Consider the following 144179-nt stretch of genomic DNA (forward strand, 5'->3'; position numbering starts at 1 on the left):
AAAAACAATGTTAAGTGTCTCTCTACTTGTCCCATAAGTGTGGTGTATTAAGGTCTGTTTTGGAATTGCTAGCTATCGCTTTAAGAGTATATGTGTGGAGGTTTCTGATCCTGCTTGCAGGTTAGGGGACTTTTTGGGGAAGGAAGTGATCAGTCAGTCTAGAAAGAGACAGCTTAAAGCAGGGTGGGTGAGTTATGCCCATCTGCTTTAGGAAGCAACCAATATTCTCTGTCTCTGTGTTGGGGTTCTTGTGTGTAATTGTTCTGAATTCTAAGCAATGAAGTAGTGTTACACTGCAGCCTTCCAACGAGGTGTTTCTACATAGCCTCTCCTTGCATATACTGTGAGCAAAACAGTAAGGAGTAAAGCAATGAGCAGCACTTTAGTCATTCTGCAGCAGCTGAGCTGTTTCTTGTAGAACTGGAAGGGGCCTGAAGAGGTCATCTAGACCAGTCCCCTGCACTCATGGCAGGACTAAGTATTATCTAGACCGGTGGTGGGCAACCTGCGGCCCGTTAGGGTAATCCACTGATGGGATGCAAGACAGTTTGTTTACATTGATAGTCTGCAGGCATGGCCACCCGCAGCTCCCAGTGGCTGTGGTTTGCCATTCCCAGCCAATGGGAGCTGCAAGGGGAAATTCCACAACCTCCCTAGGCAATTTATTCCAGTGTTTAACCACCCTGAAGTTTTTAGGAAGTTTTTCCTAATGTCCAAACTAAACCGCCATTGCTGCAATTTAAGCTCATTGCTTCTTGCCCTATTCTCAGAGTCTAAGAAGAATAATTTTTCTCCTTCCTCAGAAGGGGAGGAGGCAGAGGAACAGTGGAGAGCAGCAAAGCCACGATGAACCTTGACTACGTTTAAGCTGGCAAAGTTTTCCAAATGCATATAGGGTCCCCCTGCACACATACTCCTACCCTCACAAAAAAGGGATGGAGAGTGTAGTCAAGTGATTAAAGCAAAGACTCTTGTGAGTTAGGATTCCAAGCTTTTATTCACACCCTCAGGGTAAGAAGGGAAATATCAACAAGACTCGTGGGTTTAACCCCCACATCATAGGAACTTGTCTCTCTGCAATATAAGGGTTAAACCCCATTGTCCTCTTCTGATCTGTAGCCAGAGTTCTCCTTGCCTCCAAACTAGGAACAGAATCTATGAATCCTAGTGGGGACTAGCTTCTCTCAGTGGTTGCTGCAGTTTTGTTGACTCAATAAGTGGTTGTTAAACAATTTTCAGTCATTAGAATCTCAGCAATTAAATGTAACATCCCATGTATGACTAGTTTTGTTTAACATAACATATAGATTATGAGCTCTTTAGGGAAGGATCTGTCTTTTTACAATATGAACGTACAGTGCCTAGCACAGGGGTAGGCAACCTATGGCACATGTGCCACAGGCGGCACGCGTGCTTATTTTCAGTGGCACTCACACTGCCTGGGTCCTGGCCACCAGTCTGGGGGCTCTACATTTTAATTTAATTTATATGAAGCTTCTTAAACATTTTTAAAATCTTACTTTACATACAAAAATAGTTTAGTTATATATTATAGACTTATAGAAAGAGCCCTTCTAAAAACGTTAAAATGTATTACTGGCACGTGAAACCTTAAATTAGAGTGAATAAATGAAGACTTGGCACACCACTTCTGAAAGGTTGCCGACCCCTGGCCTAGCACATTTGGGTTCTTACTCCCCACTAGGAAGCACTGATACAGTACTCCTGTTACTAGAGGAAGGAGAGAAGTCTCTGGTGTGTTGGAAGACTGTTTATGAGAATTCATACAGAATTGTAAGGGAGTCTGATATATCATGATGATAGGATATAAAAAGATAGATAGATACAATGCCAAAGCAAGGTAAAAACAATAAAAGATCCATCATGCAAGTTTCCTCCATTCCTAATTAATACCTGTGTTGAGATATATAATGTGATTAGCATTCATTTTCACAACCTTATGAGCACATCTAGGAGGACAGGAGGGAGGGAATTTTTAATACCATAACTACATTAATTTAATTGTTGAGACACTTCAGAAGTCATAGTGCTGGGAAAGTCAAATCCAAGTCGGTTGCCTGGCTCCACAGAATCAGAGACTTTAAAGGTCAGAAGGGACCATTATGATAATCTATCTATTCTTCTCAGAAAAGTGAAACTGCATTATCTTCTGCACTCTTGACATCAGTGGTAGACATTTTGCTTGCTGCTTTCTCTGGTAGGTGGTGTGGGCAGTTCATTATGATCTCGTCAAATCATAAACCTGTCCTGGAGTCGCTGAGCCGCTGAAGCTCAGAATCTTTAATTGGCTGTTGTCTATGCCATTTGGTCTGGTAAATGTACCTGGTTTGAAACTGGGATTTCCCTTGGTTTTTGAGACAGAGGTGAGGGCTGGAATTTGTAAGTCAGTCATATGGGAACATCTCAGCATGATTAGTTCTTCAAGGTGAAAAGAAGGAGCTCTTTTATCTGCTTTATGGCTGTATTTGGAAAATATCTTTCATATAAAGGATAAGGATGAGCTCTGTTTACTAATACAAAGCTTTTCACTCGTATAATATCTTTAATCTGAGGATCTAAGGTAATTATATGTTTCCCATTATTGTAGTATCGGAGCACCTTCCAGGTTTTTAAAACAGCAAAAACAATCTCTCTCTCTCTTTCTTCTTTCTCTGCAGGAGAAACAGCATGATTATGTCATAAACAGATGGTTAAGGGTTAATGTCTCTTTTACCTTTAAAGGGTTAAGAAGCTCAGTAAACCTGGCTGACACCTGACCAGAGCACCAATAGGGGGACAAGATACTTTCAAATTTTGGTAAAGGGAAGTTTTTGTTTGTGCTTTTTGTTTTGTTCATTGTTCGCTCTTGGGATTAAGAGGGATCAGATATATATCCAGGCTCTCCAAATCTTTCTAAATCAGTCTTTCATGTGTCAAAATTGTAAGTAATAGCCAGGCAAGGTGGATTAGTCTTATGTTTGTTTTCTCAACTTGTAAATGTTTCTTTTTGCTGGAAGGATTTTTACCTCTGTTTGCTGTACCTTTGAATCTAAGGCTAGAGGGGGTTTCCTCTGGGCTATATGAATCTGAGTACCCTATAAAGTATTTTCCATCCTGGTTTTACAGAGATAATTTTTACCTTTTCTTTCTTTAATTAAAAGCTTTCTTTTTAAGAATCTGATTGATTTTCCTTGTTTTAAGATCCAAAGGGATTGGGTCTGAACTCACCAGGGATTGGTGGGGGGAAAGGCGGGGGGATGGTTAATTCCTCCTTGTTTTAATATCCAAGGAGTTTAAATCTGTGTTCACCAGGAAATTGGTGAAGCCTCCCAAGGCAACCAAGGGAGGGGAAAGTCTGCGGCGGGGACAGGGAGTGCGCCAGACACTGAATTTCTGGCTGGTGGCAGCGTTACCAGATCTAAACTAGTAATTAATCTTAGAAGTGTTCATGCAGGTCCCCACTTTTGTACTCTAAAGTTCAAAGTGGGGAAAGAAACCTTGACAACTAGTTTATAGGTTTTTGTTCTTTGCTTTGTGTATACGTGTTTGTTTAAAGAAATGGCGGAGGGAAAGCCAATTTTTTTTTTATTTAAAATCAGAGTCTTGCTCCTTTAGTTCTAAATGGGGTGACGTTTGGTATCATTCTGATTTCTTGTAGAAGGAAGTTCCATAATCTACTTCCTAGATTAGTTTAGTTCTAATTCCTGCATTAACAAGCCTCCCAGTGTAGGTCAACTGTTTTATTGTTACAGTGTATTGTAGATGCTGGAGGAGGACATGATTAAAGAGAGAGAAGTGATCTTTCTGGTCACGACTATGGGCCAGGTCTTTGAATATCAGGACAGAGACCTTGACTCAGCTCTGAATTCAGTGGGGAGCTACTATGCAGAATGGAGCTCCAGGGAGGCCAAAACATTCATGGCAACTTACTTGCATCGCTAACCAGATGGACTGCTGTGTTTTATACCAGCTGAAGCTTTATCAAGGTGTGCGCCTTCATCCCTACACAAGATAGGGCAAATTCTCTACTGGAGCAGAGAACTGACTTGGAATAATATCAAGGGTACATGGTGACCAGATACACAACACAATTAGCATTAACACCACAGGGAAGGTAACGCCAACCAAAATAGGGAAAGAACAGGTTAAATAAAGACTATTGAGATGCATTAGATTGGGGTAGGCAATCTATGGCACGGGTGCCAAAGGCGGCACATGAGCTGATTTTCAGTGGCACTCACACTGCCCAGGTCCTGGCCACCGGTCCGGGGGGCTCTGCATTTTAATTTAATTTTAAATGAAGCTTCTTAAACATTTTTAAAATCTTATTTACTTTACAAACAACAATAGTTTAGTTATATATTATAGACTTATAGAAAGAGACCTTCTATAAATGTTAAAATGTATTACTGGCACGCAAAACCTTAAATTAGAGTGAATAAATGAAGACTCAGCACAGCACTTCTGAAAGGTTGTGTTAGATGTATTCCAGTCTAGAGGGACTCCCAAAAAGCAAATCCTCAGACAATTATCCCTGGAGTAAAGTATCAGTAGACAACATTTTTGTGTGGTCTACATGAAACTAAGTGTCTGCTATGATAAATCTGGGTCCCCTGTCCCAGACTTTTTACAGTTGCCAACTTAGTAGCCCCCAAAGGGTCAAAGGACTCTGGTGCCATCTATAAACAACAGAGTAAATGGTGCAAGTTTCTCAGCACCAGAATGACAAGAGAGACCCTCTTTATGCCTTTCACCTGAAACTGTGGTGCAGCATCCCCAGTGCTGGACTGCCACGGTTAGAGCTGATGGTGCTAGAAAATCTAAGGTGCCATAACTTTGACACCTGACTCAGCCACTTGCAGCTCAGTAGCGTTGATGATGCTGAAAAGCTGACACCAAAGTAGGCTGATCAGGTACTTTAGTGTCATGTCTACAGTTCCACAACCTCAGCACCAAAGAAGGTCAATCTAGAAGGATGCAGCAAGCTCAGTGCTTTATCAACAGAGAGGAAGCCCTGGCATCAGATTAGGCTAGCCAGTTCAGATCCAGGAAATTTGGTGCCATGACCAGCGTGCCAAAACTTTGACATTGGGTTCAGCCAGTGGGATAAGACTGGGGATCTGGTCATCACATAAGCCAGGAAATGAGCCACTGAATCTATTGGATCTCTAAAGTTGATGCTGGATTTACAGATTGCCAAACTTAGTTAATAGGGTAAGACTGCCCTTTCCATACATGCAGGTCCAGGCGTTACTTATGCTGCACAGGTACCACTTTGTTCTTTTAAATAAAGGAAACCTCTAGTAACTGATGATCTAGCTAATTAAAAGGAAAATAGCTCTGAAAGGGCTGAAGAATAAAACAATGAGAGAAGCATTGATGACACTGCATGGGATTTGAGCTTGCTGAACTTTCAGTGGTTAAGAAGGAATTCAAGGGTGGTTGGACCCTATTTCCTCTTTTAAAGTCTTGGAATCCTCTGTAAAGGGAGGGACAATTGGCCCCAATAGACCCTGGTCTCTAGAAGATTCTGCAGTTTTAACTTGTAGACAATCACAGAGGTGGCTGAAGCTGCTGGCTCTGCCTAACCAGTTGCCTGGGGCTCCCTCTGTTCCCTATTTCTCCCTTATGGTGTTTCCAATTTTCACCAACACTATTAGGGTTCTAGCCACAGATACCTAGAATGTTCCCTGAAATTTGGGAAATGATCAGATGCAGCCAGCAGATGTCACTGCAGGACCATATTAAGTGACAAGCTTACCAGCTAGTCACCTGGGAAAGAATTCTTTGTAGTAACTCAGAGCTCTCCCCATCTAGCATCCCATCACCGGCCATTGGAGATATTTGCGGCTAGCAGTCGCAGATCACTTACATGCCATTGTACGCAGTCTCATCATCCCATCCCCTCCATAAACTTATCAAGCTCAGTCTTGAAGCCAGTTAGGTTTTTTGCCCCCACTGCTCCACTTGGGAGGCTGTTCCACAACTTCACTCCTCTGATGGTTAGAAGCCTTCACCTAATTTCAAACCTAAATTTGTTGATAGCCAATTATATCCATTTGTTCTTGAGTCCACATTGGCTCAACTTAACAAACTCCTCTCCCTCCCTGGTATTTATCCCTCTGATGTATTTACAGAGAGACAGAAATATCTCCCCTCAGCCTTCATTTGGTTAGGCTAAACAAGCCGAGCTCTATGAGGGGGAATACAGGCGCAGTTGCCCTGAATTGAGACACACTGAATCTTACCTGGTCATTCATTTCAAATACATGGTACCAAAATTCATCTGTTCTCATAGTGCTGTCATATTCAGAAAATGCATCACAGATTTGATAACCCCTAACTTTCAAAATCAGAGGATCCATTTGTTGCGCCCTGATCACATCAGGAGGTTCATCAATCACCACCTCTGTATCACGACAAGGTGCTGATACACAACTGCTTGGATTAACAAAAGCAGGCTCTCAAGTACAAGATCTTGTAAAGGCATTGCCTTTTCTCACATAAGCCAGTGCTTTGCAAAAAAATTCAATGACAATTGTCTTGTATTGATCATGCTTTCCATTCTTGCGTAGTCACATGTCTCAAAATGCACCAACACTTCAGATGCCGGTGATGGCACAGGAGAATCCTTGTAATTGATTTTCATAACATTCTCACTTGCAGCTATCACAAAAGGTTTCATAAATCTCAGAAGAATATCTTTGTATAGAGTCATCATTACTAGGTACAAAAGGTGACTCACCGGTGCTTCCGTTTGGAGGAGTCAGTTGACCATGTAAAGCATGGACTGCATTGCATGAAAAAGGATTCATTAAAGGATTCTTGGAGCTCATTGGTATTGTTATTTCCCATGTTCCAGCAGCACCTCTTTTCTCTTTTTCATCAAAGGTACAGACAAAGAAGGAGTATAGCCCAGGTACCATCAATTGATCTCTCAGCAAGCGCATTTTCACATACAACACACTTTTCTTCACACTCGTATTGCAAAATGCAATCTATCCATTCATGAGGCCACTCTTTTGATACTTCTTTGAAAGTGGTAGTAAATGTTGATCAAATCCTCAACATTCATCTGTCATGAGTTCAATACGTGCTCTGCCATACAGTGCAGGTGGTAGGAGAGGCAACCCATTACCTACAATCTCTGGTTCATTGTTTGCTTGGCTTTAATTTGAGACAATATACTGTTGTGTTTACTGTGAATGTTTGCAGCATTTTCCATGGAATATGTAGCACATTTATTCCAGTCAAAATCGTGTTTTGACAGCACAACGTTAGTTGCATCAAACAATTCCTGAGATGTAGTTGATGCACAAGAAACCATATCTAAAACCTCAGTAACTAAGGCCAGTTTCTGGGAGCTCATACACAACCAAGATTGGAAAATACTTCTCAGACTTGTTCAAACTAGCATCCAGTGCCAAAATATTGTTTATGGTCTTCAATCACACTTCGAACATTTTCATGGGCTTTGGGTGAGATAGTCCCTGGTAAAATAGGGGCCATTTTTCTGGAAACACATGCATAGTGCTGAGCAATTTTGGAGACTGGAAACATTTTCTTGAAGAAAGATCTCACATGATCACTGCTAGCAGGAGGAATGGTATGCTCCAAAAGTAATCCTATAAATAACACTTCAGCTTTGGTTACACAGTCACTCATTTTTGACCCAGCAGATGGAGAAAAAACTACCAAAGATTTTGACTGCATTGCAGCCTTGGCACGGCTCGCTTGTTTCTCCTTAGCAATGTGTCTTGAAATATCATTGTATCCGCCATGACTAACAGAAAAATCAGCTCTGCCATACTCAAAAAGCAAATGTTAGCCCTTTGCCTTGTTGGTTTTTTTTTTTTTTTTGTAGAAAATGATGCTTGTGCTGAGCCCCCTACCCCTCAACAGTCTTAAACTGACAAAGCCTTTTAACTTTTTTTCTTTGGTAAAGCCTCAATGTCTTCATAAGCCCCTGCTGCTGCTGAGTCTTGACCCAAGCCAGATTAAGGCAGAGTCAATGTAGGTACATGCCTAGGGCCCAATTTGTGGGGGGCCACCAAACATTAGCTCATGATCCCTGACTGGTCTAGTTCAGGTACTGGTGCAGCAGGCAGTCCCTGGCAGCAGCAAGGAGTAGCAGCACCAGCTGCCTCACTACCCACTGAGTGGTAGCTCTGGTGCCCCGCATCACGACGGTGCCAGGGCCAACACTGAGTGAGTGGCATTGAGACCTGGTGCATGGCGGTCAGAGCAGTAAAACATATAACTGTCACAAATACGTGTAATGGGTTCCTTTTCACTTTCGTTAGAGGGTCTCTTAAAAACAGATTCCTCCACTGAGGAATTAATTTGGACTCATGCCTCTTGGCCTAGATGTTTCCTGAAGAAAGCTTCAGAACTCTGTTGTGAGAAGCATCAGAAATTTGGGAGAATCTCTCAAATGTCCTACCCCACTGGTAGAAGAGGGTGCACAAATTTCTTCAGCGGAAGTAGATCTTGAAATCATGAAAGACTTGAAGAACTAAAGTAGGGGCATTGGTATTTGGGAACCTTTCTTTGCTGTGAAAAAGCACTGTATGCAGATAGATCTGGCCACAGCAATTTTACAGCCATGTGATATTTTGGGCACTTATCCCCCTTTAATAATGGATCTTGTTCTACATCATGGCAGCCATTTTGCTTCTCCATTAGCACCAGCTGGGAGGAGGGAGGGTTGTATGATCATTATTACTTGTATTACTTTAGCACCTAGAAACCCTAGTCATGGACTAGAATCCCATTGCACTAGGCCCTGGACAAACATAGAACAAAAGATGGTCCCTGCCCCAAAGATCTAATAATCTAAGTATAAAACAAGAGATGACTATTGACAGACGGGGGCATACAAGGAAACAATATTGGTCAGCATGAGAGGTAGTGGATTCAGCACATCAGAAACCTAACCATTATTTTGTAGGCACATGGTAAATAAGAGTTTTAAGGAAGGCTTTGAAGGAGGATAGTGAGGCAGCTCTGTTGATAGTTTCAGGGAGCTTCTCCTAAGCATGAAAGACAGCATGGGAGAAAGCATGAAGGCACTTATTTGAAAATTTAACAAGTGGACAATAGAGGCTGGCATTGCTGGCTCATCGGTCGAGTGGACGAGAGATGATGTAGGTTGGGTGGGAATAGGCTATGAAGGGCCATGAAAGTGAAGACAAGTAGCTTATAGTTAATGGGATTGTTATTAGAGGCATACCTCAAAAACTGGTGTTAAAGGCTAGATCACTCTGCCGTATTGCTGAGGAAAACAGGTGAAAGGTGGAATACACTGACGGTGGGTTGGGCTGTGCATACGCACAGTGGAAAGAAGAACACAAATTCAGCACATCCTGCCCTAAAAGGAAGATGGACAAGTCTGATGACTAAAAATCCAATTCATGTGAAGTTCCCAGTAGAAATTTGCGAGAAGAAATTCTCACATTCTGAACTTTCTGTTCTGGAAAACCTGGACCTTAAGTCGAATATTTGCTAATTTTTCAGAGGAATTGGCAAAATAGGAACATCTTTGTGCCCTGCTTTCTTCTGCAATATGTATTGCACAACTGTCTGACTAAAGATTTTTCTGAAGTGCAGGAGCCCTGCCGGGGAGTCTCCTGAGGAATACGAAAATCAGAGAGACTTCAGGTCCAGCTGTGTACAGTTTTCACAGTAAAGCCCATATTTTACAGCACCATCTATTCCAGCATAAAGGCGAATATCTATATACAAAAACTTTACATTAGCTAAGTGCTGAGATATAGGTGTAACAATATACCATGGGTAGATCTTATAGAGGCACATGACAAACAACACACTGAGTAGCTGTGCTCTTACATGTATATAAAATCTGACTACACACCTGTGTACTTTACTCATATTTACTGACAAATGAGACTATGAAACAAAGTGTATGAAAACAATCATGGAATTGATTCTTCTCTAGAGAAGTGTCTACCACTATTGCCAACTCAAATATTGGGCTTTTGGAATGTCCAAGGGTTAATTCTGCAGTCCCACCAAGAAGTCCATCCAGAACTGAGTCATAATGAAACCAGATACAGAATAAATAGAGTTTTAGGCCCATTTTGAATGTTCATGTTGCCGGAGTTTGACTGTCAGATTCTAATTTCTTCTGTGTGTGGGTGGAGCCATCATCATGATTCATGGGAGGAGGGTGGAGAGAATTATTAAGATTGCAATCTTAATCTGATTATGTATTTTGTGCTATCTCTCAGAGGGTGCCCTGTATTGCTTAGTCTCCTGTAAGGACACTTCAGAAACAAGTCCTGGGAGAATCAAATCAGAATCATTTCTCTGAGTACATCATCCTCATTCAAGAGAAATGGGGTTGGTTTGTGCTCCTTTGACATTAATAGGAGTGATCTGGATTTCTCCCTTTTTGCTACTGGTGTTGTTCATTTGGGCAATTTGTTATGATCTCTTCAAATCAGAGCTGCCTCCTGGAATTGACCAGCCGCTAAAGCTTCGGTTTTATCACTCGCTTTTAGTTATAGCTGCTGTTCTGGTAAGTTGACTTGGCTTCAAAGAGGGGATTCAACTTTTATCTTTGACTAATGGGATGGGAGTTAGAAGATCTGTAAAAAAATTTTTCTTAGTCTAGAAAAATCTGGAATATGAATTATACCAGATTAAATTATCATAATTCTTAAAGGTAAAGACTAGAGGCTGATTTTAGAATTTCTTTTGATTTTTTTTCAGTGCCTCTCTCAAACTCTAGACACTTCATAATTTTTAAAACACTACTTCACACAAAATGTTTAAAAAAAACTATGTTATACATATTGAAGGTGTCCATAGATAGATACCCACATAATAGCAAACCCGACAGAATTCCAATGCATCCTCTTCCATATCCCATTTCCTTGTCAAATATGTCAGAGAAAAAATGAAGTCATTTCAAAGTGGGAAACCAAAGTTTTTGGTTCTGATAATTTTTAAACATTTTCTTCAACTATTTTCGATTTGAGAAATGCCTCAGAACTGACCCTTTCCCACAAACACTTTTTGGTTTTGGTCAATTGACTTTTTGACAGGAAAATCTCACTGAAAAAATCCCATCCAGCTCTAGTTAAATGCACACACCTACATTTATACGTTCACTGAGACAGATTCACAGACATTGACAATTCAGAAACATTTTACTACAGTGAAACCTATCTGAAGCAACAACCCCAGAAAGTAATAGATGTACTCTTTAGCTACAGATCAGACTAATACAGCTTGCACTATGTATACACTATACCCATGTTTTTTATATTGTATGTATTATGTATGCACACACACAGATGGAATACAAAAAGATGTGCTACAAGTTATATTACTCTGAGTTTGGGACGGTTGCTTAATCACAAATGGCAAAGAGAAGAGTGGAGTTATGCAGATAATGACAGATGAGTATAAATAAAACTTTTATACCATACCAAACCTGCGACACCTACATGTGTTCTTTATATATTACACAGTGTCCATAAAAAAAATCCTAGGATAATTTTAGGGAATTTAAGACATTGTATTGGGATTATTGATTGTAACCTCCCACTTGTAAAGCTATGTGCCTTAGTTACTATGATTATGCATGGATCTGAGGAAGAGAAAAATTAAAATTAAAACTAAACCATAAAACATCTTCAAAAATAACCAAAAATAATTTTTCTAGACCAAAAAAAAGTCAGTCTTGAAATGTGAGCCTTCCAGGGAGAGGAGTAACCAATGCGTCCCCTTGCTTCTAACAAATGACATAAAGCTCTTTTGACATTGAACTTTATAGCTCATAGACATTATATCTTAAAAGTTATTCCTTTTTTATGTAAAGAAAAAGCTGTCCTGGACCCAGGGTTAAATGTTTGCCACTCTGGGCATTGAGCAACATAAAGCTTTTTTTGTTTGGTTGGTTTGGGGGCTTTGTTTTTAAAGGAAAATTTCACTCTTGGGAGGAAAAGGAGGAAATATTTGACAGGTTGCTTTAAAAGCACGGCAGGTATTTGAACATACTGAAGATTTTGGAATGTGATATTAAGTCCTGGTCAGATGGATTAGTGGATAGGTGATATGGTCATATCCATGTGATAAATCTGACAGGTACACGGTAAATTTATCTATCACATGCTTGTGCAATTTATGACATGGAGATCACCTCCACATGTCCAGTCGGCATATCACATATTTTGAAGGACAAGTTAAAGCTGCCCTGAGATTTATACTTAAAGCAGGACTAAACTCCTCACGTTTCACACTTTAATGACTGCACATAGTCTCCAAATCTGGCGTAATGACACCTCATTTTCTTTGCAATTTTTAAACACAGTATTTTCTTCCTTTTGTAGAGGAAGCATTTGATTTTACATTTTTATCCTCTTTTCCTTGGGTTCCTGAATCTAAACAGCCAGCTGCCAAACTTCCCACAGACCACAGAGATATATTCTCAGACATCAGCTAGGTTTGAAATGTATTAGGATAATTTTATTGAGCTCTCTCATGAAAAGCCAACAGAACTGCTCAAATACATCCCCCTACTTCCTCTTTCCAGTGTTACAGGGGTTAGCTGTCTCTGTGGTGCCATTTACAATTTTCTGGTCTTTGATAACTTGGGATGCAACTATTCCTCTCGTCCTAGCCTTTCAGATCCTATTGTAGCTTCTGTTTGCAGCAAAAGGTGATGGAAGGAGCTGGGAAGGTTGATGGCCATGTTGTCAGAAAGGTCAAAGACTTGCAGCTCTGCTGCAGAACCAGTTGCTTGTTCTGAGGATGCTGGTCAGAGAGCAATCTTGGGCTGATAGAACTGAGGGAATCTGTTCGTCTAGGACACAGCAGCTGGGACTGGCTGCTGAGGATCATAGCTGTACTTCAGGGCTGAGGAGAAGAACTCCTGTCTGTTTTCCTGACTACCTCACAGAGCCCACTGGTTCCCAAATATTCTTTAGAGCCCCGTTTCTTGCCTCCAAACAGTAGCCTGGCTTCCTAATTCTATGCCATCTTCTCCTCCCTTATATCCACATGTCTACACAGTGAAGGCCATGAGGGGGCAGGGGTCCCCAGGCTAGCTTGAATCTAGCTAAGGTGAGTAGCAGCAGTGAAGGCAGCACAGTACAGACTTCAGAGTGAACTAGTGAGCTGAGTATGTACCTACGGTCTGTGCCAGGTTTGTACTATCTAAGCTGAAGTTTATACTGCGCTGTCTTCATTGCTATAGTGACTCATGCTAGCTGGATTCAAGCTAGCTTGAATAAGTTAGCCCATGCATAGCTTTTGCTGTGGAAACATATCCTTAGATGCCTCCTTGCCTAGCCCGTTTCCAAATCAGAAATTATTTTTCCTTGTCTCCCTATAATTTAAGATCAGCTGTTTTTTTTATTATTTGGCTCCCTAAAAATGAATGATCACAACCACGAACAACAACAAAAGATGACCCTTTTCTGTTTGGAATGGGGCTGTGTAGGGAACTCCACACTGCACCATGTCCCCGTTGCTTCTTGTCTGTGGACAGAGATGATTTAGGTCTCCAGTAGTGCCAACTTGGCCACTTTCAGCACCGCTCAATTTACTTAAAAACAGTTTGACCATTTCTTGGTTTGTGACCATACTCTGCACTAAATTCAACCCATTGCCGCAAGCTACAGTCTACGCATTTTGTGTAATTTGAAAGATTTGGGCTTCTTTGCAGTAATCAATTTTGGATCTTTTTCATTTTAATAGGGAAGGATTTTGGAGAAGCTGGGTATCTGCAGTGACATAAGCTTACTCCGGTTTCTGCTGGATGGAATACCACCACAATGGAGAGATTCAAAACTCCTCATCAGAGACCTGAAGTTTGCTGAGGTGCCAGTGAGGGTTTACCAGGCAAAAGCACCATCTGTTGGCCAAAGGAGGGGTGTCCTTTACTTTCATGGAGGTGCTGGCACCCTGGGAAGCATTAGTAAGAAATATCAAGTTTCAATTGATGATTGATAGTTAAAAAAAACAACACACCACACATTTTTGGAATCTCAGAAGAGGTTTGTGTCTGGCTTGAAGCCAGATCTAAAATAAGTTTTTAAATTTTTTTGGTCCATCCAACAAACAAACAAAAGCAAAAACAACGAGGAGTTCTTGTGGCACCTTAGAGACTAACAAATTTATCTGGGCATAAGCTTTTGTGGGCTAAAACCCACTTCATCAGATGCATGGAAAAATACAGTAGGCAGGTAGAAATACACAGCACATGAAAAGATGGGAGTTGCCTTACCAAATTGGGGGTCAGTGCTAACAAACCAATTAAATTAAGGCAGAAGTAGCCTATTCACTTCTTGTCAACTGTTATGAATAAAGAACAGGAGTACTTGTGGCATCTTAAAGACTAACAAATGTATTTGAGTATAAGCTTTTGTGGGCTACAGCCCACTTCATCAGATGCATACAATGAAACATATAGTAAGAAGATTTTATATGTATATAAATATATATATATTACACACACTCACACACACACACACACACACACACAACATGAAAAGGTGGAAGTAGCCATACCAACTGTCAGAGGCTAATTAATTAAGATGAGCCACCTTAAAGCATGAATTAACATTTTGGTCCATTACAATACTACTGTTGTTATAGACCAAGAGAAATACATTTCCATAGTTCTGTACTTATTTCCTTTTATATTTACACATCTTCTAGGCACCTATTGACTGTAGAATATACCTCTAGAATCTGTAAATGGGAGCAAGAGTCACCAGACCACTAAAGATACTTTGGTGATTAATTTGGCCCTGTGGGAATACATGCAAGAGTAAGGTGATAGGGATTTGGCCGTTCTTGAGGTATATTGAATATTGTATATTGAATTCAGTCCTGATTCATTGACTGATGGAAAGGTTTTATTGTGCTGAGAAATGTACTCACAGGACTCAGGATTGCAGTGGTTTCAACAGCATGTGTGCGCCACACCTTATTAAAGGGTGTACATAATAAATGTCTAATGTATTCCAAGGGCGATGAACTATTATATCAAAACTTCCCAACTGTGAGAAGAGTAAGACAATGGAACAGACTGCCACCAGAGGTTGTGACAGCTTTTTCACTGGAGGTTTTCAAAAGGAGGCTAGATAGCCACCTTTCTTGAATGGTTTAGACACAACAAATCCTGCATCTTGACAGGGGTTTAGACAAGATGATCGTTGTGGTTCCTTCTAACCCTATGATTCTGTGATCAACAAAGTTACACTGGGCAAGAATTTGGCACAAAAGAGTACGCAGCAGGATTTGGTACTTAGATTTTACGTAATTCTTCACGAGTTTCAGTCTTATTTCTAAAGAATATGGAATATATGAGAACTAAAATAGCTTCTTCTTCCTTGCCACTTCCTTATTTGGGGTTGGCGACTTTTATAGCCTTCTTTCAGAACTCATGATTGTACATGAGGCTGTCGCACAGATTGGTCTCTGAGGTCTGCTGATATTTGGTTCATGTACCGAGTTTTCAGTTTTCCCTTTGGTTGCCTTCCATTCACACGTATTAGAACTCAAATATGTCACTCTTGAAAATTTTTGTTTTCAGATGCCTTTGAAAGAGTGTGTCGTTACATTGCCAGAGAAACCGATTCAGTGGTTGTGTCTGTTGGGTAAGTGAGCTCAACCCAGTGTTTTTTTATAGATTTTTTTCCAATGTGACAGTTTACAATTGGAATGCTTCTGCGATACATGCGGAGATCTGAAAATGTGACAGTCCTTACTATTTTAGTTTGTGCCCTATATTTCTGGTTTGAGGGTTTTGTTCATTTTAGGCATGTATTTTTAGGCAAATTGTGCTAGAGTAATTCAAATTAAATTATTTAAAATTTTGGACATTTTTATTGAACTAATTAAAATGCATAGGTTTTATAATTGTGCAAATTTAGAATGGTGTTTTTAAGAGAAGATGCCACACCAATTAAACATAAAATATGGAAACAAAATTTTTGTAATGGCTTCTTTAAAAATCATCATTTCTTTGATATTTAGTTATCGGTTGGCTCCTGAATATCTGTATCCAAGCCAGTACTGGGACTGTCTCAATGCCACCATACACTTTATGAGGAATGTGGAAGATTATCAGGTGGATCCTGCCCGCATCATCCTTTGTGGGGACAGTTGTGGAGCTAATTTCGCTACTGCTATTTGCCAAATACTGGTGAGCAGGACAGACCTCCCAAAAATACGTGCTCAGGTTTTGATCTATCCAGGCCTCCAGGGGCTGGACTTTTATTTGCCTTCATATCAGCAGAACCGCGCAGTCCCCATCTTGTTCCGGGATCGCGTTGTCTACCTTTGTTTACGTTATCTCAGTAAGGACACATCAGTAGTGGAAGATGTCCTGAAGGGTTCCCACGTTCCTGAGGATATGAAACTGAAGTATAAGAAATGGATAAGTGCAGACAATATACCTGAGGAATTTAAGATCAGAGGCTATAAACCACAGAAACCGCCTTCATATACATATAAGCATGATGTTCATGAAGTGGTTAAACAAATGTTAGAGGTAATGTTTTCCCCACTTTTAGCTGAAGATGCTATTGTTAGTCAGCTTCCTGAGTCTTATATTTTGACCTGTGAATTTGATGTGCTTAGGGATGATGGACTGTTGTACAAGAAACGATTAGAGGACAATGGTGTTCGAGTCACCTGGTACCATAATGAAGATGGTTTCCATGGAGTATTAACCTTATTTGGTTACGGAATTTTTTCATTTCCATCTGCAAAAAAGATACTGGATAATACTGTAAACTTTATTAAAAAATTGTGAAAAATATTCTTATTTAAATGCTGCAGGTCCTGTACTTCCAATAGCAAGCGCAAAATACTTTATGCAAATAAATTAAGCACTTTTTGTTTAGGTTTGCATTTTTTTAATTATGGAGTATTTTACACTTTCCAGTCTCCACCTGCATAATTGTGACCCTCAGATAGAAATTATAACAGCACACAGTAAAGCCAGTATCACCCCTGAAAACCACAATAAAAACATGCCTAAGACAAGGGAGGAAAACAGAAATATTCATTCCACCCGAGCTTACCTCCAACAATTCATAGATCTTTGTACAACAGGTCAGGGTCCTGAGAGAAGCAACGGGGACAACTCTCCAGCCCCTCCAGAAAGTGAAGGGACCTGCAAGGAAAGGGGAAAAGGGAGGCATTGTTGTCTCTTGCTCCTCATCAACATGAAGGATTTTTGGGGAAACACAAGGATGGAAGAGTCTCTTGATGTATAATGCAACACCACTTCCCTTTTTACCCTGCCTGTCTTTCCGTAACAAGCTATACCCCTCTAAACCAATATTCTAGTCATGAGACTTATCCCATCAAGTCTCTGTGATGCCAATAAAGTCATAATTTAGCTTATGTACTAATACTTCCAGTTCTTCCTGTTTATTCGACATACTTTTGCAATTGTGTATAGACATCTAAGATGTAGAGCAGAATCCCCCACAGATGTCCCTCTTGTTGCTCCTGTGACCCTAGTGTAATTCCTGTTCCCTCCCTCCCCCCACATAAGCTTCTGTTAAGATTGTCTGTTTTATATTGCTGGCTTTTGTCACCTGCCTCCTTTGAACCTGGTTTAAAACCCTCCTTGCTAGGTTGGCAAGTTAGTATGTGAAGATGCTCTTCCCCCTTCTTGGTCAAGTGGACTCCATCTCTTCCCAGAACACCTTCTTCCTGGAATAGCATCCTATGGTTGAGGAAGTCAAAGTCTGCTCATCCACACTGTCAGTGCAGCTTTATGTTCATCTCCAGGATGCATGTGTCCCTGCCTGGGCCCTTTCCCTCAACCAGGAGGATGGACAAGAACAAAACCCACATCCGTCACTCTTTCACCCTAGTTCCCAGAGCCCTGTAGTCACTGCTGATCTGACCCATGTATGTGGAGTGACAGATGTGACTCACATTGCTTAACACACAGCTGGACAGTGCACAGATCCTATGTAATGAGGGCAGTATAAGAATCTGTACAGAACAGATTAGATCTTAGTTTTTGGGAAGAGCTTCAAAGAGTATCACTGCCTTTTATTTCCCACTCTCTCAATTCTGTCCCAGAACTAAAAAAATATCTGAGAGAATAGCTTTTTCCATGTGGTTTTGTTTCTAAAGCAACACAACAGATGGGCCATATGGTGATGCAAAGCCTCCTCAGAGCATCATTGTAATGAGAGGGGATAACTAGGAGTTCAATGCCCCTCCCAGATGGATTTCACAGGATCCTTTTCTACATTCTGTTCCTGTCTAGTTTCATCTTTTGCCCTTCCCTTTCTCACACTTTGCCATCCTTACCTTCCCCCGTTATTCTGTCTCATTCATCCTCAAGATGGAGGGTGACTACACTGGGCCAGTCAAAGTCGAGTCTTCGTTACTCTTGAATTCAGTGGAGATGCTCTACATTGATGGATATTAGATAATAAATAGCCACTTGACTTCAATTTCTTCCTGGCTTTCACCTTTGCCCAATTCAACATCGCTCTCCACTGCCCTATTCCAGCTACTGACCAAAACTGCCCTTTTACCAACCTCAGGTCAAATGGACCCATTTCAAATTGACCCTCCCATCGATCCCAATTGAAAATGTTCCTCCCAACAGCCTTGTGTCAAGCCTTGTGACACCCAGCTGCCTCATTCAGGCAACCTTCCAGAACCTTTTGATGGCAACATTCCACACTTGCTGTTAAAAGGACACCATCACACAGATCAGTGTCTCTTTCTTTGCACTATCTGAGCAGATACAAAGAGATAAAGAACATCCCTTTATAGGCAGCCCGCTGAGTATTTTTGCAACCTTCTTGGCTACTAATGAACTAAGCAATTGTTTACCATAATACTTAACCTCAGAATATTGGGATATACAGGAAACTAGGGTTTGGTTTTTTTTTAAGTTACAGGTGTCTTTCTACCCCCCATTGATCATAATGCTTCGGTGTGCCAATGATGCTTGAATGGTATAACATTCCCTGCAGGGCATTGCCTGCCCATGCAAGTCACAGCAGTCCAGAGGCTATTCTAACTTGTGTCAATGGTTGAACCGGCTCCTGGCCAGCAATAAGGGGCATAAATATGGTGAAAAGCTATTTTCGGTCTTCCCAGGTCCTACACTGAATAGAGCTTAGTTGAGAGGTCAAGAATCAGGCTCATTGTTCTCAGACCTAGCTCCATTGTCATCTCTCCCCTCCCCCATCTCTGCTCTCATTCCCCGTATCCCTGTTCCCATTGTTCTTTTGCAAACCTGACACCTTCCTGCTTCTCCCATAACAGACTTTTCTCCTTCCATCATGCTGTCCCATCCTCTTGCTGCTGGAATAATGCCCTTTTCCTCACCTATGAATCACCCTCTTTTCTCCTTCTTTCAAACCCATGTCTTTCAGAAATCCCTCTACTAAACATTAATATTCCCCACTGTCTCCCTCAAAGGAGATGTTGGCCATTGTCTTTTGTTGTCTGTTTTGATCTGATCAGATTCTAAAATATTCAGGTCAATGGCATGTCTATAATTATATCTATAGTTTTAATCTCAAAGCACTTCAGCCAAGGTGGGTAATCATAATTATTATTTTTGCAGATGAAGGCAGAAATGAACTCCATGGTATTTTATAGACTGTGTGTCCCAAAATACTTCAGAGTTTCCATAAACGGTGCAGTTACAGAGCTAAATAATATCAGAGCCCGGGGGAAACAAAGAAATGTTGCTAAGAAGGAAACTATATTGTTTCAGCTGAGTTTCCAAATGAGATGGAGAGTTATTGAGGCAAAGAAATGCAGGAAGGCCGGTCAAGATGTCAGGAGCTGCAGAAATGATGGTTCTTGTGCCTACAGTGGTACAGGTAGAGGTACAGGAAGGAGAACATTAGAAAAAAATAGGGAGTGTGAAAGAGGCAGAGAGCATGACCAAAGCCACAAGACAGACCATAGCAAGACCATAGAGGGCTTTGAGAATTAAAAGAAAAAAATTAAATTGGGTCCTTACAGGAAGGAGCCATGGAAGTTGCTTGAAAGTGGGACTGATGTGGGTGAACTTTTCTGTGCATGTCAGGAGGCAGTAGGTAGCATTCTGTATATGCTGCGATTCAAAGAGCTGAGAACTAAGGGATGCCAAGTGGGAGGTGTTACAAAGGCTGATGAGGATTTTGGTAAAAGGTGGAACCAACGTACTGCTAGAAGGAGAAGTGCACACAGTCACTTACAAATGCTGGCAGAACCTCGAATTGGAACGAAGTTGGGAAGGGTGACAAGACATGAACTAAGAATTGTTCCCTGCTGTCAGAATTGCTTCCAAACACCAAGGGCTAAACCAATTTGGTACAAATTGATGTAGCTCCATTTGAATTCAATGAAGAGATACCAATTTACACTAGCTGGCAATCTGGCCCATTTAACATAGTCTGGAGTTCATCCCACAGTCTAAATGCAGAACCACTATTGAAGAACTAAACAGTTTGCTTCCTTTGTTGCTAAAATAGATATCTTAAATTCCTGCGGTATTGTAGGCTGGCCCTTCTGGTGCCTGTTGTGAGGTGAAGGAATGAGGCTGTGGATTAGCCCAGATGAATACCACCAAATATACAGAGAAAATCATCTGAACTTCTGGATACTTGTCTAAATCAAATTTCTAAAAGATTCAAGACATTGTCACTTCCTCCCCCTCCTTTACCCTCTGAGAACAGTGGGATGCCTAAGAAGGTCTAAAATTACCAGCCACATCAAAAATTAAACTCATAAGTCCCATGTGCCTTGGGAGGAACACACTGTAGATACAGAACTGTCCTGCTGACTACCTGTAGCATTGTTAACTTTGTATATGTATAGTTTAGGTTGAGCTACCATACTTTGGCTGGCTCTTCCTCTCCATGACCAAATCTGCACATCATTTGTGTGGCTGCCAGGATGGGCACACTTGCCAGAAGAGCTGCTAGCAGAATTTTATATTGCTGTGCATGAGAAAGCCTTGTTAAACACATGAATCCAGTCAGCTTCAGGGCAGGCACATACAATCCCATCTTTGCACAAAGTTCAGTGTGATCCTCTAACTAGTATTTATCTGCAACGCTTGCGTAAATTGTTATGAAATCCTTCACAGTGCCAACAGTGCTGTGATGAAATGTTGAGTGCTACAAAAACATTCTCCATTGTTGTTTCAGCTTGGGACTACAAACCACATTCCTTTGTGGATGTAATAACTTAATTATATAACCAAGACACTTCAGAAACTGGAAGGAACATCAAGTCAAAGTCAGTTCTCTGACTACATCACCCCCAGTCAAAAGACATGGAGCTTGCTTACTCCTTGTTCACAATTGCAGCAGAAATATTGATTGTTTCTTTTATTCTGGTGGCAGCATGGGCAATTTATTATGAGCTCTCCTACTCCGAAATCCCTCCTGGAGTTGAGCAACCTGGAAAGCTTCGCATCCTTCACTGCCTGCTGATTTTTTCATGTGTGCTGGTGAGTTGACGTTTGGAACTGCATTTTCATTTGAGTTTTTGATTGACATGGGAGGGTTGGAGGGGAAGCAGGGGGAAAGTTTTAAAAGTAAATGTTGAGATGTGGTGCGCTTTGCTGAGACAGAAACTAGGAGAGACGGGACAAGTATTTAAGATGAGATGAAAGGCTGACTTTGAGTTATGGAGCAAATTCCATTTTTCTCCTGCGGGTGCAGATATGCTCCTGCCAGCAGAATTTGATGACTACGTTAGTGTGGCAGAGAATTCAGCCCTGAATTCCACTGTCCAGGGACCAGCTGAGACCAAGTCTGTGACTGAGAGAGCTGGAAATCTGCTGCTATGTACATCATCTGCTACCCCTGCCCTTTAGGGAAGGGGTATCTTAGGGCAACAGCAGCTACTGTCCTCAAGGCTGCAAAAAACACCTGTAGACCAGAAGCTGGCCTGACACAGAGGTTTCCTTTCCTTGCTGCTCCATCCTTGTAGAAATACTTAGGGTAAATCATTCACAAATTCTCTGGGATCTGCAAGGAGATTCATGCAATGCATACTGTTAAGAAGCAACACCTGGCTTTCCACCAAATATATAAATCTCACTGTGTGAAATATTTCCATGAAACATAACTCAAATAAAAATTGTTCTCAAAACTGAAATGGTTTAACTTTTTTTTTTTAAACTCGTTTGTGTGGGCTAGCATGCCTTCATGTTCAAAAAGATGTTGCCTTTTCCATAGCTTAGTTGGATTGTTGTGAGCCCACAATTCACAAGATGTGCCCTTGCATGTTCGTGCAGATTTGCATATGTTCAGAACTATGTATGGGAATGAAACTCACAAGCTAATAGCAGCCTCAAATGTTTGCAGTAAGTTGGTGTGTTTTGATTGTTCTGTTAGTGGAAAGGTGTAAACTTCCCCCCTCCTCGGCTCACCTACAGCTATTAATTTTCTTATTGTTTAAAACAGTGTTTCCCAAACTTAGGACGTCACTTGTGTAGGAAAAGCCCCTGGCGGGCCGAGCTGGTTTGTTTACCTGCTGCATCCGCAGGTTCAGCCGATCGCGGCTCCCACTGGCCGCAGTTTGCTGCTCCGGGCCAATGGGAGCTGCTGGAAGCCGTGGCCAGTACCGTTTCCAGCAGCTCCCATTGGCCCGGAGCAGTGAACCGTGGCCAGTGGGAGCCGCGATTGGCCGAACCTGGGGACAGGGCAGGTAAACACACCGGCCTGGCCTGCCAGGGGCTTTCCCTACAGAAGCAGCATCCCAAGTTTGAGAAACAGTGGTCTAAAAGTCCAATGACCTAGCAAATGGCTGTGAATGGACAAAGTCTAATTTTGACAACTTTTGAGATCCAATTTGAACACTTCACACAATTCTAGTGCTTGTGTAATGAGGAGATGATTATTTTATTTCTTGGTTACAGAAATGATAATCAGTTTCCTGTATCTGATGCACAACTGCATTACCAAATTTCTCTTTCTGACGGCTAGTTTTATAGCACAACTTTTTAACAATGGGGATTAGATGACTCATGGGGATTGGTGATGGAATACAAAGCCTTTTACCTCCAAATCAACTGTTCAAATTAACTGTTGTGGCAACCACAATTCACAATAATCTGAAGGCTATTTGGTCATCTATGTTGAAGGAGTTGATGATCTTAGTTCACTTCCTAGTGGACCAATGGCCACTATTGGCATGGACTGGAACTTCTGTTAGCATTCTTGGCAAAGGACTTAATAGGCCAGGAGGGCTAAAGCACCCTCTATTTTGAGGCATAAAAACTGGGAGATGTAGGGGTAACTTGCACAGCAACTACCAATGAGGCATTTATTCTGAGGAAAAACAGAGGACTTCCATCTCCAGGCCTATCAACATGGTAACTTTTACTATCAGAGCTGGGGGAAAATTTTCACACAAACAGTATATTCACCAAAAAAAATGGCAGTTTTGGATAAACCAAAAGTATTACCGAATTTGACACAAATTCACATTTTGGCCAATTTCCCCCAGATTTAGCTGCCATTCACACAACCAGCAGCAGGTGATGGTGTCCTCCTTGTAGCCCAGTTCCTCCTGCTGTCTGATGTGGAGAAGAGATTTGAACTTGGGTTTCCCACATTATGAATGCCTGTGGAGTACCGCTGTGAATGACAGTGAATAGCCGTTGGGCGAGGGAAAGAGAGGCTGTCTCTATAGAGGTGGTTAGACATGCATTCATCCGTGGTATGGGAGACCCAAATTCAAGTCTCTGTTCCAATGGCTGTTTAATAATTTATACATAGTTCAGCAGCTTCATCAATGGAGACAGAGAGACCCACACCAGACTGCCCCATAGCCCAGTAGCTAGGGTACTTTTGTGCCCTGCAGGGAATGCAGATTCAAATCCCTTCTCCACATTAAATGGTGGGAGGAACTGAATACAGGTAGGTGCCCTGACCACTGGACTAAAAGTTACAAGAAAAGCACCAGCACTGCCTCCTCCTCCAGCCATTTTATGAATTGAATCCTTTAAAAATGCCACCAATAAAATGTTTCAGTCAAACAACAAGTTTCTTTTGACCTGTAATGGATTTTTTTCAGTGTGCCAAAATCTTTATTTTTAGTTTTTCAAAATTGGTTCAACCTGCACCAGTCCCCCATCCCCTGGTTTTTCAGAATGGCCAAAAAATCAGTTATTTGCCTAGTTCTGATGACCATCACTACATTTACTTGAAACCCTGTTTTATGAGCTCAAAACACTACAGTAAATAGCCACATATTTATTTGCCCATAGCAAAAAAAAAACAAAAAAACCCATTAAGCCCTGTGCACTGCCTGCACAGTGGCCAGATCAGGGCCATCTTCAACTAATTTCTGGCCTTCCTTGTTCCAAACAGGGTAAGATTTTGGAGTGCCTGGGTTTCTGCTCTGAGATTGACTTCATCCGCTACACACAAGATGGAAAAAAACTGCAGGAGGATCCCAAACTCTTCATCAAGGATCTGCAGTTTGAGGACGTACCTGTGAGGGTTTACCAGCCTAGAGCGCCTTCTGCTGGCCTAAGGAGAGGGGTCATCTACTTGCATGGAGGAGGCTGGATGTTTGGAAGCATTAGTAAGTCATTAAAGGGGGAAACAAACACTAACAGTATTTAAAATAAATAACTCATCTGAACTGTTTAGAACCTCCGAAAAGATTCCAGGTCTGTTTCCCATTTCAGGAGAAGTTTTGGACCAGTTCTTATTGTATCCAAATGGAGTTGTGGCTTCCATATTACTATCGAAATTAATATACACTGGTTGCTGTTGGTAAAAACAGCTTTCAAATCCAACCTTCTGAAGCCTGATGGCCTAATGCCCTGTTTTTATATAAATTTGTGCAACTCCATTGAACTCCAAGAGGAGAATTGAGGTCTGTAATGTTTATTGGTGCCTGTATTTTGGGTGTCCAAGTGATGTTAAAATGTCACATGGAGGGTTTTGTTTTTTGGGGGTGGATGGAGAGTTCACACTAGGTAGAAAAGATTGCCTGTCATAGGCCACCCAAAGCTTTTCTACAATGATTGGAAGAAACAAAGAAAGAAAATTGGGCTGTATAAATAGGGGTATTGCCAGCAGATCAAGGGACGTGATCATTCCCCTCTGTTCGGCATTGGTGAGGCCTCATCTGGAGTACTGTGTCCAGTTTTAGGCCCCACACTCCAAGAAAGATGTGGAAAAATTGGAAAGTGTCCAGCAGAGGGCAGCAAGAATGACTAGGAGGCTGGAGTGCATGACTTATGAGGAGAGGCTGAGGGAAATGGGATTGTTTAGTCTGCAGAAGAGAAGACTGAGAGGGGATTTGATAGCTACTTTCAACTACCTGAAAGGTGGTTCCAAAGAGGATGGATCTAGATTGTTCTCAGTGGTATCAGATGACAGAACAAGGAGTAATGGTCTCAAGTTGCAGTGGGGGAGGTTTAGGTTGGATATTAGGAAAAACTTTTTCACTAGGAGGATGGTGAAGCACCTAGGGAGGTGGTGGAATCTCCCTTCTTAGAGGTTTTTAAAGTCAGGCTTGGCAAAGCCCTGGCTGAGATGATTCAGTTGGGGATTGGTCCTGCTTTGAGCAGAGGGTTGGACTAGCTACCTCCTGAGGTCCCGTCCAACCCTGATATTCTATGATTCTCTAGGAAGTGGATTGTCACAAATTGCTTGGAGGGCTAACACAGGTATCTTTCTTGTTTTCTAGAAAACTGAAAATACTCAGGGTAGAGCTGGACGAATAATTGATTTTTTTTGGTTCCGCACATTAATTAATTAATTAAAGCCATCAGTTTGGATCAAACTGAGCAGGGAAAAAATGGTGGTGGTGCGTTCTGATCTGTTGCCATCCACTTTATAATTTTCAGCCCAATGGTTAGGACACTCACTTGAGATGTGGCGGTCTCAGGCTCAGATCCTTACCCTAGAACAGGGATTTGAAGTTACATCTTTCTTCTTTTAAATAAGGGCCTCGACCCCCAGGCTATAGGGGTCTATTTCCATCTCTCCTGGCATAGCTGTTCCACTTTGTATAAAATACTTGCTCTCTGGCCCAGTGACTGTTTAAGAGCAAGAATGACGCTATAGCCTGGAGTTAAGGGGGATGTAGCAGGGGAACACCCAAGTTAAAGTCCTTGTGCCAATGAATAATTATATATATATAAACTGGAACAGCTGCAACAGAAGAGATAGAGTGCCCCACCCTAGAACAGCCCATAGTCTAGTGGTTAGGTCAGTCAGCTGAGAAGATAGAGACCTAGTTTCAGATTGTTGCTCCAGAGGAGTGATTCGAACCTTCATCTCCCACATCCAGATGAGTGCCCTAACCACTGAGCTAAAGGTTATAAGATGGGCAGCAGCACGGCTGTCCGTCAAGTTGTAAACCTAGCCCTCCCCCTCAACATTTTTTGGCCAAAACTATTTGGTGAATTTCTGTCATATTAGTAAATAGTTTCAGGTCAAACAAAACTGCATTTTTGGCAAATAAATTATGTCTGAAAATTTTGCCCATCTCAAACAGATTTTTGACGGGTCTTCAAGCCAGTCTCCAGTTTGGCTCACACTTTCAATTGCAGGTTTAATATCAGGAGTGCAAGTTTAGGGTCCTTTTCAAGAAAATTTAGCCATCACTATCCATTTATTGCTGTAGAAAGGATCAAGAGACCAAATTCTGCCCTCAGTTTCTCCCTTTCAACCCCACTGCCTTCACGGAACACTAGAAAGGTTAGATAAATACAAGGCAGATTTAGCACAAGCCCATTAGCTGTGTTACAGAATATACATCAGTACTGATTGGACCGCCTCAGAGCAGAGTAACATAATATGGTGTTAAATGTTGATGGCCCTTCTGGATTAAGGCTTCCACTGCTGGTGGAGCTGAACAGTAGAAAACGTGTAGAAATCTTCCCTAGCGTATAGAGAATCAACCTGCGCCTACTGTTAAATCAGGAATGGGTGGTATGTGTTATTTGGTTGCAGCAGTAGTCTGAAAATACCGTACCTGAGCTTCTTAGAAATATGCATGTGAAGAGAAAGGTGAAAAGCGTTGCACTTTAACAGTGCCGCAAACAAGTGAAAATGCAGTTCATGAGCTAACAAATACAACTATTTAACTGGCAAAAACAAACAAACCCAAGACAATTAGAAATAGGCTCAAACCAAAACTACGGATTCACCCCACACTATTTGGGATGGAAAATTTTGGATCCGGGTCTGGATCAAGAAACAAATGTTCAGCTGGGACTCATCTGAATTTAAGACACTAATTCAGTGCCATTGGAAACATTTGTTTTCAGATTCCTATGACAGAGTGTGTCGCTATATTGCCAGAGAAAGTGAATCAGTGGTGGTGTCTGTTGGGTGAGTTAATTCAGTACAAATGGAGATTATGTACAAGGAGTGGGTACGACAAATATTGCAACCTTGTGCAGTATCTTTGGGGACCGTTGTATTCAATGTTTTTGTATTATTGTGTTCTACTTCCTGTGGGAGGGTTACCACAGCTCTTCCAGGAACTAAGAACATTGCGGGTTTTCATACATCAGGTCAGCTGCACCCGGATTTCCGCTCAATGGTCCAGCGAGATCACCCATTCTCAGGCTTCCACCTCCCCAGCCATTACCTTTTGTGAATGGAGATCTGCCTCTTGCTCCCTTCTGACCGGGTTATTTCTAGGCTACCCAGCTCCTTGCCTTCACTGTGGCATTCCCAGTACAGACTGGCTGCCCAAGCACACCTGCTTGCCTTCTCTTCCGAGATGACTCACAGAGCGACTGCCCATCATTACAGATATATCACAGCTCTTTTTATGCAAGTCTATTTTATTGGCAAATGCACTACAGAGAAAACCTACTAAAAACAATAAACACCTACACACATACTAACAAGCGTACTAGACATCAACCCAGTTCTAACATAGACTCCAGCAGGAGCAGTCCTTTAAAACCCCACAAAGGGGGTCTCTTGTCTGGTCACAACTTTCTACTGGATGCATCCGATGAAGTGAGTTTTAGCCCACGAAAGCTTGTGCTCAGATAAATTTGTTAGTCTCTAAGGTGCCACAAGTACTCCTGGTCTCTTAACTTCATAACAGCATCAGCTCAGAACTAGCTCACTTACCATATTTTACTCCACCCTTTATGCAGGTCAGGGTCTTTGATCTGGAGTTTCAAGGAGCAGATAATTAGTAAACAATGGGTTTTCCTCCGCAGGGCGCACTTCCAAAGGGTGGTTTTGAAGTGGATCATTTGAATTCCCCCTGCTACTTTCTAGAAAACCCACTTCACATGCATTGTTCGAAAAAGCCCTTTAAAGTTCTTAATATCTTCCAGGGATTGCATTGGTCAGTCTCCTAGAGAAGTTATATACATACATTTCCACAATATCACACGCTCAATTGCATTTTTAATTTGATGGATCCCAAAGACAATAAACCTAATTCAACAAGGTCTAACGTAATTCAATAAAGTATATTCAGGATATTGCAGGAAATTATCAGTCTGTCACAGGGGTGCTTGTGGTAAGTCGCTGAGATGGTAAACAACTCCAAAGAGGTACCACCCTCTGGGTTGGTTTGAAAGTTCTGGTTGAAACTGGATTTTCCAGAGACCAAGAGACAAAAAAAGAGCTTTTGGTATAAAAAGCTAAGCTTGAATGGATACAGGGTCTTTCTCTTGATTCAGCAAATGGACAGGATCTTTGGTCTTAATAGGGCCCCAGGCCATATTGGCCTACCACAGCCCTGTAAAACCAATGGATGATTTTGGGTACATTTTGTGTCTAAATCTGTTTATGGTTTATTATAGGTTTTCTTTGTGATGCTTTTACCTTACGAATAAATGTTCTCTGCTGAGAAAGAGCTGTGTGGTAACTCATAATTGCTGGTATACACTGGTCATAGACGTTGGAGAAAAAGCCACACGGGGCTGGCCATCAGGTAGACTGGCTTGCTGAGGAGATCACGGTGTATGTCAGGGGGCTGTGGAGCCTTGTCAGACTCCTGGTCAGAAGGGAGTGGGACACAGGTCCTTGCCTAGGGACAGATGACAACTAGAGACCTGAATGGGCAGTCCTGGAGAGGACCATGGAAGTGGGATACAAATGCAGTTACTCTGAAATTGTGCCAGAGAGTTTAGAATTGGCACGTTGAACTTTCAGGAATATGTCTTTATTGGACAACTGCTTGTTCAGCATGAAAACAGCTCATCAAAAGGCCCAGATTTACATTCTGCACTGTACCTCATTTTCCTCCATGCTGCGATGATGCTGGGCCTGCCCTGTGTCACAAACTAGTCATCCCGCTACCCCACAACCGAGACATGGTTCCTGCCATGAAAACAGATTTTTTTCCTTTGCATTTAATCCAATATTTACTATGGTTTTTGCAGACCCAAGAAATAGTTTACACATGGCATGCAAATATTATTGAGAAGGTCACACAAGGTTATGCTGTAGAATGAACAAGAGGGTGTCTGAACACACATCTAATGTCCTCTACTCTTTTTTGCGAGGCCATGTGCTTCAAGCCTGTGGAAAGCAGACATTGCAATAGGAGACTCTTCCTCAGGGTTACTTTGTTTGGGATATGTTCTTATATTAAGTATACCATTAAATTAAGACAGAGCATGCATCATTTTCCTATTTACAATATACAAAAGGTGCATGCCCCTCTGAAATGCCTCTTTCTCTTGTATCATAACTGTTAACGTAATTGTTTCTTGTTTAGGAACGACTCACCCCATTTTATTATGAGTGAACTATTTATTCTTCATTTGCCTTTTCTGTCAAAAATCTCTCCTTGTCCAATCTATTGCAGCAGAGTTAAGAGAAGTGTCTACCTCTTTCTCCTCATATGTCCCTCTCTGAAGTTTCTCATGTTGGGAGGTAGATACTTGGCATTTTCAGTACCCCAGACTAATGTTAGGGAACATATCTACTTGTCGCCTCCTGTATGCCTCTTTCTGGCTATGCTCCACCTTTTATAAATACTTCCTGTCTCCTCCATTCCCTGTCTCCTTCACTCCCACATTGGTGACCTTCTTTCATGCCACTCATAACTTAATCACAGGCTCCAAATTAATGTTTATCAAGAGGCAGATTAAGACCTCTTTAACATCTTGGCCCCATGTATTTTAAAATATTTACTACATTCACAGTTAATGAAGCAGTCTGTGTCTCATAAAGAGAGCTGATCATGTTTTAGTTCTGATTGTTTTCTGCTATTAAGTGGAGCTCATTCCTGAGGGAAGACTCCCTGTTGAAATTTGAACAGTTGCAATAAGATTGCAACTTATATAAAGGAAATGCTTCCTGCCCACAGAGGACTTATTTATCTTTTGGCATAATAGCAGTAATTGTTATTACTAAATAGCACACTTAATAATAACTGTGTACAGCTCAGTGAAGAAAAATGCAAAAGCATGACAAAGCCAGAGTACTTTTTAGACGCCAATAGCCATTCTGAAGAGCACCTTCATACCGCTTAGAGTGAAGAACAAAGCTGCACTCTACATTAAACTCGCTATGAAGTTTCCCCAACTCCTTCCAGGTCGGGATATTAAAACTTTTCCAGAGTGTGCACCCTGGGAGAGGAATAGTAGAGGCAGGGTTGGCTCCAGGCGCCAGTGAAGTCAATAGGTGCTTGGGGCGGCCAATGGAAAGGGGCAGCACATCTGGATCTTCGGTGGCAGGTCCCTCAGTCCCTCTCTTCCTCTTACAGCTGCCGCCGAAGAGGAAGAGAAGGAACGGCACGATTGAGCTCCCACCGAAGTGCCTCTGATCAGCTTTATCTTTGATTTTTTTTCCCCCACTTTTTTCCCAAAAAAGCTGGAGCCGGCCCTGGGTAGAGGGATGGAAGAGCAGAAAAAAAAATTGACTATAAATAGAAAATAATTGGTGTTGAATCTCTTCTCCCAATTATGGTCTTTCCTTGCTCACAGGTCGCAAGTATCAAATTAAAAAACAAACAGAATATTAGGGGCATCTAAAAAGGATGCTTTTTCTATAAGAAAATCCCACCATGAAGAATGTTGAAAGAAAATTTTTAAATTATTATGATGTATGTAGATTACAGTTGTGCCCAGAGAACCTACCTGAGATCTGCACTGCATTGTGGTAGAAATAGTAGAACCCACAGTGAGAAGCAGTCCCAGCTTTTCAGATCCTCCAATCTAAATAGATAGCTATATGACTAACTGATTTTTCAGTCCAGTAGCTGAACTAAATGATTTAAAAAATTGTTTTGGTTTCACCCAAAACAAAAATTTTCTGGTGAATTCTCAAAGAAAAAAAAAAACTCCTCAAAAATGTCATTTCAATTTGAACAAAATGTTTCATTTGACCCGAAACCAAAAGTTTAGGTTTTTTTTATTTTAAAACTCCCCACCTCTTTTAAAATAAAATTCACTTAAAATTAAAACAAAAATAATTTTGAATTGAAAAATCAAAACTTTTTAAAAAAAAAAACATTGAAACAAAAACATTTTGATTATTTTTGCCACCTGAAACAATTTGCAAATTCAGTACATATTTGCAGAATGTTTTGGACAAACAATCTGCATTTTAGGTGAAAAAAAGTTTTGTCTGAAAAATTTCAACCAGCACTCTGAACAGACAGGGCAGTCAAAGGGCGTGAGGGAAACAGAGACACAGGCCATGGCTACACTTACAGTTCTGCAGCGCAGGTAGTTACAGCTGTGTTCGTACAGCTGTGTAGGGCCAGCGCTGCAGTGTGGCCACACTGACAGCTACCAGCGCTGCAGTGTGGCCACATTTGCAGCATTTGCAGCGCTGTTGGGAGTGGTGCATTGTGGGCAGCTATCCCAGCATTCAAGTGGCTGCAACGTGCTTTTCAAAAGAGGGGGGTGGGGTGGAATGTGACAGGGAGCGTGGAGGAGACAGAGAGAATGGATTTTTGGAGTTGATACTGTTCTCAGCTCCCTGCCTTGCAAGTTCTAAGGACTGGAAGACACACAGTGCCTACCTTCAATCATTTTAAAAGTTCTGACCCCCTTCCCCCATCCCTCTCTCATTCACTAAATGCAAATTATGTACTCCTAAATAGCCGTCAGACCAGATAAGCATCTGCTCAACATGGACTTCCCCCTCCCCCTCTACCGTACGAGCGTGCTGTTTCTCTCTTCAAGCAAACAGCTGTGAACATTCCAAAGTAATTCCCCTGCCTGCCTCCGCTCGCTCAGCAAACAGGAGCTGTGTTTGTTTTTTAAATAAGCAGTTTGGCTGAACTCCGAGCTCTCCCTTTCTTCCGGTTTGTTGTGGACAGGAATTCTGGGATACCTTCTTATACCCCGGAGGTCAATAAAAGCGCTGGTGGGGTCCACACTTGCTGACCAGCGCTGGATCACCAGCGCTGGAATCGCTACACCCGAGGCTCGACCGGGTGTACAGCCAGCGCTGCAACCAGGGAGTTGCAGCGCTGGCCGTGCTTTGCAAGTGTGGCCACATCCTAAGTTGCAGCGCTGTAACCCCCTCACCAGCGCTGCAACTCTCTAGTGTAGCCATGGCCACAGTTAGATGAAGAAGCTTGTTGCAAGGTGAGTGACAGGCCTAGGAATAGAACTGTCCTCCCAACCCCCAGTCTCTGCTGCCTCTCCAATAATCAAATGTCTCCAATGTTGTAGGTATCGTTTGGCTCCTGAGCACAAGTATCCATCTCAATTTAGGGACTGTCTCACTGCTAGCATACACTTTATGAAGACTGCAGAAGACTATGGGGTGGATTCTGCCTGTGTTGTCATTAGTGGGGACAGCGTTGGAGGCAATCTTGCTGCTGCTGTTTGCCAAGCATTAGTGAGCAGATCAAATTTTCCAAAGCCACTTGCTCAGATTTTGATCTATCCAGGCCTTCAGGCAATAGATTTTTATTTGCCTTCATATCAGCAAAACTGTGCAGTGCCCCTCCTGTACCGAGAGCACGTTATCAGCTGTTGTCTGAAGTATCTGGAGAAGGACGTCTCAGCATTGGAAAATGTCATGGAGGGGTCCCATGTTCCTTTGGACATGAAACTGAAGTATGGGAGATGGGTAAATCCAGACAATATCCCTGAGGAGTTTAAGATCAGAAGCTACAAACCACATTTGCCCACTTCATACTCAGATGAAGTCTATGAGGTGGCTAAACCAGCTTTAGAGACAACTTTTTCACCTCTTCTGGCTGAAGATTCCATTGTCAGCCAACTCCCCCTGTCTTATATTTTAACCTGTGAATACGATGTGCTTCGGGATGATGGACTGCTCTACAAGAAACGGTTAGAAGACAGTGGCATCCCTGTGACTTGGTACCACGTTAAAGATGGCTTCCATGGAGTGATAAGCCTATTTGATTTTGGGATTCTATCATTTCACTCTGGTAAAAAAGCAATGGATAACATTGTAAACTTTTTAAAAAGCTTATGAAAAACTGTTTTTAAATGTTTGTATATATTTTAAAGTCTATATTTATACCAAGTTTCCGGAAGTCTGGATCAAAGAATTACTATGACAGGATTAGGGGTTTGTGGTTTTGATTCTGCTCTCTTCTGTGTTTTAGTTTGGGGGAAAGGGGCAAAATAAACAGGCCTACTTTTAAGGCGTATTGGGTTCACATTCTATAAGAATACAGGGTATTGTACATTTGTCTTTTGTTCAGTTTTGACTCCCAGACTGGAGTAATAATTTCTTTTGTCCTTTTAAATGATTGGTAATTTTAATAACTAATTAAACAATGCTTTCAGGAGTACAATAGAAAAAGAAACACACAATGCAAAGCAGTACCAGGGGGTGGAGCTGAGGAATTTGGAATGTGGGAGGGGGCTGTGGGTTGAGGCAGGGGTTAGGAGAGGGTATGGGCTCTGGGCTGGGAGTGCGGGCTCTGGGCTGGAGCCAGGTATGAGGGATTTAGGGTGCAGGAGGGGGCTCCAGCTGGGGGGTGGAGCTGAGGGATTCAGCTTGCAGGAGGGGCTGTAGGTTGAGGCAGGGGTTGGGGTGCAGGAGGTGGACCCCCTGCCTAGGAGCCGGACCCCCTGCCTAGGAGCCAGACCTGCTGGCCACTTCCGGGGTGCAGTGTGGTGCCAGGACAGGTAGGCACTAGCCTGTCTTAGTTCTGCAACACCACCGACTGGATTTTTACTGGCCTTGTCAGCAGTGCTGCCCGGGGCTGCCAGGGTCCCTTTTCAGCTGGGCATTCTGGTCGAAAACTGGACACTTGGCAATCCTAGCCACAGGCCCCAGGAAACATAAGCATTCCCTTCTAGGTCTATGCAGGCCCTGTTCTCTCTACAGGTCAGCAATAGTCACACTCCAACCCCCTAGTCCTCCAAGCATCTGCCTGGAGCGCCCAGCCCCAGTCTGCTGGACATTCACAGTATTCACAGATTCACTGCTTCCAAAGAAGCAGGACACCCCAGCGAACCAGTTTCACCTCAGATCATTGTTCTGCTTCACACGCAGCTCTTAGGTATATTTATAATGCAGACAAGTACAAGCTGATTTAACAAAGTGGAGAGATACAAGTCAGAGCAGGTAGAAGTATTGGAAACAGATGGTGGCATAGAAAATCAGATCAAATCAAATCAAATGCAAAGAGGCATACATTATGAGGCACACAATACACAATGACCAGATTGGAAATAAGCATCTGTTACCCCCTGCCTGAAAGGAAACTGTCTGAGAATGTCACCTCCTGGTTACCTGCCTTCACAACAATATTTTCAGGATAGACACATAACTTCTTAAATATTGTCTGAGCATACATTTTGCAGCGATTATGTTGACCAGTGAGCTACTGTTTCTTGGTAGATACATCATGTGCCACCCTTTAGTGAATTATTATGCATATATCTGACCCATGTGATCCTTGGAAACTCCTATGCACCTCCTGTATACTCTGCAAGTTGACATCAAGTCCCTGGGTCACTTCTCTCTCTTTACTCCCCCCGCCCCTGGGGAACGGGAAGAGAGCCACAAAGGGCCTCCTTCTCCCTCTCCTAGAAATGGGAGAGTCACATAATTAATTCCTCAAGAAAAACAAATATCAGCTACATTTGGTATCAGAATATGACCAGGAGCGGCGCCAGGGTTTTTGGCGCCCTAGGCGAGGGTCCTTCCGCGTTCCCGGGTGGCGGCGGCAATTCTGCTGCAGGGGGGTCCTTCCGCGCTCCTGGTCTTCGGGGTACTTCAGCAGCGGGTCCCGGAGCGTGTGAAGGACCCGCCGCAGAATTACCGCTGAAGACCCAGAGCACGGAAGGACCCCCCGCCGCCGAATTGCTGCCGAGAGCAGCAAAATGCCGCCCCTCCAAATCCTGGTGCCCTAGGTGACTGCCTAGGTCACCTAAATGGAAGCGCCGACCCTGAATATGACTGAGTATTTTCAGCTGATGCTTGGTTAGCAGGCATTTAGGTTTCCCATTCTCACATCTGCTGCTGTTCAGAACAACTGACCAGCACAGCCAGCACGTAACCTTTGAACCAATCACCCAGAAAAAACATTTATACCATGACTCTTACAGTGTAAGTGCAGCAGAGTTCTACCACAGTAAGGTCAGTGCAGCAGTTTTTAGCCTGAAAACTATCATATTAAAAGTAGACAACATAATAAAACTACCTTTTTCTTCAGCTGACATGATGGACACTGCAAATGGTACATTTATCTGAAAGCTACATTATTCCAGATAAGTACTAGAGTAAAGCTATGCACTGGTTCTCTTGCACAGAGGTTTTACTAGTATATCAACACCTGTAATTATTAAATCAGACTATAGGGCCACATTCTGTTTTCACGTGCAATCTCTCAGCCGCATTGCTAGCACCAACTCATATGCACACTGATCAGAGCCTGGAGCAGGTCCTGGGTGCATATTTATGTATCTGTTTACAAGAATTAATTGTATCTTTAGGGAAAAAGAAGCCAAACAGGAAAACCAGATTAAAACATAATAGAAATGAACAACAACACTTACCAGCTGGAATAAAGGGAAATGAAGCAAGCAGCAGCCATTTGCAAAACAGTCACTTTAGGGCTACAGCAGCTTGTCTCTGCCAAATTTAAAGAGACAGCTGCCAGAAAAGGATGCTGAGAAAGAGTTTTTGTTATGAGCTGGGTTAAACCTTGTTATGACTTGAGTTAAAATCTCATTAAAAACTCATGTAGGAACATGCCCTCTACTTAAGAGAGTTGTGAGACAGGTAAGGGACCATACCTAAAGCAAGGTAGAGTCTGAAAACTAGGGACCCAAGGGCAAAGGGGGCGGAGATGTGTATTGTAACCAGGTGGGGCTGGGTGTATCTGTGAGAGAAGACAGACACACAGGCCCAGATTCTCAATGGTATTTAGGCTTGTAGCTCCCAGTGATTTCAGTAGGAGATAGACACCTAAGGTACCTTTGAGGAGCTGGCTGACAGAGACAACTGGAAAAAATCTGAGTAGAAGCCTGTAAGCACAGCATGGCCCACGACCCTAGAGCGAGGGCCTAGGTCAGGGTGCTGGCTGAAAAGAAGCACTCCTTTTGCTTTCCATTCCCTCTGCATTTACAGAAGCAAGCCTTTGCACATTCCTTGTAAATAAGCAAGATGGCATTAAATAAAATACCAGACTCCATCATCAGTTCCTGCTCCCAGCTGGAACAACCTGAGGGCTACTTTGACTAGCCTCTTGCATAAAAAAAAGGGCAATAACTTTATGGTGACCAGATAGAAAGTGTGAAAAATCGGGACGGGGGTAGGGGGTAATAGGAGCCTAGGTAAGAAAAAGACCCCAAAATCGGGACTGTCCCTATAAAATTGGGACATCTGGTCACCCTAAGTAACTCCTGTAAGACAGTAAGCCTCCAGTGCTGTGTCTCAGCAGGAGTGAATCAGTCACTAAGAGAGGTTCTTTTAGGGAAGAGGGCTGCTTTTCTTTCTCACTCTCATAACCATTGCAGTTATATGTGCTATGACACAGTATTGCCGAATAAAGGATTTGCTCTCTGGAAGTTCGGAACGTTTCACTTATTCATACCCTTTTCTCTTCCATACCTTGGTTCTGGTTGGAGGTCTAATTAAACTCTTAAATCGGACCATTTTTTCGCATCCACTTCTACCTTAAGATGTCAGGGAGCTTTTCTATTATGGCTCAGTAAATTAATACTAGACTTAATATACTGAAGTCAAAATTACAGCATTGTCTGTGACAATGTTTTACTAAAGCAAGTAAATTACCTTGTAATCACATGCGTTTGCACTGTGAGCATTTTAAATAAAGCTGAATATTTTGCTGTTTAAAAAAAAAGACTGATTTGGTCAAAAATATTTTTCTCTGTCTAGAATGCTGGCTATGGTTATATTTCCATAAGAACTAGTGAGATATCGCCATGTAGAAGATCATTATTTGTAGTAACCTCACAATGATATGAAAGCATATGAACAAAGGAAAAGAATAATGTCCTTGAGCTGAAAACTTAAGGTCTAGATGGCACAAGTTGTTAGATGCATAAGACCCTCTTGACTTCAATGGGAACTTGCAAAATTGGGCTCTAAATCTGCAGAGTTATCATTATTATGTCATGAAATAAATATGAAATAACACAAAGGGGTTATGTACGCTAACAGAGTAACCACATGACATTAGAAAATATAAACCATGATTTCTGGCTTTTCAGAACCAATTTCCAAACACTGGTGATGTAAAACAATGCAATAGCCTTTGGAATTAATGTGGAGTTCTTTCAACAGCTCTGTGTCTTGGGCTTTGAGTGGGGAATCAAACAGACCGCTCTCTCATCTTTGCATCTGGTCGCATCCCGTTTCCAACAAACATCTTATTATTGGTGGCAAGATTATCCTTGCCAGTGAATATTTGGGGAAAGCGCAGGGATATGCAGAGTGGCCAATTCCAACCCGAAAATGATGAATCAGGCCTCCAAAAATAATTACAAATTGTGAAATGTTACAAAAATAATTGTCAGGTACATTTTCTTTGCTTTCTGGCTTCCGAGCCCTTGGGGGACACTTGGGTCACATTTTCAATCTTCTCTACGCAACCACAAGGGTTAGACATTTACTTTTTTTTAAAATAGAAGCTGATATACTGATGTAATTCCATCAATCCCAGAGCTGGGCCTTTAAGAATGCCCCCACCCCCAATCATGAGATGCTTGTCATAAAACCATGAGAGTTGGGAACACTGGACTGCATTGCTGAGAGATACCGCAAATGCAGGCATGACGTAAGCACCTCCAAAATGTTCAGAGTTCCTATTATCTGCTACACGTCTAAAATTTGGGATGCTTATCTGAACTCAGACTTTAAAATGGGATTGCTTTCTCTCTTTTTTTGGGTAAAATGGCTTGTTGTTTAGCTAATGCCTTTCTAAAGGTCCCATTCTGATTTTTTTTTAAATAATGGCATAATCCCAGTGCACTCTGAAATGAATAAATTATGGATGCAGATCACATGCAATGTACAGTACAGCCTTTTCTCTCTCTTCTGGTAAATGTATCTGCATACCACAAACTTTGAACTTCGGGTTCTTTATATAGTCCTAGATAAATATCACCTACGAACAGTCTCATATACCATCCTGGAGACATGAGACTGAACTATAGACATAGATTACCGTGGCCCACGCCCTTTATCCTTCCCACAGTCAATGCAAGATTAAATGCAGTCTCGGTATATGAATAGCTGGCAGCTTGTACAGTGTTTTGGAGTGTCTAACACCTCATTGGCAGAGCTGCTGGCATATGTACAGCTATGAGACTCATTGACGAATTACAGTTCCAGACCTTGAGGACTCTGCTGCATTTGCTAACTAACCGAGAGGCCTTTGCACGACCTGTAACTGAGAAGGGGAAAAAATTCATCCTAGTGCAGCCTGATTACAGGCAGAGGTGCTCCAGAAACAGGAAGTAACAAATCACAGAGAACGGAGAAGTCAAGCGAAAGTCAGATTCCTGGCTACGTCTGGCCTCGTTACACGAAATGGAATTTGTTTATGCACTGCTGGTGTTAGTACTGGCAGTTTTCATTGCTGCTTTCATATTGTTAGTCGTGGGGACAATTTATTTTGATCTCTCCAACTCAGAAATCCCTCTTGGAGTGGACCAGCCTGTAAAGCTCCGAATCCTTCATAGTATTTTGATTGGCACAGCGGTTCTGGTGAGTTTGCCTTGTCTGACACAAAGGATTCCGACAGGTGGGGTGCTTAGGTGAGCATGTAAATGTCACTCTAAGCATAATGCAAATGCCGGAAATAGGAACCCTGCCAGATGCATTTACTTGCGGTGAAAGCTACCAGAACAGGAACCCTACCAGGAGCACATTGCCCTGCAGGCAGGTTTGGTGTTAGGGGGTAGCAAGCAGGGCAATTGCCCAAGGCCCCATTCCACAGGGGGCCCCAGATTGTGTGGCTCAGACCCCGGTTAGTGTGGCTTGGCCTTTGGCAGAAATCCAATGTGTGAGCAGGTAAAGGAGGCTGGGTGGGGTCCCACTCTTTAGTTTCTGCCCTGGGCCCCAACAAGTCTATGGTGGGCCCCGCCTGCAGGCAGCATGATGCTCACACAATGTGCTCTCCCTGCTAGTTTCTGAAGGGAGAGTTCTGGAGCACTTTCCCCCCACTCATCAGCTGGTGGCAGGAAGGGCAGGAAAGGTCCGGGGGTGGGGAGGCAAAGCTCAGCAGAGGGCAGGACCCAGGCACAAGAGGCACCTATCTGTGCCCATTGCTCTCCAGCAATAACCTCTCCAACCTGTGGCTTATGGGGAACTCTGCAATGACAGCAGACCTTGGTGATCTGAGACATTTCTGGTCCAGTCAATCGATATTAGGGCGAACTGAAGGAAGCACAAGAAATCCTTTAAATAGAAAATGGCTCTATGACTCAATGTATATTTCAATCCAGGTATTTAACCTCTGCAGATTATTTTAAAATAAAAGCAAAACAAAACAAAGACATACTTGTTTCTCAGCCGGGAATATCCAGAGTTGCTATAGCCCAAATGGCGTGGAATTCTGTAACACAATGCGAATTTACAGTTCATGACAAGAATGTAATGAGTCATTTTGAATTTTTAACAACCGGGTTCTGGATTTTCCAGCTTCCCAAACCAGAAAATCCAGTTGTCTCTCTCTCTCTCTCTTATTAACCACACATTGGCTGCTGTATGATAAGTCAGCTTTACATGCAGCAATATAAGTGACTGGGTTTAGAACATTTTTAAACTGGGAATAATTAAAAAAAACCAAGGCATATACTGAGGCAACAATATTGTTTGCAGTTGTTTTATTTCAATTGTTTTGGTAGCTAGAAAATACGACCGTACAAATCAAGTCACCCAGTGTTTATATATAATCAAAAGCACAAGGATTAGCTTCTTTAAAGTTACCAGAGCCTTATAGAATTTAAATCACTACTTTACAGAGTCTGCTTAGTTTGGTTATCTTCAGTGTCAAGTGTAGGGAACATATTTATTTACAAGCAAATTCACTACCAGTATAACAAAATGCCTTTCTAGGTAATTACTTTACTGAGAGTAGTCATGCAGTTTGCAGTGTTGTAGCTGTGATATCCCCAGGATAACAGAAAGACAAAATGGGTGAGGTTATATCTTTTATTGGACCAACTGCTGTTGATCCAATAATGTTGATGCTTCTGAGATTACACACAGGTCTTTGCCCAGACCTGAAGAAGAGTTCTGTGTAAGCTCACAAACTTGTCTCTTTCACCAACAGAAGATGGTCCAGAAAAAGAGATGACCTCACCCAGCTAATTCTATCATAATGCAGTGACAGTTGAGGCAAATGTGACAGATATTTTTTGTTGAGAATAGATTTGGACATTAGTGGATGGATTCAAAGCCCAGTGATATCTGTAGAAGGACTCTCACTGACTTCCATGAGCTATAGCTCAGGCCCTATAACCTGTTTGAAGAGAGGGAACAATAGCCTTAGGGCACCCTGACTCTTTTTCGTGAAGTGTCTAGTTAGCTCTAATTTGTTCTTGCCCACCCGCCCATCCTTGCCTGAGACATGCAGCAGGAATGTAGTCTGAAGCAAGGCTTTTTGAATCGTGCAGCACCTTCCATGGGAACCTAAGAACTGCCATACTGGGCCAGATCAATGGTGCATCTAGTCCAGTATCCTGTCTTCCAACAGTGGCCAACACCAGATGCTTCAGAGGCAGTGAGCAGAACAGGGCAATTTCAAGTGATCCATCCCATATTGTTCGGTCTCAACTTCAGGCAGTTAGAGATTTAGGGACACCTGGAGCATGAGGTTATGTCCCTGACCATCTTGGCTAACAGCCATTGATGGACCTCTCCTCCATGAATTTATCTAATACTTTTTAAAATCCAGTTATACTTTTGGCCTTCACAACATCCTGTGACAATGAATGAGTTCCACAGGTTGCCGGGACATTGTATGGAGACATACTTCTTTGTGTTTGTTTTAAACCTGCTGCCTCTTAAATTAATTCCGATTTCAATTAACACACTGCAGTGTTAATAGTGGGGATGAGCCCAAATTCCAAGCTAATAACCTTCTGACTCAAGAGGCAAGTGACAAATACCCAGATGTTATCAAGTGAGGCAGTTTGCATCAGAAGAAAAGGAAAAAAGAGGACAGGACAGAAGATGATTGCTCTGAAGTCTCTGAGATGTATGATAGGGTCTGAGAGTGGCATAGAGGGAGTAAACCATGACACGTTCAATTTTTTGGAAGAAACAAATTTAATGGGTTATGGTTTCAATAAAATTCCAAGTAATGTGTTACAGTTTTGAGTCAACAATACCATATAGCACATTTGGATTCATAACCACGAGCCTCATATTGAGAGCTTAACGTTACTGAATATTAAACTGTTCTGGCGTCATTAGCCTGCGAATGTCACTCGCTCCCAGAAATCACCTTGCCAGGCTTAAGGACAATTGCACTGATATAACTGCCCACTGCTAACATTATCTGTGGTACAAAGTCCCAGTGAATCTAGATTAGATAATCACCCAGTGAACTGGGCTCACATTCACATTCATTCAGGGTATTTTTCCTTACAACTTATACCCCTTGTTGATTCTTGTAGACAGTGCATTAGGGCTCTGCTAATTGCTGCAAGGTTTCTTTCTTCCCTTGCTTTCAATACGTCTCCTGGCTGGAATCCTTTCATTTCTTTGCTCATACCATCACTTTACCCATAACTAGAGCTAGGCAAAACATTTTCAGACATAGGTGTTATTTGTCGAATAATGCAGTTTTGAATCGCGTTCGCGAATCTGTGACAAATTTGTGGAATAGTTTTGGCCAAACAAATTAAACTGAAAAAGTCAAAATACTCCATTTCAACATTTTCAAAACAAACCATCTCGATATTTTTGACTTCTGCATCCAAATTTGCCTAAATTTGTTTTTTTTTTAAACAGGATTTTAAAAAACTCAACACTGCAACAAAATATTTTGTTGGACCCAAAACAGACAATTTTTTAAAAAACAAAACTTTTTTTGTTCTGGGGCAAACCCACAATGATTTGTATTTGATTTCTTGGTTTGGCCAGAGAACCAAATAATCTCCCTTGCTGCAGATTAAGCCCATTACTTCTTGTCCTACCTTCAGTAGATTTGGAGAATAATTGATACCATCCTTTGGAATTTACAAAAGCATTAGAATCTATTCCTTATTTTTACCTACCATCTGGATGGCAAATTACTCTGTGGTACAGCTTGATTTTCAGCCTGCTTTTTTCTTTTAAGGGCAGACCAGGTGATGGGTACATGGTAGAATCCTTTGCTTCTAATTGCTGGTATAATGAAAAATCATTGTAGCCTGAATTCTGGTTGGTGACCTATTCTCTCAGTCCTTGTGGATGCATGCCCATGTCAAGAAAACCACCACTACAGTTGTTACTTATCTGGTCCCTTGGTGGCACTCTTAGAATAACTAAGGACTGAATAACCTAAGGAGACAGAACTCTCCAGTAAAGGGCAGAGGACCAATGATAACGCAGAGTGAGAAGATGGCTGCATAGACATTGCCTGCATTTCATTTCTCTGTGGTGCTGCTGCTGTTGTTATTTTTATGCCTGTTGAGGAGAATGGAGTTTCTTTATGCTAATCCCTGGTCTCTTTCACTCTAAACAGGGAAAGATTTTGGAGAAGCTGGGTCTGTGCAGTCAACTTGGCTTCACCCGCTATATGCGACGGGGAAAGAAATTAGGAGAGGACCCAAAGCTCTTCATCAAGGACCTGCAGTTTGGGAAGGTGCCAGTGAGGATTTACCAGCCTAGAGCACCTTCTGCTGGCCGAAGGAGAGGGGTCATCTACTTTCATGGAGGAGGCTGGATGTTTGGAAGCATTAGTAAGATATTTAACAGAAAAAATATGCTGGATAATTAAAGATAAAAAGTAACCCCATTTTTACAAACATCAAAGGGAAGTTGGTTTGGGCCTGAGATTTGGGAGAAGGTTTGTGGTTTGACTCTTCACCAGCAAATACACACATACTCTGGCAAATGTTGGCTGCAAGAAGAGAAGACTTGGTGAACATTACATGGCTGTTCCAGACAGTGGGGCAGCCTGGAAAGAGGTGTGATATCATGATGAACAAAGGGGACAGTGAGAAATGAAGCCGGGATAGTGCGTAAAGGGTGGGGAAGAGCGGGACTTAGATGGGGGAAAGGAGAGAATTGTCATTTCCCTTAAATGCATCAGAGCGCTAACAGGGTATAGAATTGCTACTACTTAGAGTGCTAGCAAGACACCAATGAAAACATTTGTTTTCCAGATTCCTATGAACCCATATGCCGCTACATTACCAGAGAAAGCGAATCAGTGGTCGTGTCTGTTGAGTAAGTAAGCCTGGTTCATTTCTATTCTAGGAACTAGTTACTCTTCATTGTGATAGCCACTAGCTGCACTGTTCTAGGGTGCCCCCCATCTCAGAGGACTATATTTTCAAGAATCCAGGAGGCTCAGCAAGATGCTCAAGTTGACTTTACGATTTTGCAGCTTTTCACCGCTTTTGTGCTGAACTAGACAGAACAGACTCAGAATAAGATTGCTATATATGAGCACATTTTGTCATCTGCTGGGGAAAAAAAACTGGAAAGAAGTTATCAGATCATTTTAATAAAAGTAAATCTGTCTTGCGCCCAGCAATTAGCATAAAGATGTCAGATATTGAGCCAAATCTTCATCTTAGTCCACAAACTGCCGTTGAGGCCTTGAGGTAAATGAAAATTTTGCCTGAATAAGAAATAAACAAGAAATATATGTATTTTCATAGCACCAATAGTAAAAAAGATTGTTGTTGTATAACAGTAGCACTTATAAGAGCTAGGTATTATGATTATAGGCATCAACCAAAACTGGGGTCACATGATGCTATAAACACAGTAAGAGACAGTCCCCATCCCAAAGACCTCACAATCTAAATAGATAACACGGACAAAACAAGTATAATTAATCCCCATTGTACGGATGGGAAACGGAGGGTTAAAAAAAGAGATTAAATGACTAAGCCAAGGTCCCTCAGGGAGTCTGTGGCACAGCTGGGAATCAAACGCGGCTCTCTTGAGTTTCAGTCTAATGCCTTAACCAGAAGACAATCCTCAGCTTTTGGCCCTGCTGGTCATAGTTTATCTGTGATCTGCAAATATAAGAATGATCGTTTGGAGGGCGGGTACACGTTTATGAGATAATATCGATGTCCATGGCTGCAAAACAACAGGAGGGCTGAAAGTGGAGGATTTTGTAGCAAATAAACTTCCAACAAATCATAATGATTTTTTTCCATTTTTATAATCCCTGACTCTTTGATATATTAGGTATTGTCTGGCGCCAGAGCACACGTACCCAGCACAGTACGAGGACTGTCTCACTGCTACCACACACTTTATGAAGACTGCAGAAGACTATGGAGTGGATCCTGCCTGTATTATCATTAGTGGGGACAGTGCTGGGGGCAATCTTGCTGCTGCTGTTTGCCAAACACTAGTGGGTAGACCAGACCTTCCAAAGGTGCATGCTCAGGTCTTGATCTATCCATGCCTCCAGGCAATAGACTTCAATTTGCCATCATATCAGCAAAACTGTGCAGTCCCCATCTTGTTCAGAGAACGTACGGCTTTTTATGTTCTGCAGTACCTCAAGGGGGATGCGTCATTTTTGGAAGATGTCCTGGAGGGTTCCCATATGCCTGTAGATGTAATACTGAAGTTTAGAAAATGGCTAAGTGCAGACAATATCCCTAAGGAATTTAAGGTCAGAGGGTACAAACCGAAGGTGCCCATCCAATCCTCAAATGAAGTTTATGAGGCTGTTAAAAAAATCTGTGAGCCAGCCTTTTCCCCACTTCTCACTGAAGATGCTGTTGTTCGCCAGCTCCCTAAGTCCTTCATCTTGACCTGTGAGTATGATGTGCTTAGGGATGATGCCCTATTATACAAGAAGCGATTAGAGGATGGTGGTGTGCCAGTGACCTGGTACCACATTGAGAATGGGTTCCATGGAATCATAAGCCTGTTTGATAAGGGCAGGTTGTCATTTCCAGCTGGAAAAAAGGGACTGGACAACATTGTAAACTTTCTCAGGAGCTTATAAAAACAATCTTCTCAAATATTGGGTCTTATATTTCCTCTGGTCTTCATATATGCCGCCAAAGTCTGGGAAGAGATCTGTAGGAACAGTATCTTATATCACATGATGAGCTGCCATGACATGGTTTCCGTTGGTGATGAAGTCCACAGGCTTGCGTGAAGTCCCTTCCGTTACTGGGTGGAATGTTGATTACACACCTACATATTTTAAATGATTTCTTTGCATCATGCTGCAAGCTTTTGTCTTTATAAATATCAGTAAATATTAAAGAAGATTTGTAATTGATTTTCTGGTTTGACCCATTTGATTCAATCATGGCCTGACTGTTAATCCTTCCATGGAGAGATATGGTGCATGTGTGCCTATGTATGTAAGTAAAAGTACACACCACCTACATCACAGCATTATAATGCAAAGTCGGTGCACTGCAGTACTTTCTGAGAGCGGTACCAGCATCCAACTTACATGCAGCTGCAGTGGTGAAACCCTTGGTCTTCTGTCTTCTGCAAATTTAAGGGTTCATTATGGATCATGGAATATTTTTCATCTCAGTGCAGAATATGACTTATATTACATTAAACAAAGATTAGCCAAACATTTTATGAGTACCTCTTTTTGTTTTGCCCAGTGTGCCACACCTGTAAATAGAATGAAACATGAAAAAAGATCATTGTTGTCCATCTAATGTGCCCACCAAAGTCATGGTGTCATGAAGTAAGCATCTTTGCTACATCCAGGGCCGGCTCCAGGGGTTTTGCCACCCCAGCAGCCAAAAAAAAAAAAAAAAAAAAGCCGCGATCGCGATCTGCGGCAATTCAGCGGGAGGTCCTTCCCTCCAAGCGGGAGTGAGGGACCCTCCGCCGAATTGCCACTGAATACCTGAAAGTGCTGCCCTGCTCCAGAGTTGCCGCCCCAAGCACCTGCTTGATAAACTGGTGCCATGAGCTGGCCCTGGCTACATCCCTCTACAGAAACATCAGAAATATTTCTGTGCTTCCATTTAACAATGCTCCACCGCTTTTTAGTAAGATCCAGTGTTGTATCAGTTTAATCTTATGTTCTATTAGGGAACTAAAATCTTCCCTTACAGTGAGACATACTTGATGATTTGCCTGCACTGTTTTCTCTTTCACCTCTATGAGTAAAAGATGTTCCCCTTATTGAAAAGTTCAATAGACTCTCTAAGGAAATCACAACCTTTTTGGGAACCATCCTATAAAATGTAGTTAATTATATCCCTGCTATTGAATTCTATAAAAGGGTTTAAAAAACTCTGTAGAAAGGATAACATGTTTGATTTTTTTTTTTAGGTTTAGGTTTAGAGTAATTTCTACAAAAACCTGCATACTTTCTGTAGTAATCCTATTGGCTGTACCCCTACTAAATTCTAGAAGCATTCCTTAAAGCTAGTCCCATTGCCCTGTCCAAATTTCAGCTCCAGTAATTATGTCCTTCCTACTCTGTCTTTGTAATGTACAGAACTGTTGGACTACTTTGTTTTCAATCCTGCTCCCATTGAAATCAGAAACAAAACTCCATTTATCTTCAATGTATCAGGAGCCTCTCTTTATTAGCAGTAGGATCTGCTGTTGCTTAGAAAGTGTTTGCATCCATTGACAATCACCATGGAGACAGCAAACAATGGAGATTCCAAGGCAGGGGAGTTCCACACATTAACTAGCTCGCCCTGCACACAAGTAGAGGGAAGCATAGATCTCGTTCTGCCTGACCTCTGCTGCATGAACGCAGAACCACCATTCACATCCCAGAAGGGGAAGGGCAGAGGAAGCATTGATTCTACAGGAGTGGACAGGAAAGGGTGCTGCTGAGACTAAGAATGCTTACATCTCAGAGGGATGTGCAGGAATGGTACCTTCCCAGCTGGAAAATAAAACCAGAGTATTCCGCGAAACTGGTTGGAAGAGAGGAAAAGGGTAAGAAGGGTTAAAGGAAAAGGGAGAATGGGAACAGAGAGGGTCAGACCTGATGCTCTGGAGATGATCAGACACCAACCTTTAGGAGAGTTTGGATCCAGGCCCGTCTCAAAAGAGGAACAAAGGCAGAACCTTGGGTGCCTTGACCACAAAGTTCACTGGCCTGCTTCCATTTCTAGTCAGGAGGGAGTACTCCTCCCACTGAGCCATTACTAAAGCAATGCCCAAGCATGATGGATGCCCAGGAATGTGGTGTAGATGGAGAGGTTCTTACAGACAACACATAAAGTGGTGGTCCTGACAACTTTGGGCCATTAAAGATCCCATGGCACTTCTCCCAAGACCAGGTATGTTCACTCCAGTTTTCTGGTTCACTTCCAGTTATGTAATTAAGTTCTGTGTACCTCCAATTCCCCATCCCTTCATGCTTTCAGGTGGATAGGAGATTCTTTGTCCTGCACTGTTATTGGATTCTGCATAAAGGATCCCAGTCAGGTGCAGCTGTATTTCAGTGGTGGATGCAGACAGCCCTGTACGAGCACATACACTTTGTAACCAGCTACTAAAATCTGTCAAGTGCCATGCTGTCATTGGGTAAAAGATGCTTTATAATGTCCATTTCATTATTTTTATTATTCATTTTTATTGTATTCTGCTTTAGCATAGCCCTGTTTCACACAGCATGGCAGCCAACCCCTGCAATCTCTTTTCTCTGATAAGGAAAACACCTCATTTCATAATGACACGTCCGACATGTTCTTCCTGGGGGTGAAGCAATACCCTATTTTAAATGCGTAAAGAAAATAAACACATTCAAGTTTTACTGGGTGCCTAAGATCCTTTTAAAAAAAACTTTAGCTCCTTTTACTGTAGGATACTAGAATTATTTATGTTCTTCACAGTCAGCCTCTCTCGTTCCAAACAGATGGTCTGTAGAAATTATCTTATATTTAAGTGGCACCTTTTATATCACTTTATGTCAAATTAATTTACAAATGGAACAAATTGTATATAGAGATCTAGCCTACATTGTAAGCCTGGGACTGTCTTAACTCTATGCTTGTAGAGGACATAGCAAAATGGGATCCTAATCTTGGCTGGGGTCCCCATGCACCACTGTAATACATAAAAAGAATATATACCCACCACTAAACTGCAGCCACCTCAGAGTGGGAACACGCAACTGTTTAATAGTACACAACAACACTGTTCAAGACCTGATTACCCTTCTCCCTCAACAAACTGCTCCAAGTAGCACCCCAATCTCCTTATAAAAAGTGCCATGGGGACTGGAATGACCACAGTTGTTCTGGATGTTGGTTTTACAAGGTAGGCAAAGAACAGCAAATCCAGTGGCACAGCAACCCAATACACCACATTGGTTCAGAGAACTGCCTCCTTTTAAAATCACTCAAACTCCTTCTGGCAGCCCCCCACTATTTCCTGGAATTGCAGCCAAACTCTCACTCAGCCTGACACCATTTATCTTATGAGATCTGATGGGATCGCAATGGGAAGAGATATTTGAAAGGTGTAGACATTATACAGGGAGAGGAATTATTTAGGGTGTTGCCTGGCAGTATAAAATAAGAGGATATGAAAAAGGGAAAACATAGGTTGCAGATCAGGAAACACTTCCTGACAGTGAGATGTATTAGACCATGAAATAATATCCCAGGGGAAGTGGAAGAGGTCCCACCACTTGAGATTTTTAAAATTAGACTGGACAAAATCCCAGAAGATATAGTGTAGGGAACAATCCAGCATTGGGTGGTAGATGGATGAAGGATCAAAATGAAAGTTGATCCTTTCCTTCCAGTAGCTAAGCCTACACTAGGTGAATAAGTGTGGCAACGAGCCATTGGTGAACTTGTAATGTCTACACATAAGAACCATCCCAGGCTTTTTAAATGGCTGGTTTTACTGGTTGATTGTAACATCTGAGCCAAGGTCTTCAGAGTAGGCCTTTTCAAGCAAAAAGTGTCTCCCAAGTGCGGGGTAGGAAGTCATTAGCATCGGGGCTTTGGGATCATTTGTAATGAGAGTCCCTGGGCAAATCTGCCAGATCTGTTCATTTTAATTCAGTTGTTCCGTTGATCTTTAGAAGGCCGAAGGGGGACATCATCAAGAGCACTCGTGAGTCACCCAGTTCAGCTGGAGTTTGACACTCTAGTAAAGTTGCCAGCAAGGGATTAACTGGATTACCAGAGTACTACGGGTTGGAGCCATGTTCTAGCCCTCTCTTCCTGTTTTGTAAGCGTGTGTTTTCCCCTACTCTGTTTGTAGATAGTTGAATGAAGCAGAATGGTTTTTGCCTGTAGTACTGTAAGCAAGAGTGTGTTTGCTTGCAGTGAGTGGTCCCTGTACAAAAGACACCTAATTGCACGTTGGGCCTTTGAAAATCTCTCCCAACGAGCAGTGGTTTCAGTGTGAATAATCGCTACGTAGCGAGTGTCTCCTTTTGGATCTCTTTTAGTTTACAAAAGACATTGGGAAACCCAGCAACAGCAGCTATGGGACTGACTTTATTCGCTTCCCTGGCCACAGAACAGATCAAACAGTCAGGAGAACCATTATGAAGAAACTTGATGTAAGTAAAAAAAGGGGGTCTCAGGGCTTGGCTATACAGAGATTTAGTACCCGGCAAGATAGAGTGTCAATCTACAGCGCACCAGCCTACTGGGAGCTGAATGGTCACATAGCCTTTGCTACCATGTGCTAAAAGTTCCATAGTGTGCTTTGATCTACTGCTGTTTGAAACCGCAGGCTAGAGGGCTGTAGATTTACACCCTGGCTTGCCATGCACTAAGTGGCCATATAGACAAGACCTCAGATTTAAGACTGTAGATGTCAGCATTCAAAACAGGCACGTGTTAAATTTAAGATTAAAATCCTGCCCAAATATGTGCATGTGTGTGTATCCGGGGAAGGTACAGAGTGATACAGAGCCATCCCACATGCTGCTTTGGGGCAGGCCGGCTTGCGGAAGAGGGAGAATACAAATCCCTCAAGACTTCTTGTAGCTCCCCCCACAGTTCCTGTTGTTAACCCCAACATGTGTGCAGGAGGAATAGGACATGTTTCCTAAGGGAAGACATCCCCCAGCAGAGTGCCTGGAGTGGATCCTGCACTGCTGCAACACAGATGTGCACATGGAAGAGGCTCCTTGTGCCCTCTTCTCACCAATGCACTCCCATGTAACAGGAAAGGATTTTGCACTAAATGGGACCCAGATCCTCCAGAATGTTAGAGTTGTCCCCAAATACCACCCCTACAATGTCTCTTCCTGCAAAATGCCCTCATCCCCAGACGCCTTGATTATTTCCTCCAGATACCTGTACTGTATGTGTGTTTTAATGCCTCAGAATACTTTAGTAACACGTGAGGATCAGTTTTTCAATTGCATACCTCACTGCACCTGCACGTGCCTGAATGGGTGTGTGTGCAAAGCTGCTACATATGTAGCTGTTTTGCAAGTGCAAAGGCAGGGGTTTGTTGGGGATTTGGCTCTGACCCATATTTGCCAGATCACCTGGGGCGCAATCTGACCTAATAGGCTCCAGCACCTTTTAAATGCTCTGCCCGTACAAGCAATATGGTTTCGTGCACCTCTCTTTACAGGGCCTGCCAAAGGAGCATCTGTTTACGCATCATGAAGAACCGAGCAACCGAAATTTAGTAACTCAGTATGATGATCATTACAACAGACATGGCTATAATCCTGTGCTGCCTCCGCTCCGCAGATGGAATGGACAAAAGCTAGCCTGGCTCCCGGAGAAATCAGATTTCCCCATTTTCGGTACTTTTGAGGGTTATCCTGGCAGTCGCTCACAGACAGAGAGACAGTCTGGTCTAGAGCTCAGCATTCAAGCCTTAGGAGCCAGAGACCTCACTAAATTCTAACATTTTGTCTCCAAATGGCTTGCTGTATCCCTTAGGCCAATTGCTTACCCACTCTGCACTTTAGCTTTTCCATCTGTAAAATATAAATAATAATGATTAATGCTTCTCCACCACAGAGGATAGTAACGAAGTTTAGTTAATGGACCAAACTTTCCTCCCATGTGCAACAGCCAACGATAATAATGCTGATATAACTGTTAGAAGAATTTGGCCTATTGGTTGCAAAATTCTTTGAAGATTAGAAGTGCCTCAGACTGAGTGCTAAGTGTTATGAACAGACAGGGTAGACTCTCTGTTAATTTCCTATTGCATAAGCACAAAGTCATTAATGTCCCATCTAGTGGTTCGAACTGGGAACTTCTGAATTTGGGGGCTGAAGTACCCCAAGCTTCATTCTGACTTTAAGTGCTTATAGTTGAAGGGGCACCTACTTAATACACTTGTGGTTTCAGGGCAAAATTTACGAACGTTCCTAAGTGGCTTAGGAACTTAAATCCCATTTTGCTGTAGGAATGGGAATTAAGTGGCTAAATACCTTTGAGGATCTGGGCCTTGGAAGTGTAAGTCTAGTTAAGTGTCTAAGTCACTTTGGCTCTTAAGTCATTTAGGTATTTTAGAAAACTGTACCCATATTCTAGTAAGTTGGTTCAGTTACCCAGGGAAAATTGTGAACTAAAATGTTAAATGTAATTACACTAACTTTTCTGTGCACCAGAGGGTGTGCCTATATACCACTGCTTTCGACTGCATGGACTTGAAACTATTCGCCTGTGTGTCATAGCTCCTCTACTGTCAACAGCTCACTGTGCTTCTCTTTCCAGTTGAGGAGTAAAGGTCTCTGGTTTTGGAGGAAGAGGGTCTAAATTATGTCCTCACTATTGTCACAAAGTTCTGAATTAACCCTATGTGCCCTGTGTTATGGAAACCTAGTTGCCATGAATTGTTTCTATTACTATGACATTTCATCATTGTTTGTTCCAGAGCCACCCACCAACTATGGCCTTTTTGAGCAACTAATGAAAAAACGGACCCACCAAGAGGCTGGAGTGATGAACAGTGTCTACACTGTTTCTTATGAGATGCCGCCTGTTTCTGCTTTTGCCGTTCGCCGACGTCCGGTCACAAATTGCCACCGGTCCCCCCATGATGGGCAGTGTCTTCCCCACAACCTCAGTGCACCAAAATGCCTTCAAGTTTCCGAGCAGCCGGTCAGAGACCTGGCAGCCATTGGCACCACGCTGTAGAGTGCTTATTGCGATACTCTAACTGCTATTCAAATACAGCATGTTGACCAAACACTAAGTCTATTCTGATCCATGTGCTATTGGCAGAAATAGGAATTAGGCTATATAGATGGAGTGGTGTCTACTGATTGGAGCAGAGCACTGGAATGTAGGGTGACTGGGTTACATTCCCAGCTCTGCCTTTGACCAGTGGCAACTCCTTAGGGTGGACTTTGTTTCCCTTACTTGAATCAGAAATCTGCATGATCTTTCTGTGTCGCTGTGAATGGCTCTGAGTTCACCTTCGTGCATCAGCTTTGCCTACTCACTGACAAAAGTCACCATCACCCAGTGCCTCTACTGAGCGAGTGACCTTATTCAGTTTTGGGGTGGGCCTTCTGTGCCGCTCCCTTGTGGAAAGAAGCAGTAGGATATATATTCCATATACAGGGAGCGTACCCTATATACTATACACATTACACAAGAGGACTGTCATATATGACAGGGGACACTTATATTAGAGTGAATACAGGATCTCTCATGAGTGCAATGGGTAAAACATATGATACACCTCTACCCCCATATAGCACAACCCGATATAACACGAATTCTGATATAACACGGTAAAGCAGGGTTCTGGGGGGATGGGGCTGTGCACTCCGGCAGATCAAAGCAAGTTCGATATAACACAGTAAGATTTTTTGGCTCCCGAGGACAGCCTTATATATCTGCCCGTTTTGCATACCTTTTGCCTGTTTTGCATATTTTTGTTTGACCTGAGCATTTATAAAATGGAGTGAGGATATTTTCCTACTTCATGGCTGTCCGTGTGGGGGTGGGTGAATAATGATTATGAAGTGCTTTGAGATCATCAGCATGGAAGGTACTATTACATAAGTGCCAAAAGATCAAAACAAAGAAATCAACACGGCCCTGTTCAGGCTAGGAAGAAATTGATGTATTTGATTGTGATTGAATTAGTTTGCAAATTTGTAAAGAGTTTGACTCATGCTTACCAGAAATTCTAAGTGCATAGCAGTGGAGTTAAATGATTTGGGTGAATAACACTTAGTGTTTCAGGATAAATAGGATTTTACTAACTCTTAGTCAGACCTGTGTTGATTACATTTTGTACTGTCCTTTACACTGTGAATTCAACCTGATCCCTTAAAGCCAGATTGTCCCATCCGAACTCCCAGCTATGGAACTACCTGTGTAAGTGCTTGCCAATGTGAGTAAGGCTGGAACAATCAAACCTGAATATGAAGTCATGCCAATCAGCCCATTGCCGAGTAAGGTGTTATTTTGAATAAAGGGTGCAGCATCTGTCTCTCAATTTTCACTTGCATTTTGCACTCAAGTACAATAATAACTTCTAAAGGGAGAAGCTTGTTGCAGAAAAACTGTATCTGTTTAGACAAGCCTTCAAACTGGGCAGAATACACAAACTAACTTTGTTTCTCTAAACTGATTTACCAAGTTCATATAATTGTGTGCATGTGGGGTTTTTTGTTTGTTTGTTTTATTTCAAAACAAATTCAGTAACTTTTTAAAAGCAGAAATAAATCAATGCTCCAGTTCAGTTTTCATGGGCAACCCTACAAAAACAAACTCAACAATAAGGAGAAAACTAGAGATGGAGGGGGAGGCCTCTTTAAAAGGCGTTGATTTTAAAAGGTTTTTGTCATTGGATATATGGCAATTTCAATATCAACAACTTTATTGTCATGACAAGTTATACAGGAGTTGTTATAAAGTCATGCATCTCTATTTAGGACAGGTTTCACAATGGTAATAGTTTTATATAGTGTGTCCATTTCTCACTATTGCTCATTTCAGATTATGGGACAGGCTGTTACAGATTGTGATATAAATATTAAATTAATAAACAAACAAATAATACATTTTCATTTTACTGACCTAATTTTTTTAAGCGGGTCTCTCTGTGTGCGTGCATGTTTTTCTGCATTTAATTTTTACCTTTCCTTAGAGATAGGACCATACAGAAAAAGCCTACTCCAGATTTTGAAACCTCAAAGTTCAGCGATATCAGATAAGCCCCTTATAGAAAAGGAAGGTCAGCTGCAACATTAGGATCAGGGTCCAGGTTTGGAATCCAACTCCTTCTCCCTTTGTTTGGGGGTGATCAAATTTGGGGTTTGGGAGTTTACATTTCTGGAGTGGGGAGGGTGACATGGTTAAATAATAGTTATTGGTTTTGAAAGGGCACAAAGAGATGAGTGAAAAGGCCCCAGGCGCTCCTATTACCATTTCTTCCCTGAACACGAGTGGTGCACAGAAAGGGAGGGTTCCAGCAGGATACTGCAAGAGATGGGCCCAAGCCACCACATCTGAAGTCCCCTGAAGTTCAGAGGTGTTCAGATCCTGGATCTGGCACAGACCCATTACCTAAGCTCCCACCGAAAGAGCACATTTAGTGTATAAACACTGTGCCACAGTCTCCAGACCAGTTATTGGTGTGGCTGGAATAGAAACGCACTGTATAGTATGAGTGTGACCCTGGAAGGATGTGTCTCTCTCCCCTGGCTTGCCTTTTCTTTTTCTCAAAATTCTATTGCTTTCACTTCAAGAAACTGGCCAGAAACCTGTTTTTTCTCAACCCCCCCAACCTGCAAATATGTATAAACATGTGAGATGGCTGGATACAAGGTGAACCAAGGTTGCTCTCAATCCAATATTCAAGCAAACCTTCAAGTGCCCTTGGCTTTAGCTTACTAAATGTCTCATGACATTTGCAGAGTAAGTCATGCTGCCTGTCCTTAAGTTACCAAACACTGTAAACCTAGAAGGCATAACAGGAAGCGGCCTTTATCCTGCTGCACATGGCACCTTGCTACTGTTTTCAGTTGCTGGCAAGTCTGCAAATGAGCTGCAGACAGACTAACGATACAATCCAAACTCTGTCATTCCACAGATGTGCATTTAAATCACACTTGCTCCTGAGGACTGAACTTAGCCCATACTGAGGTTCAGTTCAGGCACAAGTGACTATCTAGCCGGGACCTACCAATGCATTAGCAGAGTAAAATGCTAGAATAAACTTTGAAATAATGCCAAATACCTGTCCTGAACCTGCACGTTAGGGTTGCCAATCAATTATTTACCCCTCCTTCCATGCTAGAGTATCCTTTCTCTGGAGGATCTCATTTATCGCAGTGGGTTTTTTGCCATTACTATCACACATTGTAAAAGTCAGATCGCGCACTGGGGAGGTTTATGATGCACTAACATACTTTAAATACACTAGTAGTAGTAACTAAAAATGACTGAACGGATTTCAACCATTTTCTCTATTAAACCTGGCCTGGTAGTGTATAGTGTACTACTTTCCCTGGGTCTTCACATAGACCTCAGTGGTGACTGGATCGTGCCTCTTGTGGTTAGCACTGATAAAACCTCACTCCGTGTGATGTGCATGGAGCTATCAGGCTTAGCGGGTTGTGTAAGACAAACACAGGGCAGATACAGCTGTGTGACAACGTTAAGGAGAACAGCACCTGTCCACACCACTACCTACTTTGTTTTATTTAAAATATATGTGTGTGTGCCTCATAACTTCCCTTTGAATTTCAGCATGAGGTTTGAACTGATAGCCCGACATGAGATAATTGTCTCTATCTTGCTTGACCTAGCATGAGCTGATGAAGAGACTGGGATTCTCATTATGGGTACCAATACCGATAATTAATAGGATTTTGCACCTTTTCAGGCAAGGGTCTCGCAGTACTTTACACACATTCGTAATTTTGCACGAAACCATGTCACACAGGTTAGAATTATATTTAATTTGCAGTAGGAACACCCTAAGCCACAAGTAACTTGCCCAAATACACACAATCAGTCAGGGTGGGAACCCAGGAGTCCTGGCTACTCCTCTTGTATTTAAATGAGCCTGTGGGTTTGATAAAAGAGATATGTTGCTACAAGTCTATTTACTTTAAAACTTATTTTAATCTTCTGTATCACAATAAGGCCCAAACTTGCAGACATATATGTGCTTAACTTTAATCACATGAGTAGAATCCTAGAACCATAGGGTTAAAAGAGACCAGAGGTGTCATCTAGTCTAACCCCCTTCCAAGATGCAGGAGTAGTCCCATGAAACACAGTATAACCAATTCTTGCAATTTTATGGTGAGTCTTGTGATATTTTGAATTTTTCCTTAAAGCCCCAGCTCTTGGAGTCATGTGGCCACATGAGAGGCTGAGCTTTTATTTTAAAAAATATTAAGTTTCTAGTCCTCATGTTTCTGGCAAAAAGCTTGAAAATGTGACGCCCAAGGGCTCAAAAAAGTATTCATGTGCTTAAAGTTAAGCATGTGCCCAAGTCTTTGCAGGATCAAGGCCTTTGGACAACAGGAGTGGTGCTGAGATCTGGTCTGGGCTTCTGCAAAGGGCTGAATTTTACCCATTATAACGTAGAGTTTTGTTTTTTCAGGTTGCATGTGATTTCAAACTCAGATCACTTTCTGAGCCAACTGAAGGACTGATACCTTGATGTTTTAGTCCCATCGGTGTAGAGCAACAGTGCCATCTATTGGTAAAGTGCATATTGGCTAATTGATGTCAGCATGTGATGGTTTGCAGGGCCATACACAAGCCAAGCGGGCTCAGCACAAGTCATGCATCCAGGGATCAGACAGCAGCATCGTTAATGAAATCCCTCTGAGCTAGAAGAGTCTTGATAAATACACGAAGCATTAAGCGTCCTGCTTTGCTTTTGAGTCCCAAGACTATCAAACCAGGACAATTTTAAAGAATGAGAATTAATAAATATGAGTGAGATTGCAGGGGTCACTGAAGCACATCCAGCAACAAGCTGCATCATAAAAGCACTAGAAAAGCAATCTTAAAAGGAATCCAGAATAAGATAGTCCCCTTCAAAGGACTGAAACACATCACATCTGTGATTCCTATACTCACAACCACATTTTGACCTGTAACTCAATAATGCCTGCTATAGGTCACACGTGTAACTCCTGTTAATGATGGTACGATGGGTGTGCATCTCAACAGCAAACCTGAACCCATATATTCCAAATGCAGGTTAGACATGCTTGCAAATGTATTCTTCATTAACACTGTCCTATCTATTTGCTTGGAAACCTGGACATCAATCATTTATAAATATTAAACATTTATGATGAATGAAACGTTGATGATTATTATCTGCAGTACGTATAAAACCAGAGCTTACACATGGGGAGAAATGCCCAGCTTGGGAACCATCAAAACACACAGGTAGAGCCCTATGAAACTTGCATGAAGAAATTCATTTCAAACCTGTGAGCAAAGAGGGCTCGGCTCCCTGCTGCACAGGTCTGAGCTAATGCAATGACTGAGTAAAATTAGAGTGTATAACCAGAAAACTCCAAAGAATCATATCATGCTGGTGGACTGGACAGGACATCTCTTCAAAATAATCTGCTTACAAATGAAATATGCAAAAAAAACTTCCAGGAGGTGCTAGTTGTGGTTGGGACTAACCAGTAGCAAAGTATTTGCTTTTACAACATAAATTCACTGCAAATTTTCATCCATTTTCTTTTCACATTAACAATGCAAACAGCATCCATGTGTCACTGCTGTTTAACGGTGGCTTGGTATAGACCCTCAAGATTCCAGGCCTGTGTTGAACTCATTCCGTGAAAGCAGCAGAGCCAGGATTTTTCTATCCTCAGTCATGATGATTGCAGTGGGCAAGATCCCCATTGGCTTCACTGGGCTTTGAATCAGGCCTTCTGATGCTACCCAATGTCAGCAAGAGTGGCAGAATCAGGCCATGATCAAGCAACCCGCAGCCAACCTTGAATGAACTCTTATTTCAGTCACATTCCTCAGAGCTCAAATAATCTGTGATGCAATATTCCAGAGAACACGGTACTGATACTCCAGTGACTTGTATTTGGCTGTGATACAGAATGAGTGACCAATATCGAGACAATTCCCGGCAGTTCCAAAGTACATGAAGGAGATTCCCAGCTGAACGCAGGGGTGCTGCCAGCATCTGTCAGCACAATACCTTTCCCTCTTTCTCCTTTGCCCCGGGGTTCAGTCCAGTTCTGTTGCAATTTTAGGCACAGATCCTGCTAACTCTGATGCATGTGAGTCGTTCTGGGCACACGAGCGAAATTAAGTATGTGCATAAGAGTTTGCAAGACCAGGGTCTTATATGACAGCCGTAATCAATGTGCTGAGGTAGGATAGGCACATATAAAAGATATCATGGACTCCTGCCCCACTAATGATCATACCATCATCTTTCATCCTATGGGGCAAACAGGGATAGTGTGTGTACTTGCTTTTGGTTACATTTGGAAAACAAAACATTTAAGTCATCACGAAACACATGTCCTCACCTTACTGTGTCTAACACAACCACCTCACTCCCACCCCTCCAGAAATTATAAAGCCTATGTTCATTCAACAGAAAAAAGTTACTGATGATGTAATTTCATCATTGATCTTTCAGCAGGTAACGCAGCTATTATTTTGACAAATGACATGGGAAAAAAAGGGAGAAATAAGAAATCTCATCATAAACTTTTGAAAAAGGAATTGCAAGGCATTCTATATGTAAACGGAATGGACAGTCTGGAGATAATATTAGAGATAATGGAACTGATTCTGGTTTGAATGGCATTTACTTAGGATAGTTAAGGATAGTTAAGTCCCAAGCAGACTTCGAAGAGCTACAAAAGGATCTCACAAAAGTAGTTGACTGGGCAACAAAATGGCAGATGAAATTCAGTGTTGATAAATGCAAAGTAATACACATTGGAAGACATAATCCCAACTATACATATAAAATGATGGGATCTAAATTAGCCATTACCGCTCAAGAGATCTTGGAGTCATTGTGGATAGTTCTCTGAGTCATCCACTCAATGTGCAGTGGCAGTGAAAAAGTGAACAGAATGTTGGGCATCATTAAGAAAGGGATAGATAATAAGACAGAAAATATCATATTACCTCTGTATAAATCCATGGTACACCCACATCTTGACTACTGCGTGCAGATGTGGTGGCCCCATCTCAAAAAAAGGATATACATGTATTGGAATTGGAAAAGGTTCAGAAAAGGGCAACAAAAATGATTAGAGGTATGAAACGGCTTCTGTATGAGGAGAGATTAATAACACTGGAACTTTTCAGCTTGGAAAAGGGACAACTAGGGGGATATGATAGAGGTCTATAAAATCTTGACTGGTGTGGAGAAAGTAAATACGGAAGTATTATTTGTCCCTTCTCATAACACAAGAACTAGGGGTCACCAAATGAAATTAATAGGCAGCAGGTTTAAAACTAACAAAAGGAAGTATTTTTTCATATAACACACAGTCAACCTGTGGAACTCCTTGCCAGAGGATGTTGTGAAGGCCAAGACTATAACAGGGTTAAAAAAAGAACCACATAAGTTCATGGAGGATAGGTCCATCAATGGCTATTAGCCAGGATGGGCAGGGATGGTGTCCCTAGCCTCTGTTTGCCAGAAGCTGGGAATGGGCGACAAGGGGGTGGATCACTTCATGATTACCTGTTCTTTTTGTTTCCTCTGGGGCACCTGGTATTGGCCATTGTCGGAAGACAGGCTACTGGGCTAGAAGGACCTTTGGTCTTACCCAGTATGGCCAGTCCTATGTTCTCACATTTTTATCTGTCTTACTAGAGCAACGAATTCAGTGGGAGATGAGGGTGACAGGATATGCAGACTAACCTTTGTAGCTTACCTTTACAGACAGATATATGAGCATAGAAACATTCACTTATTTGCAGGGTTAATTAAAGAAAAATACACAGCACAAACTCTCACACTTCTCACAATGAAGATTTGAACTTTGCAGGAAGAAAAAACTTTTACAACTAAAAAGTCCCCAAATTTTTTGGAAAGAAAAAAGACAAGAATAGAAAGTCTACAAATAGAGATGGGCTCGAAACAGATTCCTGGAGCCAAATACCCTGAATTCTGAGGACTCTGAAAAGCAGATCCAAGTTTTGCAGCCTGAACCCATCACTATTAACTGAGGTCATAGTATTTATCCTGTCTCACAGGGTGCTGCGTGAAATTATTAATATGTGAAAATCACCTTGAGGTATTTGAACAGAAATCTCTATATAATGCAAACTATTATTAATAAATAGAATAATCAATAATAATTTTATTTGAGCTGATCAGAATTTTGTGGATCTCCAGAGGTCATGGGTCTATTACAGGAGAAGGTAGGTGAGAGTCTGTGTCCTGCAGAGTGCAGGAAGTCAGAATAAATGATCATGATGGCCCCTTCTGACTTTAAAGTCTCTGAATCTATTGTCAGTGAAATTCCATATAGTCAAAATAAACGGTTTCAAAGCCGGACTGTATCACTGAGATGTGTCAGGTTCAACAAAGCTTTTGTCAAGAGGTCTATTAGGTTCAGGGCCCTCTGGTCACTTCTGTCCAGAGAGAGAGAGAGAGAAATCAGAACCAGAACTCTGATCTTCCCAAGCTGAAAATGAACATTTTACACAATTCCCTTCTGTGAAAACATTCAAAAGGTTTTGGTTTTGTTCCACCGTGGAATGAAAATATGCACATTGGTACAGCCTGTACTTTCTCAGGCCCTGACCTCCTCAGGCTAAGCTTTGTGTACTCTCTTTTGAGTCAGATACGGCACAATCCTTACAGCTGCTGTAACTTGGCTCCAAACTCACCTTGGGTATCAGTTTTGCCTGCTTGATTCAAATGTGAGCCTGATTGCAGATTGCAACCAGCCTCCACTAGCCTGCAGAGAAAGCATCTAAAATAAAGTACAAATATCTTCTGTTTATGTCATTATCAACAAAGATCCCCCATAGGAGTGTAAATAGGCGGTCAGAGCTGGTAAATATCCATGGCAGCTTTGCCAAGCTGTATCTGAGGACAAGGGGGAGAGGGAGGAATTTATCAAACGAAAACGTGGGCAATGATTTCTATTTTATTTCTATTTTTGAGGACAGTCCCATTGCACTGAGTGGTCTCTCACGGGGACTATCGAAGAAAAACCTGGGAGAGTGAACTTATTAAGACATGGAAGCTCTCAGCTAGAGGGGAAGTGCAAAAGGTCAGGGCTGAACCAAGTAGGATTCTTCTGATTGTTGTGGGGCTTGAAAAATGCCCCCTGCTATTTGGTTCACAAAGGCTGAAAGGGAACTAATTATTTCAGGATGGTTTGAATGTTAGATTTACAGTCTGTTAGGAAAAATGCCTCCTCCTCCCCCTTCTTGGGCTACAGAGGCCTCATTGCTACCCTACTTACCTGCCACCTCACCCCCGCAACAAACCACAGCTGCATCCCCACTTCCCAGAGATATGGTGGAAAGGAGCTAGTTTCAGGCAGATGTTGGAAAAACAGACAATGGCTTTATTCAGAAAAGATCAAGGCACTGCAGATATGCTATCATGGGACTGTATATTTAATTGGGAGCATAATAATAAAAATGCATAGGGCCAGATCGAGCTAGTAAGGCACAGTCCTGAGTGGGAAGGAGAAGGCAAGAGGCTTCCCTGAGTTCCTGGGGAGCACAGCCTCTGGGCCATCTTAGCTGAGAGCAGCATGTAGTGCTAATGCAGGGCGGGGACATTCCTCCTGCTCCTTTAGGAGGGGCTGAGGCTGTCAACAGACATAACGGATGCAACTGGTATACAGGAGGGGAGGGCTCTTTGCATTCTGTGCACAAGAACTGGCTGCAATTTGGGTTATAGCGGTCCCCCCCCCATTTATTTTATAACAGCATCAGTAGGCCTGTTTCCCTGGTAAGTCCGTCTCCCTTTGGAATGCCATTCCTCCTTACAGAAGGACAATGGAGCTTTGCACAGTGAAATCTGGCCCACACTTGAATCTCGGTGACACCAGAGAGACATGCAGCTAGTTAGGATTGATACACGCCTCTCAAAGCCAGCCCATTTCTTGCCTCAAAGGAGACCGGTGTCAGCCCAGATGAGCTGTGCAAACAAGAAGCTGGATTCTTTGGAGGGTGGGGGCTGACCGAGGAACCCTGATGCAGGCTGGCTGGCTCAGCTCTAACAGGGATTGTGCATGCCAGCTGGGAGGTTAAGGTGGTTAAGGAGGAAAAGGAGAGGATTTCAGGGAGAAGCCCAGAGAGAAACAGGCAATTGACGTGAGGTTGTTAGTATGGCCAGGAAGTCTCCTTTTGGAAGCTATAAATATTCCTTGTAAGTCTCTGAAAACAGCATCCAAAGTCATATTTGCTATTAAACAGTGTCTCTAGTCTGAGCATTACCAACACCTTATTAGGGGACACAGCCAGATTCTGCCCTCAAAAAGTGCACATGGAACTCCCACTGACTTGTGTCTGAGCAATACCACCCAGCACACGCACCCAGTGAGCCCGATGGGGCTCCCACCAGGCCAATTGCAAAGCTTTCTTTGATTTCAGTATGCCTGAAAAATAAGGCCACTTATTTAGATGGATTTAGATACCTAAATATAAGCACCCTGTGTTTGACAATGTTGCCCTAAATATTTAAATAAATATAATGTTCTGCTTCTTACTGAAAAACTTAAATCATTAACATGGAGAAAGTATTTCTAAAACTATTTTTTTCTGTTCTCATTGATGCTTTTGTATTTCAAGAAGGGTGGACAGTCCAACCAGCCTGATCAGTTTCGCTGGGTTTCTAGTCACGTTGACTGGTGGTACAGTACAATCCATGCATGGGAAGGTGGCAGGTCTGAGGCAGTGCTGTTGTGAGCTGGGATTCTACCACTGCAGTGACTCATTTTGTCATTCCTCCTCTCACTTTTTGTTTGTTTGTTTGTTTAAATAAGAGTTAGGTTTTGGACCTTATGTACTGGATATTACCCTTAACCATATCTCTTCACATCAACAGTGACTAAGCTCCCTTAAAGTCTTTAGTAAACATAACACGCACCCTAAACTCATTGTTCGACCTTTACTGAAATAGGTGACCACTCACACAAACAGCCTCCTTTAAATCAATGGGACTGCTTGAGTGAATAACTGCTTACCAATTTAAGAGTTGTACAGTCTAACCCAGAATGTAGGGTATGCAGCGGTGCAAACACTCAATTTTTTTAACCTGTACTGTAAATTTGCTTTGTAAAGAAGTTTGCCAGTTTGCACAGGTAGCTGCCATTTTGTGAGACAGAGTTGATGCTGGATATTACAAAGGAGACACACACTGTGCTCTCTCTCTCTCTCTCTCTCATTGAGGCTTTACTTTCGTTCTTTCTTGTTTTCCCTCATTCTACTACAAGAGCCACACAGGCCGAAAAGGATAAGTGCTTAGAAAACATATAACAAAAGGAACAACTCGGGTGGTATTGAGGATTTTCTATAGAATAGTCCTTTTATATATATATATATACACAAACACACACACACACACACATGTATTCCTATACATAACATATTGGACAACATATTGGGCAACTGTGATCACGATCTGGTCTAGTCCACATGTACCATTAGAGCCCATTACTAACACTAGGTAGGTGAGTTATTCCTTCAGCTCATGCAGTAAAGGCCTGTGATTTTGGTGCTGAAGATCTGAGGTTCTAATCTCCAATGACCCAGGGTACGGGGAGTGGTTGATAGATATAAGTAACATACTGGCTGGTTGAAGCCAATATTATTTGCTGTGAAGAAAATTCTCTAGCTGTATTCACCATACAGGGGAACTGCTCTTTATTGTTCATTTATTTTTACTATTTCTATTGCAGTCGCACCTAAGGTCCCCACCCTCATTGTGCGAGGCAGTGTGCAAACACCACAAAGGCAAGTCCCTGGGCCAAAAAGCTCCCAATCTGGAGTGGCCTAAATACACTGACAGTGTTTGAAAAATATGTTTGGACAAACCAGCCCAGTCTCTCAAATAAGAAGCGCGGACTGGCTGCATAAACATGTACTCTTCTGCCTCAGAGCTGTTCTTGGGTAAATATGTAATTTAGGCTAGTGCCTCAGACGATATTTTGGGTTTAATTTAAGGGGCTGCATATTTGGTCGAGTGGATCTGGATGCCTGTCAGGTAAATATTCCAAACTGTGCATCTTTGACAGCTGATTTAGTAAAGGTTTGATTTAAATATAACATGGACCAGACTGTAGCTTTTAACTCATTGGCCACATTTGGGCTGGGGGATGCGTAAGGGGTCCTCAAGAAGGATACTGTTGGTTTTCTCCTGGGACTCAGAGAAGTGCACCCTGGCCTGGCAGCCGACACCCATTCACTCATTGCAGCATATGCCCCTCCAACGCTCATGCAGTTCTACTAGCAGGCATGGAGGCTCATGGCCCCACCCTCCCCAATGCACCTGTTTAAGGAAGACCAGCATTGCTGCTTGATCAGTGCAGCGCCTGGACTCCCGTGTCAGACTGTGACTGCCCAAGCGAAAGGGGTTGATGCAGTACTGGTTATCCCTGATTGCTATTGGCCTGTTCCAGACTCCATCTGCTACCTGAGATAGGGGAACGTCTGCTTGTTTAGCTTAGTAGTTGGAGACTTGTGGGATTTTTTTTGCATCCTGGTCTCCATTCCACCTGTAGGCGGCTAGCTGATGATAGACTGTCACGGATTGCCCTAGGTTCAGGCTGTGATCAGCGGCTGTTCTCAAACTTTAGAACCCCCAAGAACCGTCAAGCCCCTTGCTCAGCTCCAGGCCCCGCCTCACTCCATCCCTTCTCCCAAGGCCCCACCTCTTCCCACCAACGCTCCACTCCTGCTCCTCCTCTCTCCGCTCCCTCCCCTGAGCGCGCCCCCTCCCACTCCTCCTCCTCCCTCCTAGAGCCTTCTGCAGGCGCCTGAACCGCTGTTCCCTGGCATGCTGGAGACACTGGGAGGGAGTGGGAGGGGAGGAGTTGATCAGTTGGGCCAACGGCCCCGGACATGATTCCGCCCCCTCCCCTAAGCATGCGCCATCCCCGCTCTTCCTCCCCCCTCCCAGAGACTCCTGCATGCTGCTGAACAGCTGTTCCCTGGCGTGCAGGAGGCACTGGGATGGAGGGAGAGGAGTTAAGGGAGGAAGGGGGAGAAGTTGATCAGTGGGGCCCATGGACCCCCCTCACAGACCTCTAGGGGTCTGTGGGCCCCAGTTTGAGAAACACTGCCCTCGGTGATAGCTCTGTGCTGTGGTGCAGTATGAGTGATTTAAAAGCCTTTCTGAAACCCCCATGTTCTATTTTGTCAGAAGGCTCCAAGTGCAGAGGACTCATTTCTGAAATCAGTTTTGTGCTGGCGAAAGCCTCAGGGTGGATGCGGGGATATAAATATTACCCTCCCTAGAGATGTCTTGGGAAAGGTGAAGAGATGATTCACATAGGCTGTTGGTCTCACAAACTGGAGAATGAGGAGAAAGATTAAACTGCAGGGCATTTCTGAGAGACCCAAAACTTACTAGGATCAATTTTTGCCTTCACTTTTGTGGGTGAAACTCCCAATTTGAAGCCTGTGAGAGTTTCAACCTTGTAAGTTAGGGCAGTAATAGGCCTTCCTCCTTTGTCTGCTCAGCTGCAGCATTTGGACAGCAGAGAAAGAACCTTGTTTGGCCAGTCTGGAAAACTTTGGAATCTAACAGAGCTGACAGGTCGGCTTACCCAGCCTCATGCAGGGTTAACCAGCCTCATGCAGCTAGCAAGTCTCTCACAGAACACAGTGTGCAGTTCTGGAGCCAGTGACATCAGCAGGAATTTTGCCACTGCCATTGACTTCTGTGGGGCCAGGATTTCATGCAGAGTATTGGGAAAAAAGAAATGCTGACCCTGGAAATGGAGCCGATGTCTCTCTCAATATAAGCAATGGTCCATTTCTCTAAACTGCAGTGATACTTTGTGATCTTTGCAATGACTAGATCTATGTCAACATCAGTGAAGAGAAAGCTCTTAAACAGCACAAGAACAGTTTTCTCTTTTCTCACAGACCCTACATTTATTTCAGCGTCCAACCTCAGGCCAAAGATTGGAGGATTATGAATGAGTCACTACCGGTGATGATTTATACAAGGAGATGCACTGCACTCAGTATCTGCTGCTGCTGCCTCTGCAAAAAGCACAATGTGCCCTCCCAGGGACAGCAGCAGAATTCATGGAAAAGCCCCAGCCTCAGGAGGACAAGGGAACATTGAGGGGATCTAGCTTTCATAAATAGTGTTGCCGACAGAGACTTCTCTTACAGAAGCAGAGGAGAAAACCAAACTCCATGTTGGCAGCTAGCAGCATTCTCTCAGGATCTTCTAATGGGAATATAAGGCCTAGGATCTGGAACTCCCCAAGATAGATCTTGGGGCACAAATGGAAGTAAGGAGGCGACAAAAGAGGGGAATTTTTCCTAACGCATGAGTGGAACCATGAGTAACTCTAAGCATGGGTGGGCAATACCATGGAGTAGGCAGGCATTTAGGTCCAGCTCCTCAAAGGTAATTAGCTGCCTACCTCCCATTGGTTTCAAAGCACATTAGAGTCAATGGGAGTCTTTCCATTGCTTTCAGTGGGCTTTGGTAAAAGAGGTGCGACATTGCATATACCATGCTGTGTATTTTTTTAACTTCCTGTGGGGGAGACACCTCATTATGTTCTTTGTTACAGTTTGTATTATCAGGCTCAGACCACCTAATAGCACCCACTCCGGGGAACACTGTCTAGCGGTTAGACCAGCAGCTTGTAAGACAGAATTCCTGGGTTGGATTCCTAGCTCTACCGCCATAGTGGGTTGGGTTCAGGGAGTTTGGTTTAGGGCCCAGTTCCACCCACACAATAGTGACCGACGGGGGAGAAACACTGCTTTTACTTGAAGGGAGACATGGGCTCAGAAATACAGAATAGCCGTTCTCCTTATCAGCCGTTTTCAGAGTTGAAGAGGGTCAATGTGAGAAGGCCACAAACAATCCACCCCAGCACAGGCCCCCTAGGGATTGCTGCTAACAGAGATTGCCGAACCTCAAAATTACCCCCAGCTCATGGATTTAAACCCCATGTGAGGCCCAACCTTTTAAATGTATGTCTTACTTCAGGACTGTCTTTTTGTAAGGCTGGTGCATGGAAAGTACCCTGTCGTAGCCTAGCAACAGGAGTGTTTGAGGTGGGAGTTGTTGTGACAACTGGGCCTACAATTTTACCTTAATGTGAGCTTAACTTTAAGAAGTGAGTGTAAGTTCATAGGATGTCACAATAACCTAGAACAACAACTGGTAATGGGAAAAGGTAGAAAGGGAGACGAAAGACTGGGTTAGTACAAACAAAAAGTCTCAAAGATACAATTCAAGGACCATGTTAGGATCACGCCTGGGAAACAAGAAGAGTTCAAGATGTCCCCCCTTCCTCCCCTGCCCGCAAATAAATGAATGGGTATGGTGGATATTAGCTTTCTTGATGGACAAAATAATGAGGGGATGGGCTGTTCCACTCACTGCTCCCTTTTGAGGTCTTTAAAGAAAGAGACTTAGGGGAAAAATATTGGCTACTGGAGCAAGCCTAACCCTCATGGCTGCCAGCCCTGCCCTCTCCTAGGCCTCATTCATCCCAGTCCTGAAAGTCATCCTGACCAAAGACAGGGAGCCAGATGACATCTCCACCACCACTGGGTGAAATCTGATCACCGCCTGGGACACCACTCCCCCCCCACCATATTCCCTTTGCCTTCCCTGCCTTATATCTCCGCTTTCCTTTTTCCTGCTGTCTAATAAGAGTCTAGCTTAGCCAACCAAGGCTGCATATTTTGCAACACATCTGTAGTCTTATGACCAGAAAGAGGCAGCTAAAAGCAATGCCCTGAACAGCCCGATGCAGATACAAATTTGCCAGGTCTCGGAATGCCGTGCCTGTGGTTTTTCCACCAGTGAGGCTGCACGTCAATGTTAACACAGGAGCCAGAAGGTGCATTTTCTCTCTTTGATGTTCTTCTCTTTTCCCTTTCATATGTTTGTCTTCTTATGAAATGGGATCAGACCTTAACTACAACCATGCTCCAGCCCTCTTTACCTCAAAAGAATGGTTATTTATTACCAGCAAAAAGACTGTCAAACGGGGGGTGGGGCGGGTTCTTTTAAAAAATCTCTCTCTAGCTCAAGTGACAGGGAATGCAGGATGTTGTTAAAATGAAAGTCTTATGTCATACTCTACATCCCAAATGCTTTAATTGTTTTCCCTTCTTTTCTTTATCTTTAATAAAAAGATTGAAAAGATTTGTGACTGGTGTGTTGGTTATGGTGCTAAGCAGGTCTCCGTATACCAAACTTGGAGCCTTGTTGAACACTGGCCAGCGAGTGGGTTGGTTAAGCCCATGCAGTCCACCTAAAGCAGTGCAGCCGAGGAGAGATGACAGATGAAGTGCCACCCAGAACAAAGCCTCGAGGACAGTTAGACACATACAGTTAGACACACAGTTTCACACATACAGAATGGGAAGAGACTGTCTAGGAAGGAGTATGGCAGAAAGAGATCTAGGGGTCATCGTGGACCACAAGCTTAATATGAGTCAACAGTGTGATACTGTTGCAAAAAAAGCAAACGTGATTCTGGGATGCATTAACAGGTGTGTTGTAAACAAGCCACGAGAAGTCATTCTTCCGCTTTACTCTGCGCTGGTTAGGCCTCAACTGGAGTATTGTGTCCAGTTCTGGGCACCGCATTTCAAGAAAGATGTGGAGAAATTGGAGAGGGTCCAGAGAAGAGCAACAAGAATGATTAAAGGTCTTGAGAACATGACCTATGACGGAAGGCTGAAACAATTGGGTTTGTTTAGTTTGGAAAAGAGAAGACTGAGAGGGGACATGATAGCAGTTTTCAGGTATCTAAAAGGGTGTCATCAGGAGGAGGGAGAAAACTTGTTCACCTTAGCCTCCAATGATAGAACAAGAAGCAATGGGCTTAAACTGCAGCAAGGGAGATTTAGGTTGGACATTAGGAAAAAGTTCCTAACTGTCAGGGTAGTTAAACACTGGAATAGATTGCCTAGGGAAGTTGTGGAATCTCCATCTCTGGAGATATTTAAGAGTAGGTCAGATAAATGTCTTTTAGGGATGGTCTAGACAGTATTTGGTCCTGCCATGAGGGCAGGGGGACTGGACTCGATGACCTCTCGAGGTCCCTTCCAGTCCTAGAGTCTATGAGTCTATGAGTCTAGGACACTATAGCACAAAGTAGCCTTGGTAGGTCAACAGATACTGTGGAGAACTAGGTGTAATGAGCAAGAGGGGAAAGGGAGCAGAAGTAAAGCTTAGGAGGAGGATGGGGCCAGACAGACAGACAGACAGCAGCAACTAAACCACCAGGAGGGAGGACAAAGCACTAACAGGTTAACGGGGCTAGATAACAAATATTGATCGGTTTCTAGGGGGCTCTGAGCTCCTTGCTTTGGGCACTGGAGAGGGAAGGCTTGCAACACAAGGAGGTGAACTCTATTTCGTGTCGGTAGCTTGTGGAACCCCGGACATAAGAGAAGCACCATTAGCTAAGAAAGGGAACTGGTCTTAGTTTGGCAGTCTTGAAAGGAAAGCAAAGTGTGTGAGGGTGGCTCTGCTGGAGCGAGGTGTGGGATTCCTCTCAGTGTACTGGGCTCCTATTGGCCAATCTCCCCATGTTCCACCATGTGCAGTGGGGACCCATGGCATTTACTAAGCAAGGAGGACCTGCCACACAGCCTTGTAGGAAGGAAGAATGGCAGTGGCGTTAACTTGACTCTGCAGTTGGCAAGTCATTTCACTTTAGTTCCCTACAGGGCAAGTCACACTGGTCTCAGAGCACAGCCATGATAAAGGGAATTAATTGAAAAACTGCTCTGCTTGCCCTCCATCTAGACAGATACATGGTCTTGCATTCTAATAAACTTGGAACATTCCGAATACACTTGCCGTGCATCCAAGCCTAATGTCCTAGCTCAGGGCAGAAGCGGATGACTCTGGTCTCCACAGTTAAGAACATAAGAACAGCCGTATTGCTTCAGACCAAAGGTCCATCTAGCCCAGTATCCTGTCTACCAACAGTGGCCAATGTCAGGTGCCCAAGAGGGAGTGAACCAACAGGTAATGATCAAGTGATCTCTTTCCTGCCATCCATCTCCACCCTCTGACAAACAGAGGTTAGGGACACCATTCCTTACCCATCCTGGCTAATAGCCATTAATGGACTTAGCCACCATGAATTTATCCAGTTCCCTTTTAAACGTTATTATAGTCCTAGCCTTCACAACCTCCTCAGGTAAGGAGTTCCACAAGTTGACTGTGCACTGTGTGAAGAAGAACTTCCTTTTATTTGTTTTAAACCTGCTGCCCATTAATTTCATTTGGTGGCCCCTAGTTCTTGTATTATGGGAATAAGTAAATAACTTTTCCTTCCTACTTTCTCCACATCACTCATGTCAAATGAGAGCCATAAACCAGTGCTACCTTCACGTTAAAAAAAAAAGTGGAGCACGAGCACTTATTCCAACCTGGCAACGTGAAGGCCCGTTATTTTAGTTTCATGGTGCCAACGCTCTGCAATTTAAAAAAAGGCCATCTCGAGCCTCCTGGGCCTTTTTGATATTTCTCCCTGCAAAGAGGGCTGATATTTTGGTGTTTGTTTTGTTCTAAGCTTGAACTTTTAACACCTCTGAGCTGCCACCAGCATTCTGGGAGATGCTATTTTGATTTTGCTCATTAGCAGCTGTGAAATTGAAAAATAACGTGTCTCGCCTTTGCTATTAATTAGAACATATTTTCGCCTGTAGCACTTTCCTGGTAGCAGGTTGTGCGGGCTGCTGACTGAGGTGCCTTTGCAAGTCTTCCCCTATAAATAGAAAATAGTGAGACCTGTTTGCAGAGTGACCAACGTGCAGAAAAAAGAAGCAACAGGCGCAGGCTGACGAGGCTGTCCAAAAACCAAGCAGAATTATTTATGATATGCCAACATTCTGTGCAAAGCAGAATTTGGTCAAGTGGTTGAGGAGTGGGACTTATCATCAGAGCTCTGCTCCTGATTTCCTTTTGGAAAAATCACCTTGACTCTGTGCCTCGGAATATGTCTACATTGCGAGCCGGGGGGTGTGATTTCCCCTCAAGCGGACATACGCGCTGATCAAGCTTGTGCGCTAAAAGTAAGGGTAGCCATGGCAGCGCGAGGGGCTAGCAGCCCCAAATACATGCCTAGCGTCTTGGAGAGGAATGTACTCAGGCAGCTCACCCCTCCTGCCCCTGCAGCTCTGCTCCGTAGATCTTGATAGCACCCTCTGGAATAGCACATCCTTACCCGAACACATCCTTGGCAGCACTGGGCTATGCAACAGTCGCTCAGACTTAGTCTGCCTATTGGTCTTCCACTGCTGCACCCAGCTTCCAGTGTCTTCTGGGTACAGTGCCATAGCCCTCCAGCTGGGTTACTGACAGCTCTACCCATCCCAAAGCCCAAAATAAATGCTTCCCTTCCTCTGGCAGACCCAATGAGCAAGAGCCTTCTTCCCTACAGTGCACACTCCCCATGTATTTTCCTTTCATACCCCTCCCCAACAGAGCAGGAGATTTTCCTTTTAGCTTCTCCCTGGAAGCCTACCTCTTGCCCCAGATGTTGGAGGGCAGGCTGATAGGGCTTCCTGTAGCCCATTAACACTTTCCTTCCTTGTGAGGGCTTTGTATGCCCCATTACAGTATCCCAAAGTGCTTTTCAAAGCAGAGTTAAATGTAGAAGAGCGATTCTGTAAGGGGAAAAAAAATCAGCCACCATGTTGCACTCAGCCATTGCTCTCACATGGTCTTAGGGATTCAAGACTGTTTTATTTCTAAGAAATTATCTGTAATTTAAACATAGAAAACCAGATGGTAGTGCATAGGTAGCCTTCCCAGCCCACACCCCGTGAACCCATATACTAAACAATACATCACCGAAATGGAAATCCTGTTCTCTGCAAACACAATACCCGAGTACGGAGCCAGGAGAATGAAGCTATCTGGGGGAGGGAAGAGAGAGAGATTGTTGCCTTATATATCACTTTAACAGCAGGCAATACATCCAATGCAAAGACAGAGGCTGTTGGTCCTGATTTTTAGAAGCGCTGAGCACTCACAGCTCCTGTTGAAATCAGTGGAAGCTGTAGGTGCTCAGCACCTTTGAAAAATCAGTCCCTTACTGTGTTCTCCTTTGTTAAGGAAGCCAAAAAATGAGGGTGCATGTGCCACAGAAGTTTCTCAAGAGTTAGATGAGGGGTTTGATAGTTAAGACTCTTGGGTTCTCCTCTGGGTGTACCTTGGATACACTAGGCAACCTAGAGTAACTCATGCAACCGCAGGTGTTGTACCAATTCATATTTGCATAACACCATGAGGTTGCAGTTGAAAGAAGCTATGCAGTACGTGTCCAAATGTGTTATGATTCCACTGTGACAAGACACAGCTTTTGAAATAATAGTAGAGAGGGGACATGATCTGCCTGTACAGCACCTTCCATGCTACCATGAGGTGAAGCTCTACCACTTGCACACAATGAGTTTCAGAACCAACACCGCGCTGAAAAATAAAATACATGGGGTAAGAGGGAGTCTCTCAATTCACTTGTTGATAATTCTTTTCTCTTCAGCGAAAAACGGGAGTAGGGAAGTGAAGCTTTGCAGGAAAATCTATTCTTGTGAAACACAGGAAAATAATGGAGTCTCCCCTCACCTTGCACAGCAACACCCAGGAGTGTGAAGGACATCTTCAAAATACATGAGTTTCTGGGCATGAAAAATCACAGAGATCACAATTTAGCAAACTATCCCAATTCAGGATACTTGTTCATGAAAGTCAATAAGGCTTAAACAGATGCTTACAGTTAAGTGCGAGCTTAAGTGCTTTCCTGAATAGGGTTCGGAATCACCAAGTGGAAGAAGTAAGTTGTACAAATAAAACCTTTCCCTAGACTGAGTTTTGAATACGACCCCTGATCAACGCTGAGATTACTGACTGGTTGTTAATCAATGCTCACTATGATGTTGCTTTTTGTGATGTGGACAATTGTGCACAAGGAACTAGGTGGAACACATCAACCCATTTCATGGAGGCCTCCCAAAGCAATGGTGTTTGGACGAAAGAAATGATGCACCTTGTTTTGGGGAACCTTGGTTATCTGGCACAGACAATTTACATAAGACTGTCTCAGTTCAGCGACGTTAAAAATAACCCATAGATGGGAAATGTTCACCTGGAACAGAGATGCTCATTGCAGAGTGTTTGGGCAAAATGCAGATTCAAAACCCTTTTCCCCCAGCAGGCACCATTTACCGCTGGGGCAATGCGCAGTGGACATTGCATGTTCACAAGAGGCAAATATCTTCAATCGAAAAATAGGGCTGGCCACCACAGTGGTTTTCTGAGGGAAATAAGGGGGTGCAATGATCTGGGCTTTGTACCCTTAAATGGGCCCAGAGAAGTTCAGACAAAATGGAAGATTAGTAAATTGTAAGAGCATAAAATTCAATACAAAGCACTGGAGGGGTCTGAATGTGGAATTGTGGTGTGTGTTTTGGGGGGAGAGGTGGAGGAGAAACAAAGGCCATTTACAGACTTCAGAATCAGGTGGGCCAGGCACCATGCAGGTTGCAAAATGCCAAATCAGCCCCCATTACTTCTGCTAGTATTCTGAGGCGTGAAGAATGAATATATCCACAGGTAGCAGGGCTACATCCGAACAACGATGTCTGTACCTGTGACAGCAGAGAAGGTGTTTGAATGCAGCTGATGTGCACTACTAGGAACTACCGAAGAGGCTTTCTTTGGAATTTGTCACACGGTGCAACCCTACCTGCCATGACCTGCTGTAATGCAACATGTTTGCTTAAACAAAGGTGGAAGAGGCTAATGGAGTAAAGTAGCAGATACTTAGCAGCTGCATTCAGTGAGCAGCAGAGGAGCTGCGAGCTCTGCAGGTGCTTATAACTTGTCCACTACAAATGACAACGTCCACCACCAAACTCACTTGAATTAATAACCCAGGACTAGAAAGAGCCAGGGTCAGAGAATAATAATAGTGTTTTACAATTTGAGTGCACCTTTTACACTGCAGTAACCCAAAGTGGGTTATAAACTCACATTTATCCTGGACACATTTTCTGATTCACTTTTGGGTGGATCATAGCAACTGTTTAACAGCACTCTCCACTATCTGCTGACCAGTATTGCTGACTAGGGATCTAGGAAGGCAGAATAGACTAGTCTTCACTGGAATTTAGCCAGACTAGAGCTAACCAATACCCCATTTCTTAGGTAAAGTACTATGAGCTCTTTAATTACTGCAAGCACTCTGGACATTGCTTATATGTCTCATCTAAGAGACGGTGGGAGAGCACGAATGTATTTGTTTAGGCAAGAAACTCCAGTCTGGGGATTTACCTGGAGCTATCACAAGTGAAAAGCAGTGGTGCCTGCAAGGAGGCAATTATTAAAACTAGTGTTTATATAATAAAATAAAAACCACCTGCACCATGACACTATACACATGCCTAATGAACAAAGGTGTGATCTTATCCTGCCCTTCCCTGCTGTTTGTTACTTTCACTTGTTGCATCACATCTAAAAAGGAGACTGAAATCTTGAGGACAGGGACTGTGTCTTCCCAGGTCTATATTCTAGAAAATGCCCAGCATGCTCTTGAGCACGGACAGTGGCTCAGCAGGTGGTGAGGTACTGCTACTCCTTATTTTGCAAAACAGGCTTCTGTTACTGTCCACTGGTCTTCTCATCCCCTGAATTGTTTCTTCTGCCTACTGCATTCTTGTCCTAATCCTAGGCGGTGAGTGTCCTGGGGCAGGGACTGTCATGTTAACTTGTTTGTACAGAGGCTAGCCCAATGAGTCTCTGCTCCTGGACTGGGACTTCTCGGGACTACCGAATAATAAAACACCAATCACAGTATTGATAGTAAATTGTGCATAAATAGATGGGGAGAGGGTGTCAGTTTGTTGGCTGCTTTGGAATAAATCTTTAGCAAACACTTTCCACATGTCAGCACCTCCAGAAAGTCTCAAATAAGATTGCAGATTTGTGTCGGTCCCCAACAGATTCTAGTTTTCCCTGCAGAGAAGAAAAATGCCTGGGAGGGATTTAGGCCCACCAGGGTATTTTATAAATTGGGAAGCTCCCAAGCTTTCCGGAGTAAAGAGCTCTTGATAGTCTGTTCCGATGAGTCAGCATTACCACCGCTGACACTGAGTCTCCTCCTATGGTTGTGATGCACAATACCTCCTGAAAGTCAGTCTGCAATCAAATGTCCTGGGCTTTCAGAATAGTAATTTGCCACACTCAGAAATAGGCTTATCCTGCTGCCGTCATTGGGATCATGTGAGCATCACTCCCGTCTGTTGTGCCCTTCAGAGGAAAGCCAGAACTCAGAGCCTGTGTGCTTGAAAGAGAGAGTTAAAGGACATTAACTCTGTCTTTGAAAGGGCTGGGACTCCTTCCTCCTTCAGACACAGCTCGCAAGACCCCTCTCAGGGTCCCTACCTCAAGTAAGGTGACCAGCCATCCTGACGTTAGGGGCTTTGTCTTATATACACAACTATGCCACCCTTCTGGGGGAAAAATAAAGTGTCCTGATTTTTCACTTGCTGTCTGGTCACCCTAAACTGAAATGACTATTGTGGTTTCACTGCATTAAGAGGATTTTTTTGTTATATCCTAGCGTGTAGTCTGCCAATACTGAATGCCCCCTGGCTGGCTCCCAGAGTAGGAGTGTCTCACCATGCATGGCCCTCCATGCTCTGAACTGTGGTCATAGAATCATAGGACTGGAAGGGACCTCGACAGGTCATCTAGTCTAGTTCCCCTGGTCCTCAAGGATGACTGTGTTAAGAGGAAAACATGCCGTCAAGAATTAATTGAAGATGTGCTGCCCGAGCCACTCCCTGGGCTTTTTAAGCAGAAGTGAATCAGCTCCATCAGTGCAGGGAGACAACAGGGGACACTGCCTCCCCTGTAACCTCGGAGCAGTTCTCGGGTGAGCCTGGGTACGCACCAAGCACAGCTGCTTGGAAAGTGGATTTTTCCAGGCCACAAAGAAGATGGAGATTTCTCAAAATGATTTGTCCCAAATCGGGACAAAAAGCCAAATATTTTTAATTTTTTTCACGAAACAAAAATTCTGGGGCGGGGCGGGAGGGGGAATAGACATTTTGGGTCAACTGAACGTTTTGTTTTGATATTGACCTTGGTAAAAAATACATATATATAAAAATGATGAACTTTTGATGAACTTGACTAACTTCTGTGCAGCGCTCCCTCCACCCTGCAGAGTCCTTGTCTGACTTGAACCCTGCTGAGAGAGAGCTAGGGAGAGCAGCAGGAGGAGAGTGGGCGTGTGGCTACCACCCATGCCCACAGAAATGGGGGAGGATCCAGGGACTGGCCTGCTGGCTACATAGGGGCGAGCCCTGCTGCCTGCAGCTGTCCAGGCAGCATTGCCTGCCTCCACCGACCCCGACCTGCCTGGCCAGGGGCTCCAGCCCTGGACTCATCTGCACTGACCCCGGCTTTGGCAGCCCAGGCCTGCCAGTTTGCAGCACTCAAACAGCACCCTCTGACCACAGCACCCTGGGCAGTCGCCCACCCGTAAGGCTAGCCGTGGGTGACCACTGAAATGAATGCTCACAGCAAGCAGCTCATTATCAACCCAGAGACTTGCATCCGATGAAGTAGGCCACGAAAGCTTATGCTCAAATACATTTGTTAGTCTCTAAGGCACCACAAGTACTCCTGTTCTTTTTACGGATACTGACTAACATGGCTGCCGCTCTGAACCCAGAGACTGATAATGTTTATAAATATTCTCCAGCAAATTATTTTTAATGAACAATTTTTTTAAAATCTTGGCTTGTTTACAGGCAGAAGATTGGGCTAATTGCAACTAATTTGATCAGCTCTCTCCAGGAAGCTGAAAACTAGAGTCAAACACCATTTACTTAGCTCCTGCTTGAAGTTTTGCTGATCTTTCTTCGTCCGTCTTGAATTCTGTGGGGCATGCATCGAATGCGTTTGTGTGACATGGAAATCTTTTAGGTGGTTCCATGCCTACTTATGCCCTATAACTGGTTTGAGCTACATGACTTATACAGGCCCTTACAGAGCAGGGTGTGAAAAGAAAGGGGAAAACAAGGTCTGTTAAAAAAAACAAAAACATTGGATAAAAAATAATATTAGTAATGACTAAAATGTTTCCGTTTTTAATTTTCCCTTTTAGGAATTATTTTTATACAAAATATTTTGCATCAATTTATGTTTTAAAAACAGGAACCAAGATTTTCAAGTGTGACTTGCTATTCTGGGTGTCTACCTGGACGTTCCTTCTAGGCCCCCGATTGGCAGCACGGAGAAGCTCAGCGTTCCCTGAAGATCTAGTCCTTTAAGGGAACCCAGATTCGGTAGGTATTTTTGAAAGTCTTAAATAGGGATTTTTTCCCCAAATGTCAATATTATAAATTATAACAAGGGGGGGACCTCACTGGGAATGAATCAGCAGGAATCAGCACTCACACAGTCAAAGTGATACATTTTATAATGGCAGTAATGGTTTAGGGTCAGGTGTATTTTCCACCTGAATTCTTTCCTGACTGCAGTACAAGCCATCCAGGGTGCCGAAAAGTCAAATTCTCCAGGTGACTTTGCAAAGGGTAATGAAAATTTTTGCTAATTATTATTTAATTAGATTTTATTATTTGTGTTACTGTAACCTCTAGGAGTCCTAGTTACTGCAGTGCCTAGGAGTCCTAACTGCCCAGGACCTCCTTGTGATCAGACAACAGAAAGATGGTCCCTGCCCTAGAGAGGATTAATGATCCCACCCAGTATAATGACTTTAGTGAACCAAGCCCAGTTTCCAGTCTCCAGGCACATCCTGCTTATCTATGGTTTATAGCAGTGGTTCCCAAACTTGTTCTACCACTTGTGCAGGGAAAGCTCCTGAAGGGCCGGGCCAGTTTGTTTATCTGTTGCGACCGCAGGTTTGGCCGATCGTGGCTCTCAGTGGCCGTGGTTCGCTGCTCCAGGCCAATGGGAGCTGCTGGAAGCGGTGCGGGCCAAGGGACATACTGGCCAGTGCTTCCCGCAGCTCCCATCCGCCTGGAGCAGCGAACCGCAGCCACTGGGAGCGGCAATCAGCTGAACCTGTGGCTGCGACAGGTAAACAAACTGTCCCGGCTCTCCAGGGGCTTTCCCTACACAAGTAGCTGAACAAGTTTGGGTACCACCACTTTAAAGGAACATCCACTTTCCTGCTAAACGCAGTGTGGATACTAGGTCGTGACATAATAATTTGCCGTTCCATGCTCAGTCAGACCTGCTGTGTCTAGTGACGACATCTGTGACAAACTGATTGGTCAGGGACAGAGTCTTCTACTGTCCTGAGCCTAGCAAAATGCTCCCTGAGCTCTTATGCAATATAATAATAAAAATATAGTTGTAGTTTGACTGGTCTGAAGACAAAAGGTAGCACATGCATAACTGAGGGGCTAATTTGGCATGCGGAACCTCTCTGTTCTGCTGCTGATGGGGCGGAGGGAGGTGTGGTTAAGGAGGAAAACACAGCTTCATCCTCTGATCCCAGGCTGAGTTTGCAGAGTTGTCAGCTTGTAAAAAAAATAGCCATCTACACATAAACCAAGCACGATTGGTAGGAGATTTGAGAGGCGATAAAGACAAAACTTCACAACCCTAGGAGTGCAGTTGCTTTTCATAGGGAAACTGAACTTCAAACATTACACTGTTCTCTATAAGCTGTAATTTTATACATGATTGTGGATGCCAGAGCACAGACATTGTCAAGTTTGTTTAATGCCATTAGGCAAGCTTTGAACAGCATATCACATATCACTGGCAATTTGGCCATAACTCGTTCTCTGGCTTCTTGGCTATTACATTTAAGCAATAATATTTGACCATCAACATGATTCCAGCACTGAATCAATTACTTTATTAGTACAATTAAATACAGTTACAATCCATTTCTAATTTCCTTGGGGGAAAACCAACACCCAGGATGGTTGCTGGTCGCATTACATGAACAATCAGCCTGAAATGTAACTCCAAGCCCTTTCACAGAAATTATTCATAATGAGCTCTCTGTTCAGGTGTAACATTACTTTCTATTCCCTCTCACTGACACAGGAAGTCTGTGTTGCGAAGGGCAGCCTCCTACGGTTGTTATAGAGATGCCTTCAGCTAGGTTGTCCAGTTCTTGCTGATCTTTGGGTTAAATTAATTCAAAGGAACGTGTGTCAGGACAGAGGTCTTAGGTTGTGTCAACACGTTTTTAGAATTGCATTAACAAGTTGCTCCACATGTATAGTTAATAGAGAGGAAGGAACCCTAGACTGTCAGAGAGCTCATCCTCCATCCCAGCATACCTTCCTTCCCTTCTTTCCTCTTCTATATTGTTTCTTAGAATGTGGACAGGGCTTAGCACATTACACAGTGAAAGGAAGAACGTAGAAGTAAACAAAGAAAGATTGCACTATCTGTGGTGCTAAAGAGAGGACGGCAAAACTATTTTGCACCACAGTAAAAGAGCATCTTTTACACTGACAGCTCAAAGTGCCTTACAGAGTTCAATTTAAAACTAAGCCTCACGACACCCATGCCAGGTAGGTAGCTAGTCTCATATCCATTGAACAGATGGTTAAAATGCAGCATAGAAAGGTTAAATGATGCGTGCCCAAAGTCATACAAGAAGTCAGCTGCAATGCTGGGTTAAAGAGCCCAGGAATTCTGGCCTCTACTCCACTGCTATGATTATTAGACTTCAATAGAGAATGAGAGTGACTCTGTTGTCCCATGAAAATGATTCAGGGGACTGGTTTTTGGAGGTGGTGTCTTTCACCATTGATGGATATGGGTAAGTGAACAGGATAGCTCTTGGGATATAGTCACTGGCCTAAATCAGTAGTGAGCATGAGTCCTAATTCTCTGTCTGCAAGGTACCAATACTGTGGATAGAAAGAGGAATTCTCCCTTCACAGCTGTCAATCTGGAATCTTTGAAAATAGATTTCAAAAGTTCCTGCTTGTTGGTATTGCTGTAAACCATCCAGACCGTGATGCAGCAAAGCCCTTAAAAACACACTTAACTTGAAGTTGTACTTAAGTTCATCTCTATTCAGCAAAGCACTTAAGCACATGCTGTTGATTTGGGATCTCAGGGAGCAATTTCCAGCTCAGACAAGATCAGCAGCGGCTTGTACTGTATCGTTTCGCTCAGAAGGACACTTCCCTTTCCTTAGTTCCCCTGGTAGAGCTGCCATCTACAGACTACAAGAAAGAGTCTAGTTCTAGGCTAGGGGCTTGGCTTCACGTATAGCGTTGCAGCTGTAGGTAGCTCTTTAGTGGAGACACTACTATGCTGACAGGAGAGCGTCTCCGTTGGCGTCGTTAATCCGCCTCCCCAAGAAGCAGTAGGTCTGTTGATGGGAGAAGCCATCCTGCTAATATAGCACTTTCTGCCCGGAGTGTTAGGTCGCTATAACTACATCGTTCGGGGGGGGTGTGTGTGGATTTTTCACATCCCCGAGCGACGTAGTTCTATTGATATAGATCTGTAGCGTAGACCTGGCCTAGGCTGTGGCCCTGGTTAGAAGGCAGGCCACACACCCAGGAAACCCAGTCTCTGGCAATTTTACACAATGCCAGGAGCACTCATTGAGCTGAAACATTTTTTCCTTTTCATGTTGTGACTTGCCTATTTCTCCAGCACGGTCATAGAAAAAAACCTAAGACACACCCCTGTTTGCTCTATCAGTGATAATGTAACCCACGCATAAGGTGACCAGATGTCCCGATTTTATAGAGACAGTCTCAATTTTTAGGTCTTTTTCTTATATAGGCTCCTATTACCTCCCACCCCTGTCCCGATTTTTCACGTTTGCTGTCTGGTCACCCTACTCACACACCTCCTAGGTGTGGTGTTCTGTCCCATCCAGTGGCACAAGCAGGGCCGGCTTTAGGAAGTGCGGAGCTCAATTCAAACAGTTTCGGCGGGGCCCCGGCAGGGATGACTTAAAAAAAAATGTAAAAAAACATGTGGGGCTTGTACTCATCAAGAGGTGTTCCAAGTCTTCTGCGGCACTTCGGCGATGGGTCCTTCACTCACTCCAGGTCTTCGGTGGCACTGAAGGACCCACCACCAAAGTGCCACCGAAGACTCAGAGCAAGCGAAGGACCCGCCGCTGAAGTGCTGCTGAAGACCCGGAGTGCGGCCAGGTGAGTAAAAATTAAAAAGGCGCCTCTAGCCAGGGAAAGGATTCTCACTGGACAGGGGGCCCTCTTAGGCGTGGGGCCTGATTCGGAGGAATTGGTAGAATAGGCCTAAAGCCAGTCCTGGGCACAAGACCACTCAGAGAGAGATAAAATGAGTCTGCTCTACACCCTTGGCTAAAAACCAGTTAGCTTTTAGTGCGTTTGTCTCTACCACATGAGCTAAGCTCCAGAGGTCCCAGGTTTGATGCTGCCCACTGATGACCGGGGTCTGTCAGTGTTACAACAGCAGCAGCAGCAATGGGGATGGGGCGCAGTTCTGCATCCCAGCTGTACGTTATCATACATCATTCTCTTATTTCCACTAAAAACAAAGCAAACCGACAAACACAGCCAGTGTGAGTTTAGTGCTGCGTAAAGGTTAGTGGGGAGGGTCCACCGAGATGACATGAATAATCCACCCTTTCAGACACGGGAGCGGCCACAGAGCCCAGAACTCAACAAAATAGGAGGATACAGTGAATGCAAAAAACAAAGACTGTGTGCAGGTCATGGGGTCAAAGCAAGGGGACACCAAGCGGAGAGCTCCAGACAGCACCCTAGGGAGTCCAAGGAGTCAGTGGCTGACGCCCAAAGGAACTCTGCCTGGATGTGAGCACGCACAAGGGATTGGGGAAAGGCCCCACAGTCGCAGAGAACCCCCCACCTCCATCCAACTTTGTCCTGCCAGAACTGATAAATGGTCCTTTTAACCACTGCTGGGAGGAGATTGAGGAGGAGGGCTTGGGACTTTGTGGGGCAAGGAATGGGGAGTGCAAAGAGGAGCAGGTGCAGGGAGAAGTGCATGAGGAAAGGGGCTCCAATCTGTTACACTGCAGGCAGGCACGTGCCAGGATGCCCCTCTTGCTGCAGAAGGGAGGAGGTGTTTGGGGGCCTCAGTGCACAGAGCTAGAATGACAGCCCTGGCAATGGAACTGCTGCTTGCATCCACCCAGAGCACAGATATGGCAGCAGAGCAGCAGATTTCCCCCACTCAAATAAACGAGATATTAATAACTCACATCTACTTAGAAGGATCTCAAGACACTAACAAGTGAGTTCCTGGTCCAACATCCATTGAAGTGAATAGAGGTCTCGCCATAGATCTCAGCAAGCTTTGGAACAGGACCTACAGGAGGAGATGGTGGCCAAGCAATCCAAACAGAGAAAATGGAAGTCATGACTCTCAAACGTATTCCCAGCTGTGTCACAGCCTGGCTGGGTGACTGGCATGGAGTTCACTCACCACTAGCAGCACCTCCTGCTGGCAATCCTGCGAAGGAACAATGCCAGGCATTGCACGCATGCTCTGGCAGTGTCTTCCCCCGCGCTGTCTCGCTCTGCAGCCCCTCTCACTCCAGGGACTGCAGTTGCCTCTTCATGGCTTTTCCCTCTAGCCAGGTCATTACAGTCCTCCCATTCTGGGGAATTCAAAGTCCTCCCAGACCTGTTCGAAGCTCCAACACCCCATCACTTTCCAATGGCAGGTAGGGGAACCTAGGTCCACCCTCCACATTGGGTGCCAGCCCAGAAACCCTATAACAAGCAGCCAAAGTCTCTGCACTATCCTACCCCTCGCTGCTGTTTCCCTGGGCTTCTTCCCACATCACTGGCTCCTACCCTCTCTGGGTTTGCCAGCCTCTCAACTCACTCCACTCAGGGAGCAGCTGCAGCCTATTTCCCTGCAGTCTTCACCAGCAGCAGCCCTCTGTCTGCACTACAGCCAGCTACCTGGCTTTATACAGGTCCCGTCTGTTCCTAATTAGCTGCTTCTAACCTAAAACTCCCTTGTTTGCAGCTCTTGCTGGGCTAGTGTGGGGAGTGCACCCCCTGACAGTGACCTTGGGTGGGACTCAGGCATCGCTTTGTGTTTCAGTGTTTTTATTTCTAAAATGTTGAGAGTGATATTTGCCTGCTTCATAGGAGTATTGCAAAGCTTTCCTAGCTAGGGCCAGACCTTCCTTCCTTCCGCACATAAAGCCGTTTGTGTGAGTGAAAGGAGCAAGACTTGGTCCTAAGTTTGCAAATTATATTGAGACCATGAGCTGAAAAGAGTTTTGTCCATTTCAAAGCATACATGATAATGATAAAATCATTTTATGAAGACATACACAGGGCATTGTACTAAAGGGTTCTAATTCCCCTCCCCCATAAAACAACCTCAGGCCAATTTGAGTTTTCTGACAGCCAACTCACCTCCCTGAAACTCAGTCAGGGTGCCTGGCTGAAAACGAGATCAGAGCAATGGCCTCTTAGCTACAAACCATTTTCACATCCATCTATCAAATGAAAGGTCCTTAAAAAAATCAGTCAAAAAACCCCTCTGATGCAACATTCTGAGAAATAATAAATTAAACCAGGATGGCAAAGCTGCTGCTCAGAGAGATTAGGCCAGACAAAACAATTATCTTCTGCTTTTTGATTTAATCTGAGATCAACCACACACAGGAACATCTCTCCCTTTCTTACGTCACAGAAGTTGGACAATCCCATAACCTAATGCGTGCCATGGCAGGATTAGTGTGTCGTCAGTCTGTGACTTGGCTGAGACCCAGTCATGCTAAAGTTTGGGGCATATGTTCAGTAATACACATCCCAGGGAATTTGCAGTAAAACAGAATGGGAGCAAAATTGGAAACAGTCATCCATTTTCCCTCTCTGCACACTACATTGGAGGGGCTCAGAGAAAAGATCTAGCTAGCTACAACCTTGTAAAGCTTGGGAGTCTTTCCATAGATGTCAATGGGCTTTAGATCAGGTCTTTCCTGCACTCTTGCTACCCTTCTATTTCCTTATATGGCCTCCATCTCCAAAGTATCTGACTCACCCCACAGCTATGGACTTGGTTAGAGATGGGCCTAAGATGTAAAATCCTCATTTGGCCCCCGATTCTGAATGTCATGAAGTTCAGAGTTGGAGGCTTGGATCAGATGATAAAGGTGGAGCTCAAACGTGAGATCGGGATTTGGAATCTGAACGTCCCCTCCCCACAAAGCTTTGTTTTGGGTGCCTCTCTAATACGTATTTTGCAAAATCAATATCACTCACTGCTTTGCTCATTTCTACAACAAACACCTACAGAAGGTCTCTTAAGTCGAGGAGATATCTAGATTCCATTGAAACATAAGTTTGGATCCCTTCACAGTCAGTGACACAATCAAAAGACCTCCCAGAGTCCCACTGTGCAACCCCCATGCCACCCCTGAAGAACATGCATCAAACGACCCCTTGCAAGCCTGGCTGGTGCAGTGAGGAGCGTGAGACATAGCCCCAGTCACATCCCGTTATTGTCCTTGATGAGATGCAAGCTACAGCAGAGCTATTAGCTGCCAGGAGCTTGGCTGCTCCTCGCATCCTATCTCCTCTATTGGGCACCACACTTGGGAAGGTCACAATCTTGCCCTCTGCCAGGGAAGACCATGGTTCAGTGTTTGTTTTGTCAGACCACAAGAAGACACCTTGAAACAAGAAATGGCTCTTGATGTGTCAGCCTGCCTGGCAGAGCAGATAGCTGGGTGAGGCTGAGGTTAAAGACGCTCAGAATAAATCCATCGTCAAACTAGGACAAGGTACATAGAGGTGCAATGATGATGGGATATGGAGCATGTGCTTGGAATGGCAATGACTCAAGGATTTGTTCACAACTAAGACAGGACTGTGGTCAAGTTTAGATGATTGGGGCCTGATCCGGCTTTCACTGACCCTGGGGTGACTCCACTGAATTCATTTTAAGCCCGTTGAACATCTGTGTAGAGAACAGAGTCCTATGTTTGTGCAGAACCGGGATCCTCTAAGCAGTGCTATTTGACATCATAAACAAGAAGGCTCAACCACTCCCCAGTTCAGAATCAGGTGTTCACAGCAGTATGGAAATGACAGATGTGTAGGTCATCTTTGTAAAATGTGCATGCTATGGGCCATTGGTTTCTTTCTTGCGACAAAAGGTGCAGAGGGGAATAAACATACAAAAGCTCCTAAGCTCCAACCTGTGTCCTCATCGGGGTCAACCAGCATAGCTCTGTACCACTGAAGTCAACAGATCCACAATTGTTTATATCAGCTGAAGAATTGGTCCTGTATTTTAGCGTGAGGCCATACAAGGGATATTGGTTTTTCAGGCATTTTTAAAAAGTCCTATTTGAAATTTAATAGAAACCAATCAATTATTCTTTTTCTTTCTCACCCCCAGTCACACACACACAGGCGTGCACACACGTACACACAAATACACACGCACACATTCAAACATCAGTAACTAATGTGCACTCTGCAACATTACAAAGAAATCAGTCCCCATGGTATATTTTCTTCTGGAAACAGTAAAAAGCTCTCATCTCAAAGTGTACTGTGCTCTTAGGGGATGATATTAATTAGACTATGTTAAATTTTTTAGTCATTTTCTCGTCATATCATAGTTTTGTGTTCATCAGACTATGGTTTAAACCCTTTCATTTATAAACCAATTTCTCAGGGTGTATTTTCATTCAACTGCTTTAAAAAAACAAAAAGGCCATTCCAGACTGAATAATCCCAACAGAAGCTTTTTCTTGCAGGTCTATTTTAAAGATTATTTTGCACAGTTATGAACAATGTTTGATACGTTTGGACACTCGCTAACATAACTTCAGCCTTGAAATTTTGTCCAGCAATTGGATTGTGAGAATTTCCAACATCACGTTGTATGATGCTAAAACATTTCTGGCACTATGTTTTAGATATTACTTTTTTTGTCACATTTGCCAAATGAGCTGTTAATCAAGGTCAAAAAGTAGAATGACATTTAGGGGCCATGATTTCGTACCTGCTTGTTCAATGCCCCAGTACATTGTGAATACCACCAGAAATAAAGAATAGTATTTAAACTTTTTTAATTACTTCTCTTATGGATTTTAAATATGCAACTAATCTGCTGACTCTGTCCCCCAGTGCACCACTTCAAGTAAATGGGAAAATTCTACACCTTTTTGGATGGATAGATGGCTCAGAAGGTTGGTTCAGCCTTTAAGTAACACAGGCATTTTCAAAAACCACCTGAGTCCATATTTATATGAGAGACTGAACAGGTTATAAAAGAGCTCCCCAGCCCGGCAGGTACAGCGTGTACATTCAGGGCTGGTGCAAAGATATTTCGCACCCTAGGCAAAACTTCCACCTTGCACCCCCTCCCGCGCTCCTGCCCTGAGGTGCCCCCCCCAAGAGCTCCCGCACTCTGCTCTGAGGCACTCCCCTTGTGGCAGCTCCTCACCCCCACCCTCTGCCCTGAGGCACCACCCCAGCTCACCCCAGCTCTGCGCACGAGCACGAGCACCCTGAGCACGCCGTTGCTGCTTCAATTCTCCAGGCTTGCGGTGCCAATCAGCTTAGGTGCCGCAAGCCTGGGAGGTGGGAGGAGTGAAGCAGCCACAGTTTGCTCCAGGAGGAGGCGGAGCAGGGGTGAGCTGGGGAGAGGAGTTCCCCTGCGTGCCCCCCCCTTACTTGCTGCAGGCGGCCCTCCCCATGCTCCCCTGCCCCAGCTCCCTCTGCCTAAATACCGGCGGCTACCAGGGCGGCCGAAGATCTGGCTGCCGAGGTCACTGCCTGAAGAAAATGGCGCCCTCCAAATCCCAGCGCGGTCGCCTAAATGGTTGCACTGGCCCTGTGTACATATTTAATAAAGGTCTCAAATGCGTTTGCCAAGCTGATCGAAATGACCTAAAGGGATTTTTTCTGATCATTTTCTTCTGTGACCTAAATCCATGGATCTTTGATGGATAACGGGTAAGACTTTAACCCGCCACAGATTGTGCGACCTAATCTACTCTTGAGAGAATGACAGAGTTACTCAATTTGGGGGAAAATTAGTAGGCAAAAAGAGATTGCCAAACTGCACAGAGTCATTTCATTCCCTATTAAAGGCATTGAGGACTAAACCACATTTCTTCTGCAAAGCTTTTCAACAATTATCCACTAAAAAGGCAGAAAACACCCCAATCCCTGCATTACAACACTAATGAACCTGCTACCTGAGTGTCAGAAGTACCTGAACTGTATTGTCTGTATCCAGTTGTAAGAGACCAATTGCCTGTAAGCTCTCATACAGTTGGGCAGTTTTGTTCTGTGCACAGGCTTAGCGGGCCAATGGATGTTCCCTCCTGCACAGGAGAATCTTTGGGTGATGTCCAGCTGCCCTTGCAGCTCCTATGTTACTATTTCCACTCCTGGCAACGGGGCCAGGGGGTGTGACCAGGAAAAAGGAGGTGTGGTTGAGGTGTCTTCATACCTCAGGGATTCCTGGTTGGCAGAATGACCCATGGGGCTTATAGACCACCGATGCAATTTACAGCAGCTTTCCGGTCTCATATTCTGGGTCGGGATTTGGACTCTTTCATTTCTGGGTTGCTCAGATCTGGGGTTTTGGTACAGCCCATTACAGAGGTAGCATGTCCCATTTCAGCTCCCAATTCAAACTTTCCTGAAGTTGACAGGTGTTTCAGTTCAGAGCTGTGTAAAGCTGAGATTTTAATTCAGGTCCATTTCTACCTGGCCTACCCAGATGTGGCTAGACCACCTTCAGGAGTCACATTTTGTAGCAGACGGTGCAAGGAAAGGCGCTCACCAATCAAGCAAAACGCTGCCTGTGAAACAACCTTCAATCTACGAAACTGCTGCAGCCCAAGTAGCCCCGTTCATCTCCTGTTTGCTGTTTGTTCCTGCAAACTTTCCTCTTCCCAAGATGCTAAAACTAAAGCTTGTTCTGCAGTGTTTACTCATGTTTTTTGACAGCCTGAGTAAAAAGCACATTTTGCGCTGCTAACCCAATGTTACACATTTCCATGCAGCTTCACAGGGCTGGTGGTGTGGAGTGAAAGTGCTGAAAGTGCAGACTCCAGACTCCAGCTGCAATTCAAACATTCAGCGTTGCAACAGGAGAGTTTTCTTGCAGGCTTGCACTGTCGGAAAGCTTGAAATCCAAAGGGTTTTTCCTCCAAACTCTTTGCAGGCATCAGTACATGGGCAGTCATTCAGTATAAACAAAATCCTGTTTTATAGGGGAGCCTTAGTCTTCTGGTTAATGATCACTATTCCGTTTGATTAATCATTTATAGCACTGTAGCATTCAGAGGTTTTAACCCGGCTGGGGCCCCATTGTACTGGGTACTGTACAAAAGTATTGTAAACAACAGTCCCATATGCAAAGACCTTACAGTTTGAATGATAAGTCGTAACGGGTAGGTACAGCAAACAAGTGAGCGAAGGGAGAGAGGATGTGGGAACTAAACTAGGATGTTTCAGCACAAATTAGCGATATGCGCAATTTGTAGCTGATCAGTAGCAGTGATCACAATAATCACAATCTGTGATCTGTAAGCGAAGTCCTTTCCTCCTCCTGGTTAGTAGGGATCCTCCAACTAAAGCAGTCAAACCGGTCACCGATGATTGACTAGAGAAAGGTGAGAAATTCCCACCCTGCAGACTGACTTTCATGTGTGCCTCTGTACTACATCACAGCAAGTTAAAAGTTCAGGCAGCTGGACACAGTGGAAGGTAATTACACAGATAAGAAAGTAAATAATGCTTTGCATTAATCCAGTCTGTGCTTGTGTCTGAAATAGAACCCAGATCTTATGTCGCAATATTCTCGTGCTTGGGGCACAAACCCATCCTTTTCTTCACACACTTGATAGAAGTGCAGGTGGGACATGGAACCAGGAGGCCCTTGGTGGCTTATGGTCATTTCAAAGTGCCTGACACACAGAGCCCTTGGCACTTCCTGTTCCACAAGCAATTTTATGAGTTTACCTTTCTCTTTGGAAAGGGGGTATGTGCATTCAACATGTCAATCTAAAAACACTACTGTGAACCACTTCACTATAACTCCCTAGTAAAGCACTTCTATTGCCACTAGAGGTCACTAAAAACAGGTTCCAGGACAAATCATAACACTTTTACTCAGGGAGAACTCCTGCCAGGGATGTCAGACAAATTCAGATTTAACACGAAAATAAATGTCTGTGTTCTTTTCCTTCATTTGTAGGCATGTGAATTTAGTGCTCAAGAAATATGCCAGACTGACAGCCTTGGAGATGAACGGTAGACTGCAGGTAGAGAACATAGTAAACTTCCCCATCTGGCTTTGCCAATGTGCTTGGATCCTTGTCCGGAGGCATGAATGGTCGTTTCAGACCCCATGGCCCATTCAGTCTCCAGACGTTCTACTGACACAGACTACAAGGGGGATAATTAGAGGAAGTTCTCTGCCAACTGCAGATGTAATTTTTTTAGCCCCAAGGTAGGGTTGTACCTGCAAACCAGCACCACTTTGCTCCAATTTCAAGTCTACAAGTTTTTTGGGAATGACTTTTTGGGGGGGCGGGGGGAGTCTTGTAAATTTTGAAGCCTATTGTCCATACCTCCAGACTTGCCTAAGATACTGTTGACAGGGCACTTTGCATTCATGCCCAGTTTGTTGGGATACATCACATGGTATTTTTGCTGTGTTCCTGATTTGCTGTCCAATAATTTGTTGTCTCAGTAGAGATTCATAGATGTTAAGGCCAGAAGGGACCTTTAGATCATGTAGTCAGACCTCCTGTATTACACAGGCCATAAAATTTCACCTAGTTACCCCTGCATTGAGCCCAACAACTAGTGTTTGACTGAAGGAAATCTTCCAGAAAGGCATCCAATCTTGATTTGATGAGCAGAGATTGAAAATCCACCATTTCCTTGGGTAATTTGTTTCACTGGTTCCTCACTCCCACTGTTTAAAATTTGTGCCTAGTTCTAATTTGAATTTGTCTGACTTCAACTTACAACCTTTGGTTCTTGTTCTGCCTTTCTCCGCTAGACTGAAGAGCTCTTCGGTACCAAGTATTTTCTCCCCAGGAAGGTACTTATACACTGTAGTCCAAACACCTCTCAGTCTCCTTTTTGATAAACTGAACAGATCAATCTCTTTAAATCTCTCCCTGTAGGGCATTTTCTCTGGCCCTTGAATATTTTTTATGGCTTTTCTGCACTCCGATTTTTCAACATCCTTGTTAACATGTGGCCACCAGAACTGGATGTAGTTTTCTAGTAGCAGTCTCACCAATTCTGTAAATAGAGATAAAATCACCTCAGACTCCCAGGATCACACCGGCCCTTTTGGTTCCAGCATTGCACTGGGAGCTCATGGTCAGTTGCTTGTCCACCATGATCCCAAATCCCTTTCGGGGTCACTGCTTTCCAGTAGGAAGTCCTCCATTCTCTAGGCATGGCCTGCATTCTTTCTGTCCCCATGCGAGTTCTTGCATTGCAACATATTTTGTTTGAATGGGACCATCTTGAAGCAATCTCCATTGCTCTGTGTGACTGACCTGTCCTCATCGTTACTTACTATTCTGCCAATCTTTGTGTCAGCCGCAAATTTGATCAGTATTGATTTCATATTTACTTCCAGATCATGGATACAAATATTGAATAGTGCTGAGCCTAGTACTGATCCCTGGGGAACCCCACTAGGAATATTTCCATCCAGTTATGATTTCTCATTGACAAGTACTTCTTGAGATTGGTCCATTAGCCCAGCGGTCCCCAACCTTTTTTGTCTGGCGGGTGCCAAACAACGGGCCACCGAGGACCATGGCCGCTGCGGATGAGCATCCGCCGAAATGCCGCTGAGAAGCGGCAACGTCAATAGGCGTCACTGCTGAAATGCTGCTCAGAAGCAGCGTCATCCAGAGGCATTGCCACCGAAATGCTGCTGATTTTTGGCAGCGTTTTGGCAGCAACGTCTCTGGATGCTGCTGCTTGTTGGTGGCATTTTGGCGGATGCTCGTCTGCTGGACAGTATGCGGGCGCGCATAGATGCCCCAATGGGCTCCATGGCGCCCGTGGGCACCACATTGGAGACCACTGCGTTAGCCAGTTCTTAATCAGTGTAACATATTCTTTACTGATATTGCACAGTTATAATGTTTTAATCAGAATGTCATGCTGTACTAAGTCAAATGCCATACAAAAAGATCTAAATGTATTATATCTACATAGTTCCTTTTGTCAACCAAACTTGCAAATCCATCAATTTGTTTAATAAATCCATGTTGAACGGCACTGATTACACTCCCATATATATCTTCTTTGTTGACTGAATCCCATATCATCATGGGATTATTAGTCCACTATTTTCCTGGAAATTATTTTTCCATATCATTATTCCATTATATTTTCCAGAATTGACCCCTGACTAACCAACCTGTCATTACCCAGGTTATCCTGCTTGTCTTGTTTGAATATTAGCATGACATTAGCACAGAAGGAGTCTTCTGGCGCGTCCCCCATATTCCGGGATTTATTAAAAATTAACGTCAGCGGGCAAGAGATCTCTTCCAGCTGAGCTGCAAGTTATCCACGTCGACTGATTTGAAAATGTTCATCCCTAGTAGATGCTGTTTAACATCCTTTTTAGTTCTAGTGGATTGGAAAGTACTTCATCATCCTGATGTGATAGAAGTACATCATCCTGCTTCTTTACATAGCAGTTAGGACTTCTTTCAGACATTGCATTGTATTTGAGTTCTCTAATCCAGATGGAAAAATGAGGGAAAAAACATTTTTCTTTTAATTCTAGCACTTGGGTCTGTTTGATTCCATCAGGTAGGGGCCTAGTACGTTTAATGGTTTCATTAATCCCTCTGGGAACTGTCTTATTTTTACTTTATATTTTCCTTTCCATAAACACAGCACCTCTCAGTTTTGTAATCTGTGCACACCTCTCTATTGGTGTTACAGAGGGCGAACAATTTATGAGTTTACCCTGCTTTATACAGGGTAAAACAGATATATTTGGGCTTTGGACCCCATTGGGAGTTGGGCATCTGAGTTTTAAAGGCAGGAACATTTTTTAAGCTGCTTTCAATTAAGCTTTCAGTTTGTGGGATGTGGTTCAGACATGGGTCCGTGTTTGTGGCCGGCAAGCTTGCCTGGCACAGCCATGCAGGGCTCTGGAGTCCCAAGCTGGCAGGGAAAGCAGGGGCAGAAGTAGTCTTGGCACATCAGTTGGCCGCCCCACGGGAGTTTCTGTCATCCAACCCGTCACAGGGGCCCAGTACATTTAATGGCTTCATTAATCCCTCTGGGAACTGTCCTATTTTACTTTATATTTGCCTTGCTTTACTGGTATCTGTGATTTCTCTTTTGCCAACAGACCAAGACTCTGTGTATTACTCATGAACAGGATGGGGTTGCAAAAGCTTCAATGCACTAACATTTTTCTAACTAATGTATAGGTTATAATTTTTGCACTTTCTCTGTGCTTCACAAGCGAACTGAAACACACACATATGCACAACCTTTTGTATTTGTGTAGATACAAATGCAGATTGTATCAGCTATTCCATGATAGGAAAAGAAAAGAAAAGAAAAGAAAAGAAAAGAAAAGAAAATTCTTTGCATGGGGATGGCATAGATCCATTTTTCACTTTGGGTCTCATTAGTGAAATTTGAGCTATTACACAAATGTGACCTCCACTATTTTCAGTGCTGTTCTGCTATGGAGAAGACCAGCTTAATAATGCCGCTGCTTCTACCAAGCAACTCTGTTCATTAGTTTATTTGATTTTCAAGTGCTCCTTCTCAGCGCTGTGCCTCTCTCCGGGAACGGTGCACAAGATCAGATTCAATAATGCGGGATCCTGCAAACTCAAATGAACTCAGGTAATGCCAGAAGTTCTCAGCCAGCCACAAATGATGGGAATTTGCATTTATGCAACGCAGACATGGGATTTTGCTTGAGCACAAATACCAGCTATTTGTGAAGGCAATTGGCACTTGGACTGAACCCATGACAAAATTCACAGAATTGTGGGAGAGCCAAACTGGAGGATCCACTCAGCACTGATCAGTATCGTGTGTGGTGGCATTTTGTGTGGACAGTTACGTCACTGGCAAGTTAACTAAGGCCATGCCATCTGTTGCACATAGGAAACCTCACAGTGGGTAACAAGTTTTTATTATTAGGTGTGTCCTGAGAAGGATTCAAATTAGCAGCCTAGGACCTACCTGCTGTTGGCTTCAATTAAACTATACTTCTGTGACAGGCCAGCAATATTTGGCCTTTACTTTGCCATTTACCAGTTCTCGGGACCATCCCCTCGACTTGCTTTCCCAAGACATGTTTATGTTGCTCCAAACACTGGCCCATTCTTATCCATAATTGACTATGAGCCACAGCAGGGAGAAAGTCAGCTCAAAACATCTTGGCTGAATAAGAATTAAATGCTGGGCTCATAGTGTCACTCCAGGTGATATTTTATTTAAATATTCTCTGTGTGGAACCACCTTTTTTAGCCAATGTGTATATTTCTAAAAAGGCAGTGCCCATTTCTCACAATTTCATTGCACAGATATGCTTCCCTGCACAATATTTTGGACCTGTATGCACAGCACCATGACACTCCAGCATTTCGTCAAAGAGATACATCCTCAGGCAATTTAACAGCTGCTTTCTGGCTCTTTCAGCTTGCAACATTTTATCTGGGTCAGGCAAAGTATCTTTTCTTCCCTTGATGCAGGTAAAACATTTGCTCATTTCAAGGTGACAGCAGGAGACATTACTGCGAACTCAAAGCCATCTTTACAAGGGAAATTGTAAATTAGGATGCACCTGCTCTGCTATTAAACAAATGTTTGTAATAAGCTACCGATAAAGCTTCTTGTGCGTTGTTTTGAACTGGTTGCACAGGGAATTAAAGTTAACGCTCTCGATTGCATTGGTGACATGCTTATTTTAATAGGGTTTAACTCTAGATTAACACCAGTGTAACTGAGAAGAGAGGGCCCGATCAGACCCCCTTCACAGGTAAATATCCCACTTCTGCACAGACGGGGAAGGGATTAGCCACACCCTACCAGCCGAAGAGAGCTAGGGATGGAAAAGATAATACAGGCTCATTAATCATGGTCACTGTCTTCATGGTGGGATGCTCTCTTAAAGAGCAGGTGGCCCCCCATGGACTCTGCTAGTTGTGGGATTCCCCTGCAGTTGTACTGCCAGGGAAGGGATGCGAAGGAGTGCCAAGTGCCAGAGCAGAGGCATAGGGTCAGGTGGGCCTGGCCTCTTTCTGATGCCCAGTATCTACACAGAGCCCAGGAGACCGACATGATTTAGTGGCCGGCTCTGTAGGGTGAGAACTGGTGCTCAAACCCAAAATCTGGGCCTAGGGACTCAGAGACTCCTTTTGTTGTCTCTGGTGTAAATCAGAGTTTCTCCACTGTGGCTCCTATGTGTATCTAAAAGGAAATAGGCTAGAGAGACACATGCAGACAGACAGAGTTTAGGGGTTCTCTGCATCGATGCTGAACCTAGTTTCATCCATTATGACATTGATGTAATTGGTAAGTAAAAGCCTCTCACTGACACTCAAGGTTCCCTGATCCTCGAGAATACAACACTCACCACAGTCAATGGAGTTACTCTGGGTTTACACCGGAGACACTGACAGTAGAATATGTCCCATTATCTTTACCTGCAGCCATAGTGTGTCTCTCAGTGCATTTCTGCATGACAATTTTTCCTACCCACTCTCAAATGCCACCAGTCTCCACTGATTAATAAGCCACTACTCCCTGCTTTTTTTGTTTGTTTGCTTTTAAGTAAGTCAGAGAGAGCATAATCAGTCATTTCAATTATGGGCAATAAATCAGAGTAATTGGTTGGCAATTAGGACAGTACAAATGGCTCTGAAAAAGTCAGTGATGGTCGTAAGAATGGAACGCTTTGGACTTTCACAGCACCTTGCGTCAAAGAATTTTAAAGTGATTTACAAACATTTTGTTACAGCTCACAACAGCCCTTTGAGGCACGGAAGTATTATTTACCCCGGTATGCAGGTGGGGAAACTGAGGAATAGGGAGGCTCAGTGATTTGTCCACGTTGCCACTGCAAGTCCGTGAAGAGCTAAGGACAGACTCCTAGTTGCAGACTGCTGCTGTGCCACTGTATCAAGCATCGTCCCTTCCAGGTACACACACACACACACACACACACTTATCATTGTGGGTATATGAATTTCCATGATATTAACATGGGTTTAATGTGTTTTTCACATATTTTACCAGCTAGTTGATATATATGTTATACATACATATGCACAACTGTACATATTTGATTGTAACCCTCTCTCTCCACCTGCTCCTTATCCTCATAAGATCTTTGGGGCAGGAACCATGTCTTTGTATATGTTTATTTAACACCTAGCACAACAAGGCCCGGTTCTGATTGGGACTGTGTGCTTCGGCAATATTATTATTAATGTTATCCTTCCATATTACATTATGGGCATTTTTTAAACCAATAGCCTTCACAATGTACAAGATCTTTAAGCTTAAAAAGGGGATCTCTGCTGACTAAAATTTATCCCCATGAGTCACTGATAAATCCTGATCATGAACTGGCTCTGTAGGTTTGAGTAGTCAGGAGTTTTGTTAAAGAATTCTTGCCCTTTAGGGGCTCACATGCATTCATTTTCCTTAAAATTCTCCCCGTGTCTAAGTGCACTGTCTTGCGGAGGTCACCAATCCTGACGTCCTGCACTCTCGGTTAGTTCTTGAGCTGCTCATCTGTATCCTTAGGGATTGCTCCAATTGCTCCAACAGTCACTGGGATTGTCTTCATTCTAGTTTTCCATAATCATACTACTTGGTGGCAGAGTCATTCATACTTCACTATCTTCTCCTTTTGTTTCTTTTTCTATGTGTCAGTCTGCTGGGATCGCAACATCAATGAACACTTTTTTGTCTTCTTTTCTACAACAACGATGTCCGGCCTGTTTGACAGCACCATTCAGTCTGTGACAATTGCCAGATCTCATAAAATCTTGACCTCTTCCTTCTCTAGAGCAGTTTCAGTTAGGTGGTCATAATACTGCTCGGTTTGTTTAAATCCGTATTTGCCACAGAGGCTCCAGTGCAGACCCTTGGTGACCTCATTGTGTCTGTTCATATATTCTCTCCCAGCCAGGCTCCGACAGGCGCTCGGCACATGTTCCACCATCTCTTCCTTTCTGGAACGCATTCTGCAGTTCAGGGAGCAGTGCTGTCAGTTAGTTTTGCTTCGAACATAATTAATCCTGAAGATCTGCTCTTGTGCACTCATAATGAGGTTCCCTGACTCTCTTTTGAGGGATCCTTCTACAAGCCAGGAGCATGTTAGTTTTTGTTCACTAAGGGGTTCACGCTCTCTCCACCAGTGTCTGTACCCTGATCTCTGTGCATATCTTTCCAGTCTCTCTTTGGCGATTTGCTTTCTCCTTTCTTCTATGCTTTCTTGGGCTTGGATGCACACTCAGTCATCACCTGTTATCATGAACAGATGCTCTTTTACTCTGGCTGGCTCGTAATATATTTTATTCTTATACTTTATATTGTCAGATGCTTCCTCCATAGATAGCAGACCTTTTCTTCCACCATATGGTCCAGAGCAGGCTCCAGGCACCAGCATCCTAAGCAGGTGCTTGGGGTGGCAATCTGCAAGGAGTGGCAGTCTGTGTGTTTTTGCTGCCCCAAGCAGTGCACCGAATTGTTGCCGTGGAGGGCGGGTGCAGGCCGTGTGCCGTTAGGGAAGCACGCGCGTTTCCGCTGTGGCAGCAATTTGGCTGCAGCTTCTATGTTCAGCTGCCCACGGGGACAATTCGGCGTGCTGCTTAGGGCAGCAAAAACAGTAGAGCCGGCCCTGATATGGTTGGACCCCAACACCTTGGCTGCCAGTGCTGTCGTACATTGCTCCCCCATCCATTTGCTGAATACCACAACCGTTCAGGAATTCTAGAAGATTGTGGAAAATGAATGTCTTCCCATCCACCAGGACCTTAACAACATCCCTCACCACCATTTGCAGTCACAGGCATTGGACTCAGGCATTTAACCTTCAGCAATGCAACTTCAACCCTGAGGCAGCTTGGAAAGCCAAATGGACTTCACAAGAAGTCACCTTGTGAAAGACCTAATGCAGTCTATCCGTGGCATGGATTTCCCATGGAGCTCATGGGCAATCCTAAAATATATCCACACAAACCACGGCAGATGCAGATACTTGCTACACAAATGGAAAATTAAAAACTCTCCAGTGTGTGACTGTGGTCACCCAGAACAGACCATGGAACGTATAACAACTCAGTGCCTGATTCACAAATATGAAGGAGGCATCACAGCAATGAACTCTGCTATTCCAGATGCAATTATCTGGCTTAGCCATCTAAATGTAAAATTTTAGTTGTTGCTCTATAGCTGCATCAGTCATATGAAGAAGAAGTCGCGTGTACATTCTGTCAACATCTTGACTGATATTCATTACTCTGTGGATCTCCTGGAGCCTTCTTGTTGGATGACAAATTTTTTCATCTCCCCTTGATTCCACTTGATCACCCCCACAGTGTACTGTACTACTGGTATCACACACATATTAATAGCTCAGATCAAATTCTTCTAGTTGAGTTTTGTCCTTAGAGTAGGTCTTATTTGTCTGTACTATTCTTGCTGTGCCTCTTCATTGACTTCCTTATGTTGTAACACTCACAGTTCCCTGATTCCAAGGTATTCGTAGCGGCTATGCTGAGAGATATCTTGAATAGCACCTTTGTTAACTTGTATGCCATCTGTCCGTCCCAGTTAGCCCTTCTTTACAGATGTGGATGCACGTTTAGCTAAGTCAACTCGTAGCTTTATATCTTCACCAAATGTATCTACCACTGCATCAATTTCTGTGTCTCCTTTTGTGATAGTCTATATAGTTTCAGATCATCCATGTATAACAAATAGTTAACTGGTTCTTGCCCTTTGCTGATATGGTAACCACAATTGGTCTCACAGAGCATCCATGCCAGCAGCAGCATTGCTACAACAAATGGTAGTGGTAATATGGGATGCCTTTGAAAATGTTCTCTTTTAATTTGGACCTCACCAATGAGAATGGAGTGTTATTATTAATTATTATTATTATTATTATTATTATTTATATTACAGCAGCACCAAGGCACCCAACTGAAATAGGGCTCCCAACATGCCAGGCACTGTACAAACACATATTAATAGACAGTCCTGGCCCCAAGAAGTTTATAGTCTACACAGACAAGACCAACCAATGAAATTTGATTACTTACATTTTACAAGTGGGGAACAGAGGCACAGAGAGATTAATTGACTTGTTCACAGTCAAGTCTGTGGCACAACTGAACCCAGGACTTCTCTGTTCCAGCCCACCATTCCTTTCAACATAGATATTAAATAATAATAATAAAAACCCAGTGAGAACTAAGTCCAAGTTCTGACACACTGAACAGCAAGTAAAACTATGTGAAACCCATGGTAATGGCATGTGAGTGCAAATGTTCACAATGCAAAAATGCTTCCGAACAGTTGAGTATAATATCGATGTATTATATATTATTCAGACATACGATGTTATGAAATGCTCTTATCTTGAAAATAACATATTTTACAAAAGCCACTTTAACATGAAACAGTGAGTGTTATAAACAGAGCTTTGCTAAACTCTACCATTCAATTGGCAATAGGTTTGCAAACTATTTTGGATTTCAGCCTGGCTTGGTTCTCATCCCCTGAGTTTCAAGTGGCGTTTAGGCCATGACCAAAACCAGTGTTTCAAAAGACTTCTATCCTGACACTGGGTTGAACCAAAATCTTCAAATGCCAACAGCCCTAAACCTGGGAGCATTCTCAGGCCAGATCTTAGTTTTTGCAAAGCCGTTTCTAAGAAGTTAGAATGAATCTGGAAATTCAAATTAGAACCCTGTCAAAATGGCCAAAGTTTTGCCTAGTTTGGGTCAAAAAGCACACAAAATTGCTGTGTTTCACAAGACATTGAAGCAAAACCATAAATCCCTCCCTTGAATGGTTTTATGACTATTGTTTATTATTTGCAGTACCGTAGCATCTATGAGCCCTCATCGTGGGTCAGGATCCTGCTGAGTGAGGCATGGTACAAACAGCAAAAAAGTTGATCCCCATAGGATTTCCCTCCCCCCAAACCTAGTGAAGGTTCACTTGAAAATTTGCCAAAACAAAACATTTGATGAATCCGGACCAAGTTTTGGAGCCATAATAAAACTTGAAAGCAGAAAAGTGTCACCGTGGTTCACGTGTCTCTAAAAGCTGTTTGCACAGCTCTAATTATAAAACTGTTGCTAACATATCTGTGTATGCTGCAAATGGCGCATTTTCCATTAACTGAGTGAGTAGGGCAAAGGAGTTGTGTATTTCCACTCATGTTGAGAAAAGTGTCTTTTTAATAAGAACAGAATCAGGTGCTTGTTTGCGGGTGGGGGGGGTTCATTCTTATATACAAATAAACAACAGAAGCAATATATTCAATAGAAATATATTTGTGTAGCTTGTAACCATGGCACTACATAGTGAAAATCATGTCGTTTCATTTTCTTGAAAGAGCAAGAAGAGAGCAAGAGAGAATTGATGCAGCATAGTCTTCGACTGGACCACTTAATTTTGTCTCAATGTGTTTCCAGAAAGAATAGTCTTATGATTATAACTGTAACATTACATCAAGTTGAAGAAGCTGGAGAGATAGGGTGGAATGAGAAACTGAGTTACACTAGGCTTGATTCTGATCTCACCCTGGTGTACATGAGAAGTAACTCCACTGTGATCAATGGAATTATATTGATGAAATATCAGAATTAGACTTACTGTATATCTTGTGCTCCAGTCTAGCTTATGTAATAATAACACATAGCCTGATATAGTGCTTTTCACCCACAGATCTCAGAGCACTTTGTAAAGATAAATAAGTGTTAATCCCCCTTGTACAGATAGGGAAACTGAGGCACAGAGACAGAACGTGACCTGTCAAAAGTCACACAGCAGGCCAATGGTAGAATTGGAAACCCAATGCAGGTCTCTTGAGTCCCCGTCTTGTTCCCTATCCACTGACCCACACGACCTGTCAAATAGGCAAATTAAATTTCACTCCCATCTGTTTGAGCAATTAGCACACAATATAGATACAAGGGATTTGGGTGATTGCCATAAAAATCAATCCGCATGAATTGTGCAAGGCAAAATCATAGCAAAAAAATGTTTTACAGAAACAATACCAGTTTTTACAGTAGTTAGATGCTACTTATGGTCACATCTGAGTCTTCTACAACAGAGCATAGTTCTTGGCTTGCTTTTTCTTTTTTTGCATTTGTTTTTGGTTTTTTTGGTACTATTTTCAGTCTTCGTAGCTTTTCTAAATAATATTTTCAGTCTGTACATTTTTAAAAAAATATTTCCATGACAAATTTTTAAAAAATATACTTGTCCAAAAAAGCTGTCCATTGCTATTCCAAAAATCTTCTGCAATAAATGTTCATTTATCTTTTTAACAAAAATATCTGCCCTTTTATAGATGAAATCAAGTTTTGACAAGACCTATAATACAGTCAGAACTGATACATCCTAGAGCCAGATTCTGCTCTTGTTTGCATTGGTGCCAATCTGGATTAACTCCATTGATTTCACTGGTGTTATTCTGGATTGATACCAGTGCAACTGTGAGCAGAACATAGCCCTTAGTATTTCAAAACAATAATTTAGAGCCAGATTCTGCAAGCAGACCCTTGCTCCTGCTTGAAGTCCAACTGAATTCAATAAGGGGTGTGTGAATACCAGGATTGTCCCACCTGGATCTGCTTGCAAGATCATGGCCTTATTGGCCAATAATTTTCATTGACTGTGTCATGCTGACAGAGCAAGAGTAGGAGAAGAAGTCCCCAGTTCGTCTAATATCTCACTCCAGTTCCATGCATTACAATCATAATTTTTCATCATGTCTATTTATGCAATATCGACTCACTGAAGAAATAAATGATTTAAAACATTCTTTGATAAATGTCAGCCCCCTTCCTGAGCAAACTCCCTGGTGATTCCTGCCTTGTGGAAACATAACATAATCCTTCTATCCAGTGCCAAGGCTGTTGGGATGACTGTGACTGGGGGGAGAAGCCATCTCTGCTATGAGAGTACCTCCTAAGACCCTGATTCATCAAAGCATCCTTATTCAGGACAGCACTTAATCACATGCTTCAATCCTACTGAAATCATTGGGGCTTCAGCACACATTTAAATCCTGCCCCAAATCAGTGTGTAAACGTGTACGGGGATTTGTATTCTGAACCACGATCCACAGCCACGTTTTACCCTTGGCCTCGTCTCAATGTTGGGCCAAACTAAAACCTCCATACCAAACTCTCCAATATTGTGGGTATTCACAATCCAGATGGTTTGTTTTGTATTTTATAATGGGAACTTCATATACTCATACTTGGAACTCACTTCTACCTAGGCCTGGCCTTAAGCTTCAAAACTCAGACACAGATCTGACCCAGACTGCAAATGCCCCGAGACTGGGGCTTTTCCAGTTCAGCTGAGGAAACCAATTTTAAAATGCAAACTCAGAAGAAACCTCTCAATCTTTGGGGATGTTCAAATGCAGTGTTCTGCTTTATGCTCAGGTCTCATGGTCATGAACTTGGGTATAATGAAGCTCTATTTATAATGAAGTAGAATGAATGCACCAGAGTATTTCAGTACATTGCTGTACGCAGACTGCAGTTCCAGTTGGAGTGTCCCTCTGCTGATTATAGTGAAGTCGTTCAAGTGGCTAATGACACCCAGTGTTGTTCCAGGATTTAGTGATACATTAGGAGGAAGATCTTGGTGCCCAGTATTGCAGAGCTAAGGGTTGTCTTTGCTTCATTGCCCTCAAAACCAAAAAGGAAATCTATCATTATTTATACCCTGGCCAAAGGTATGCTGGGCAGTGGCTTAACTGCAGCTCATGCTTGAGGGGTTTTTTGTTGTTGTTGAGACCTAGAACCCGATTGGTTTATTTAAAATGTTTCTTTGCTTGAATGAGGCCCAAAACTCAGAGCACTGACTTGTGGGAGAATCTTTGCAGAGACACTATGTGTAAAGAAAACGTCAAACTTCCTATAATGGTTTACACAACTCTATGAAACAATTTAATTGAATTTGGTCATTTGGGAAGTTGGGGAAGTTTACCTGGCTCTCCCCCTCCCCAGGTAGAGGGAGGAGACCATATGAAATTGCTTCTGTATTTCCAACGGAAAGCTCTGTATTTATGCTACATATAGTGGGCCCTTTTCAGGGTGCCATTAGAACAATCTATTAAGTACATATGCTATCATGAGGACAACCTTTTCCAAATACTGGGACTTCTTTTGGATTCATTCCCCTCTTTCTTCCTCCCCTAGCCCCACTCTGAGTTTAAAAGCAATGTTTGTCTGAACTCCACAGAAACAGATCCAGCGTCAAAAGATCTAGGTTCACCTTTCTTTTTCTTTCTTTCTTTCCTCTTCTTCGACATTGGCTGTTGATCCAGTAATTTATAAACGAGGGATATTTAAATACAGGAAAGGTTCAGTCCTCACTGTCTTCTTCATCATCGTCATCTTTGCTGGGAGCGCACCTTTGGAAGCAATGCACCAGCGCCGCCAAGAGGAAGCTTGACAGAATGGCGGCGATGGAGACCGCGACTCCAGAGAAGATGATGATCAACAGATCCGTTAACGACAAACTAAATTTGCATTCACTGAAGCTGACCTCAGATAATTCATCCAGAGAGATTCTTCTGTTTTCTACTGGCAGGGAACACTGGAGTTCATGTAGACCTGCAAAGAAAAAAAAATAAAAGAGGGAGAAGATGAGAAGTGCATTGGCCGATCGTTTACTTGATTAAAGCTGGGACCGGGATAGCTGGGGAGATTTGTATGGGGATCACCTTTAGGTTTCTAAGTTTGTATTCAGTGAGTCCAGGAAGGAAGTGACTAAAAGCTGACATCATCTGATGGCTGATGTTACACAGCCCATGCGAAATAAGCTTTGGGAGTATTGGTCAAGTGTCCGCCTCCCCAAAATAGAACATTAGTGTTGACCTCAGCAAAGAAGGCAAGGATGGAATGGACCATGAAGGCTGAGTTATGCACTCCTCTTTATCCCTTCGGGCCAGGTTTGATATATGAGTGAGTCAGGGTGGGAAAGCCTGCAACATGCATGTTCTGCAAAAAACAACAGGACTTCAGTCTTCAGAGCTGTCTGTTTTGGGTGTGTTTCCTGTGTGCTACAGTCACCTATAAAAATAAAACACATTCTTAAACGCAAGCATCCACATCATAGTATTATTTTCATATACGACCCTATAATACCTGTGGGATTTTTGTCCCCCTGTGTGCAGCAACAAAACCAAGCAGGAGGGGTAAAATTCCCCTCTGCGCAAAGGGTGAGCAATGTTATGCATCATCTAAATCCCAATTACACTTTATTTTGAGGGCTAAAGTGAGACTTAACTAATGCCTAGGTCTTGTGCTGCCTTTCGCATGAGGGTAAATTTTACCCTTTGTAATTATCTTGTTTGAAACAGATCATTGTTCCTTTAAGCCAAAGGAAAATGCAGAGAGATGCCTAGGGCAACTGTCGTTGGTGCGGATGTGGTGAACTTTGGCCTCGCCCACATCTGCTTCCTATGGCTAAAACTATAGTGATGTTTTTCCTTCTGATCAAGATAACAGCTTGGGCTTAACCGATGCTTGATTAATTCTGTGATCTGCTTTCATCTTCTCCTTTACACTTTGTTATAAGATATTATTCTTCCATGCATTATTGAGGAATGCCTAGAGCTGCGTAATAGTTTGGTTTCTTTATGATGAAGTTAGGAAATCCAAATTCAGAAACGACTATGAATGTAGCTTGATACGGACAGCGAGGACACTGGTAAAAGTAATCTCCTCCTTGCAGAGCAAGCAGACTGGAAAGAGTATTTCTAATGGAACCAAGGAAGTGCTTTGATGGATTGATGGGTAAAGTGAGTGAACTCTTCAGGGGTCGTTAGCATGATGGACTCTTCTTGGCTATTGAGGATAGGAATGTAAAGGGGAAAGATGAGAAATGTGTATTAATGGCCTGGGAGCTGCTACTGGTCTATTTGATACATTCTTGCCTTTGTCTGCTGCTGAGCACAGAATAGCTGGAAAGGCACCTGGCCGTTCAGGCTTTGACTCTGCATCATTGCGTTCTCACAGTTCAAGGTGTGTTTCTGGGGAAGTACTGCATGAGCACAGTTCCCACTTCATTGCAATTACATGGAGAGTTGTTACAATAGGACTGCAAGGGATGTTTACGACTATCAGATTGAGACGGTTGAAGCTAGTGATCTAGATGTGACAGACAGTCTGGACCTGGCTTAGCTGTTACATATTAGTTGCTTCATTTAGGATGCAGTTAGGTTGAAGTCCATCCTAGGCTCATTGTTCCACTGTCTTTTTTACCCTATCATGTTACAACTCTGGTTTACCAAATTCTGGCTCCTAAACCTCTCAGCACAACCCTGGCTAATCCTCCCAAGGTTCTAGCCTCTTCACCGTGCGCCATGTTCCTCTCATCCACAGCACAATACATAGCCGCCCTCAGCTTCTCCAAAGCAAGCTAGCAAATGAGGACACTGGTCTGGATGCCCAAGGCTGGGTGGCAGAGGTTGCTACTGAGCAGTTTCCACATGACAAATTGTCACCTGGAGCATGAGCTGCATGTTCTAAGCTTGGAGTGCAGTGGAAATGTGTGCCAGACAGCCACTCAGACTGGTTGGCTATGCGGACCTTTTGAAACCATCCTGTCTGCATCACTAGCCAGCATCTTATTAAGCTGTGGAAGCCAAAGATTTCAAATGTCCTCTGAGACCTTCAGCAAATTGGGGCTGCCCTGCATTTACACAGGTCCATAAATGTTCCCTAGACTTTGTGCAGGCTGGGTGATGGATTGGTGCACTCAGCTAGTGGGAGGAGGGTACAATTTAATTATAACGTCTGTGACTAGTAGGGGCAGCTGGAGGAGGTAGGAGAGAAGGAACTGCCATCCATAGCTTGCAGGGGTGTTTTCTGTACCCTCCAGGCACCTCTGCAGATCATGGCCTGTTCACTGGAGCTTTGCATTGGGTCTAGCTAGCATTTGCACTTGGGACAGCCATTCTAACCTAGTTATTTATCCAGTGGTAACAAAAAGGGCAAAAAGCAAAATAAGATCGGAACAGAAGCCCCTCCTCTCCCAAGATCCCTGGGAAAGAAACCAGGGTGAAAAGAAAATGTAGAGGTCTTAGCAAGGGATGCTAAGCCCTAGGACCTAGATCTCTCTCAGTTCTATCTGATGTTAAAGCTGTGAACAGTGATAAAACAACTCATTGCAAATTGCACACGCAGCTATTGATTTACATTCTTCTCACCAGATTGTCACAAGTAAGGATTTTAGTTGTACTCAGAACGATAAAATAATTACTACCAATAATACAGTGTACGTAAGCCTCATCTCCGTGCAAGAGCCACCTAGTTCTCTGAGCCAAAGCAGCTAAAAGGCCCTTAAAAACTCATGAGAGCTTGACACAAAACATTCTTGGAGAAGAAGGTTTGGCTATGGAATGAGCTACCAGAGGAGATTAGACTATGCCAAAATTTGGCCACATTTAGAACATGTGGCCAGGCACAGTGTTTTGCGTAAGCTTTTCTAGTAGAACTGGAAAGGTTTTTTCTATATTGCAAATAAACAAATGCACCTGTATACTCTAAACAGGCTTCCTAAAATCTGGGAAAGGAGAAGAGCAGAAGTCTGCTATGATTTATACTAACCTAATTCAGTTATGTGATGCTTAGCTAATACAGCGCCAAATTTTCAAAAGAGCCTCACATATAGGGTTCTGAGCATGACTGAAAATCAGCCCCCAATTTTGGATGATGAACACTTGAAAATCTAGCCCTGAGCTGTTTTGAAAGTCTGACAGTGAAGTCCAACCTAGAAAACCCCCAAACAGATATAATGTTTTGCAAGCATCTTAATATGTTTTACAAATATTAAGGTTGTGATTTTCAAAAGCAAGTAAGTGATTTAGGACCACATTTCCCATTGACTTTCAAAGGGCCTTGTGCTCCTAAATTGCTTAAGTGCTCTTGAAAATCTAACCCTAAATTATTAAACTCCCTAATACCTTTGTAAGGCATGAATTATTCCCTTTTAAGATATGGGGAAACTGAGGCACCAAGCTTTAAAGAGCACACCACCTCCAGTGTGTCAATGACAGATGAGAAGTAGATGCCAGTGGCCCTGAACGCTGCAAAACTTTTGCATACAGTTGCACCTAGAAATTAATTGTCCACTGCACTGGTAGTTTGCAGAGAAGGCCTCGTATGTTGTACGTTCAGTTTTATTCTCTCAAAAGCAAAAGGACAGTTTCTTTCCTCCTGCTTCTGAGAAATTTCCTTGCTGTTCGGTTGTATCCTGAAAAATGCTTCATGTCAGGCTGCTACAATCACATTTTGTAACACAAAAGGACCTGACTGGCCAACTGTGCTGAAAAATCAGACTTTCATCATCTGAACCTTTGAGAAAAATCCTGTCTTTTAAAATTTCTTGGTTGATGCGTCACACTGGGTCAAAAGAGTCAAGTCATGAATCATGAGGCGATATGGCTAGGAAATAACAAAGGGAGAGAAAGAAACTTTCTGAAAGGGATATTGGAGAATGCTGCAAGGGAACTTCTTTGAACAGCACTGAAAGCTCATAATGGGTTCTGTAGCAAATCATCTGGAAGGCGAATCATTTGGAAGGCTAGGAGTTTGAGCCATGATGCATTTCATCGCAAATTGAAAATTAGTCCTGATTCCATTAAATTATCCTGCAAAAATGGGACCATTTTCAGAGCAGAGAGCATGTATGATCCCTAAACTGCAGCCTCATTCACATGCTGTTTCTCTGAACCCTCGCTGATCGAAACTCTTGGTTAGGGAAGCTCAGGTTCCTGGCATATGGCTGAATCACACTTCACTTTTTAATTTGAATTAATATTCACAGATATTCTTTTCCCATGAGTTCCTCCATTTTAGCCATTCAGTCTCTGCATCCGTTTATGAGGGTGTCATCTTGCAGGATGCTGAGTGCCCTCAATTTGCAGGACTGACTTTACTCCTGGGCCTCTTTGCTGGGACTGCTGAGAGTTAACGTAATGGGGAGCAGCAGGGTTGGAAGCATAGCTCCCATTCTGCTGTTAAAATTAGCAAGAGCTCCCCAACTACTGCTCCCAGATACTGGAGTTACTCCTATAACTCAGGGATTGGCCTGAGACCATCAACTCAGCACACAGAGTCCATCAAAATAATAAAAACTTCTGGATATTTTTTATATAGACTAGAGTTGAAACAGAGACCAAGACAGCAAAGGCTACGTATGCAATTCCCCAGAACCATCCAGTTTCCCTATGATTTATTGAATACAATTTGTACACTAGAAATAATGAAATCTAGTTGCTTTTTGCTTCTCAAACACTAATTATATCTTATCGGTTAAAACACATTGGAACATAATTAGAGAGCAGCCACAAGCGAATCAGGGTAACATATTGCAAATCAGAATGAACAGGAAGATGTTTGCTATGGGGAGGCGATAAGTGCCATGCTGTGACAGAAAAGTCTGCTCCAAGGGGACATAGGAAGGTTTCAGTTAAGTATAGCTGAGAAAATGGGGGAAGGGCGGGAGAGGGGAGAGAATCTGCAAATAGTCAATCAAATGTGAAAGCGAATTTCAGTTTAATGTGTTTGTGACCCTTTGGGCTTCACTAGCATTAATACTCAGGAGCAGCCCATTGTTTAGCTCAAGTGCCTGAATATTCACTCTGGCTGAAACTCCCCCCAAGTTCAGAGAGCAAGTGTAACCCATGCCTGCTTGGTGTGGTGCTCTGTCCCCCTCTAGTAACACCTAGGCCTTGAGGACTGATGAATCTGTACAGCTGAAGCTAAGAGGCAGGTGGCTTTTAGCTCATGCATAGAGGCTTATACATAAGCTCTTGAGGCCCGCGGTTCAATCCTACCCGCTGACGATTGGGGTCTGTCGGTATTACACAAGGACCAGGCCCATGCACCACTTAAATTCCACTGGACTTAAAGGCAGTTTAAGCAACTGATGAGCTTTGTGCTGGGACTCTGCACAGGGCGAATTTCATCCATAGAATAAAATTCTGCACTGACTTACTGACATTAAAAGTGGTATTCCAGAAGTGCCCAGAGGCCCCGAATCAGGGTCTCAATGTGCTAGACATGGTACAAAAATGGAATAAAAGTCAAAGTCCCAGCCCCAAAGAGCATACAATCTAACATCTTTGCAGTCCCACTGAAGCCAGCAGCGAGAGTCAAGGCCCGATATGACCTCTTAGGTCAAAACTAGTTAATAGTGTGTGATTTTGAAATGTGTAAGCCTGCTTTTCCTGTTTTCCTTTTTACAGATACAGTGTTATCGAGAGCACTATCTCTGGTGCCATGAAATGAGTGTTGTTGTAATTATAATTCTTAGCATATGCACACACCTAGGAAAATCATAAAGTTGGGATGTATGGCTAGAGCCATACTTCCTCAAAGGTGGTCAGATCCGATGGTCTAGTTTGGGCTGACCATCTATCAGCCTCCATAACTATAGTTAGCTTGTGAATACCATTCGGAGAAACTAGTTCCGGATGGCTAAGTTTTCCCATACACAAAATTCAAGGCATGTATTTCTTGGCATAGATTGCCACAGTAGCTATTGGAGTCCATGAATATTGACTCCTGTTTGTTGCCAGCACTCCTGTTGGTCACGCCCTTATTACACAGACAACATTTACTTCAGACAAAGAACAAAAGAAAGAATGAAAGAAAAAACAATTCTAAAATCCTAAGGAGAGACAGAACGCAGCCTTGCCCTCTGTAACATTCAGCATCTGGACTAAAACTCAGAACGGCAGCTACCGCGTGCAGTAGGCAAGGGAACTCCAATCCATCTAAGGGGACAGCATGCAGAAAACAGAGTGAAAGCTTTCCTTTCCTATTATAGTTACACAGAGCAAACAGGCAAAAAAATAGGGGTATGGAGATATAGTTGTGATGCAGTAGGGACTGTCTGTGTGGGGAGTGGGAGAGCAGGGGAGGACTTTAGGGGATGGACGATGCCAGGGCCTGTAACCTGAGCTAGGTAAGGGAGGGGAAAGGTCAACACCTTTGCCCGGGAAGGGGACAAAGGAAGGGAGTGGCAGGAGGGAAGCAGTTTGAGTTTGGGCTTGGGGCTGTGTGGGTGGAATTCAGGGTATCCTAGCTAGGATCCAAGCACCCTGAAAGCCCAGAAGGACTCGGTGGAGGGGTCCTGGCTATGCCTGCAATCTCTGCTGTAACCTGTGTTCCTGTTGTCCAATAAACCTTCTGTTTTACTGGCTGGCTGAGAGTCACTGTGGGTCCCAGGAAGAGGGGTGCAGGGCCGGACTCCCCACACTCCGTGACAATAGTGTTATGGTAAGTGGCACTATTATAAAGAGAGCTCCTGTTTTCTGGTACATCTGAGTTGTAGTCAGCACAAGTCTAGAGGAGGGGTGCAGTGTGCCCGCTAATCCTGGGGTCCGGTAGGAGTACTGATCTGGTCCTCAATTTAACTTAGAACAACATAATTTATACTGTCTGCCTATGTTCTTGGAAGCACTATTCCACCAAGCAGAGATCAGCCTGGCATAAGTACATCCTGGCTGCTCCCCCTGACCCAGCATGTAGCAGTCTCTATACAGGAGAAATCCTTCACAGTCTGGATCCACCAGCATTAGGGCTGTGTTGTGTCTGGAGTGGCACACCCATGCACAAGCGTATTGGAGCCAAGATAGACACTGTATTTTCTTGAGAGAGAAAGAAACTGAGAGAAACAGGAGAAAGAGAGATTGTTTCTAGGTGCATCACCTCTTGGAGCCTGGGAATAATTCACCATGGTGATACGTCCAGTATCCAAGAGGCAGATTTTCTTTGAGTGGTACCAGGAAAGATTGGGGCCCAATCCTGCACAACTGATGTCAATAGTAGTTTTCCTGTTGACCTCAGTGGGAGCAGGATTGAGCCCAGAGGGAATATGTCAGCTCTGTTCCTTTCCCCGAATGTATGACATTCCCCGTCTTCACCTTACATCAGGATGTAAAGCATCCGAATCAAAGAGCGTTTGTATTGTACTGAGCCCTGGGGGAATATTTCCTACTGTGTGTGAACTAGAGTGTGCTGCAGTGATGGAAAGCCTGATTATAAAACAAAACACACACACACACACACAAAGTACTCCTCTTTGTTTAGCTGTGGGTCCTGGAATCTAGGTCACACTCTCAAACAAATCAGATTAGATTGGTATTTTCTACTTGCTTTATTCTCACACTCTCCAACATGCTAGTTTAGCCCGGAGTTTTCACAGAGTTCTTAGTCATGGAAACTAATAGATGCCACGGGCAAAGCTTGGCCTGAGACAAAAGAGGCCTTGCTAGCTCCCAGCTATGGCTCACACACACTGTGTATGGGCCATCTTCTGGTTGAGACCAGGAGGGAAAAAAACAGCCCGCTAAAGCTTTCTTGAGAATAACTTAACGTGACTGCATCACTTATTGGGAGCTGGAGTCAGTGGGGGTGGGAGAGAGAGAGACCATATATTGTTCCATTCAAATTGGTGAACTAACTTTGCGAGGCTTATCCAAAGACCATTACAGTATGGGAGTCTTCCTGGTGACTTCAAGGGCCTTTGGATCAGGTCCTTTATCTGTAACAGGAGTGTCATAAACAGATAGCTAAGGGTTAATGTCTCTTTCACCTGAAGCACCTGACCAGAGGACCAATCAGGAAACTGGATTTTTTCAACTTTGGGTGGAGGGAATTTTGTGTCTGAGGTCTTTTTCTGTCTGCCTGCTTTCTCTGAGCTTTGGAGAAGTAGTTTCTGCTTTCTAATCTTCTGTTTCTAAGTGTAAGGACAAAGAGATCAGATAGTAAGTTATATGGTTTCTTTTCTTTGGTATTTGCATGAATATAAGTGCTGGAGTGCTTTGATTTGTATTCTTTTTGAATAAGGCTGTTTATTCATATTTCTTTTAAGCAATTAACCCTGTATTTTGTCACCTTAATACAGAGAGATCATTTGTATGTATTTTTCTTTCTTTTTTTTATAAAGCTTTCTTTTTAAAACCTGTTGGAGTTTTCTTTACTGGGAAATTTCAGGGAAATTGAGTCTGTACTCACCAGGGAATTGGTGGGAGGAAGAAATCAGGGGGAGATCTGTGTGTGTTGGATTTGCTAGCCTGATTTTGCATTCCCTCTGGGTGAAGAGGAAAGTGCTTTTGTTTCCAGGACTGGGAACGGAGAGGGGGAGTCACTCTGTTTGGATTCCCAGAGCTTGTGTCTGTGTATCTCTCCAGGAGCACCTGGAGGGGGGAAGGGAAAAAGGATTATTTCCCTTTGTTGTGAGACTCAAGGGATTTGGGTCTTGGGGTTCCCAGGGAAGGGTTTTCAGGGGGACCAGAGTGCCCCAAAACACTCTAATTTTTTGGGTGGTGGCAGCAAGTACCAGGTCCAAGCTGGTAACTAAGCTTGGAGGTTTTCATGCTAACCCCCATTTTTTGGACGCTAAGGTCCAAATCTGGGACTAAAGGTATGATATGAGTGGCAGCGGTTACGGGATAGACAAAATCCAGAAGTCAGTAGGAATATTATATTTTTCTTTTCTCTGCTAGGGACTTTTTAGCAGAGAGGGTTTGGTTTTCAAAGAAACCAGAGAGAATTTTTTTTTCTGCTCTCTCTGGCAGTTTGTGGCTTGCATGTTAAGCAAGAAGCCATTACCAGACTGTTAAGGGTCTTTTGTCACACAATAGCACTCCCATTGAGAGTCAATACCAGCACTATATACATGCAAATAAAGTGGTTTTTCTAGTTTACGCTAGAGGAAGAAAAGGAAATAAGCACTGTTGCTAGGCAGACTTCAGGAGGCAACAGAGAACCTGCAGTCCTGAAGATAAACACCAGAGGGCACCCCAACACAAGAAAACAGAAACCATGTCTACCAAGACAAAAATGGAGCCGAAGAACAAATCAAAGAAGCTGAACACAGGCGACAACTGGAAAAAAGACAAAAAGAGGTGGAGCTGAAAGAAAAGGAAGAAAGCATCAAACTGGCAGCCTACCAAAGAGAACAGGCAGCCAAAGAGGCAGCACACAAAAGAAAACTAGAAGAAGAAGAGGTGGCCCACCGAAGGAAACAAGCAGAAGAAGAGTTGGCCCACAGAAGGAAGCAAGAAGAAGAAGAGGCGGCCCACCGCCGAGACATGGAAAAACAACAAAAAGAAATGGAAAAACAACAAAAAAAAAATGAAGAGAAGGAAAAACAGAGAAAACATGAACTGGACTTGGCAAAAGCTGGGCTGCATGTGCCAGCCAACCCTAACAACCCGGCGCCAATTATTGCTCCACAGCACAGGAAATTTCCCACCTACAAGGCAGGTGATGACACCGAGGCCTTCTTGGAAAATTTTGAAAGAGCCTGTCTTGGGTACAGCATCCCCGAAGACCAGTACATGGTAGAATAGAGGTCACAGCTCAGTGGACCTTTAGCAGAGGTGGCAGCTGAAATGCCTAAGCAGCAAATGAATGACTATAAACTTTTTCAAACCAAGGCCAGATACAGAATGGGGATAACCCCAGATCATGCCCGTCGGTGCTTCAGAACCCAAAAGTGGAAACCAGATGTGTCATTTCCCAAACACGCCTACTACGTTGCAAAAATTATGAGGCCTGGATATCAGGACACAATGTTAAAACCTTGGAAGAACTGCACCTCCTCATACAAATGGAGCAGTTCTTGGATGGTGTTCCTGAAGACATCACACGGTACATACAAAATGGAAAACCCAAAGATCTCGCTGAGGCGGGGGAGATTGGAGCCAAATGGATGGAAGTGGCAGAAAGCAAGAAAGCTACTGTCAAGGGGAATGAATACCCCAGGGGGCACACCGACCATAAACCCTACAACTGAGGACAGCCAAAGACCCCACATACAACCCAAGTAAAGCCACAGACGCCCTACTCTTCCACCTCACCAGTCTCCAGTAACTCACCTCGGCCCAGTGACCCATCAGATGGAAGATGCTTTAAGTGTAATGAACTGGGACATATCAAGGCCAACTGTCCAAAGAACACCATGCGAGTGCAATTCATTACACCACCATCACACCAAAGATCCCCAGGCCCAGATGCCTCTCAAATACCCTTGGAGCGAAGGGAAAATTTGAGAGTGGGCGGAAAGAAGGTTACTGCGTGGAGAGACACGGGGGCACAAGTGTCAGCTATCCACCAATCCTTCGTTGACCCCAAATTCATCAACCAAAGGCCAAAGTTACAATTTACCCCTTCATGTCACAAGCTGTAGACTTGCCTACAGCTCAACTGCCTGTCCAGTACAAAGGCTGGTCAGGAATGTGGACTTTTGCAGTCTATGACAATTATCCCATCCCCATGCTACTGGGAGAAGACTTGGCCAACCAGGTGAAGCGGGCCAAGCGAGTGGGAATGGTTACACGTAGCCAAACCAGGCAAGCTTCCAGACCCATTCCTGTTCCTGAGCCGTCCACAGAGGCCCCGTCTGTGTTACCAGAGACCCAGACAGAGGTAGTGGACCCGGATTCCATGCCAACCACTGAAACAGCCACAACACCTCCAGTCCCAGGCCCGGAACTGGAACAGCAACCAGCACCAGCAAGTGCAACCACATCTTCAAACTCAAAGCCAGAGGGCGCCAGCGAGCCAAAACTGGCAGAAGCAACAGACAGCCATACCCAAAAGGCTCAGCCAGAGCCTGAAATAACCTCAGGTGCACCAGCGGAGAGCGGTTCACCAGCACCGGAAACAACCCCATCACCTACATTGCTTCCAGAGGGACCAAGCCCAAGTCCACAGTCTGAGGAAGAACTGGTGACCTCAGCCTCAAGAGAACAGTTCCAGACTGAGCAGGAAGCAGATGACAGCCTTCAGAAAGCTTGGGCGGCGGCACGGAGCACCCCACCGCCTCTCAGCTCTTCTAATCGATCCCGGTTTGTTATAGACCAAGGACTTTTATACAAGGAAATTCTTTCTGGTGGACACCGGGAAGAATGGCAGCCGCAAAAACAGTTGGTGGTTCCAACTAAGTACCGGGGGAAGCTCTTAAGCTTAGCCCATGATCATCCCAGTGGCCATGCTGGGGTGAACAGAACCAAAGACAGGTTGGGGAAGTCCTTCCACTGGGAGGGGATGGGCAAGGACGTTGCCAAGTATGTCCGGTCTTGTGAGGTGTGCCAAAGAGTGGGAAAGCCTCAAGACCAGGTCAAGGCCCCTCTCCAGCCACTCCCCATAATTGAGGTCCCATTTCAGTGAGTAGCTGTGGATATTCTGGGCCCTTTCCCAAAAAAGACGCCCAGAGGAAAGCAGTACGTACTGACTTTAGTGGACTTTGCTACTCGATGGCCGGAAGCAGTAGCTCTAGGCAACACCAGGGCTAACACCGTGTGCCTGGCCCTAACAGACATCTTTGCCAGGGTAGGTTGGCCCTCCGACATCCTTACAGATTCAGGGTCTAATTTCCTGGCAGGGACCATGGAAAAACTGTGGGAAACTCATGGGGTGAATCACTTGGTTGCCACCCCGTACCACCATCAAACCAATGGCCTGGTGGAAAGGTTCAATGGAACTTTGGGGGCCATGATACGAAAATTCATCAACGAATTCTCCAATAATTGGGACCTAGTGTTGCAGCAGTTGCTGTTTGCCTACAGGGCTGTACCACACCCCAGTTTAGGGTTTTCACCATTTGAACTTGTATATGGTCACGAGGTTAAGGGACCATTACAGTTGGTGAAGCAGCAATGGGAGGGGTTTATGCCTTCTCCAGGAACTAACATTCTGGACTTTGTAAGCAACCTACAAAGCACCCACCGACACTCTTTAGCCCTTGCTAGAGAGAACCTAAAGGATGCTCAGGAAGAGCAAAAGGCCTGGTATGACAGACATGCCAGAGAACGTTCCTTCAAGGTAGGAGACCAGGTTATGGTCTTGAAGGCGCAACAGGCCCATAAGATGGAAGCATCATGGGAAGGGCCATTCACGGTCCAAGAGCGCCTGGGAACTGTAAACTACCTCATAGCATTTCCCAATTCCTCACTAAAGCCTAAAGTGTACCATGTTAATTCTCTCAAGCCTTTCTATTCCAGAGACTTACAGGTTTGTCAGTTTACAGTCCAGGGAGATGAGGCTGAGTGGCCTGACGGTGTCTACTACGACGGGAAAAAAGACGGTGGCGTGGAAGAGGTGAACCTCTCAACCACCCTGGAACGTCTGCAGCGGCGACAAATCAAGGAGCTGTGCACTAGCTTCGCCCCATTGTTCTCAGCCACCCCAGGACGGACTGAACGGGCATACCACTCCATTGATACAGGTAATGCTCACCCAATCAGAACCCCACCCTACCGGGTGTCTCCTCATGCCCAAGCTGCTATAGAACGGGAGATCCAGAACATGCTACAGATGGGTATAATCCGCTCATCTACCAGTGCATGGGCATCTCCAGTGGTTCTGGTACCCAAACCAGATGGGGAAATACGCTTTTGCGTGGACTACCGTAAGCTAAATGCGGTAACTCGTCCGGACAACTATCCAATGCCACGCACCGATGAGCTATTGGAGAAGTTGGGATGTGCCCAGTTCATCTCTACAATAGACTTAACCAAGGGGTACTGGCAAGTACCGCTAGATGAACCTGCCAAGGAGAGGTCAGCATTCGTCACCCATGCGGGGGTGTATGAATTCAATGTCCTTCCTTTTGGCCTTCGAAATGCACCCACCACCTTCCAGAGGCTGGTAGATGGTCTACTAGCTGGACTGGGAGAATTTGCAGTTGCCTACCTCGATGATGTGGCCATTTTTTCAGACTCCTGGCCCGAACACCTACTACACCTGGAAAAGGTCTTTCAGCGCATCAGGCAGGCCGGACTAACTGTTAAGGCCAAAAAGTATCAAATAGGCCAAAACAGAGTGACTTACCTGGGGCAGCAGGTGGGTCGAGGAACCATAAACCCCCTACAGGCCAAGGTGGATGCTATCCAAAAGTGGCCTGTCCCACGGTCCAAGAAGCAGGTCCAATCCTTCTTAGGCTTGGCCGGATACTACAGGCGATTTGTACCACACTACAGCCAAATCGCTGCCCCATTGACCGACCTGACCAAAAAGACCCAGCCAAATGCAGTTAAGTGGACTGATGAGTGTCAAAAGGCCTTTACCCAACTTAAGGCAACGCTCATGTCTGACCCTGTACTCAGGGCCCCGAACTTTGACAAGCCATTCCTAGTAACCACGGATGCATCTGAGCGTGGTATAGGAGCAGTGCTCATGCAGGAAGCAACAGATCACAACTTCCATCCTGTCGTGTTTCTCAGCAAGAAACTGTCTGAGAGGGAAAGTCACTGGTCAGTCAGTGAAAAGGAATGCTATGCCATTATGTACGCCCTGGAAAAGCTATGCCCATATGTTTGGGGACGGCGGTTCCAACTACAAACTGACCATGCTGCACTAAAGTGGCTTCATACTGCCAAGGGGAACAACAAGAAACTTCTTCGTTGGAGTTTAGCTCTCCAAGATTTTGATTTTGAAATTCAACACATCACAGGAGCTTCTAACAAAGTTGCTGATGCTCTCTCCCGTGAGAGTTTCCCAGAATTCAGTAGTTAAAAAGTGTTCTTAAAATGTAGAAGTCTGTTAGTTATATACCTAGGAGTATATGTAAAGGTGCATGTGTTGTAGTAATCTGTTTATTTTAAAGTTCTAGAAGGAAATCGCCGCCAGTGAGCTTCTCCACTGTCTGCAATTTGGGGGGTGTGTCATAAACAGATAGCTAAGGGTTAATGTCTCTTTCACCTGAAGCACCTGACCAGAGGACCAATCAGGAAACCGGATTTTTTCAACTTTGGGTGGAGGGAATTTTGTGTCTGAGGTCTTTTTCTGTCTGCCTGCTTTCTCTGAGCTTTGGAGAAGTAGTTTCTGCTTTCTAATCTTCTGTTTCTAAGTGTAAGGACAAAGAGATCAGATAGTAAGTTATATGGTTTCTTTTCTTTGGTATTTGCATGAATATAAGTGCTGGAGTGCTTTGATTTGTATTCTTTTTGAATAAGGCTGTTTATTCATATTTCTTTTAAGCAATTAACCCTGTATTTTGTCACCTTAATACAGAGAGATCATTTGTATGTATTTTTCTTTCTTTTTTTTTATAAAGCTTTCTTTTTAAAACCTGTTGGAGTTTTCTTTACTGGGAAATTTCAGGGAAATTGAGTCTGTACTCACCAGGGAATTGGTGGGAGGAAGAAATCAGGGGGAGATCTGTGTGTGTTGGATTTGCTAGCCTGATTTTGCATTCCCTCTGGGTGAAGAGGAAAGTGCTTTTGTTTCCAGGACTGGGAACGGAGAGGGGGAGTCACTCTGTTTGGATTCCCAGAGCTTGTGTCTGTGTATCTCTCCAGGAGCACCTGGAGGGGGGAAGGGAAAAAGGATTATTTCCCTTTGTTGTGAGACTCAAGGGATTTGGGTCTTGGGGTCCCCAGGGAAGGGTTTTCAGGGGGACCAGAGTGCCCCAAAACACTCTAATTTTTTGGGTGGTGGCAGCAAATACCAGGTCCAAGCTGGTAACTAAGCTTGGAGGTTTTCATGCTAACCCCCATATTTTGGACGCTAAGGTCCAAATCTGGGACTAAAGGTATGATAAGGAGTGATAATAATAGCAAAGTCTCCAACTGCGCATGGTGCTTCTCCTCCCCAAGTGATGCATGGAGTCCAAGATAATGCAGGACACCACCAGTGGTTTTCAACATTTTCATTTGCGGACCCCTAAAAAATTTCGAATGGACGTGAAGACTGCTTTGGAAATCTTGTACATAGTGGGTCTGCAGACCATGGGCTGAAAACTACTACAATACAAATTGCATCATATCTACTGATTGCTGACTGGAAGTGCTACATACCTGGGCAACACTTGATGAATTTAGTAAGATATGTGGACCATAACAATTCCTTTCTTGCCTTTCATAGCTTGGTGCCACACTCTTCATACTATTTTAATGTGAGTCATCTTCATCATCATGAAATTTGAGTCCATTATTTCAGAAGTACGGACATTCTGTGTTTGAGAAGAGGTCCTATCTCACATCTAGCAACAGATCCATGTGGTGGATCTTAAATGCACTGGCCTGTCTCCTCTGTACATGGAACTCCCTCCCACAGGTGATTCTGGGGGTTCTGTGCAGGAAGGAAGGGCAAGACAGCCTGCTGCAAAGTGGTCAGCATTAATTACAATAGTTATTTCCCGACAGGGAGGCTGCTGCACAGCGTGGCTTCCCCACCTAGTCCGTATCCTCTCCACCCACCTGAGTCAGAGGGCCTGAAGAATGATGACATTTAAGCTCAGCTCCTCATCTTCTGACAGATGTATTGTCCATTTGTCTATGATTTATTGCTTCTTTCTTCCTCTCTGCAGTGAAAATCAGCAGGGATGATCTAACCCTTACCGATCTATTATACCAGGATAATAGAGAAACACTGAGATACTTTCCAGCAATGGGTCGCACAGGTATTAACCTACGGAGCCACTCCAGCAAAGGCATAAATACACAGTGCACGAGGATTTGGGACTTTTTTTGGACAATCCTTTTGTCACTTAAATGTGTGCAAATTCCAGGGGCTGCAATAACAAGCAGTTGAAAATAAGCACTGCAAATTGTCCTGGTCTTGACTGAGAACCCCTGCACCTTTTATTTAACCGTTGTGTTTAAAATTTGTTTAACAACAGAACCCAGAGCTCCAATCAGTATTGGGGACACACCATGCAAACATATCTGAATCTGTTGATACTCACCCCTTCTTGTCAATAGTTGGGAATGGGCCACATCCACCTTAATTGAGTTGGGCTCGTTAGCACTGACCCCCTACTCGATAAGGCAACTCTCATCTTTCCATGTGCTGTATTTTTATATCTGCCTACTGTATTTTCCACTCCATGCATCTGATGAAGTGGGTTCTAGCCCACGAAAGCTTATGCCCAAATAAATTTGTTAGTCTCTAAGTTATCACAAGGACTCCTCATTGTTTTTGCTGATACAGACTGACACGGCTACCGCTCCGAAACCAGTCACCGTTCTGAAGGCCTAAAAAAATAACTCAGTGGGAATTTCAGCATGTTGACTGGCATGCAAGCACAGAGTGAAAGGAAGGAAAGAGAGGACGTGCACCACCAGGCAGGGCTGGCTGTGCCTGGTCCAACATGGGTGTGCAATGGGTGGGGGGCGACAGCATGAGGAGTTATTTGCTTGTGCCCCCAATGAATTCCCGCTTTGCGCAGCAGCCTCCCACAATAGTCACCTCCACCAGCTTTGTGCTGATCCCATCTCCCTGCATATGAGGCATGGTGTGAGTGGGCTGAAAGAGAGAGGAGGAATGGTCAGTCAGTATAGACCTGAGCCCCTGTGATTCTTCACGCCTGTTGCAATGGTTGAAGACAGGGGTTATAACAACAGGGATACAAGTTAGGACTGACCCAGCCTACACCAGATGCTTCGCCCGCTGAATGTGGAAGGCGGCAAGCTGACTCTCTTCTGTACCTGTGCCTTAGGCACCAAGACAAATCTATCCTAAGGACTCCCCTAGGTCCCCAAAGTGATTGGGAAGGAGCTGGCTCCTGAAACAGCCAGTAGAGTCACTCAGGTCAAAGGGTGGTGCCACGGTCATGTTCTCTAGGAGGAGGCCATTGGTGTGGTGTGCCTGCACACCGTCCCCACCATAGCATAGGACTTAGAGCCACAGTTCAAACCCAAACACCCAGACTGCACTGTTTCCTATGCATGATTCCTGGTGCAACAGAGATGTCTGAACACAGGACATTAGATAACAGAAGATCAAGACAGGCACAGCTAGCATTACTTATGTGCTTGCATAATATGAAGGTTGAGTTTTACATACGGATTGTTTAGACTAGGTCTTTCTGTCACCAGATGGGAGATAAGATCTTCTCTGGTGAGTAATAAAAATCCTTTTGAGTCTCCTAACAAATTATAACAACCTTGCCAGAAGACAAACTGTACAGAAGTGGGCAAAATGTGTGCAGAGATGCTCAGAGTATCAGTTGTGTTCCGGAACCCTAGAGAACTTGCCCCACTGCAATCATCCACTGCTGTCTAAAACCTGACAAAGAACAGGTCCCATTTATGTTATGCTGCTTAACAGGAATAGTAAACCCATAGTCAGGTACATCAATAGTCACAGGATGACCAGATGCCCTGATTTTATAGGGACAGATCCAATATTTGGGGCTTTCTCTTATATAGGTGCCAATTACCCCCCCCCCCATCTCTGTCCCGATTTTTCACACTTGCTATCTGGTCACCCAACACGGTCACCAATCTCACATGCTGGCCTGTCCAAGGTTTTAGTGATTTTATTAGTGTAGCACTAGATTTTGGTCCAAGAACAAGTGCGCAAACCTCAGTTAATGGGAGAAAATGTAAAAACCTAGCAGTTGAACGGTTCCTTCTGTAAGTCCACAGTCCTTTAAAGAAAAGTTCTATAGGATGTAATAGGAATGTTACCTTTTCTAGAGGTTTTTGAACTGTCCTATTCAATTTAATAGAGAATTCTATCCCAGCTACACCTTTCTATAAGTTCCCCCGAGCTCATTGGACTGACGTAACAAAGGCACATCAGTTTTCAGGGCCAGCAGCACACACGGGCTTGATGTGGCCAGCACGATATCCAACAGCACTGGCGATGGGGATCCAGTGGGAAAGTGAGTGAGATCTGAACTGGCAACTTTCAGGACCGTGATCAAGATCGTGAACAACCCAGCCACCTCCTACACAATTCTATGAAATGGCTAATATAACTGGAGCGAGGATCTCATTCACTGTTCATGTCTATAGGTTTTGAGAGTAACTTCTATAGAACCCTGTTGATTTCACCCCTTTTAAAATTCTACCAGGCTTTCCCATAAAAGGTGTCTCATGGGGGCTGTGGAAGTTTGAAGTTGAAAAATTAGCTGGAGCTAATAAATATGGCAGTTATATAAATAGGGTGACCAGACAGCAAGTGTAAAAAATCAGGACCGGGGGGTGGAGGGGAGGATAATAGGTGCCTATACAAGAAAAAGCCCCCAAAATCGGGACTGTGCCTATAAAATCAGGACATCTGGTCACTCTCTATATAAATCAACTTGCTCCCACCCAGCGTACAGAAGAGCTGCTTCTTCATACCAGACACAAATCTGTAAATGAAATAACAAGTGTTATAAATATGTCATGTATGTTATTTTGGTCAGGGTCACCCTTTATCTTGTAAACTCCAGCTGTCCCAAGGAAAAGGTCATACGTTCTGTATCTTTCTGGTGCGTCATTTGCAAAGACAGATGTATTCATGTTGGAAGCAGTCTATTGTTTCTCATTCTTGTTATTATGGGAACACTTAGAACCCCAGGCAGAGATCAGGCGCTAGGCAGCAGCTAGGCATTGCACTAGGGCTTTTATGTGCACATGACAACAAGGTGGTCTGTGTCTTAAAGAGCTGACAGTCTGAATAAAGTGGGAAACTTGGGACTGATGGATCTCTAGCATATATTTTGAAAGGAGGTGTGTTCTGAGGCACATCAGGATATGTGCACTGTTTCTTTAAATAGCAGAAAGTAAGGAAGGATAGTGCTGAGGGAAGGTTCTAGGCAGAAGCTCAACTCATTTTAATAAAGTTCCTTGTTCAGTGTTCAAAGAACGGGACTCAGGGATGCTTTACTATTGTCAGACGACAGAGGGGAAGGGAACTGTTAAGGAGTCTTGCTGGTTGTTCTGCCTCCAAGGGGGTAAAGCCCTGACACTCCGGTGAAAGCACTCACACTGCACCTAATTCATATAGATGTGCAGAGGGGGGCATGAGGACTATGCATCTGCTTAAGTGCTTTGAAAATGGATACAATCTGGAAAATGGATCGATATCCCCCACACTTTTTTTTTTGATGAAAAATGGAAGACAATTTCAGCAAAAAATTGTTTCTCTTTTTAAAAACAGCTCTGTTAGAACATTGTGCCACCCAAAGAGATGTGACCCTGCCATCCTACCCGATCCTAACAGCACACAAAACACCCAGATACATTTAAGCTGTGTTGGAAATCTGTAACATTCAATATCCATGATTCAATCATGTTTGTCACTGGTGCTGGTTAGCCAAACAACTTTCTAGCTACACACCAGCTGGTCCACTGATTGCTTTGAAATTGCCTGCTCTGGGATCTGTTGTGAATATTTCCCCAGACGTCTGCAACGAGTGATGTTATATAGTCCGGTAACTTCTGATTTGGTTTATCTTCCTCTAGCTCAAGATAAACAGTAAATAGCACAACTGGCCTCAGGTTAACTTGACTCTGCTTCTGAGTACATGCTCTGTCCTTGGTTATTCCTAACACTTAGGATGTTGTAGGAAATGTATAAAAGGTATTAGTTATACCTTTTATAAGGAATATTTTGAAGCCCATTAGTATTGCAATACCATTGCTTCAGTCTCTTTTCCCTTTAGGACTGGGATTGCCTCTTTTCTTTATACAGCACCCTACAGAAATCCCAACTGGTCCCTTTGGGTGCTACCATACTATAAATATTTACTACTTCTTCTACTAATAATTATAATTCCCTAATACCAGAAACTTCCTGTTGCCTTAGTTAAGATTACATGTAAACTATCCATTGAATAATTGATACATTTGTAAAACCCAACATATGTTGGCACGCAATTAGCCAGCAGAAAGAGGGACTAACTTTATTGGTTACTGCAAATATTTTCCTCAACTCTATTTTAATCTGCATGAGTGAGTTACTGAAGATTATTGCAAGAGCATTTGAATATTCCATACCTACTTTTCAGGAAAAAAAAAGTAAAATTGATATTTGTCATTTTGAGTAAAATTGTAGCTGTTCGCTGATGTTACTGAGATTACAAAGCCTTGAAATGTATAAATGTGGCATTTTATTCTTTGTATTGTATTCTGCCTCTAGTTATGGATCCCTTTCTTCTACTTTAACACTGTCACTAATGTCTTAGCTGTTGCGGCAAACCCAGGACAAACAGCTACAGGGGAGGGGGGGGGGCTAGTAATTAGTCCGAGGGGGTTAAAAGGCCTCTCTCAATCCACTGAGGAGAGATAACCAGGGGGAAATAAGGTTCAGTTGGAAAAGGAGTTACCAGGGAACTAATTAGGTTCAGCCAGCTCCAACTGCTTGAGACCTTTTTAAACCTTCCCCAACGTTGAGAGGAGGGAAGCTGTCAGTAAGTGAGGTGCAGCAAGGGTCTGAACTCTTTGAGCAAGGAAGGCTGCACTGTGTCCCCAGAAGGGAAGAAAACAAGCACAAGGGACTGACTGAGGGAAGGAATAGCCAGACCCTGTGCTACCTAGAAGGATTTGCTTTGCCCAAGCCTGTGTCTCCAAGGCTAAAAAGGACTGAGCCTGCTGAGGAGAAGAAGGTACTTTGCCACACTGTATTAAGTACTGAGAGAGACTTCTGCTCTGAAAGGAGATTTGAATGCCACTTGACTCCTGCCTATGGCTACCAAAAAAGAGAGGCAAAAAAAAATATTCGAATCTGGGTGTCTATAGTTAGGTACCTAATTCCACATTTAGAGACCTATAAATAGCCTACTTTTTTTTAAAATAGGTGAGTGCCCACTGACTTCAGTTTACCTTCAGTTAGAGTTGACTGCTCATCACCTTTGCAAATCAGACTCTTTGTTTTGGATCCTCAATGTAGATTGAGCCTGAAACTTTTGGCCAGAGTGAATTTGCAAAATAGAAATGACCAAAATTCTCCTGAAAATCCTAAGGAAATTAGGAACAGAACAAAAGAAGCCAGTAACAGATCATTTTACTACAACTGAGCAGGATTCAGTGTACAGATAAAAGCCCAGGCATGGTGCTTGTGGAGGAATTTTATTTCTGTTAGGGGATTCTGCATGAATAGACTAAAAGCTACTGAATGTGTGAGATGTCCCGGAGCTTTTAATTCCATTCCTGGCCTTGGATATTATGTATTAAGCTATTGATGTGTTAGTATATGCATTGATACCTGATGAAACGCTGTGCTATGGAAATGGATTGTAGTTGCCTGCCTTTTCGGTGAAAGCTTGATCTAATTCTATACTAGCAAGTAGTGTAAAGGCAGCCTTGTGCATACAGCAGAGAAACAGGTACAGGTACTACTGGCAGGAAGACAGGAGTGACAAAAAGGTCAGTAGTTTCTCTGACTTTCCACCTGGCTAGAAATTTAAATTAAACTTGTGCCTTTACATATAGGGCACCTTTTGAAATTAACCTTTACCATTTTCACTGAGTCCATTAGGGCCACTGTCAATGTGGCCAGGATTTGGCTGCTGGCAGCAAGAACCTACACCAGGAGTGCAGATAAATTGAAGCATAGTGTTTTAGACTACATGCCATGACTTGGTCATCTCTTGACTCTCATCCATTGTAACCTTTCCCTCTGATCTCACCCCACTCCATTCTACAAAAAAACCCACTGTTACTAAAGTTATACTTTTCCATTGCTCCACCCTGGGAATCCCACATTGATTTCCTGTTACTGCCTTCAATTCAACCTCCACTTCCTCACTCCAAAAACTTGCCCATAATCTCATCTCATCTACTGTGTATCACGGCTCTCATTTTCTCCTACTCCCTCATTCATCCCTAGCCTGCTTCCCAGTTCTGTTGTGCAGCTCATCTCTAAGCGGTCTATGTCGGGGAGCTGGCTGACTACAAAGCTGCTCGTTGCACTAGTACAGCAGGGTGTTTGTCAGCGGTGATATGACGCCAATGCCCTTTGGCTCTCCTAAGGTCACACGTGACTCTTATGCACACAGTTTTCTAAAGCGGAGCAACAGCTGATGTAAAGAATGCCTGGCAAACAGGAGAATGACATGGCTCGGGCTGGGGCCTTTGTATTTTCACGTGCGATTTCCTGCCACCAGTGGGGTCCCTTCCAACAGTTTTCAAAGGAAACCAGAGAGCTACGAGTCCACTGTTACTTCAGTACAGGAGATCAGGGCCACCCAGAGGGGGGGGCAAGAGGGGCAATTTGCCCCAGGCCCCGGGCTCTGCAGGGGTCCCCATGAGTTTTTCAGGGCCCCTGGAGCGGGGTCCTTCACTCGCTCCAGGGGGGCCAGAAAACTCTTGCGGGGCCAGGCCCTGGAGCTTCTTCCACTCCTGGTCTTTGCCGGCGGGGGGGTCCTTCCGCTCCAGGGTGCAAACCGGTCTTCGGCGGTAATTCGGCGGCGGGGGGCCCTTCCGTTCCAGGACCCACTGCCGAAGTGCCCCCCGCAGCCAAACAGGGCCAGCTCTAGACATTTCGCCGCGCAGGGGGCGCTCTGCCGCTTGCCGGTCCCGCGGCTCCAGTAGACCTCCCGCAGGCACACCTGCGGATGCTCCACCGGAGCCGCGGGACCAGCGGACCCTCCGCGGGCACGCCTGCGGGAGGTCCACTGAAGCCGCCTGCCGCCGACGGCCCCAGGCCCCTGGAATCCTCTGGGCAGCCCTGCAGGAGATGTGGCTGTGAGTCTACTAGGCTTAGATGGGGAATCTCCCACTGTTGCTCTCTCACTGGTGGGACCATTGATAGCACTAATATAGACAGCATTGTCATTTAAGCCACTGTGTCATCTAACCATATTCAGAGCAGTGGTAAATAGTGCACCAGTGAAAACCAGTTCCCCATCTGCACTATGGCTCCCTCTGTCGGGACCGCTAATTTCCTACATTTATAATCACTGAAAATCTGTTAGGGAGTCTGAGTGGGCATCGTACTCCAGAAAAGGAGGTGGTGCATTATAGGGATTATACCAGACCATTTTGTTTTGATAATAGTCATTCACAGTCTCTACCCTCTGCTTAAATTGATGCAAGTCTTTGACATAGTTCCACAGCTGCAGCGTTTTAGCAAATAAGACCATCAAAGCCTTTTGTTCCTATAAAGTGTAGGGGGGAGTTAAGTGGGGTATGCACTAAATAGCAACAAGATGAGAATGCCTGTACTATTGACACTAGGTTTAGTGGCACAGTGGCTGCTCTTTGCAAGAGCAATGCAGCACACCAGCTTCCTCACCCTTCCTGAAAAGGCTTTTTCCTAAGACACTGAAAGAGGAGGGAAAAAAAAAAAGAGGGCAAGATGACAGAAAGGAGACACCACAGTCACACTTCAAGGACTATTTAAACTCTAATTAAAAGTCATGTTAAAAATGCATTAGCCATTAGTAAACAAGGTCACGCTCACAGCTACCCAAGGCATGTCCATGCAAGGTATAAAATAGCAATAGAGACCTCTGCAAAGCACTTAATTAAATGTGGGCACCCTAGGCTACTTGAATTCCCTTCAGCACCTGCATTTCATTGGAACCCACCTTTTCCATGCGAATGGGGAGAATCAACGGGGTCCTTTTACAGCATTTAATTTTTAAAATTGCATCTTCCTTCCAAGCTGTGTGCCCAGAAGGCTTTACAGGTTTAAATGATGAAATGGCAGAGTTAGGCCCCAATTCTGCAGTTCATGGTGCACTTGCAAGCAGCAAATTGCAGCATCAGGGCCTGCAGTAGTAAATAACATTAGAAGAGTGAAATTAAGAAGTTTAGACCTTTTCAGCTGAGATGGGACATGAGAGAGAGAGAGCAGATGAGGTCCAGAGATACAGGAAGGTTGTTACAGATAGCAGGAGCAGAGGGTTGTATTTTCATGGCATTGCTTCATTCTACATGAAGCAGCAAATACCAGAAATCTCATGAGACTATGGAAGAAATCCTGGCCATACAGAAGTCAAGAGCAAAATTTCCTTTGATTTCAGTTAGGTCAAGATTTTATCCAATAGTCCCAAGATCTTCCTAGAGCAGCCCAGCAGACCCAGCAGAGTTGGGTGGTTTGAATAGGCCTCTGAAAGTTATTCACACCAACCGTCCAAATGCCCTGCATTAGTTCTTGCTTTTTTAATAGTACATTTCTCACCCCACTTCTATCAGGTTCCTTAAGGGAGCCCATGTGAGCTCCTTCCCTCTTAAAGTTTCCACTCTAGTGAATCTAGACCTTGTCAATCACCTCTGGTAAAACCCAGCAAGCAAACAATAAAATGTGTTATGGAGCCAATAGAATGAAGCAGAGGAGATGTCATAATGGTATAAGCCTCAAATGTGCACTTCCCTTGACTCCTTCAACCAACAGAGTCAAATCCTGGCAAAGGATCCTTGATCCAAATGAGATATTTAACGAAAGAGACCCTGTCTTCTCTGCATAGACTCTACAGATCAGATGGAGGATTTCTTAAGAGCAGACATTTGCCCTGGTTTTCTCCCTCCCTATTCTTAGTATTCTGCGCACCCATAATCTACTCGGTTACTGCAATTCAATGGTGCCACATGTATATCCAATTAAATTCACCCCCCGTGCAGAGAGCCGGCACCAGATTTAAACCTCAGGTAGAATTTCTTCCATAGTTTGGAAAGCACTTTTCGGATCCTTTCAGATCAAAGCTGCTATATACAATCCAAATATTATTATTACACTGACCTACACTTCTTTTGACAACTTGATGCACTGCACAAGTTCAGTCTTTGCTAAACTTGGAATAATTTAGATGTGGGGGAGGGGGATTGCCCTTTGTTCTGGATTGTGATGAAAATTCAACATTTTGCATTTTTAAAAATATGCACTTGCCTTCCATAAAATTGGCAAAGTGATCAGCAGCCCTTTGTTTTGAGTGCAAAACATTTTATGCAGCTCCTGTCACAAGTTTGCTTTCAATTTAGGGTGTGTGAAGCAGCACTTTTTGCTGAGTAATGCTTTATTTAGAAATAAAGGTTAGGTGTATAAGCCTGAGATCTATAAAAGGAATCAAATGCCAGCTGTTTGTGCGAAGTAACAGAGCCAGATAGGCAGGAGCAGCATAGCTGAGAAAAGACTTTCAGGTCAAACAGTCAAAGACAGATCAGCAGAAAAAGCAACTTCAGAGGCCTTTTCCAATAGTTGCCCTGCTAATTAGAAATCAGGCACAACGGATGTAGGTTTTCAAAACATCGTGGGTTGAATTGTGATTCATATCCAGGTCACCGATTTATCCAAACATTTAGAGTGCAGGGGGAAGGAGGGTGTTTGGGATGAATTGTTCTGGGGTTTGGCCCATATCTGCTGCAGCAGAATGGAATTTCTATTCAGATGGGCTACACTGCAGGGTGGTTCGAATGTTTTTCGAACCTCATCAACTAGGGGTTGAACTTCATCAGCTGGGTGTCTGTTTTGCAAAACCCAAACCCAAGGCACTTTTGGATCAGGATCTCATTTTAAGGAAATGCCCAAATTTTAGGAGTGGGGTAGTTGGTGGACACGATACACAGTTCCAGTTTGTGTCATTCTCTGCTATCCTGGAGAGGCAGGGCACATTAAACTGCATTTTCCAACAGTCTCATTTTAAGCTCACAATCAAGAGTAATTTTACAGCATCTGACTATCCTGAAGTTCCCCCCCCCAGGCACTTAGTTTCTGTTTCTTTCTACCTGTCTCTGATCCTTACAGGGGACATATTTCACAGTAGTATCTGAAAGCTGCAGTCCTGGCCCCAGTTCAGTCCCTAGTGCAGTTTGAGGACACCCCTATGGTTGTTATAGCAGCCACAGAATAGCAGACGTGTACCTCCTGCCTCTTCTGGCCTGCTTTCTCCTCCTCCAATCCACCCTGATGCCCTGAACCAGCTTTGAGCCTGCCAAGGATGTCCACTGAAACTGATGGGGCATTACAGCTGGTGCAAAGAGGCATAGGGCACTGATGAATCAGTCCCTCCCCCCTTAAATTTCCACCTGTATTTCAGGAGGGGGTGTCTCTTTCCGTTTCTTTTCAAACAGGAATTCAGTATTGTTGAATGAAAGGCATATGAGATTCCCAGGCTCAATAACTTTACGGCTCTGTCACTCAACAATCTGTGTAGTTAATCCCGACATATACCTAAACAATCTCAAGGGAAGATAATCACCAGCCAGTTCGTCGCATCTCAGCTTTCCCCATTAGCATGTATTGTGATATTCCAACACTGGGATTGCTCTAGACGTGACAAGGAAAAGCGTGGTGCTGAATTCAGACCTTTATCTTGAAACCTGCACAATTTGTCCCTGTCTTTCCTTTCCAAACTGTTTCCAGGCATAACGCTGGCTGCCCGACGTATCTTGATGTGCTGTCAGCCTCTGTGACTCCAAACTTGCAGCAGCACATGGGGGAATTCAGTTAGTCTGATCACCAAACGTCCAGGTGGACTGCTGTTCACACAGGCGCCGACTCTGTGGGAGCCCCAGGGCTGGAGCACCCACGGAAAACAATTAGTGAGTGCTTAGCAGCGCAGGCAGCCAGCTCCTCCCCTTCCACTCCAGCGCCTCCCTTCCACCCGATCAACTCCTTCCCCTCCCTCTCAGTACCTCCCGCCCACCACGATCAGTTGTTTAGTGGCGGGAGGGAGAGGAACGAGTGGGGACAGGGTGCACTCGAAGGAGAGGCAGAACTGGGCAGGAAGAGGTCGGGCAGGGGCAGAGCGGGTCTGGGAAGAGGCAGGGCAGGGATGGGGTCTTGCGGGAAGAAGTGGGGTAGGGAGACAATTACCTCCAAGATCTTACATACAACACTCACATTAATACACCCCAGAATGGTATTAGCCTTTTTTGCATTTGCATAACATTGTTGACTCGTATTCTATTTGTGGTCCAAAACCTTACCAAAATCAAGATATATCACATCTGCAGCTTCTCCCTTATCCACTAGGTCAGTAACCCTATCGAAGAAGGAAATTAGGTTGATTTGGCATGATTTGTTCTTAACAAATCCATGCTGGCTATTCCTTACAACCCTATTATTCTCTAGGAGCTTACAAATCGATTGTTTAATCATTTGATCCTGTATCTTTCCACATATTGACATTAAACTGGTTGGTCTATAATGCCCCTGGTCCTCTTTGTTCTCCTTTTTTAAGATAGATACTATGTTTGCCCCTTTCCAGTCCTCTGGGACCTCACCCATAGTCCCTGAGTTCTCAAAGATAATTGCTAATGGTTTCAAGCTTGCTTCAGCTAGTTCCTTAAGTACTCTACGATGAATTTCATCAGTCCCTGCTGACTTGAGTACATCTAACATATTCTTTAACCTGTTCTTTTCCTATTTTGGCTTTGTTCCTTCCCCCTTGTTGTTAATATTAATTATGTTAAGTATCCAGTCACAATTTACCATTTTAGTGAAAACTGGAGCAAAATAGGCATTAAAATACCTCAGCCCTTTTGATGTCATCAGTTATTAGCTTTTCTTCTCCATTAAGTAGAGGAACTATACTTTCCTTTGTCTTTCTCTTGCTCCTAATGTATTCATAGAACCTCTTCTTATTGTCTTTTATGTGCCTTGCTAGCTGTAACTCACTTTGTGCCTTAGCCTTTCTAATTTTGTCCCTACATGCGTGTGCTGTTCTTTTGTACTCCTCCCTAGCAATTTGCCCATGTTTCCACTTTTTGTAGAATTCCTTCTTGATTTACAGGCCATTAAAGAGGGAGCCTTATTCTTTTATATTCTTCCTATCTTTCCTTCACATTCGAATAGTTGGAAGTTTTGTCTTTAATATCAACTCCTTGAGAAACTGTCAGGTCTCCTGAACTCCATTTTCCCTTAGATTTTCTTCCCATGGGATCTTATTTCCCAGTTCTCTTAGTTTGTTAAAGTCTGCTTTTCCGAAGTCCATTATCCTTATTCTGATGATCTCACTTCTTCTTCTTTTCCTTTGAATAATGAAATCGATCATTTCATGATCACTTTCACCCAAAATTCCTTCCACCTTCAGATTCGCTACCAATTCCTCCCTGTTGGTGAGAATCAAGTCTAAAATGGCTGCCCCTTGGTTATTTTCACCACTTTCTGAAACAAAAAAATTGTCCCCAACATATTTCAACAACTTACTGGAAATTTTGCGTTTTACTGTATTACTTTTCCAACAGATGTCTGGATAGCTAAAGTCCCCCATTACCTCCAGCTCTTATGTTTTGGATATCTCTGTTATTTGTTCTAGAAACGCCTCATCCACTCCTCGTCCTGATTTGGTGGTCTATAGTAGACCCCTACCATGATGTTACCCCTGTTATTTACCTCTTCTATCTTTACCCAGAGACTTCCAAGTGGTCTTCCTCTCATAGAATCATAGAAGATTAGGGTTAGAAGAGACCTCAGGAGGTCATCTAGTCCAACCCCCTGCTCAAAGCAGGACCAACACCAACTAAGTCATCCCAGCCAGGGCTTTGTCAAGCTGGTCCTTAAAAACCTCTAAGGATGGAGATTCCATCTCTCACCTCCTTCTGGAGCTCAGAATAAATATATAGATATTCTTGGGTTCATCTGGGGTTGGAAATGGCTTAAACAAAACATTGTGAAAAGTGTTTTTAGCCTTGCTGACCCCAGGAAGCATGGGAAATCCTGTAAGAAAACTTGATCTCTAGGGATTTCCAGGCAAAAGAAACACAGGTAAACTTAGAAACAGGCATAAGACCAATGGGAGGGTGAAAATGGAGTGGGGGGAGGAAGGTATGCTAGGAAGTGAGGCAGATTGGGGAGGGAGGGTTCCATTATTTGAATATTTTTGAAGGTGGAACAGACTGGGTTGGTTTAGGGGGATGGGAGAAAGTTTGGCTAAGAAAAAGGGGTGGAATGAGGGATAATGCTGGCTCAGGTAAGGAGGTGGGGGGAAAATGATCACAGCTTTTGCTCAGTTCAAGGTTTGGGGAGAAAAATTAAAATGCCATTGAGACAAGGAGTTGGGGGAAATGGGTGATGGTTCCGTTAGGACACAGAGGGGCAGATGGATGAAGGTTTGGCTTGGATACAGGGAAGAGATGGGCCAGGCTTTGGCTCAGATCCTGCCAACACTCAGACTAAAGCTGGCCCCAGGCATCGTGGGGGAAGTAGGTCAAGATTCGGCTCATGCCCGGTGGGGGTGGGGAGATCAGCCCTTTTTCTCCCCAAATCTCTTCATTTATCTCTAATAGGAGCTGGTTCCATTACATCCTTGAGCATCCAGGGCAAACAAGATTAATGTATCAAAAATGCCACCCAAGGTCACAAGCACAGAGAGAGCTCACATACACGATTACAGCCTCTCTGGTAACGAAGAGGAGGGAAAAAGCTATTGAAATCATTTTCTTGGCTCATTCTGTGTTTTTTCCCCCTCTGCCTCTAACACTCCATGAAATACACAGAGATGCTCTTTAGAGAATGAATTTTCCCTCTTTCTCCATCTCCTCCCATTCTCCCTGGCTCTCAAGCCTCAGCCTTTTATCACCCCGCCCCCCAGTCCTCCCAAGTCAAACATAGTTCTGCTCAGAAGTAGACTGGGCAGCAGTGATCTCACTGGGGTGTTACTTTGTGGACCCTCAGTAACACTGTCAGCACCTATGCTCCTAGCAGTTCGTCCTTCATGTGCATCTTGGGGGCCGAGTGGCGTGAGTTTATGACCCGGTGTTTGTTGGGAACCATGAACTGTGGTTGATCTCCAGTTAAGGCTTGTAAGATTAAGAGGAGCTTTGGGCAGGGAGAGTCTGGATTCCTGCACATGGCTGCTTTAATATTATTTCGTTACACATCTGAAAAATAACCAGCCAAAACCCCAGAACCAAGTGCTTTGCCATTTGAGGTGTTCCAGATCCAAACCTGGATGCCGTTCCAAATTTTGCAACTTGAGCTCTCATGCAAATTGGCTTCCAAAACTAAAAGCTACCTTATTTGTCTGAAAACCAGCAACAACCAAGCTGGAATTTGAGATTCTAATGCAGGCAATCAAAAGCAACTGATTCCAGGAAAGGGTCAACAACCACAGTGGTATAAACTGGGATGCGTGGACTGAATTATCCTGTGCTGCTTCACAGAAAATCTAGGCAGGGTAAAATCAGGTTCCCCCATGTGCTGGCACAAATCTTCAGCCATTCAAAGGGCTTATTAAGGGAATTCTATTTATTTACCTTAATAGAAACCAAGGCCTGGAAGAGAATTAGTGCTGGGTTACCCTAACTGAAAAGGCTCCTTCTCAACCTGGATAGGTTTTAGTCTCAGGACCAAAATATCACATTTACTGGGAGGGGATGTTGTTACTAAAGGAAACCGGCTTCATTTTAAGGGACTCTCTGGTTCAAATGTGTAATTGTGGTAGGACCAGAATTCACAGGTTGGATCACTGCCGGCAATACACCCAGACAGACAAGCTGACCAACAGGAACAGCGTGAGAGTGCACGCACACACACACACACACACACACACACACACACACACACACACACACACACACACACAAGCTCCTTGCAAGTCATTTAGCTTTACCTTTCTGAAGCTTAGATGCATTCTCTTGTATCCAGCTAAAGAGGTTGGCAAAGTCACAGTCACAGACCCACGGGTTGCCCTCTAGACGTATAGTCCGAAGGGACGGAAGTGCATCCAGGGCAGCCACGTTGAGGCTCTGCAAGTTATTGTCATTCAGTTCTAACACTTGGAGCTGTTCCAGGTTCTCAAAAGCAGCCTCGTCCACATCCACTAGGTTATTGTTCCCAAGGCTTAATTTTATCAGCTTCTCTGCCGACTTGAATATCCCAGCATCAAGCTGCGTTAAATTATTGTAGCTTAGGTCTAAAAACACCAGCTTGGTGGAACTGCTGAAAGTGCCCTCTGCTAAGGAGGTGATTGAGTTATTCCTGAAGTCCAAGTAGACTAGGTCCCCATAAAATATAAAGAAATCAGCCGGTATCGCCTGAATGTTGTTGTCAGCTATGAGAAGTTTCCTTACGTCCAGTGGAAAAAGATTAGGAACACTGGGAAGTCCTTGATCCCTGCAGTCTATGGTGTGGGAGTCCATACAGCTACAGAGAGGAGGGCAAAGATGCCCAACGGGCAGGAAAAGCAGGCAGAAACCGAGAGAAAGTAGAAGGCATAGGGGAAAGCATGGCCACATCGTCAAGGATTTGAAAGCTGTGATGAGCACCGCTGCTAGGAGAAAGACATTTTGCTCAGCTGGGTAGCAATGCCTGGTGGTTTGTGTGTCTGCGTGTGTGTGTGTGTGGTTGTATCCAAGAGATCACATATCATCATAGATTAGATAGCAGCCGACTAGGGAGGAGGGGGAGAGAGTGTGTGTGTGACTGAGGGAGAGAGGGAGGGAAGCAAATGTGAGGATTTACACTATCAGGGATTTAGAATGTAGGGAAGAGAGAGAGGACTGAGCGGATGGATGAGCTTTGAAGGACTCCCTTGTTTTTGCAGGTTAAAGGAAGCAGGGAGCCTGTCTGCGTGTTTGCTGCTTATTCCAGCAATAGGGAAATCAGAGCTTCTCCTGTGGCTCTGTGAGCAGCAGTTAACCGGTCACCAGTTCATGGTTAACTAGCCGTGAATGTGATGAAACCTGATGAAGTCAGGTATTTTATTTCTTCCCTCACCAAGCTGTGTTCCTAGTTCTAAGTGCCCTGTGCCCAAAAGACAGCCAGACAGGGGGAGGGGAGGGAACCAGCCTGGACTGCTGCTAAGGTCTCTTTCTTTTCCATTTGCAAAGCAGGGGGGCAAAGACCAGCTGGGGCAGGGAACACTGACCTTTGTTTTATCTGATTTGCTCTTCCTGAAAGTACTGGCTTCTTTTGATTCAGTTCAAGTGTAACCTCAGTTAAATAGGAGTCAACCTACCTTCCACGAGGGGATAGAACCCATAATAGCAAGAAGGGGCATTCGATCTGTTAGGTATTCATATGGCTCCTTTTTCATGATCCACAGCTGCTACTTTTTAATGTTGCCCTGGCCACATCACCAGGAGGCCAGGTACAAACATGTCTTATGGGCCAGATCCTCTGGTGGAGTAAACTGAAGGCAGTGGAGTGACACAGATTGACATGTGCTGAAAATTTGGCCTCAGGGGTTTTGGAATATCTGACATTCTTCCCATCCCTACCCCCAGCAGACATGCCTCTGTACAGAAGCATGTGTGTCTTCGGGACACTCTCTCCAGTATCACTGCCTCAAGGACTTATCCTCCCCTTTGGCTGCAGGGAGCTGAGCATGTTCTACAGACAAGCAGACTTGTGGCCCAGACGACAGATCAGCAGTTTAAGGGCTATGGGGGAGATATTCCAGAAGCACAATTGATCTTTAGGTGCCTAACTCCCATGGCAGAGCGATGGGCATTGGGCACCTACATGCCAGTTTTGCCTTTCCCTAACCCCCCAGGGGAGCTTGCCATGTTGGTTTATTATTACATGAGAGAAACATGTTTAGAACCACTGTTACCCAACACAGGCTGCCCACGTGCCCTTCCCTCTAAGCAGGGCTGCCCAGAAGATTCTAGGGAACTGGGGAAAAGAAATTTTGGGGGCCTCTTCCATAAAAAAGTTGCAATACTATATTCTTGTGGAGACCACTGTGGGGCCCAGAGAAAATTGCCCCACTTGCCCCTCCCCCAGACAGCCTTGCCTCTAAGGCTTTGTCTACACTACACAGCTAAAAGTCAGGCAGCGTAGCCGTTGTTTGTCGGCACTTTTGCTGACAAAATACTTCCACCTCCAGCAAGCAGTGTTTGCGTTGTTGACGGGAGAGCGCTCTTGCCAACAATGCACTGTTCACACAGACACCTGACTTGGCAAAACGTTTGTCTTGGGGAGCGGGGGTAGCACCTCTGAACGACAAAAGTTTTGTCACTCAATTGCCAGTGTAGATATAGCCTAAACCAGTCCATACTTGAAGTGCTTAGTACTAAATCTGACTAGAGAAAGTGGAGTCTGGGGAAGGAGGGGGATAGCTGCATCTGTATTTGCCAGGTCTGTGCTACTTGTCCCACAGAAATAGATGCCCCATTCTCCTTTCATTTAAGAAGACTTCTCCGTGTAGGACGGCCTGCAATTGGGACTACTCCATGCACTCTGCTGCTCTGGAACTGAGGGCTCTGCTTTACCACATTATTCATTATTATGCCAGTTCTCATGACTATTGGTGGAAGAGAGTTGGGGTGAAATTGCTAGCACCTGGGTTCTAAGATGCCCCGCTCAATCTGCCTTGCTGACCCTGCAGAGCAGTTGTGCGTCACATTATGATTTGAGGAGTTTATGATAACAAAGGGATTATTCAAATGTACTAACTTACAGGGAAGGTTTGTCTTGTTTCATCTCACGCTCACTAGCTCTGGTGGGTTTGTTTAGCTGTTGTAATGAGAGTGTAGAGCCGGAGGAGAGTGCACCAGTGATGAGCCCTAGCTGGGGAAAGTGAGGTTACAGCAGGAATTTAAAGGAGGCCAAGGTAAGGCACTAAGACGGGCACAAAGCAGCCATAAAGGCCCCGTCCCTTGCGAATACCCCGGCAAAGGGGATTTTTCCAGCAGGCACAATGACAATTCAGGAGGCTCTGCACCAGTTCCCACATGCACCCATGCAGGTGGTGTGTTGGGGGCAGGAAAGAGTGGGCTGTGGGAGGGAGGAGGCATTAGTTGGACATCCCGACACTCCGGCTATTCCCTGATTGCAAACAGCCCAGTGAATATTACAGCTCGGGCACAATTTAGGACATCCTTCTGGGCTGCTCTAGCCCACACTAGGGGCCATACTGGCCACCAGCAGCCCCAGGAAATGGAAGGCGCAAGCCACTCCCACTCCTTGGGTTCAGCACCACAAGCAGGTTGGCCCCCCTCAGGGCAAAGGGGTGGGAAAGGCTGTTCAGATGTAAGGGGTCGTATGGAAAGAGACAGAACGGCAAGTAGGAAGAGGAGACAAAGGAGGGGCAAGGTGCCATGAACACTGCTACCCTGTTCTGCAACGTCCTCTCTTACTACACTTGCTAGGCCCCTCTAGGGTGACCAGATGTCCCAGTTTTATAGGGACAGTCCCGATATTTGGGGTTTTTTTTAATATGGGCTCCTATTACCCCCCCCACACACACCCACTGTCCCAATTTTTCACACTTGCTATCTGGTCACCCTCTGGCAGTTTAGTGCCCCTATGCTATTCCGCCCCTCATGTCTGACCCTTAGAATTTCCCTTATAAAGCCACAAGAGTGAAGTGGGCACAGTTAGCTCTTTAACTCACTAGGATAGAGGGATAGCTCAGTGGTCTGAGCATTGGCCTGCTAAACCCAGGGTTGTGAGGTCAATCCTTGAGGGGGCCATTTGGGGAACTGGAGTAAAAATCTGGGGGTTGGTCCTGCTTTGAGCAGGGGGTTGGACTAGATGATCTCCTGAGGTCCCTTCCAACCCTAATATTCTATGATAAGTCCAACAAATGTTACAACTGTGATTTTAAAAATCCCATAACCAAATTAACACACAAATGGGCACCTGTTAACTTGCCACAAAACGCATGTCCCTTCTGGCTTGGAATTCCTCCACAATCAGCATCAGAAAGGAACGACAACTGATATTTCTTATGCAGAAATTGCAGGCTTTTAACCTTGAAAGGCCCAGTCTTGCAAACAACTGCTACCAGGATGTAGGCCCATTGGGAGTTACAGGTACCTCTCTAGGTCAGAGCTGGTGCTGTTCCTGTTTTCTTCAGGTACAAAAGACAGAGCTGTCACCGTACGTGGTCAAGTAGTCCCTGTAAGCAATAATAATTAATTAATTCATAATTAATTTCTTTCATTTACATAGGGCATGTTCCTATGCTCATTGACGTCAATATTGTCTTGCATGGTTCAGAATCAGGACCATAATTCTTTTCACTAATCCTATTTTACACGGGGGAAATTGAGCTTAGAGACATTAACCCTTGATTTGCCAAAGAAAGATCATTGTATTAGTAGAAGAAAGAACAGAACTGAGTTCTCCTGACTCCTAGGTCCTACCACTGTCCTCTTCTCTAAAGAAACTTCCTCGTTGGTGATTAAATCAGAAACTTCCTTTACGTAGCATAGAAGGTGCTGCCTGTGGTGAAAGAAGATTTCCTTAGCTTGTCATTTTGTACCTCACTCACATAAATGTGGTATGAGATTTCCATGTGGCCTGAAGGCAGACTTCATGTCCGAGGCAGTCCATGTGCAGAGCAAGGCAGGAGGCCAGAGATTGCAATCAAGCTTCGGATCCCATTGTGAGGTGCTAGCAGACAGGAGAACACCTTTTCTCGTGCGGTGCAAACATAGAGCGCACATGCCTGTCCCAACGAGCTTACAGCCAAGCCAAACCAAACCAAGTTTAACAGATGACGGTTGTGTATAACAATGTTACTCTTTGGTTGTACAATAGCAGCTGTTGTGTTTCTTGAGCCCTACCCTGCTACCTCTCCTGTACTATCCTTGATTTCCTCTCGACTTGTTTTTTAATCTGTCTGACATTTCTGTGTTTCTTTGTTTTGCTGCTTTGCTCAGCAATTTCCTTGGCTTTTGCTTGCTTGGGTGTCTCTCCTGTCTCCCTCACAATCGAAAATCTCTCTCTCCTCCCTTTAAAACTTCCTTCAATGTTAATATTTTAAACGTTCAAAACGTTTCCAGGAATTCTGCGATGGGGACAGAGCTGCAGCAGAATTATCTGATGAATAATCCAGTAAGAGACAGTTACTACAGTGAGTGGTCCGGTCCTTTATTTGTATCACACAAACATAATTGCCCTGTGTGATTTACATGGCCTGTTTTCTGCTAAGTATATAGCACCCTCTTGTGACCTACATGTCAGTGGCCATGATATAGTTAATTATATCACTGTATTACACCTATTTCCGATTCTAACATGCAGTTTATATTCTGAGCTCTGTTCCTTCCCCCCCCCCTTCCAAAAACACGCTACAAAATGAAACTACAGGATTTAATTCATTCTGTCTCCCTTTCATCTGGCTATTTTTGAGGCGCTATAATCAGGCAGAGGCATAGATTGAAATAATTATGCTGCCCATGGGCAATTCTTCCAGCTATGTGGCCTATGCACTGGCCAGATCACACTTATAGACGTGTGCAGAACGGGTGAATAAAGTTCTCCTCTATATTACAGCTTCAATTTCCCTGCCAGCAGCCCTGCCTCTAAGTACAAGGAGCCAAAATTCAAGCCCACTGCAAAACAATGTAACTCCAGTCCTGAAGCCAATGGAGTTGGAATCACACTAGATCTCATTTTGGCCCACTGTGGGTAGTTCAATAACTCTCTTGGGCATTTCTTCCAGGAATTAGGACCGGCGGGCTTAGGTTTTGAACGTCATCTGGCAGATTTGGCGCTTTCAGGTAAATGTAGAAGCATCTGATGCTGGGTAAAACAAAACCTCGGCATTTTTCCCTTTGGCCCCAGAGGCCAAAGAGCTTGAAAACAAAATTGCTCCATGAATATTCCATGATTTTTCAGAGTATACAGGGTTCAGTTATATTTTCCATTTTTCTCGTGCCCATTCAGCATTTCCCAACAGGTAAAGCCACACTCATAGGAATCGAAAATTTCCAGGGCCAAACTTACATTCATCCAATTTTGAAAAACCACCACTTTTCCAATCAGGTACATGCCATGCAAGAACTCGAGCACATGGTCAGACATCTCCTGCCCCAAATGTCCAGCCTTAACATCCACTTCCAAGCTCCCCGAAGGCCAAGGGGGAAAGACGTGCTTTGCAGCATGCCTGGGAGGTTACCACAGTCACAAATTCCTTGTCAATGTCCTATATTTTTAGCTCTCCGAGCCAGGGATTGTCTTTGTTTTACTCATTTGTACAACACCGAACAAAATGATACCTGATTGGGACCTCTAAGCACTACTGTCATATAACTCATCATTGTAAAACACACCTGCCTATGATAACCAGCATTGCTCCATGCAAGTATTCCAAAATAATGAAGGGGGCTATTGCGCTTAGCCCCTGTGTGGACAAAAAGAAGGCATAAGGAGCTCCCCCAACCACTTATTTGCACTGGCTGGCCCCAATGGCAGGCCTTGTACAAGGACCTGAGTGCAAATCTGCTTTCTGTGCAAGGGATTGTCAGCAGCAGCCTATCTCAAACTGAACCAGGGTGGGGTGAGGCCAGCCATCTGTTGGTCTGTCTTGGAGTTTTATACTCCTGTTCATCACCGTCACTGTAGTACGGGGGTCGGCTACCTTTCAGAAGTAGTGTGCCAGGTCTTCATTTATTCACTCTCATTTAAGGTTTCGTGTGCCAGTCATATATTTTAATGTTTTTAGAAGGTCTTTTTCTATAAGTCTATACTATATAACTAAACTACTGTTGTATGTAAAATAAATAAGGTTTTAAAAATGTTTAAGAAGCTTCATTTAAAATTAAATTAAAATGCAGAGTCCCCCAAACCAGTGGCCTGGACCCAGGCAGTGTGAGTGCTACTGAAAATCAGCTCATGTGCCACCTTTGGCACCCATGCCATAGGTTGCCTACCCCTGCTGTAGTATCTCAGTGCCTCCCACATAAAACTAATAGCAAAATAGCCATCTGAATACTGCTAATGTTACACCCTTTCTTCACTGGCCACCAGAAAGAGAGAGAGAGAGAGAGAGAGAGAAGTGCATTCTGCACCCTTGGGGAAGGTGGCACAATTTCTGCATTCCCCCTGCTTCACTGCCTCCAAAAACTGACTATGCTTTAAAGATACAGTATAACCCCAGCCAATTTCAATAATTCAGTAACTAGAAGAGCAGGTGCAGCCTTCTCTCGGAAATGCCTGAGGGACACAGATATTTCAACCAAGAGACCATTACGTATAACAGACTGAAGCAGAGAGCTGTCTATCCTAACGGAAGTCCGTGAAAAGTTAATGGAGCAATCTTTTTAAAGGATGTTGTTATTCCAGGCTTATGCTCTATTGGGCTAAGGTATGGGTCATGCCCAGGGGTTGCAGGACTAGGTGCATCTGATGATCACCAACTCCCTTCCTCTTCATTATCATCCATCAGCAATGTGTGCTGGGGCCCAAATGTTCAAACTTGGATGGGCAAAATTAAGAACCTAACTTAAACCAATTAATTAATTAAACACTGAAATGAATGGTATTTGCAAGTGCTCAACATCTCTGAAAATCTCGTATTTAGTTGCCTAACACTTTGACGCAGATTCTTTCTTCTGATGACAAATATTTGCAACCGTACTGGGCAGGGATGGTTGATGTTACTATGAACATCACTGGATGGTTTTTCTTTCACTTTTTCTTAGATGTAAGATCAAAAGAAGAAAAGGGAGAAAAGGGAAACTTATTTGTCTTGTTTAATTCCTAAAGAATGTCGGGAACTGTGAAGGGAACTGGAGCTTGCGTTATACCTGCTCTGAGTCCTTCATTGCTGCTACTGCTGCTCCACTGGGAGACAAAACATCTCAGAATTAATCAACTTCACAGTGGCAATGATTGAATTTGAAAACTTTAGACACCGCAGTTCAGCAGCCAAACGAGTCCAGCAATCCACATCAGAATGATTCCATCATTTGCTCCACAGGGAACGTGGGTTAGACAGGCATGTGGTGACTATGTTATTAGCAAGTCCTTTAAATACAACACAACCATTCACGGACCAAAGGACCCTGTAAGTTCTGTTTCCCTACCCCAAAAAGGTGTTGGTACACAACTGCCAACATGTAGTTAGATGCCTAGCTGTGTCACATGCAGTAGCAGGTAATTTGACATGCTGGCCCAGTATTACCGGGGTTTCAAGGGGAGTTAAAGGCAATTAAAAGTGGCAACTTGCCAACTCATGGGAAACACTGTCTTGTTATCGAACAGGAATGAATGTGTGTCCCCATTGCACTTTGATGAGTGAACTGTTGTGTCTCTGGTTACTGGGAGTTCATTAAGTTGGTGGCGTACAGGATTATGAGCTTTACAGCTCATGATGTTCTACACAGGTATCAGTACAGCACCGCCTAAGCTTCCAAAGTCCGGCCCTAGCATGCCCATGTCTTAATGAAAAACCTAGCATGGGGCCCCCAAATATTGCATGAATTTTTAAGTACTAGTTCTCAAAATGTGGTCTGTGGACCACTAGTGGTTGGAGAAAGCTGACAGGCTTTCTGTCTTTTATAGCCAGCTACTCCAATGCATTAGAAGACAGCTAAAAATACATTGAATGCTTCCCTACTATTACTTTTCTATGTAGTTGCCACAGAGATGTTTTGCAAATGTGACAGAAAGAGGACAGGACCCACATGATACCAAGTGAGAGGAGAGCATAGGTGCTGGAACTCGGGGTGCTGCCTCACCCCCTAACTTGAAATGTTTTCTATCATATACAGGGTTTACAGTTTGGTTCAATGGCTCTCTGCACCCCTACTATACAAATTGTGCCAGCACCCCTGGAAGGGAGGTATCTATGCGGCATTTCGTCTCCATTAAAAGGTGCTCCCCACTATGACAAAAATTGAGAATTCCTGCTTTAAAAGGATCACTCACCTCCAGGATCGGTTTGGACAAGCAGTTTGGACCATGTCTGGAGTCTGCATAATTGGCCAGGACTCCTCACAAGGACAGGCCTTCTCATGAGATTTGCAGCACATTGCATCTGGTCAAGTTGGGAATATGGCAAGAAGAGCATTTTTTGGAGGATCATGGTGTATCCCGGTGTAGTCCTGGACATGCAGAGAATCACAATTATTCAACATAATGGGACAGGAGGGGACAAAAGATTAAATATTTTAGAACCTGCAAAAAGGTTTAAGTTTGGACTCAGTTCTCCAGACAGCTGAAAGGTTAGAGTGGGAAGGAAGTTCTGTTTTGTCTGACTCAATTTCTCCAACTTAAAGTTGACCCATTATAAGGAAAATCTACCTCACTTTTGTCCAGGACGATACACTCAGTCACTGTACATCTGCAGACAAGTTGCAAGAGCTCTAAGGATGGGTCAGTTTATAACTCAGCTCTCTGCCTATTCCAGCTGATTTCTATCTAAAGATGTCCAAGTGCCTTACAGAGAGAGCTGTTTTCAACGTTTTAGCTTCTTTTAAAGCAACAAATGACATTTTTCTGTTCGCTGTTAAGAAATGTTTAACCTCAAACATCTCAGTTACATTCATCTGTGAAGTGTATGCATATGGATAAATCTTCCTCTTTGTTTCAAGTGAATTTCCATTATTATATTTTATAGTGCAGTCGCACCTAAAGCCCCCACGCAGAAACAGGCCCCAATGTGCTGTATATAGTGTCAGGATTGTCTTCTCGTCTATCTCAAAGGGTTGACAATCTAAAAGATAGCTTGCAGCGAATCATCAGTTCTCTCTTCTGCTGTTTAAGTTAAAAACGGAGCTGCGTTATACTGTGACAATCTGGTTTTAGGTTCCTTCACAACCCTCAAATCTCTAGCCAGGTTCATTGAAAGGCTCATAAAGATTTGAAAAATCCGGCGCGAACCTGGGGTCTGAGCTTGCTCTGCAGTCTGGAGATAAATTTTTGAGTAAACCTTATGTGACATTATTATTTTCACTGGAAAACATATGAATCTCAGCAGCTTGGGTTGATAAGTG

General features: G+C 43.7%; 5 protein-coding genes across 6 annotated transcripts; 4 read left to right on the top strand and 1 right to left on the bottom strand.

The window, feature by feature from the left end:
• Positions 1 to 10357: 10357 nt before the first annotated feature.
• LOC127038722 (arylacetamide deacetylase-like 4) lies at positions 10358 to 16795 on the top strand. Its single transcript, XM_050931563.1, has 4 exons — positions 10358 to 10540; positions 13729 to 13948; positions 15572 to 15635; positions 16015 to 16795. The coding sequence occupies exons 1-4, from the start codon at positions 10358 to 10360 to the stop codon at positions 16793 to 16795; spliced, it is 1248 nt and encodes a 415-aa protein (XP_050787520.1).
• A 4503-nt stretch (positions 16796 to 21298) lies between these two features.
• LOC127038723 (arylacetamide deacetylase-like 4) lies at positions 21299 to 33386 on the top strand. The gene is made up of 4 exons (XM_050931564.1): positions 21299 to 21475; positions 24348 to 24564; positions 27269 to 27332; positions 32612 to 33386. The coding sequence occupies exons 1-4, from the start codon at positions 21299 to 21301 to the stop codon at positions 33384 to 33386; spliced, it is 1233 nt and encodes a 410-aa protein (XP_050787521.1).
• Positions 33387 to 38776: 5390 nt separating this feature from the next.
• On the top strand, positions 38777 to 46110 carry LOC127038720 (arylacetamide deacetylase-like 4). Its single transcript, XM_050931561.1, has 4 exons — positions 38777 to 39104; positions 43075 to 43291; positions 43718 to 43781; positions 44760 to 46110. The coding sequence occupies exons 1-4, from the start codon at positions 38928 to 38930 to the stop codon at positions 45532 to 45534; spliced, it is 1233 nt and encodes a 410-aa protein (XP_050787518.1). The 5' UTR covers positions 38777 to 38927; the 3' UTR covers positions 45535 to 46110.
• A 1104-nt stretch (positions 46111 to 47214) lies between these two features.
• CFAP107 (cilia and flagella associated protein 107) lies at positions 47215 to 54491 on the top strand. Its single transcript, XM_050931572.1, is given in 5 exon segments — positions 47215 to 47439; positions 47441 to 47465; positions 49942 to 50055; positions 51087 to 51264; positions 52350 to 54491. Coding segments are annotated over 5 exon segments (651 nt in total). The 5' UTR covers positions 47215 to 47368; the 3' UTR covers positions 52613 to 54491.
• A 45673-nt stretch (positions 54492 to 100164) lies between these two features.
• LRRC38 (leucine rich repeat containing 38) lies at positions 100165 to 143284 on the bottom strand. Of its 2 annotated transcripts, XR_007770772.1 has the most exons (3): positions 143113 to 143284; positions 138271 to 138352; positions 103419 to 103491 (listed from the first exon to the last, which is right to left on the bottom strand). XR_007770772.1 is itself a non-coding variant. In XM_050931566.1 (2 exons), exons 1-2 carry the CDS (start codon positions 134739 to 134741, stop codon positions 103241 to 103243), a joined length of 876 nt encoding a protein of 291 aa, XP_050787523.1. In that variant the 5' UTR covers positions 134742 to 135202; the 3' UTR covers positions 100165 to 103240. The 2 variants fall into 2 exon arrangements, 1 of the variants encoding a protein (XP_050787523.1); XM_050931566.1 differs by lacking the exons at positions 138271 to 138352; positions 143113 to 143284 and adding an exon at positions 134117 to 135202 and having other exon boundaries at positions 100165 to 103491.
• Between the last annotated feature and the right edge of the window lie 895 nt (positions 143285 to 144179).

This window comes from Gopherus flavomarginatus, chromosome 21, assembly GCF_025201925.1.
Source record: "Gopherus flavomarginatus isolate rGopFla2 chromosome 21, rGopFla2.mat.asm, whole genome shotgun sequence".
NCBI lineage: Eukaryota > Metazoa > Chordata > Testudines > Testudinidae > Gopherus > Gopherus flavomarginatus.

Bases quoted from the DNA above. Each gene is read 5' to 3' on its own strand.
- LOC127038722 (XM_050931563.1), top strand. From the start codon at position 10,358: ATGGGGTTGGTTTGTGCTCCTTTGACATTAATAGGAGTGATCTGGATT. The intron at 10,541-13,728 runs GTAAGTTGACTT...TCATTTTAATAG, and splicing joins TAGTTATAGCTGCTGTTCTG to GGAAGGATTTTGGAGAAGCT. The intron at 15,636-16,014 runs GTAAGTGAGCTC...TTTGATATTTAG, and splicing joins TCAGTGGTTGTGTCTGTTGG to TTATCGGTTGGCTCCTGAAT.
- LOC127038723 (XM_050931564.1), top strand. From the start codon at position 21,299: ATGGAGCTTGCTTACTCCTTGTTCACAATTGCAGCAGAAATATTGATT. The intron at 21,476-24,347 runs GTGAGTTGACGT...TGTTCCAAACAG, and splicing joins TGATTTTTTCATGTGTGCTG to GGTAAGATTTTGGAGTGCCT. The intron at 27,333-32,611 runs GTGAGTTAATTC...CCAATGTTGTAG, and splicing joins TCAGTGGTGGTGTCTGTTGG to GTATCGTTTGGCTCCTGAGC.
- LOC127038720 (XM_050931561.1), top strand. From the start codon at position 38,928: ATGGAATTTGTTTATGCACTGCTGGTGTTAGTACTGGCAGTTTTCATT. The intron at 39,105-43,074 runs GTGAGTTTGCCT...CACTCTAAACAG, and splicing joins TGATTGGCACAGCGGTTCTG to GGAAAGATTTTGGAGAAGCT. The intron at 43,292-43,717 runs GTAAGATATTTA...TTTGTTTTCCAG, and splicing joins CTGGATGTTTGGAAGCATTA to ATTCCTATGAACCCATATGC.
- LRRC38 (XM_050931566.1), bottom strand. From the start codon at position 134,741: ATGTGGCCATGCTTTCCCCTATGCCTTCTACTTTCTCTCGGTTTCTGC. The intron at 103,492-134,116 runs GTAAAGCTAAAT...TTTTCTTTGCAG, and splicing joins TGCATCTAAGCTTCAGAAAG to GTCTACATGAACTCCAGTGT.